At 44.0% G+C, this 144179-nt stretch overlaps 1 protein-coding gene and 1 non-coding gene across 3 annotated transcripts; both read left to right on the forward strand.

The window, feature by feature from the left end:
- Positions 1-1175: 1175 nt before the first annotated feature.
- Positions 1176-90576, forward strand: PLPP3 (phospholipid phosphatase 3). Of its 2 annotated transcripts, XM_061411812.1 has the most exons (6): positions 1183-1925; positions 46241-46398; positions 62078-62358; positions 62759-62816; positions 74376-74552; positions 88648-90576. In XM_061411812.1, the coding sequence occupies exons 1-6, from the start codon at positions 1787-1789 to the stop codon at positions 88768-88770; spliced, it is 936 nt and encodes a 311-aa protein (XP_061267796.1). In that variant the 5' UTR covers positions 1183-1786; the 3' UTR covers positions 88771-90576. The 2 variants fall into 2 exon arrangements, with proteins under 2 accessions (XP_061267797.1, XP_061267796.1); XM_061411813.1 differs by lacking the exon at positions 74376-74552 and having other exon boundaries at positions 1176-1925.
- A 36646-nt stretch (positions 90577-127222) lies between these two features.
- Positions 127223-127295, forward strand: TRNAW-CCA (transfer RNA tryptophan (anticodon CCA)). The gene has a single exon. It is a non-coding gene; the product is annotated as a tRNA-Trp (tRNA).
- Positions 127296-144179: the final 16884 nt, after the last annotated feature.

The raw sequence follows: 144179 nt of genomic DNA on the forward strand, positions 1-144179 counted from the left end.
AACATGATCAATATAATGTATAAAAAAGCTACAATATTTCTATTTCTGGATGTACAAAAAAAAGACATCTGGAAGGAATATCTATTTACGGTACTGTGTGCCCAGTTTTCCTATAGGCACTACAGAAGTTAAAAGGAAAGGCCCTTGCCTTGGAAATGTTTGTACTCTACCTGGAAGAAAAATTAAGAATTAAATACATTTTAAAATAAAATTAAAAATTAAATAAATTTAAAAGTAAAATTAAAAATAATTTAAAAGCATATAACAATCTCTAAGGCAAAGCATTAGATCACCCCCAAACTACCCCCCACCCCCGCATAGTGGTACAGGTAGGTTGGGGGCCAGTTGATCTAGTGGAGGGCTTGGAATTCCTTCACCCTGGAAACAGGAGTAAAAATCACAGTTAACACCTATACCTGGCACTGTTCTAGGCCCTGAGGTAGGTTAGCTATTTAAGTCTTCACAATTCCTCTGTTTTGGAGAAATACATTAACTCCAGTTGACATATCGGGAAATCGGAGTACAGAGCTGTGGCCAGGCCAGGATTTCAAACCACAGGTCCAGTTCCAGAGTCCTGCAGTTCTTTTCCTGTTCCTATCCTCGGAATCCTGGGCTTCCCTGCCTGCAATGCAGAAGATGCAGGAGACGAGGGTTTGATGCCTGGGTCAGGAAGATCCCTTTCAGGAGGAAACTGGCTACCCACTCCAGTATTCTTGCCTGGAAAATTCCATGGACCGAGGCGCCTGGCGGGCTCCAGTCCATGGGTCCATACAGTCACAAAGCGTCAGACACGACTGAGCACACACACACACACACACACCCCAGCTCAGATTTTACCCCAGTATCTGGTGCTGGGTGTTAAGATCTTAAAAACAATAAAAAACGATTTTTTTTCCTTTGAATATTTTTGGGATAATACGATTCAAATCAAAATAAAGACTTGAAAGCCCCAAACGTGTCACGGAGAAGAAACGCTTTTGAGCTGTACAGCCTAAACTTAAGCCTGACCCAAGGCCAGCAAGAAAATGTTTCTTTTTATACTTGTTTTCCCCCCTCCTTTTGTGACAGTTCAGTGTTTCTGAACGCTAGGGGCTCCCGGATTCTCTGGTTTGAGAGTAACTTTTCCTTTTAGGATTTTTTTTTTTTTTTTTTTTGGAAGGGGGTGGGGGAAAATGTGGCCTTAATTATCCTACGTCTTAGGCTGCTTAAGGAAGGGGCTGTGCTTTCAGAATCCCTTCTGAGCCAAGTAAGGAGGTCCCTCTCTTTCCCTCTCTCTTTTTTAAAAGGACCTCGTGCAATAAAAGTGCTGAAAACAAACCCTGGTGATCACAGCGGCAGCCGCGGCGGCAGCAGCAGCAGCAGAAAGAGGAGGAGGAGGAGGAAAGTTGGAGTCGCGGCAGCGCTCGGTGGTGGCTGGGCTCCGCTCAGCTCCGCTCCGCGCAGCTCCCATTCATTAAGCAACCAGGCGCGGAGGAAGGTGGCCGAGCGCCCGGGCTGCCCACTCGCTGGTTTGCGCACAGACACGCCAGCTCGCGTTGCAAGCAGCGCAGCGCTGCAGAACTTTCCCCTCGAGAAGTTGGCTCTTTTCACCCTGGACTTTCGAACGATTCAGGGTTGAGACAGGAAAAGCAGAGGAGCCCCAGGGGGAGCAGAAAGCACCACCGCCTGCCTTTGGAAGCGGGCAGCGGGGCCGCATTCTCCCGCCGCGCCCCGAGCAGCCTCGGCCGGGAGGCGACCCGGGCGTCTGGGTGTGTGGTTGCTGTCGCCTGGCGTCTTGACCAGCGCCATGCAAAACTACAAGTACGACAAGGCGATCGTCGCAGAGAGCAAGAACGGCGGCAGCCCGGCGCTCAACAACAACCCGAGGAAGGGAGGCAGCAAGCGGGTGCTGCTCATCTGCCTGGACCTCTTCTGCCTCTTCATGGGTGAGCCCGGCCCCACTGTCCCTCGGGCCCTCGGCGCCCGGCGCGCGTCCCAGCCCGACTCGGGCTGCGCACGGGGCGGCGTCTCCCGGCCGTGCCGCGCAGTCAGCCTCGGGGGCCCCTGCAGGCTTCTCGGGGAGCCTTCGCGCTGCTCTCGGCCCCGGGGTCCCCGCCCTCTCGGTTCCCGCCGCCTCCCCGGCCTGTAGAGAAGTGTTGGGAGCGCTGTAGGCTTTCGCGGGCCACTTGGACACCGAATCCTAAAAGCCGAGCTGCAGTTGGAAGCTCGGGTAGAATCCCACGAAAAGAGTGGGCTCGTCCCGTTAGGAAAGGGGAAGTCGATGGAACCGGGACCCGGAGCCGGCGTAGAGCTGGTTGGACATCCATCCAAGTAAGATGGATCTCCTGGAGCGCCGGGCTCCCGCCTGGAGAGCGCTACCTTCTCCCGGCCGAATGTAAACATTCAGCCCTTCCGCTGAGACTGCCCAGGCCTTTTCACTTGCTGCTCTCCTGCACGCCCCCCAGGGGTTGGGAGGGTGCTCTCGAGGGGCTTGATGCTTGGTGCCGACCCAGCAGTCACTTTTAAAGCGCCTACTGTGTACCAGGTGTTAGTTTTGACTGGCCCTCTCCGTGACTCGGTGCAGTACGAGCGAGGAGGTCCATTTCACCAGTGAGGAAACTGAGGGACTGGGAAAACTAGCCACCGTCCTGCATTGGGACCAGCATTAATTGTACTCCCGAAAAGTTGAGGCAGTAGCTTGCTTCTGTTTTCCAAATTGTTTGGAAGTCACAGCTAGAAGGAGTATAGGGCGTGGGGTGGGAGGGTCAGGAGGATTTATGAACTGCCCCCGGGGCGAGGGGTGGCTATTGACACGAATCTACAGGAGTTCCAAGGTTGAAGTCAGCTTAGATTTTTTTTTTTTAAGCGAATCATGGTGAAGTGGAAAGCGTGCAGGACTTGTCATCGGAACAGGGCCACTCTGCCACTTGCTGAGTGTGCCACCTAACTGCCTCTTTGGCCTCAGTTTCCTTATCAATTGAGTGAGTGGGTTGAACTAGTTGCTCTCTGAGGCCCCTTCCTGCATTAAGAACTCGGATTTGGTCCAGGGGCTGTTCTGCCAACTCTGCTAACTGAAGAAACATCTGTGTTCCCAATTTCATTCCCTTAAAATAGAGCTCCTGCACAGGAGGTTCAAGTCCCCTTTGAATTGGATTTGTGCACGCAGAGTGTGCAAACCAGAGACTTCTTGGGCTGAAGTCCCAGGTCCCTGTGTTCATGACTCTGTAGCAGGGTCCTTACTGAGGTCCATCTGACCTTGGCTTGACTGTCCATAGTGAATTTTCAGAGTCGAAGAAAGAAGAGACTCTCGGAGTTTAAATGGAAGAATGGCCTCTTTTAGGTACACGGAGACAGCTGAAGGTCAATTGTGCTCTGTGGAAGGGAAGAAAGGTGCCTGTAGTTCAGGTCGCAAATCCCATTCTCACCCCTTCATATAAATTCAACATTAAGATGTTATGTAAAGGAATTGTCACTGGGGGGCCCACCTTCCTGAAGGCAACCGACTTATGCACAGTGGGGAGATTAGTGCTTAAAGCCTCCTTGCCAAGCTATTGAATTTTTAAGAGATCCTCCCTGGTCCTGGGGGAGTACCAGGGACCCAGAAACACACTGAAGCTGTTTGCTGTAAACTTATCTGGGGCTTCCAGTCTTTACTGGTGCGGTTTGTTGGTGGAAGGGTGAACTCTTTCTAGACTGTCTGTTGCCATGTACCCTCCTATCTCCAACTTGGTGGTTAGGGAAGCAAAGCTCAGACAGTTTTGTTACCCTTCCTTCTGCTTTCCACTCGGATTTCAGAAGGCAATCCCAAGAGATGGTGTGTCTTATCAAAGGAAAAAGTGTGAAGGAATTTAAGACACACCTATCAGCTATAGTTTAGCCAGGGACACACAAATCCTAAGATACTGTTGTGCATTGAAGGTGTGAGTAAGGTGTACAGTTGTGCATTTCAGCTTTTCATCTGTCCCGAATCTCCCTATGTCCCTTCCAAAGCTAATATTCTATACCTAGCTGTTTATTAAGTTTATTTACTCTTGGCCTGTTCCAGCAAATGGTTTTGTTTACTGTAAAAAATGTTTATAAGATAATAGGATCTTTTATTTTACCGTAAGAATCACACAGCTCTGTTTTAAGGGTATATGCCTTGCCGTTAACATCATGTCAACCAAGTCATTTAAAAAGTGTCTCCCCTGTGCATAGATCAGACCACAATATCACTAATTTGATGCGTCTTGACCCCTTATAATAGGAAACACTGCAAGGTAAACATTTACTTGAGAAATTATGCAGGAGAACTCCCTTTGACTTCCAAAAGAAAATTATTAACACAACATGTGATTTTAATATTCCACACATCACAGTCCTAAAAAAATGTTTCTACTTGGTTCACTTTTTGCCTGGGACTGTCAGTCATGATTTAATTTTTATATAGTCTATTGATCATGTGGTCTGGATTACAAAGCCCTAATATATGACAAAAGACACAGTTTTCTGTTTATTCTCTCACAGGAATATACACCAAGATTCCTCTCCTTGTGTCTGGAAAAAAATAAGAGGCAATGTGCAATATACGTGTTGTTACCTTTTTGGAATGTAAAATTCTTGGTGAAACAATAGAAGTCCACTCGCCTTTGAGGATGAAAAGAATCTGGTGTCAGAGAATCACCTGTGGGAGTTTATATCTCAGAAAATAGCTATCTTTGCCAATCATTGCTTATAAAAATGGTTATGAATCTTTGCATAGTAGTTTTTCTGAAATTGATTTTGTTTTTCTTTTGGTTGCATAATATGGATGGCCTTCTGTTTTTTTTAATACAATGCTTTTGCTGTACCAGGTTACAAGAGAGCAGCAGAGACAATTCCCATGCAAGGAGGAAGGAGCATCTTTTCTATCTAAGCTCTATTAGACTCTTTGTCAAGTAAATTAGTTTATGTACTTTTCACTGCAACTGATGAAGAGACTATCTCCTTTTTATAGATGAGAAAACTGAGATTCACACAAGTCAATTTGAGTTGATCCCTAATCTTCAGCGGGCATGACTGGAGTCCATCCCCCTTCCCTCATCAGAAGAATCCTAAAACTCAGATTATTAGAAAAAGTTTAAAGCTCTGTTGGCAGAAAGCCAGGATTTCTCTGGTGATTCAGTTGGTAAAGAATCGGTCTGCAATGCAGGAGACTGGGGTTCAATCCCTGGGTTGGGAAGATCCCCTGGAGAAGAAAATGTCAACCCACTCCAGTATTCTTGAGTGGGAAATCTCATGGACAGAAGGAGCCTGGTGAGCTACAGTCTATGGGGTTGCAGAAAGCTGGACACACTGAGCAGCTAACACACACACACGCTGCCCCTCCACATTTTCCAGCTCATTATTAGCAATGAAACAGATGGATAAAGGTGGTTCAGCTCTTCTGGTCAATGATATGGTCTCATTGCCCTAAGGCATTGCTTTGATTTGGGGCGGTTCTAACACTGAGTAATTCCCAAATTTTGAGGGTGCTTTTTTACCCTATAAGATAGTGGTTCCAAAAAAAGCACAAAGAGCAGTGCATAACTGTAGTGCAAATGTGCAAATTTGGTAAATCTACGTGGAGCTTCTCTGCATCATCTCATCTCTTCCCCGTCTCTCTCCCCAGGTATTTACTGACTGCCTCCTCCCAGCCCGTGCATTTTGATAGGTGGGCAGAGTTAGCCGGTCTAGCTTTTTGTCAAGGGCTCTGTTCAAGGGCCTTCATCCTCTGAGGTCAGTGAGCCCATCTGTGAGATGGTGATCAGAGTAGCCACTCCATTACGTTGCCATGAGCATCAGAGGAAATATTGGATGTGAAAATTATTTGTCATCTCTCAATACTTGGGCAAATGCAAAGGATTTATAACCCAGACCCCTATATGAAGCTTTTGTGGCTGTGTTTATATGCTGTGTCTCAGAATCATAGGTAGATGAGACCATGAAACAAAAACTCAATAACAATATTATAGCAAAGACCACAAAGCATCCACGTCCAAAAGGAGAAGTTCACACTGGCCTAGCAGGTTGAAGACAGATGATTTTCATTCATTGTTGATCTAAATTTTAGCTGAGAAGGCAACCCCTAAAATTTAGCAGTATTTTGAGCCATCCCATCTTCACAGTATATTCTGATCATGCTTTAGAGAAGGTTTTTTGTTCAGAATTTTGAGCATTACTTTGCTAATGAGTGCAGTTATGCAGTAGTTTAAGACTGTTCCTCCTTTGACTTTGGATCCTAGAAGGTGGGGTAACTGAGTTTATGGTGGGGGTGGGAGATCTCTGAAGGAACAGGTGTGAAGACTGTTCCTCCTTTGACTTTGGATCCTAGAAGGTGGGGTAACTGAGTTTATGGTGGGGGTGGGAGATCTTTGAAAGAGCAGGTGTGAAGACTGTTCCTCCTTTGACTTTGGATCCTAGAAGGTGGGGTAATGAGTTTATGGTGGGGGTGGGAGATGTTTGAAGGAGCAGGTGCTCAGGCAGATTTGGTTTGAAAGGCTTGGCTCCTGTGCCATTCCTTACCAGGAAACACGGTTAGTGAGGCAAAGAGAAAGAAACTCAAATGGGTACAAATAGAGAATTTGGATAGTCAGCAACTATGCTAGTAACTTAGTGGTTCTAGAATGTTTTTGGACACTTCTTGATTTGCAGTTAAAAGGCTGAAACAAAATTCTAGAACTGGTTCAGTCTATGGGATAAATAAAATTATCATGTATTATTATTAAACTCTTCACTTTTAATAGTGAGAGGGAGGCAATGTGATGTAGTGAAGAGGATGGGGGACTTGGAGCCAGAAGTTCAGGTTCCAGGGTGGCCAGTGCCAGCAGCTAGTTGTGTGGTTGTGGCAAGTTAGTTTTTAATGGGTCTCAGTTTTTTCCAACAGTGAAATGACTGGTTGGGCGGGAAGATGTCTAGTGTCACAAGTTGCCTTGTGACTTTCCAGGACCGATTTCTAGTAGAGAGAAATGAAACTTGGATTTATGGAATGTCTACCTGGTACCTGATACTTGTGCTCTGCTTAGCTCTTGGTTGTATATTAGCCCAGGAAGTCACAAGAATAAGGACCTAGGAATAGGAGCTCTGGTCTTGTACTGCTGTGTCGCTGTGTGCCTTTGAGAACATTCCCTTGACTTCTGTGGGCCTGATTTCTTGATTATGATCACAAAGGAAAGGGATTAAATCATCTCTCAGACCCCTTCTAGCACTAATGATTTTATGAATCTGTGCTGATAGATAACTGGTGTAGAAACCCAGAAATTGTTTCTCATGGATTATTTATCAACAGTTGAATTTTTATGTTTTTGTATCACAGAAGTATTGCTGACAATTAGCTTGAATTGGGGTTCATTCTGGAGGGATAAAGAGCATTGTCTTTTCTTAGAGTTCATCCAATATGCTGAGAACCTGGCTAGATTTTTTCCTGGCCAGATGCGTCCTTTCACCTGCTTCCTAAAATTTATAGGAATTATAGGTGAAATAGGAAGCAAGCCCAACAGGTTTTCCCTTCTATTTTTTTTTTTTTAACTGTGCTATTAGAGTCACTAAGTATATGTTTTTAATAATGCAGTAGACTTTGATAACTTAATCTACCACATGAACCAAAGAATTTAGAAATAGATTTTCACTTAATAACTAGTGAACCTTCCAGCCAAGAAGCATCCTGCACTGATCGTAATGAGAAGGGAGCCTCCATTTCGTAGGTAAGCCCTGCTGACTCTTCCAGGACATTTGAAAACGTTTATTTCTTCATTGTCTGGATTGGCTAGTTTTTTTTTTTCCCCCCTCTTAGCTCTTTCATCCCTTTCTCTTGTACTTGATATATGCCATAGGGATATAGCTGCCTTTGTGGGAGACTGTTGAAGTCAGGGTCGGTGGCCTCTTCCACGTTTAGTGCTATTGATTTCCTGTCAATTTGACATTCTTTCTTTTCCACTTCCTGTGCAGTTGTTTGGGCTGGCAAGCCCTGCTGTGCATAGCATGATGTTAATAATGCCAACCCCCTGGGGCTACTTCCCAGTTTAAAAAGTTTTATTAATGGAGACTTGCTACCCTGAGTGTCAGTTTAACATGGTACACATTATTTGGGGAGTGATAACTTTCAGGATTCCTGCTGTATCAGTACTTTATAACCTCAGCTAATAAGAACACCTGTCTGGTGTGAAATACAGATTCTCAGGCTTCTTTCCAGAAGATTCAAATTCAGTATGCACTGGACCACGGCCTAGGATTCTGTGTTTCATAATAGCTTCTAGTGATTCTTATCAGGCTAAATTTGAGAATCACTGTGTTGTTTAATAGCTAGTGTCTTAATGGCGATTGAGAAAAAGCTATTGGTTTATAGAGAAGGATTAAATGTTCTGGCACTTCTTAAATTGTTAGGTTGTCTGTATTTTTTTTTTTTTTCTGTTTGTGGTCAGTACACCTGTCTTTTCCAATAAAAATGTTTAAGACACCTAGAGATGGCCATCCTAAGTGAAGTGAGTCAAAGACAAATAACATATGATATCTCTCATATGTGGAATCTAATTTAAAAAAATGATACAAATGAACTTGACAAAACAGAAACAGACCTGCAGATGTTGAAAACAAACTTATGGTTACCAAAGGGGGAACGTCCGGGCAGCAGAAGGCGGGGCAGATCAGGAGCGTGGGATGAGCCTATACATACACTATAATATGTAAGATAGATAACCAACAAGGACCTCTGTACAGCACAGGAAACTCTAGTCAGTGTTCTGTGATAACCTATATAAGAAAAGAATCTAAAAAATGAATATGTGTATGTGTATAGCTGAATCTCTTTGCTGTATACCTGAAAGTAGCACAATATTGCAAACAAACTAAACTCCAATAAAATTAAGAAAAAGATATTCAAGACTTTTAGAATTCTTTCAAAAGGAAAAATTACCACTGGGTGCTTGCCTGAAAGTCGCCTGTGATTTTTAGTGCAAGGACTTGGTGAATGTGAAAGTGTCCAACTCTATGCAACCCTATGGACTGTAGCCCACCAGGCTCCTCTGTCCATGGGATTCTCCAGCAAGAATACTGGAGTGGGTTGTCATTTCCTACTCCAGGGAATCTTCCCCATCCAGGGCTTGGTGGTGTCTCCTAGTTGCTGAGAATCTGGGATTTTTACTTAAACTGAGTTCTCTGTAGTATACTTATTGAAGGCCAAGTAACCACTTTGGATAAATGAAGTGTAAACTCTATAAATATTTTCTTTTGAGATATTGAAGTTTGTTGTGTGTGAGTAAAAAGTAAAATGAATGAATTAGATTTCTAAAGAGAGCCTTTAAAAAATCAAAGTTAGCTTGGCAGAGTACTGCAGGAACAGTACAAGCTTTGGATTCACCCAGAGCTGGGTTCAAATCCTGACAGAATGTCCTCTACACATGTGACTTGGGCAAAAACTGTTTAATCTTTCAAGCCTCAGTTTCCTCATCTGTAAAATATAAAAGCAAACCTCATGACACTCATGTATGGTACAGCGTAGATAATATCATAAATCTGAAACTACTTGGAAAAGTTTCAAAGCACTAAGTCATTATTGGGTAGTATGTGGCTATTATTATTCATAGTAATAACATTTTCCTTTCCTCCCCACTGTTCTTACTCCTCAATGGTTCTATGAAATCTTCTTTAATGTTTTGGTTGCAAAGTTGCCTGAAATATATCAGGGGAAACAATTGTGAAGAGAGTCTAAGAAAAAGCCAGACAGGGAATACAAATGTTTTCCATTAGCCAGAGGAGAGCAGTGGCAGTTTTGGGGAAAGTCAGTGTGTGGGAACCTCAAGAGCCTTTGGTGGTTACTTTCTTCTCCTCTGGAAGTGACATGGCCATATCACTTTAAGGGAAAGACAGATACACCTTAGGAAAGCTGGGAGGAAGTTTGGACAAAGGGCCTGTTTTAGGGTCAACTCTTTTATGTGTCTTTTGAAAGCCCAGGGGAAAAAATCTAACTAAAAAGAGCAGCCATGTTTGAAAATAATCGAAATGCTTGTCATCCAGGGCATTCTCCATGTCTCTTGAGGAAGGGAATAACTGTGATAGTGATTGTATTTATTGTATGCCAACCATGTGCTATAGATATTTGATCCGTTTAGAGAGGAGGAAACTGCAGTTCAGAGGGGTTAAGTAACTTGAACAAGAGCACCCAGCTAGTAGGAGTCACTAAATTTTCCAGAACTCTTGTCAGCTTACCTTGCTGCCCACTTTCCAACGCAGTTTATGCCATGAAGGCTCTCTCTTTCTATTCCATTCCATTTCATTTATGTCCATGTTATTGGGTCCACATATGTACAGATGTGTTCTGTAGGGCCAATATAGCTTCTATTTTATGTCTTAGTTCTTCGACTGGAAGGCCTGTGGGATCTTATCTCCCCAACCAAGGATTGAACCTGTACCCTCTGCAATGGGAGGCTAAGTCGTAATCACTGGACCACTAGGGAACTCCCAATACAGGACACAAATATGAGTCTTAATGCAAGGATCATATCGGGCAGTAAAGGGCACAGAGTTATATAGAGATAGCTGCGCAACAGCTTGGTGTGTGCTGACAAGCCTCTCTGGACATAAAGAAAATTCCATCGGAGCAATTTTTCAGTGCCTAGATTTGTGGACACTTTAGAATTTGAAAGTACCTTGAGGATTTCATTATCAGCAGTACTGAGATCATTTTTCTATCTCAGTCAGAAAAATAGGCCTCTTTGAACAGGGGACAGGTAGGAGATCTGAGGAGGAAGCACAGGCTTTGGAGACTGACAGGTGGGAGTTTGCTTGTGGTTATAAGCTGTACACCCTTGGGCACGTTGTGACTGTCTCCGAGGTCTCTGTTTCCTCACCTGTGAAATGGGATAGCATGCACTGTGGACCTGTGAGGTGATGCCTGGTATAGTGCATGGCGCTGGCACTCCCCAGCTGCTGTTGTCATTGTCACCACGTCCTAGTCAGTGCTCTTCACATAGGAAGACGTGGAGGCTAGGACTGGTTAGTAGTTGTCCAGTGACGAAGGAGCAGGGCCTAGAACCAGTGCCTTCTTACCATTTTGCTTTTCCGGTGTGTCCTTGTCAGTTTGAAACTTGATATCGTATATGAGGTAGTTCTCCAAAGAGCTCTGTTCTCATTTTTCTCTTGCCTGGGTCAATTAAAAGAGGAACAAGACAAACAGGTTTAACTTTTAATCCAAATCAGAGGATGATAGCTGAGTGAGGCTAGAGACACGTGGTGCAGATTTGATGGACTAGGCAGTTTTTTTTCATATATCGCTTTTCTTCAAACTGGCCCTTGTTCTAGAAACTGCTTATTACCAAAGATCACTGCTGACTGATTTGAACTTGAACAGGCACCGTCTTTTTCAAATGACCTGTCTCAGGAAAGGAGAAAGAGAAGCCCATGTTTTCAAAGTGTTTGCTTTTGACTGAGGAGGAAACTGAGTCTCAGATGAAGTAATCTCCTCAAGGCCATGCATGAGCTGGTGGTCCCCATATTCTAAAGAAGGCTAGGTCAGTTTGTCTGACATCCTGGTGAAACTATTCTTCCCTTAAGTCCAAGTTAGATTATAAATGATGATCTGCATTAAAATTCCCAAATTTAAAACAAACTGAACCAAACAACACACATAAGATCCAACTGGCGACTTATGAAAGGAACTTGATGATTTCTGTGTGCTTTTAAACTATACATTGCAATCAGAGTATTGGTGGGAAGTGTGTTTTTGAGGTTTGTCACAAATTAACAAAATGATATGCCTAGAGAGTTTTGCAGAGAAATGCAAATCAGTGTAAGCGCCTTGTCATAATAAGCAGTATGCTTTGGTTCCTGTTTATGTGTCTTTAAAGCACATAATACACATGATTATTGACATGAAGGAAGCTGTTCTCATTGATGGTTTCTTTATATCTGGCCTCCAAATTAGTTTGTGGCATCAATCTGTATAATTTCTAGAGAATCTATTTAATTTTTATGTTTATACCTTTCAAGTATGTCTTATCTTCTGCAGTTGTTTCCTGAGCATCCACTATGTGTAACCCCCCTCAGTCCCTTCTTCCCCTTGGTTTGGGTCGGGAGGTAGGGTTCCTTGCACTTCAAAAATTCCCAGATTGGAAATGGGTACAGACTTTTTAATAATTTCACACATTTAGTCCCACTGACTTGGGAGTGGTAAGGGAGGGGCTATAGCTGCATAAGGAAAAGCAATGAATTTGCCTGAGGGCATGGAGCTGGGTCTTGCTAGAGAAATAATAGCCCACATTATACAGAGTAGAGAAATAAATGGCAACCCACTCCAGTATTCTTGCCTGGAAATCCCATGGATGGAGGAGCCTGGTGGGCTATAGTCCATGGGGTTGCAGAATTGGACATAGCTGAGTGACTGAGTACATATAGAGTGGGAGAGAGTAGCAGGGGAAGCATCAGATGCTGAGACTTGGAAACAGGAACATGTTTGGGAAGGGTGAGTGGTTGCAGGATGGAATGTAAGTGGTGTATATTTGCATTAAGTTGGGGGGATAGAAGATGTTGGGGATGAGGCTGGAGAGATGATTAGGAGCCAGATTAAAAAGGAGAGTTATAAATGGCAGGCTGCTAAGGACTTGAACTTTATTTTGGAGGACCAGTGAATGAAGTTGTATTTTTGTTTTCATTTTTCTTTTTATTGTGGAATATTTTATATAGAAACCAGATTCAGTATGTACCTAGGATCTGGGTCATAGGGTAACTCCATGTTTAACTTTTTAAGGACCTGCCAAACTGCTTTTCCATAGCAGCTGCATCATTTTAGAAGTGTTGTAAGGTTAGTTAAAATGTGTAAGGAAAAAAAATTGCAAAAGTTTTACAGGCAACCTTTGGAATTAACATATTCATGAACAATTTTTTAGAGGAGGTAAATCTACTCTGATTTTTGTTTGAGATCTTTGGATTTGAGGAGAGGGAAACTGCAGGCAGAGGAGGGAGATCAATTGAGAGACAGATGAATCTGAGTTACTGGGGACAGAGAGGAGAAGGATGGGTGAAGAAGGAGATTAAAGGAAACTGGGGAGGGGTAAGGTAGAAGGGATGGGAGGATGGTGGTGGGGTTCCTGATCTGGTTGGGAGCCTCTGAACCATGGTAATGCCCCTCCCTCCACAGACATTTTAAATGCAGTGTTTGTAGAAGACTTATGAAGCCCCTATTATAATAGGATTAGTAAATACTTCTTTATATTCATAATCTTATTAAAAAGATGAGGCTATGAGTTTTATATATATATATATTTTTTATTTATTTATTTGCTCTGTAATCTTTAAATTTCTCAAATGCCCCTTAAAATAAATGGGCCATTAGAAATCCTCTTGGTTTAGGGAAACAGTTTTAAAAGTTTTACTGAGACCCAATTTATATACCATAACATTAATTCATTTAAAGTGTTCAATTCACTGGTTTTTAGTATATATTCACAGAGTTAAGAAACCATTACCGTAATAAATTTTAGAAATTTTTTTTTTTAATCACTGCAACAATAAACAAAACTGTACCTGTTAGCTGTCATTCAACATTTACCCTCCTCCTTCCCCATCCCATAGCAACTGCTGATCAACTTTCTATTTCTTTGCCTTTCACTCAGCATACTAGGAGAAGGCAATGGCACCCCACTCCAGTACTCTTGCCTGGAAAATCCCATGGTCGGAGGAGCCTGGTAGGCTGCAGTCCATGGGGTCGAGAAGAGTCGGACACGACTGAGTGACTTCACTTTCACTTTTCACTTTCATGCATTGGAGAAGGAAATGGTAACCCACTCCAGTGTTCTTGCCTGGAGAATCCCAGGGACGGGGGAGCCTGGTGGGCTGCCATCTATGGGGTTACACAGAGTTGGACACGACTGAAGTGACTTAGCAGCAGCAGCAGCAGCAGCAGCATGATATTTTCAAGGTTCATCCATATAGTAGCATGTATGTTCAGCTTGTATCAGTACTTCGTCTACTTTTATTGCCAAGTAATATTCCATTATATGGACATACTGCATTTGGTTTATACATCTATTGGTTGCTAGAGCATTGGGTTATTTACCCTTTTTGGGTCTTATGAATAGTGCTGTTATAAACATTCATATACAGATTTTTGTATAGACACAGAATTTCAATACTCATGGGTATATTTACCTGGGAATAGATATGCAGAATGATATGGTAACTCTATGTTTAACTTTCTGAGGAACTGCCAAACTATTTTCCATAGTGGCTGTACCATTTTATCAATAGAGGTGTCTTAAAATTAATTAAGATATATATGGGAAAAATGCAAACATTTTACTGAAGACTTTTGGAATTAACATATTTATGAAAACACTATAGTGTTGCTTTGTTTGTCAGAGAATTTTTCACAAAGAAAATTTTCAACCAGTTTAGCAGTGTCACTGGGTTTAAGACGAGTGAATGGAGAATAATAAAACTGCTTGAGGAATAGCTTGGTGGTCAGCTAGACCCACTCACCTGCTGAGTGACATACTTCCAGAAACTAGAGTGTGACAAGCAGATTCCTGCTTCAGTAAAATGAAAAGCAGCCTTGGATCTTCAGAGTACCCTGAAAACAGTTAAAAGTACAAATATTGAAATCTATATATTCCTTGGATTTGCTTTATGATATTTTTAAGACCATGAAATAGAACTGTAGGTCCTGATAAGACTGATTTCTTTTTTCCCATCCTTTCCCCACTGGAGATACAGCTGTATACGTGACTGCCTCTCAGAAACTAAAATTGCGGTCCGTCTTTTAGGTTTATGTGCTGGACACTGGGTGATATTAGAGTATAAGACACAAGGACAAATCTTTAGAAATTGGTTGGAACTGAAAATTACAGTACAGCTTAAGCTATAAGTTAATGAAAAATTAGACCACATACAATTCAAGAGGGTGAGGAAAAGACACTCAACCTTGAATATTAGGAACTTTAGATGATATTTCACTTATCTTTTCAATCACAGAATAATGTAGATGTCAATAACTGGTTTTGCAACTCAGAGAGGGTAAATGATTTGCCCAAGTTCACACAACTAATACGTGTTAGGTCTGGGGTTTGGACTCAGGCCTGACTAAATAATGACAGTTGCCAACATTTACCAAGTACAAGTATGTACCTCTCACTGGGCTATACAGGGCGCAGGCATTCTCTTATTTAATCCTCGCAATATGCCTATGAAGTCTTTATTACTATTATCTGTATTCACAGAATTGAGATTCAGAGATATTAGAAATAACTTAACAAAAGTTACGAGCAAGTGAGTTTGAGTTGGGGTCAGACCTGAGAAGTCCATCTCATGAGGCCATTCTTAAACAATAGGCTCTCCTGCTTTTGTTCTATTTCTGAAGCTCAAGTTTTCTGCACTGTTCCCTGCCAACTTTCACGTCAGTAACACATGAAGACTTGTCCAAAATGAATTAGTCTTGTGATCCTTACCGTGGGTTCTCTGGGCCCATCAAGGTCTACTAGGGCAATCACAGGGCATCTCGTGCGCTTTTCAGAACTTCAGAAATATCTAACATGTACTGTTCATTTTTCAATGATTAACTTGCCTAGGTTAACTGAGAGCATCGGCCTCTGCCCGGACTGGTCAAAGCGCCAGCTTTCTGTGCTTGTGATTTGAGTGTGGAATGACGCCTGGCAGATCACTCTGGTCTTGCCGGTTATTTCCACTCATTAGGAGATGTGATCGGCACTTCCCGTGCTTTGATTAACAGAAGCAAACAAATGACTTACATGTAGTTTACCTGGTAAATAAAGATGTCATAGAGAGTCATGGAAGAACGGCAAGGGATCTTTGGTGGTGAAAATGTTGAACATTCTAGAATGGACAGGCAGCTCTGTGGATAGTGGACAATGATTAAATGCCTAATGTCTTCTTTTGAAGCAGCCGTTTGTATTGCTAGCAATGGAAGGAACTTCTGGCAGGCTGAGATTTTAAAATATTTCCAAAGGTAGTCCTCCCTTAATCTGCTGTTTCCTTTTCCATGTTTTCAGTTACCCTTGCTCTGAAAATATTAAGTGGAAAATTCCAGAAATAACTCAAAAGTTTCAACTTGCACACAGTTTGAGTAGTGGGATCAAATCTCTCACCAGGACCCCCAGCTGTCAACATGGGCTGCTACTGACCTCCAGCCATCCGTGTTGCTATGTCTTGATGATCCACAATTACCCGATGCAGATGGTCCTGCTCCTGACGTAAGATCAGAAGGTCAATAGTAGCTTAATACTGTATCGAACTTTATCTTATCATGTAGGTATTGTATCATCTTACATCATTGCAAGAAAAAGGGTGGCTACAGTACAAGCAGATATTTTGAAAGAGAGAGACCACATTCACATAACTTTTATTGTAGTATATTATCATAATTGTTCTATTTTATTCTTTGTGATTGTTTTTAATTTCTTCCTGTGCAAAATTTATAAATTAAAACTTTCTTATAGCAAGGGTATGTACATACAGGAAAATTCTTAGTACTTATATTATTCAGTACTGTTCACAGTTTCAGGGACCCACTGGAACGTGCTAAGTCTCTTCAGTCATGTCTGACTCTTTGTGACCCTATGGACTGTAGCCCACCAGGCTCCTCTGTCCATGGGATTCTCTAGGCAAGAATACTGGAGTGGGTTGCTATGCCCTTCTCCAGGGGATCTTCCCAACCCAGGGATTGAACCCAGGCCTCCTGTATCGCAAGCAGATTCTTTACCATCTGAGCCACCAGGGAAGCCCCAGAGGTCTCAGAAGTCTCCCCCCAAAATAGGAAGGCTACTGTACTGGAATCTTGTGTTTAGCAGGCTTCTCATTTAAATCTGTTTGAAGAGAGTGGCTCCAATGACACAGAAGGAGGGATGATGGTCCCACTCTTCGGATGGTCTGTGTTGTAGGCATGGTGTGAATGCAGACTTCTCTGGGGCTGGCTGGGAAATTAAAGTATACTTCTTGGGTCAAAGCATTCAAAATACAGAGCTTTAAATCTCAGGGGAAAATAAGCCCTCTTGATTTTAGGTTTAATTTTCCAAAGGCCAACTGATAGAGTTGAAGAACCTTTAATTATAATTTTGCTTTAAATGGGTTGTTTGTAGCTGTATTGGCCTCAGCTGTGAAATCCAAACATTTATCATTAATTAATAATACCTTTCACTGAATAGTGCTACCAAACGATAATGTGTGCATTAGATAATTTGCATGTAAATATTCTTTCTTGCCTCAGTTCATTTTTCTCAGTCTAGCTCTTAAGCTCCCCAGCCCTGAAAAGCCCCTAGAAAAATATACCCAAACCACCCTACTGAGGAGGTCATTTTCTAGATGTCAACATGAAAAAGGCTGGGAAAGGAACATTTTTGAACCCTTCCACTATAGTCAAGCACATTCCCATTTCTCATCAAAGTCTACAATGGTGAATGGAAGATACTACTGTAACTGATTTTACAGATGTGGCAGTTGCCTTTGGGAAAGGTCGAGGAGCTTGTTGGGTATCCTGTATCTAGAAAATGGTGGAACGCCTGGGATAAGAACCAACCAACACCTGTGTGGACTCTTTCCTCCCATGGTGAAGACTGGCACTAAAATTTGCACTGGCTGCTATTTTCAATTATAAGCATATGGAGAGCCAGCAAGCCAGCCAGAAAGTTTCAAAGTGAAATGACCAGGCCTTGTGAGGTGTTCAAGTGTTATTTGGGGGTTAAAGCATTTTGCCCATTTTACTATTGTTTGTTTCTTTGTAAATTCCTGAAAGATAGAGGTTAGACTCAAAAACCTCTGGGCTGGAAGTGGGAAGGGCATGAACTAAAGAACATCTGTCTCCATTGCAGGCAGTCATGCAAGGGGCTGGTTAACCTGCTTGAATTTCACAGCAACCTATGGAGGAGGGTGTTGGAGTTCATTTCAGTTTTCTCAGCACCTGGTTAGCCCTACCTGTCTCAACTCTTTTTGGTGGGTGGTATATTAATAATTCAGCCAGTTCATCACTAGGGGAGATGGTTTACTGAGACTCCAGGGGAACTGCTTTGCTAGGATCTACTTGGAGCTGGTAGCTTGGACCATGTATCCATTTTGATTCAAACTATGTCACAGAGCTTCCCAACTCCAGTTCTGCAGAACTTGAGATGAGATGAGATGAGATGAATACTTTGCCGATTTTATACAGGAAGGGAATGACTTCTTTTCACGCAGAGGGATAGCAACCTCAGATGATATTGTTAATTCTTCTTATTGGTCTTCTGCAAAGGAGTTTTTTTAAAAGGCCGAGAAATGCAACATTTTGAGTGCAGCAGCTTACACTTGGGTTAGAGGCTCTGTGTATTTCCCAGGCTATTGTAGGGCTCCTATTCAGCTGGGATTTGAATGGAGTGTGATTTGCATAAGAGCAAGTGTATAAAGTAGGTCTTTTTTCCCCTTTCCTCAAAGAAGTTTTGTGGCATTTCTTTTTCTGACAGAGTTGGCATGAAGCTTTGACAAACACAGAGCCATGGAAAAGTTAAACAGGACTGAGAGCAAGCCCATTTTGTACAGATCCTTCACTCTTAGAATGCAGAGCAGCTGGCAGGAGGCAGCTCAGATCATAGGAGTCATGGCACGGGCTGTTCGTCTGCTGTGAACTGGTGATGAATGGGAAGCGCTCACAGGACCAAGGGGAAAATGGATCATTGCCTATTTACCATTCTTTGTGGTTGGGGAACTACAGATGAGAACATTCCTGGACTCAGCTGGCTATCTTATCTATCCTTCAGTATTTATTGAGATAAATACAAAGAGATAACAAAGAAATACTAAAAGGCGGATCCTGCCCTCAAGCGGTAGGTAAGAAGATGGGAAGGGAGACACACATTCATTCCTGGGGAAAACATGACCAGGTGTCTTGAGCTGATCCTTAAATGAAAGTTTAAAAACAGGAGGTCTACGAGGCAGCTCCATGCTGATCCTGGGCTGTGTTCCCAACTTTGCTGTATTAGTTGGGTGATAGAATGGAGATGATGATTTATTCCTTGCCTACTTCATGAAGCTCTTGAGACCAAGAGTATGGTATCATGTTTATATAAGGAAAATGCTTTGAAACTGTAAAGTCATATTTGTACAATGAATATAAATGTATGTGCATGTGGCTTCCCTGGTGGCTCAGACAGGGAGACCTGGGTTCAGTCCCTGGGTTGGGAAGATCCCCTGGAGAAGGAAATGGCAACCCATAGTCTGAATCTGCTGTCCTCTGTTCTCCCTGTTTCTATCCCATTTTATCTTTAATTTAAAAAATATTTATTTATTCAGCTGTGCTGGATCTTACTTGCACCATATGGGATCTACTTTCCCGATCAGGGATCAAACCTGTACCCTCTGCGTTGGGAGTGCAGTCTTAGCCACTGAAGCAGGGAAGTCCCTATTCCATTTTAAATGAATTTCTTCATACACCTAGATCTGAAAACATTCCTTTACAGGTTTTATTTCTAGGGGGATAGGCTCTCCCATATATTATTTATGCATTAACTATATAGGAATAATTTCTCAAAACTGCAATTTTAATCACATATGTCCTTCTCTTCAGGATTTTTTTGACCACCCCCCCCCCCCCCACCGCCCCCACCCCACCGCCCTGGTTGACTATACTAAGACTTCTTAGTATATTTGAGGCTCTTTAGAATCTGGCCCCAACCAACCTGCTAGTCCCTTTCTTCCCATCCTCCCACTTTGTGCCTTTGCCCAGATGTTTCCATTCTGTGACTGCTCCAGAAACTTTCCCACCAAATCATTTGTTTGTTCCATATATGTTATTCACCTCTTTTAATCAATTCAAGTGCCACCCAGTCTGTGAAGCCCTTTCTAATTTCCTCTGGGCAGAATTAGTTCTTCTTTAGGCGATCATAGCACTTTGTATTGACCTTTCTTATGTCAAAATTTTTGGCTTGTTTTATAGTTTGGTACAGGTCTGTCTTAAAAGACTATGACTCCCTTGTATAGAACTAATGCTTGAAAATTTTTAATAAAGTCAACACATTGAAGAAAGTGTCAATAAAAGGCTGTTTTGGTAAATATAAACAAGAAGCACAAACAGAAAAATACAATTTTTGTTGCCTGTACTGCACAATCTTAAAACAGCTACTGGCACAATATCTCTTCTTTCTATAAATAGCTGAATTATTATTAAGTATAATTATAAAGCTGAACACTGGGTGCTTAATACATACTTCCTGCAAATCAGTGTGATGAAATGGAAAAAGCCTGCACTTGCTAGAGTTTGTAATAGCCTATAATAAAGTATTAATTAACCTGAGAGATCGGGAGTATGTACTTAACTAAAGGCAGCTAGATATTTTAAGTTCAAGTTTTACATGAACATAGTGTTTTGAACTTGGTCAACAGACTGAATTTGTACTAACCATGATAGCTTCCATTAAAAAAAAAAAAAAAAAAGCTGAAGTTACCCTAAAAGCTAGGGCTATATTTTAGGATGATTGGGTTTTTTCATCCTAGTCCTGCCCTAAGGAGCGGCTCTGTGAATGAGCAGAGCAGAAGCCTCCTATCAGAGAAAGATGCCCAAGCGGAGAGTTAAGAAATCTGGGTTTATGTCCTACCTTTCTTGTTAACTTACTGGATCACTTTAGCCAAGCAGCTTTCCTTCTCTGTGACTCTGTTGCCTCATCTGTGAAATGCAGCATAAAGAATTCTCCAGGCATTTCCTCTGAAATCTCTCTCTGTGCCATAAAATATCGTGAAGTTCACGTTGAAGGAGGAAGAGAAGGCTTTTTTTCTCCTTTCAACTCTTTTCTGTTTTATCATATTACTGTTCTGTTTATTTCTGCTATCACATCAACAGTATTGATTCATTGCTTTTACCCACTGGAAAAACTTTTAAACAATCTCTTAATATCCTGCTGCTGCTGCTGCTGCTAAGTTGTTTCAGTTGTGTCCGACTCTGTGTGACCCCAGAGACGGCATCCCACCAGGCTCCCCCGTCCCTGGGATTCTCCAGGCAAGAACACTGGAGTGGATTGCCATTTCCTTCTCCAATGCATGAAAGTGAAAAGTGAAAGTGAAGTCGCTCAGTCGTGTCCAACTCTTCTCGACCCCATGGACTGCAGCCTACCAGGCTCCTCCGTCCATGGGATTTTCCAGGCAAGAGTACTGGAGTGGGGTGCCATTGCCTTCTCTGCTTAATATCCTAAGACACCACAATTTGTATGTTTACCTTTTTAAATATTCATCTGGGTTAATCTTGCTTCTCATAATTCTGAGAAGGCTGAGATTGAAGTACCAAAATGTCTGATTCAGAAGAGAAAGGAACTCAGAACAGAGCACCTAATGTGTTTTATTCAATCCTTATGATATCCTTGTGTAATGGATTATCACTTGAATTTTACAGATGATAAAACTGAGGCATGAAGAGGTTAGGTACTAGGAAGTAACCCCAGTGTCTACCTTGCTATAATTTTAACCCAGTATCGGCTATGTTTGGTTGTCATGCTGGTAGGTCATTATTAATATTAATAATAATATCAATCAGTTTTATAATTAGAAGCCCCTGAATAATCGGTGGTGATGCATCACTTCAACTAACATCCATTGAGCACCTTTCATGTACCAAGTACTGTGCTTGGTGTCGGCGTCTAATGATGAATTGGATATAGTCTTCTAGAGTCTTCTAGAATGGACACTGGGCGGTAGCACTTCTAGAAATACAACCTGGACACTGTATAGAGGTAGCAGAATTGAGCTGAGGGGTCTGGGGGTAGTAACATCACCACTTGTTCGGATGGCCAATTCAGAAGAATGCTCTGGTGCACTGTTGCTGAAAACGGCATTGCACTGAAGAACTTCATTGAGCTGAGTGATTCCTCTGTCTAAGTTCTAACCATTGGTACAGTGACCATCCTTTAGAATAATCTTAGAATGCAGGAGTGGAGGGGCCCAAGGATCAAGGGTTTCCCCTTGCCCACTCCCATCTCATAGGTGGGGAAACTAGGCTCAGAGAAGTTTACTCTCTTAAGAAAATGAGTAAAATCCAGAGTCAATAAAACCCTTACCTTGTGTAGGTTCAAGTTTAAATCCAATAAATACCTTATTTTAAAGCATCCCTTTACACTGTGGATTTGGTTATTCTGTAAATCAGATAATGGTCCCATGTGTCATAATCTACAAAGCCTTTTAAACCTTAACATAACATCCCAAAGCACTCTTATAGTAAAAATATTCCAAAAATATGATTATGTTAAAAGGAGATAACCCTCTCACCATCCCTCCAAATTCCATTCCCTGGAGGCATTGCTGTTAACAGTTTGTAGTTCCTGCCGACCTTATTTTGAATGCACAGGTATTCTCAGTGGCACCTTCATCCACATCGGTCTCATTTTTTTCCTGGACACACCCCACAGATGTCTGCTTCTGGCCTTGGATCATGTCTTTGCTCTTCAAAGCACCCTCCCCTTCTTCTCTGCCTATGGGAAATAGTATCCATCGCTAGGCTGGTTTCTGCACATCTCATGCCCTCACTAGTCCAACCTTAGGGAACTTTCACGCAGTGACCTTCAATCACTTTGTTGGTCTTTTCTTTCCTAAATAATGGGACAGGTGAGTGAGATGATCTTTAAGCTTTGCTGAGTTCATCAAATATAAAGGACTCCACATTTAGTTCAGTGCTTCCTGGTTGGATATTTTGATCCATGTTGAATTGCTGAATCCTATCAGAGGGTTGCGACATAAAAGGAGAGATGAAGAGAGTCACCCTAAGAAGTTCCCACAGTTTAAACTCAAGTCAGAAAGTTTTAAACTTTCAGAGGCCACATGACATAGTGGAAAGAGAATGTGTCCTTGGGGACAGTTCTGAGCTCAAATCTTGGCTCCACCATTTGCTAGCTTATAAGTGGAGGCCAGGGTTGTAACCTCTGAACTTCAGTTTCATCATCTATAAAATGGGAAGAACAATTCCTGTCTGACAGAGCATCCCCAAATCAGGAGATACAGACAGTAGGCTCTTCCACATTAATCTCTACCCTCCTTCCTAAAATCTTTTTGTTTGCAAACTCTTATCTGTCAGAGTTGGCAAGCTTCACAAGGAATGAGAGATAGCCTTACCAGGATGTATAGCAGATGTAGTGTACAGAGAATGGATGAGATGCGGTTTACCTGATCTGTGAAAAGGAAAACTTTGGAGTCCTTCCAGGGACTCATCAAGCAGCTGCACAGATGTAGTTACCTTTCCATCCGCGCGTGATGAAGGAAGGTGTTTTCCCATTTGGAGAGAACCTGCTGGAAATGTGTCTTTAATGCATTCCACTGTTCTGAGGCAAAACTTCCCAAGAGATTGAGCAGAGCCTATGAACCAATATCATTGAAAGTTGATTAAAACTATCATCTTAATTAAATACAAGGGAACAAGAAGTTCTCAGTATTCTGGTAGCAATTAAAGACTAAAGAGTCAATTTGAAGTTGTTTTTGCAACTCTTAAAATAATACTCCCTCTCCCCCACCCCTCATGAAAAGAGTTTTTAGCTATAGACATGCCCTCACATTGAGGTTTTTGAAAGCCATGAGGACCACAAACCTGCTGGCAAAGCCTTCTGCTGCCAAGACATCGAAGTTCTCAAAAGCAAGAGGGTTCAAGCTCAGGATACGCTGATTTGGAAAGAGAGTCCAAACAAAGGGCCTTTTGAGGCAGGAAACTGGGCTTTGGCATCAGCACAGAGCAATGTGGGATTGGAAAAGCGCCCTGGGACTTGCTGAGGAGGAGAGGGACTATGAGATCGATGGAGGAAGTATAAAGTTTCTCCATACAGTGAGAGCTTCTTTCCAAACCCTTGAAAGTTGGTTTCAGAAGCTGTTATCTTTCCTCTGTCAGCTTCATCCGCATGCCTTTAAAATGTGGACTTCACAACATGGTATGTCTTTGAACAGAAAAGGGGAAATGAGTCTCAAAGGTACTTGTGGATGTTCCCCTTTTAGCACGACACCTGACCTGAAGGCCAGTGGTTTTCTTTGAAAACCAAAGCAACCACATTCATGAATTCATTCATTCACTCGCTTAATTGCAATATTTTCTGATCACCTGCTACATGCTAGGTTGATGGGGCTATAAAGCTAAACGGCACAATTCCTACTCACAGAGCTCAACATCTAATTAACCAAAACTTGAAGTATGTCCTACTGTGTTCTGTACACATGACTCTCCTCCCCTCCATCACCCTAATAGGGTTTTACATGTGACCTTTCCTGAGGTGAAACTTGTCGTACTCACCTTTACAGGTATCCTAAATAGCAGCGCACTGACCAACAGGAGTCCAGCAGGGCCAGTCCAGGCAGAGGAGCACTATAAGCACAGGGGAAGGCTCAATGATGGAGACGAGGGAAGAGAAAATGAATTCTGATGGATTCTAGTCTTCATTTTTTTTTTTCTGTTGTTCATATTTCAATTTATATATCTAAATTCACCCGTCAACTGCTTGGTAAGAGGGAGGGAGGGGAGTGGAAATAGAACAGTAGGAACAACAGAAGGAAAAGGGTGGATTTGGCAGAACCACCGGCAAGAGAACTTAATCTGGAGGGGCTGAGTCAGTGGAGTCTGTCCGTCATTGTAGAAGAAGAACAGTGACTTTGGGTTATACATTTGGAAAACTGAGTTTCCTGGAACACAGAGGACTCAACGATTTAAGGCAAAAAGGGACGAACTTTCATGTATTAGCGATGTTAACTGTTTACTCTATGCCCCAAATGTGTATTGATAACGTAGCCCATGCTTATATATCTTCCAAGAATCAGGACTCCAAGCTTACCCAGTCTCTGCCTCGTAATGTTATGTGCCAGGTTACTATTAATTGTTCCTAAACAGTAGTTTTACCAACATATGCTCCATCAACAAATGCAAACATGCTTGAATTCAGAGGTGTAAGGGCCTTGAATTTGAGTAGAGGTTACCCTAACATTAGATGTTGTCCTGTGACATAGAGATGTCTTGATTCCTACTACAAGTGGTGTTTTTGATGACTGAACTTAATCAGAGAAGTTACAATGGCTGGTTGGTAGACTGAACAAGATTTAGAAGAAAACTTTCTGGTGTGTTTGCCAGCACTGGACCACACACATGGCTTTTCTCTTGCTCTTTGAATTGGAGCATTTGTATGGTGGATTAAAATTTTGGGAAAATACTGTGTTCCCTATGTATATGGAGAGATATAAAGAATAAGTGAGGGTTTATGTAGAACCTTGACAGTGAAATCTGAGGTGGGGACCTTCTTTTTCTTACTTTTCTATTTCTAGTGCTTAACTTGGGCCTGTACATATAAGTTGTTCAGTAAAAATTCAAGAAAATAGAAAAACCCAAGTCAGTTTTGACACTCACATAAGTTTTATAGATTTTTTTCTCAAGGTAAATTTGTCTTTCAACATGATATGTTAAACTACATCACCAAAAATATAAGGAAAAGAGGGAAGATCATGTATAATTCACCAACTTGCACAAACATTACTATTAGGCATATTCCCTTTTAATCATTTTTTATTTAATTTTCTTTCAGTTACTTAGATTATTTCTGTGTTGCTAATAGTCACCATAATGGAAGTTACTTTGTCTTTGCTTGATTGTATGACCCTTTACAATCATTCAGAATTAAGCATCATCCTCTAATCACACAAATTTCTCTTTCACCCTCTTTCTTTTTCCTTCATCCTGCTCCCCTAGACCAAAACTCTACTGGGGGAGGCACTGTTGCCCCCAGTTTGCTTGGATGCCTGTGACAGTACCACAAACTGGATGCCTTAAACAGCAGAAATATATTGTCTGAGAGATATGGAGATGGAAGTCTGAAATCAAAGTGGTGCAGGGGATTCTTCCTGGGGGCCATGCAGGAGGGATCTGCTCCCGACCTCTCTCTAGCTTATGGATGGCTGTCTTCATGTTCACATGGCATTCTCCCTGTGTACCCTGTATGCGTCTCTGGATACAAATATCCTTTTCTGCAGGTCATCAATCATATTGGATTAGGACCCACCCTACTGTCGTCATTGTAACTTGATTTACCTCTCCAAAGACCCCCTTTTCAAGTAAGACCACACTTGGAGGTCCTGGGAGGTTAGAATTCCAATATATGAAACTTAGGGGAAGGCACAATTCAATCTCTAACACCTCCCATTTATATGTGAGAAAATTGAGGCCCAAGCCAAGTAGCTGATCTGATTTTGGGCCTAAATGACTCTGAGGTCATGTGCTATCATCACATCCTGTTTTCTCCCCATGAACTGAGAATATCATGAAGAAAGGGGGAAAAAAAAATCTTCCTTTATCTGAGTTTATTTATCATGAGATAAGTTTGATGGTTATTAACTGATAAATTTAACTGAATTTGACCAGTTGAAACCTGTATAAATCATGTTATTTAAAAATAAAGTCAAGTATAGGACATTATGCTTAGTTAAAATGTTTTATTGCTCTGAAGCATCTGCTAAGCCTGTTACACAGATTCTTCTGTTCTTATTTGAAAGTACCGGGGAATACAATGACTGGTAGGCTTTATAGCATCCCAGTAATTGTCTGGCAATTGGACCACACTTTATAGCAAAATCAATCAATGTTAGCTATGGATCACCAATTTTTATCTTGTTTGTCTGTCTTTTCTGTAGATTCCGTTTAGGTTTTTCGTTTTCCTTCTCCTGGGCTAGTGACTATGGCAGGCTACATGCGAACACCCACTGCCCGCCCCCCCCCCCCCCCGCCCCACCCCGCTCCTGACACACAGGTAGGCGCCAGGGAAGGCTAGGGCCAGCGCAACAATAATCAGCTAATGGAGCCCAGCATGGTGCAGCTGGTCAGTGCATGGGCATCTGTGTCCTTTTGCCATTGAGCGCACTTAGGCAAGTCAACGCCACTCTTAATTTCCTCACATGAATTAAAAAAGCAAACAAACACTTTGACTTAATGATCACTACATCACCCCCGTTGCTCTTTTCTGTGCTTTGTTCATTGTAGGTGCATAAAAATATTTACTGGGCAAACATGATTGAAAAGAAAGTGAACACATAGTCTCGATAGATGTGAACCAAGGAAGATCCAAGTGACATTCCATACAAACCAGCATGAAGTCCTGAGAAAATCCCGTTATTTTCTTTTAGCTGGAAATAATCGAACATTGAAAAGACGTTGGTGTTTTAGAAAACTCTGCATATACTGATGGCCTTGCCTGCTTTAAAGGAAAGGAAAGCTCCCACATAGAGACATAGGGCTATCCTCATCATCATTCTTCATTCTAATGTATTTTGGGGGGAGACCATGGGAATAACCGTAGCTTCATGAATTGAGTGCACTCTGAGATGATACTGTACCTCCAAACTTCACAATAACCCCTCTACTGACCCCATTTTGCAGATTCCCTGGAGAGGTTAGCAGCTTACCCAGTATCACAGGACTAAACAGAGACAGAGCTGAGCTTCACGTCTATTTGACCACAAACCCTGTGCTTTCCTTAATCATCTGTATTGTCAGTTACCCACTCCCATTTCATAAAAAAACCAGAGGCTTGGTGATTTTAAGATACATCTTCAGTAACTATATGTGAAGTACATAATGCATTTTAGAAATATATTTATTTATTAATTTAGCTGAGTTGGGTCCTAGTTGCAGCACATGGAATCTTCAATCTTTGTTGTGGTACATAGGATCTTTAGTTGCCACTTGTGGGATCTAGTTCCCTGACCAGGGATTGAACCTGGGTTCCCTGCACTGGGAGGGTAGAACCTGAGGCACTGGCCCACCAGACAAGTCCTCATAATGGATTTCTTAATGAGCCAAGGTGACGCTTGTCTCGCTCCTTCTTAGAGAAGACACACCATCCCATATTCATGATACCAGTAATATTAATTGAGCATTTCAGTGTGCCTGCATTATATGAAGCATCTTTGCATATCATATCTTTTTCATGTCATATCCCTATGGAGAGTTAACTGATGTGTTTAAGGTGGAGGCAGGACTCAGGCGTGACTGACTCCGAAATCCACACCATGCTATTCTTTGCCATGTTCTTCAGTAGCCAGCAGATGAACTGCCACTCCCTTTCACTGCATTCTTCTTCTATACCTAGTTATGCTCCTGAATAGTGCTGTGTGTTAAGATAACCTGAAAGAGTCTGATACTAGCAGTGAGTTTAATAGAGGTGCAGAAAACAAAGAGGGGAACAGCCTTGGCCACTCCTGGAGAGAAGGCAGTGATTATTTGGGTTGTCCTCTCCAGGACCTAGCTTGCTGTCAAGGCTTTAGTATCTCTTTTTAAGGGCTAATGGAGATGTGTCTAGAAAATACAGATTTTTTCCTTGGGAAGATGCTTGGTCATGCATCATAAGCAGGGAGCTTTAGATATGAAGTCCTATGTTCCAACCCCTCTTCCCCATGGCCACCAGGGTGCTCTTTCTCAAACACAGCCTGGCCATGCTGTCCACCCCACATCTACCCCCTTATTTTGAGTCTCTGCAGTGCACCCAGCACTATATGATTGAATGGCATTACCGACTAATAGGATAGGATTAAAAAAAAATAAGATAAAAAAACACCATCCCTGATGGCTAGGAAATCAGTCTCTTTGAAAGCCATACCCTCAAAACATAATTTTGGAGCTGGTGAGAGATCATTCAGGCCAGCTTTTCTTAGGGAGGGCTCTGGAGAATTCTGGTTCTTCTAGGTTGTACATTTCCCTGTTGAAACTCAAAAGTGAACTCTGATGAAAGCTCCAAGGAAAACAGTTTGTGCCAAATATGCTTTGAGATATAACTGAGTTGTGCAGCCTCCTCTCCTTAATAGAAAAGGAGGCTTGGCGAAGAAAAGGGACTTTGTGAAATCATGAAAGTATCTAATGTTGGGCTCCAAGAGCCAGCCGTGGGCTGCTTCTGCTGCACAGAGCCCCCCTAACATTTCTCTCCACTCTGTTTCTGTCTTTAGACCAGGCAGTCCTAAAGTATGTATTTTCTCTTGTATCCTGAAACCATATGTTTCTTAGGTTTTTTTTCTCGCCTCCCCTCCTAAGATAAGCCTCTGATGTTTTGTGTCTGAAATCATTCTGGGTTTTTTTTCGGAGCCATTTCAGCAAAAACATTAGAAAGCTCGGTTTATGATGCGGCAGAAGAGAATGTGAGAGGAGGATTGCAGGTGTGGATTCTCTCAGGAGCTCTAGTAGGAAAAACAGGGTTTCTATGGGAATGTTACTGGCCCCCTAAATAGAGAGCTGCTTGAGGGCAGGAACCCTGCCTTACTCGTTGTGATATTTCCCAGCTCCAGGACACAATAGGTGCTCAGTAAACCTTTGATATTTGATATGGTTTAAAATTTTGTTTATGCTTTTTAGAGTAGTGATTCCCAGATTGCCTTGGGATAGAATCATCTTGAGGTCCTATTAAAAAGGGCAACTTTCAGGCCCTTTCCCCAGAGAGTCTGATTGAGTTATCAAGTGGGTTCTAGGCCGTGCCCAGAATGTGTTTTTTAATAAATGTCCCTGATGGTTTGGATGATTGACCAAATCTGAGAGTCACTATCCAGAAGGTAATCTTGTTTGATCCTCCACGTCACTCTTAAAGACAGACATGAAAATAAGCACTGACCTCCAGGCCTGGAACCTTCAAACAAACACACCCACAAAGAGCTGTGTGGAGAGGAATATGGAAAGGATGTGTGCAGAACAATTGGCCAGTATAGCCTGGGTCAGATGGAGAGGGGCGATGGGCAGCAATGATTTGCAAGCCTAATTAGACCTGCTCCCCAGTTCTCAAACCTGCAGCTCTAAGCCTCCTGCTAATTGGCAGTCCCTTAATAGATTAGGACTTGGCATCAGGTCTGCATGTTATTATAAACCACACACAGAAAAACCCAGTGGCTGAGGAACTCCTGCCAAACCCAGGCCTGGGTTTTTGTGAGGCTTTTGAAGTGCGCTGGCCTTTCAGTATTTTGTATAGTCCGTGTACTAAAAGGCATCCAACCATTCCTTTGGATGGGATTTGTGAAGGGTGAGTCTGTTGAATAATTAATTCCCCAAGACCCATTCTGTCATCTTGATGGACAGGCCAGAGCCCACATACACAGCTCTGCTCTCAGAGGTCCTTGGAGCACGACAGGAGAGACGATTTCTCACAGATCCTGTCCTGTTCTTAGGAATCTGTCCCCCTCCCCTTTGTGCGCTTGTGGGATGGGGAAGAAGAAACGTTAAGAGCCCATCTGCTGGAACCAGGCTGTGTGACACACCATCTCAGGAAATCCTCACAGCGGCCCTTCCGAACTGCCTGATCTGTTTTGCCAGGGAGGACGCAGATGTCCTGAGAGCTCACGAGTCCAGGGTCACACTGCCACATGTGTCAGAGGGGGGTGGGACTCCCACCTGAGTCTGCTCCCTCCAAACTGCCACCAGACCACACCAAAGCCCGAAGACTCTTTTTATTTTTCTTGGTGTTCAGCTGGTTAATCATTGGGCAGTGAAGGAACGTTTTCTGCGATTTACAGCACCTGCAGGCACACCTGGATAATATATGTCCTGTAAGTCCTCCCCTCCCCTGCATGTGAGATAATAGGGTCCCTGCCCAGAGGCGTGGTGCCTTTACAGGGTGCCATGTTGTGCAGAGGGGCACAGTGGGCAGAGTGGGGCTGCAGAGAGGGGCTTTGCTGGAGTGCGAAGGCCTCCTAAGGGCTGCCAAAGGCACACTCAAGTATTCCTGGGGCCTTTGAGCCATTCCATGGGCCTTGCCCTCTGCTCTTGTCTGCCCAATTAGGTTTCTGTGGGGGCTCCTTCCATTTTTTTCCAAATCCATTTCCACAAAGGGTGAGCTGTAGTGGAGCCTGAGATTTCCATGAAAACCTTCCATTTTTCAGGCAAACATACCAGGCAGCTCTCGTGGCAATACCATGGTGAAGGAGAATAATGTTATTTGGCATTTCGCCCTTTTAAGAAAGTGTATGTGTGTGTGAGGGGGGGCGAGTGGGAGGGGGTGTGGGGGGTGTGTGGGGGGGACAGGTTGGGGGGAGGATGGGTAGAGAGAACAGTGGGGGCTTTGTAATTTACTGCAATAGAGAGGTCAGTGGGCAGGGTCATGAGGAAAAGAGGGGAGCAGAGAAGGCCTGAACGCCCCCAACTCTTGGGCTTCAATATCCTCTACTCCCCGTTTTCCTGATTCATACATTTTGAGAGGTTGTAAAGGGGATGTTGACGAGTTCTTTTTATGTTTTTATTTGGAAGAAGGACTCTAGACATTCTGTCCCTCTGAGAGAAGCTGGCTCCTTGCTGCTTTGCAAGGATTAAGGGCCTGGCTTCCAGAACCGTTGAAGAAACATCCCAGGAGCTACCCTTTTCTCTTCACAGCTGAAAAATGCATCATGGAGCAGTGGCTTCCTGCAGAGTTTTGGCACAAGAGCTTCCCTCTGGAACAATAGGGTTCCTATAGCAAGCCACCTAGGAGTTCTTTACTGCTGTGGCTCTCCCACGTGTATCTGAATGCCCACATTTTGTTTCCCTGATCCTGGTGGGGATGGGGCGGGGCCAGAGCAGTGGAGGGTGGCCCCAGCGCACAAGGATTTCTAGCTAAGGAGGGCTGAGAAGTACCCCTTTGGAGGTCCAGTCAAGTCACCTACACATAGGAAATGTGATGTGGGGCACTGTGCAAAGCCAGCCTGACCTGGCAGCATTCCTGCACTGCTGCTCTGTGGACTTATTTCTCATCTTCAGTTCTGGCCTTTGCAAAATCAAGCGGGTACTGTTTACTGGAAAGGATTACTGGGTGGGTTAGATGGCTCAGACAGTAAAGAATCTGCCTGCAATGCTGGGGACTCAGGTTTGATCCCTGGGGTGGGAAGATCCCCTGGAGAAGGAAATGGCAACCCACTCCAGTATTCTTGCTTGGAGAATTCCATGGACAGAGAAGCCTGGTGGGCTACAGTCCATGGGGCTACAGACAGTTGGACACAACTGAGCAACTAACACTTTCACTTTCACAAATGAGAGGCAGCTCAAACTGCCCAGAATGGTATCCAGTTTGCAGGAGTAACTGATGCTAATTCCCCCCGCCTCTAACCCACACTGAAAATGTTGATATCTACTTCTTTGAGTGAGCCAAGAGCTGCCTGTCTTGAATTTGGTTTGTATCTGAAGATTGGCAGATTTGGGGATGTTTTCTGAGGCTCTTTATTTTTATGAATGAGCATCTTTGAATCTTCACAAACTTAAAATAGCCTGGTCCCCGGTGGCCCCAGCTGGGATAATGGACAGGAGGTGATGCCCATCTACTCTGTGAGGATGCCATGGAAACAAAGCATGGTTTGTTCAAAACATGCCTCACACTCCTTGGATAGAGGTGACAGCTCCGGAAGGTCCATTAGACACCTGGTGGGACCGCCTCTTTCATTTTGCACTAGGTACTGCATGCCTGTTGGCTGCCGAGTCACGTGCTATCTTCCGTGCTCCCTGAATATTTTAGAAATGCCTCCGTCGAAGTTCCCATGAAGAAATAGAACCCAAGTGAGCTGAAGTGTGGTGATATACAGTTAGCAGCAGTTAACATTTCTATTATTAGTTATCATTTGTTAGTATTTATTTTTAAGGTGGCCTTAGCTGTGGCTCAAACGGTAAAGAATCCACCTGCAGATACTGGAGACCCAGTTTTGATCTCTTGGTTGGGAATATTCCCTGGAGATGGGAATGGCTACCCACTGCAGTATTCTTGCCTAGAGAATTCCATGGACAGAGGAACCTGGAGGGCTACAGTCCATGGGGTTGCAGAGGGTTGGATACGACTAAGCGACTAGCACTTTAGCTAGAGAAACTTAAATTCCCCAAACTCACTTGTGCTGTGTTTTTACTACCAGGCATTACTCCACTGAATTAAAAACTAGTGTGGAGATCATTTTCCTTCCAGGATATTGGTCGAGCTGAGCCAGCTCAGACTACTCGAGACTCCTCCTTGCTCAGTAGGTGAAATTTACTCAGTAGGCTAATTTACTAGAACAGACACAAAGCTGAATGACTCTAATATACTGATCTACCTTCAACTTATTACAATTTATAGTGATCCTAGTGATGAGAAGGAGGAGAAGGGGATGACAGAGGATGAGATGGTTGGATCGAATCACTGACTCGATGGACATGAGTTTGAGTAAGTTCCAGGAGTTGGTGATAGACAGGGAAGTCTGGCATGCTGCAGTCCATGGGGTCACAGAGTTGGACGTGACTGAACAACTGAACTGAACTGAATTGAGTGATGATTAAGTTAGAAACTTTTTCCTCCAAGGAAGAGATTTTTTCTGGAATGAATAACATTTTTAATTCTGTTTTTTCTCTTTTTGTGTCTTTTCAGTATCTGAGTTTTAGGAATTAGGTGGGTCCCCTCACACTACTTTTCTCCTTTTTTCTCAAGGGTAAAAGGTAGGTAGGAGATGTGGGTGAAACACTGAAGCAGTTTGTTGGGGGTGGGAGAGGCTTTTCTATTCTGGATTTTTCTTTTCTTTTTTGTATTGCCTTAAGTACAAAATTGGCATTGGAATGACAGCAAGGAATCTTTGAAATGCATTTACTGGGCTAGTCAATAAACCGGTATTGCATGCCTATTGGCTGCCAAGTCATGTGCTAAAGGGCGTCTTCCATGCACCCTGAATGTTTTAGAAATGCCTCCGTGGAAGTTCCCGTCACGTGGCATCATGGGTAGTTGTCCCCAGAGTATGCCTTCTTAGAGGGCAGAGACCACTTCTTATTAATTTCTGTAGCTCATAATTCTCTCAGTGAGGAGTTCCCTCCTTCAAAGCAGGCTTTTTCTCCTTCACTTTCTTGCCACCCAGTGCAATTTGGAGAACTCAGTGAGGCGTGCACCAAGCCTCAGATGTCTGGGAGAGAAGTTTGACTTGCACTTTAATCAGGTGTTCTGTAATGCCATTCACTCCCTGGATACGTCTAAAACGAAAATATAGCCTAGAAGGACAGCACAGAGAGAGGAAATAAACTACAAATTAAAAAGTGATTAGTGAGTGTTTAGGCAGAAGGTCAAAGGGATTATTTTGGACTTCAAACTTTTCAGCTTTCAGGGCTTGTATTCAGTTACAAAATTACATCCTTGAATTATTTGTGCAGGTGGCAGCTGTCAGATTTGAAGAAGGTTTCTGTGTTTTACAAAAGGAACATTGACAGGGCCAGGAGTGGGGAGGGTGCTCCTGGGGTGAGGGCTGTCTTCTCAGCCGCGCACTGGAATTGCTGTCATCTTGGGCAACCTGCGTGACAGTCCTTGTCTGAGCTGACACAGCCTTGTCTAGGTTAGTCCAGCCACCTTCTGGAGGAAACCAGTCAAGCTGGTTAATTGGTATCGTGGAAACAGCCAGAGAGTAGATTTTTAGGACTGTGTTAAATGCAAAGGTACATTTAATAAATACCCTGATTAAATATGGTATTTCATTCTCATGGCTCTTCAAAGTGGCTCTTGGCGTCCTTTTTTTTATAACTGGGCCTCAGCGAAGTTAAGCAATTTGCTGAAGATTGCTTAGATGATAAGTAGCAAAACTGGTTTTCAAATCCAGGTCTGTTGCTTTCTTGAAATCTGTGCTCTTCCTCTTACTGGGAACTTTCTTCAGGGCAGAAATTCCCAATAAGATCAGAGCAACTGGGTTAGGTGGAGGTGTGCTGAAATTGATCCTTAGCCCTTAGCGGACGGGACAGGGTGGACCAGGTGCTAAATCATCACAGCAGCCTCCTCACTTTACCCCTTCCCAGTATTTTCTGATAGTTTCAAGCCATGAAACATGTGGGAAACTCTGAAGATTAATTGTCTTAAAGATTATCCAGTCTAAGCACCCATCTGGTACTTGAAGCTGGTTAGGTTCTCCATAATTTATTCCTGGCACAGTCATCTGCGCTTTGGGGGTACTGTGTTGCTTTGGGAGGCTGTGTTCAAAAAACAGGATTTAGGGATATGAAAGAGATTAGATTAAGTTCAGAAGCAAGGGAGCATGGCGGGGAGGATTCACAGATCATAAAGTGTGTTAGGGGTGGAGCCTTTTCTTCTGAATTTTAGTCTGTTTCCTATACATCTATTCAGTACATGTTTGTTGAGCACCCAGTAAGTGCCAGGAATTATTCTTTGTGCTGAGGATACAGAGATAAATAAAATAAGGACCCTTTTCTGAAGAGATTTCCCAGAAAGGAGTAATCACAATGCTAGGGTGTGATGGGTCTCAGTATTCCCATCTAGTAAATGGAATATACTATAAAGAAAGCTGAGCACTGAAATACTGATGCTTTTGAACTGTGGTGAGAGTTCAACTCTTGAGAGTCCCTTGGACTGCAAGCAGATCCAACCAGTCCATCCTAAAGGAAATGAGTCCTGAATATTCATTGGAAGGACTGATACTGAAGCTGAAACTCCAATACTTTGGCCACCTGATGCAAAGAACTGACTCATTTGAAAAGGCCCTGATGCTGGGAAAGATTGAGGGTGGGAGGAGAAGGGGACGACAGAGGATGAGATGCTTGGAGGGCGTCACCAACTCAATGGACATGAGTCTGAGTGAACCCCGGGAGTTGGTGATGAACAGGGAGGCCTGACGTGCTGCAGTCCGTGGGGTGGCAAAGAGTCGGACATTACTGAGTGACTGAACTGAACTGAACTGGAATAACTGACGCCTCGGATCTCTTGTAGTTTCAAAACTTTCCAGCATATTACTATAATGTTCCTGACTCCGCTAGAGTAAGATTTGTAATTACCAGCAACTATTTGGTGGATTTTATTTGTAAATTCCTTCTCACTTGACTTTACTTTTTAGAATGAATGAGCTTCTAATCAGAAAGAGGCTTTTTCTTTCTTTAACACTATTGCCTTGAAAAATAGAATTCTCTGATAACTTCACTTAGTATATCACATAGACATGTATAAGTTGTGTTTACTTCTTTCTCCTGAAGCATAACCATGTAATTTATTAACATGTACACCTTGTTTAACTGGCCAGTAAGGCAGATTCGTTCTGGCCCGACTGCCACCCTCATTGAATAAACTTGCAAAGAACTTTGTTGTTCAACAAGCCTTGGCTTCCTACCTCATTCCTTTTACTAACTGAGATCTTTGGCAAATCACTTAGCTACTGAACTTCAGTTTCCTTGTGTCTAATATGCAGATATTATTAACTGCCTTGCAGTGGTGACTTGACACAATGTTTGGCTTTGAAAACATTGATAGGAGGCACGGTCTTTGGTTACGTCTTTGACATACCCATGCACATACCCATCCACATGGATCTAATATGGCTATCACTTACCATGGAGGAGATGATAAGTTGAATCAAGTGTTCATTGTTTCTATTTTTATGGTTCAACTAAGGATTTTATATTCTTGAGAGCAGGGATGGAAAAACCAAACATCTCCAGGGATCAGATATTACTATTAACCTAAATGACTGAAGTACACCAGTTACAGGAAGATTGACAGCACAGATTCAATGGGAATGGAACCAGGATGTAGCCTTGGTTATCAGGGGGACAGAAGGGCATGATAGTGCTTTGGAGAGTCTGTGTAGCTAGTTACCTCTACCTACATTGATTGCCACAGGACAGTAGAGCTGGCTTAAGACGCTGAAATCTGGGACTTCCCTGGTGGTGCAGTGGTTGGGAGTCTGCCGGCCAAGGCAGGGGACACAGGTTCAGTTCCTGGTCGGGGAAGATTCCACATGCCGTGGAGCAACTAAGCCCATGAGCCACAACTACTGAGCCCTCGCACCCCTAGATCCCATGCTCCTCAACAAGAGAAGCCAAGGCAACGAGAAGCCTGAGCACCACAACTAGAGAAAACCCTTGTGCAGAATGAAGACCCAGTGAGGCCAAGAATAAATAAATAAATAAAGGAAGGAAGGAAGGAAGCTGAAATCTGAATGTTATGTAAGACCTCCTGTTGTTAAATATTAATGATGAGTTTAAAAATATCTTAAAAACTGGGTGGGCCAAACAGAAGATCTCTGAAGGCTAGATTTGGCCTTGGGCTGCCAGTGTGTCAACTTTGACCTAGAACTTGGTAGGGCTGTGTAGCTTGATGAGTTGGCTTAAAGTGCCCTGATGGCCTTGGATTACCTGCCAGCATGTTTTTGTTCTTGCAAGGCCTCCAATAATGCTTCAGTTCTTCATTTTTGGCGCTGCATCTGGCTGCAGGCTTGCTTTTTGACTATCTCTAAAGTGTCTGATGTCCTGCCAGTCCCCGTGTTGTTTACTGTACCACCACATGAACTTGGTGTTTGTGTACACCTGGATGGCGTGACTGATGAGAGCGCACTGCTGACGAATGTATGTTTAACTGTTGGAAAAATAAGAAATGTTTTTCACCCTTATTACACCTCCCCTTCAGCCTCCTGTGATCTTTAAGAATGCAGGGCAGGGTGCCTGCTGTGATATTTCTTCTCTGCGTCAGGGTGCCAGTTCCTGCTAACCCCTTCTGTTTACACAATCCCAAGAAGTCCCTGGAATTAAAGGATTTTATGAGCATGCTTTTCCCGTGGGATCAGATTGCATTGGGAAAGGGGCTGGTGGGGCTGTGGCTTTTGACAGAACTCTGATCATGTCTTGTCCCTGCTTAAAAGCTTTCTGTGGCTTCCTATCACATACAGAAGCAAGAAGTAACATTTACAGAGCCAAGTGACTACTGGATGCTTTATAAATTGTCTCAGTCCTCCCAATCCACTTTGTATGTTGAGAAATATTGCACGGTGATGGAAATGGAGTTCAAAGAGGTCAAGTGACATGCCCAAGGTCATACAGTAAGCATGACAGGTGATAGAAGTAGAATCCTGTCTGCCTGATTCCAAAATTTCTGGTTGAATTGGAAAAAAGTAACTCTGCCAGAGTGGGTTACGTGGCTAAGTGGCTCCTTTGTAGAAAACATATTCAGGTCTTGAATCAGAGTTTGCCAGTGATAGTTTAATCCAGATGTTAAAAACATTACTTTCCAAAATTGTCAGGAAGATCAGAGGTGATCATTTACCTAAGAACTGTGAAACCACACATGTGATTCTTACCATGTCCTAGTTCTGGGCAGTATATTGCAAATGAACATCTCTGGCTCATAAGAGAGACTGAGAGTAGCTGGATCTGTACAAATGCATCTCAACATCTAAGGCTTTACTTTTTAATCCTTGTTTAAGGTCAACCTCCACTTTCCAGAGCTTTGTAGCTTTGCGAATCATCTGTATAGACAGTTTATGTGTACTTAAGAAGGGCAGGCTCACTGGCCCCATCTCTGAATGAACTTTAGAGTCAGAGTATTTGATTACATACTCTGGTTACACCTCTTATTAGCAAAGTGGACACTGAGGCAAATTATAATCTTCTGTGCTTTGGTAATTAACTGATAATTTAGAGGATTGTTTTGAGAGTTAAATTAGTTGATATATCCAAACCTCCTGGCACACAATAAGTGCCCAATGAGTGTACATGGACTCCCACTCTTATTTAAAGAGGCATCAAAAGAGAGAAAGGAGGTCTTGACTTATTTTTACCTGGAGGAGAGGAATCATAAGTCCTTTGTGTAGTAATAGAAAGAAAGTATCCCATTTGTGAAATATATAATGGCAACAAAAGAGGTCTGGAATTCTCTCAGTGAAAGGCATAAATCACTGACTATTGGATGACCTGTTTTTTACTTCTTGGTGGATATGGCAGCCCTTTAAAATTCCAACTGCAAAAGCCAAAACTGCCAGAGCTGAGACTTTAAGGTGGCTATTATTTATTCTAAAGGATAAAATGCTTTTATAATACTTTAAGCACTTTCAAATTAGAAAGACCATTCAAAGTCATTTTTCATACACACAAATAGACTAAGTCAGGTGTCTCTTTGTCACAGAACCTGAAACTTTCTGAAGTTAAGGAACCCAACACGGTGCTCTAGGTTGTGTGCTGAGCACCTCACACCGTGCCCAGTGCTCAGGAACTGTCCATATGTGCTTGTGGAATCCAATTGAGGACCCAGGATTTAGACTCAAGGAACCCAGGAGCCAGGGCTGGACCTGCCATTCCTTTCTTCATTTCTACCATGTGGTTGCTTTGGGTTCTGACAATCTTCTTTTTGTGGAAAAAAAAAAAAAAAAAAGGCCTGAGCTTTCCAGGACCAAAGAATTGAGCATTTGTCAAAGAGAACCTCTAGACCAGAATGCTGAATGTTCACACCAGCCAACAGCAAGTGTTTTTCATGGCAGCCTCTTTCAAAGGTGGGAAACGCCTTCATAGTAAACTTAGTTTTGTCTCATCTGGATTGTGTCCAGTCTAAAAATCTGGACAAATATCGTAAACCAAAGAAAGTTTGCACACTTCTAAGACCAGTAGCAATTAATTACTTTAAATAGAAACCCTGTCACTTACAAGCAACATAAATATTTGTATTTTGAACCTCTAAGTAGTAGTTGGGTTGACCATTCTGGCCTTAAGTGATTAAAAAAAAAATCAGTTGGTCATATTTTAACAGGGAAGACATTTATAAAGAAAGGGAGGGTCAGGTCATGGAGTAAGAAAACATAAGCCAAAAGAAAGACAGACCTGAGTTCAAATCCCAGTGACCAGTTGACTCACTTGGGAACCTTGGCCATGTTATGAAAGTTCTGGCTTCAATTTTCTGTTGGGTAAAAATGAAAATAAGAGCCTTTAACTTTTCAGAGCTGTTGTGGAGATTAAAATACATTAATTCCTAACTAGATTCTAAACTCTTTGGAATCAGAAACCCGGTGTGGTCCATCTGTATTTTTCTTTCTTTTTCTTAATATTTATTTATTTTTGGCTGCATTGGTCTTAGTAGCAGCAGGATCTTCCTCTGTGGTGTGTGGGCTTCTCTCTCGTTGGGGCTTGCAGGCTCCAGAGCACACGGGCTCAGTAGTTGGGACACACAGTCTTTGTTGCCCCGTGGCGTGTGGGATCTTAATTCCAGGGTCAGGGATCCATCCTGTGTCCCCTGAGTTGGCAGGTGGATTCTTTGCCACTGGAAGTCCCCTGTCGAGCTCTACTTCTATACTGGTCTGAATTGGTGCCATTTGCTCATTTTGACTTCAGATGGGCTTCTTAACCTTTCTGAGCCTTAATTTTCCATTTGCAAAGGGAATAAAACAGTAAAATTGATAGAACTCTATACCCTAGCTAAAATGTATAAATTCCTGTCACAGAATCATTAAACTAGACTGCACATGGGCTCTTTATCCAATATTATTTTGTGAGTAGATATGTAGGCTTTCTGCAGGTATTAGCTGAATGCTAGACTTGGCTCATTTTAGGGTAACTACAGTTTGGGTGAAGTGGAAAGTTGGACAGTTCTGGAAAAGGCCTACAGGAATGATGGGAAAATCTCTCCCTGATGATCTGATTTTGGTCATGCAAAAGTGCAAAAATTTCTCATTCACTCTCCCACCCTACTCTTCTCCTACCTTCACAAATGCTTTCTAAAAATCACTTTGAGAACAGGAGGCTGTGTTTAATTTTGCACAAACTTGAAGCTGCGGCTGGAGGGAGCAGGGCTCTGGGTTTGGGTCACTTTGGTAACACTTCCCACATGACTTTATCAATGGGTGGGCCACGAAAACTTATCCCATGTTTTTTTACACCCCACCCCCAAACCGCCCAACCTGCCCAACTGTTAGTTTTTCAAAGCCCAAGAACTTTCAAAGGCTGAACCCAACACAGGGGCTTTTCTTCATGCTTTGATTTTCTGCCCATTAAGTGTTTGTCAGTGAGTTCGTATTTCACCTCCCCTGCAGCCTACACATCCCAAGAGGTCCCTGGAGGTTTAGGAAGTTAATTGATCCTTGATTAAAAGAAGGAGAAATGCTTGAGTCTGAGGTCTTAGAATCACCAGATGGGGTGTGTGTGTGTGTGTGTGTGTGTGTGTGTGTGTTCACTTACATTTTCGTTTTTCTTTGCAAAAAGCTTATAATGTACCTTTCAGTATAGATAAATTTAATTCCAGGATATTGGCCTCAGAGTTTTAATAATATTAGACACTAATGTGTGTAGTACACGGTAAATGTTCAGGGAACAGGAGCCAGTGCTGTTGCCTTGACTGTTCCAAACAAAGCACTTTCTTTCTTCAAAGATCATGAGATTTGCTGAGCTTCAATTAATTATTAATACTCATAGGTGCTTCCTTCTATTTTAAGTGACTCATTTACTTTAGAATGTGCCCAGGAGTCAGAGCATTTGATCCCATCCACCTCCACAGCTTTTCTGACCCAGTGACTCTGGTAAGTCACTTTAATCCTTTTGAACCTTAGGGTGACTTAGTGTGTTAACGTTTATGACTGCTTCTCCTATTGGCCTTTGGGCCACTGGAAGGCTGGGGCTCCAACTCAGTAGTTCCATCAGTGCTGAGAACAGAACAGGCCACAGGTTTGCCTGACTTGCCAGTTTATGTGGGGGTCTTCTGTACCTTGGGTATCTCTGCCACCTCTGTGGCCAGATTTAGAATTGTATTTTCATCATAGCAGCGAGCCTCATTTTGTTGATAGCCTATTGTGGTCCCTGTGCTCCGTGCTCAGTTGCTTAGTTGTATCTGACTCTTTGTGACCCCATGGACTGTAGCCCTCCCAGGCCCCTCTGTCCATGGCGTGGGATTTTCCAGGCAAGAATACTGGCTTGGGTTACCATTTCCTCCTCCAGAGGATTTTTCCTGACCTAGGGATGGAGCCTGTGTCTCTTGAGTCTTCTGCATTGGTAGACAGATTCTTTACCACTAGTGCCACCTAGGAAGCCCTACTGCAATCCCTAAGCTACACTGTTTCTATGAGTGTATTTAGGACTCCAGGGAGAAGGAAATGGAAACCCACTCCAGTATTCTTGCCTAGAGAATTCCATGGATAAAGGAGCCTGGTGGGCTGCTGTCCATGGGGTCGCACAGAGTTGGACATGACTGAAGCGGCTTAGCATGCATGCCTGCATTGCTGCTGCTGCTGCTAAGTCGCTTCAGTCGTATCCGACTCTGTGTGACCCCATAGACGGCAGCCCACTAGGCTCCTCTGTCCCCGGGATTCTCCAGGCAAGAATACTGGAGTGGGGTGCCATTTCCTTCTCCAAAGCATGAAAGTGAAAAGTGAAAGTGAAGTCGCTCAGTCGTGCCCAACTCCTATCGACCCCATGGATTGCAGCCCACCAGGCTCTTCCGTCCATGGGATTTTCCAGGCAAGAGTACTGGAGTGGGGTGCCATTGCCTTCTCCTATGCCTGCATTAGGATCCCAGAAACCTACTCACATGAGTGTCAAGTTAAACCTCCCCTCTGGACCATCTTTAGTGTCCCCTGTAGAGTGCTCTTTTGTGCATTCATTGTACTTTCTACATCTGTCGGTCCTCACACTGTAAAAATATTTTAGTGCACTTGTTTTCTTGACTTTTTTACAACACCATGAGCTTCTTGAGGCCAGGTACTTTGATGTACTGTCACCTCAATTTCCAGTACCTATCACTAGGAATTTTCTTGAAATGAAACAGTCAGGAAATATAGTGATTGGTAATAAAGATAGTGCCAACATTGGAAATGGAAATCCTGCTTTGGATTAGAATGGCCTCATCTCTGTGTCCTGGAGAGGCAAGGCATTATGTCACTTGAGGACTGGCTGCCCCATTGAGGGAGACATATTTATGCTTTTCCCATCAACCGAAGGGAATCTGAGGTTATTCTTTTCCTGGAGCCAAGTCAAGACTCGACTGGCATCACCCCCAATCATGCCACAAGTCTGTAGGGGAGACAGAAAAGGCCATTGGGTTTTCTCAATGCTGTCTCCATGCCTTTCAAGAAAATAAAATGAACCATATTCAGATCCAACTTCTTGTCTGCTTGTGGTCATCATCCATATTATTGGAACCGGAAACCCTCCCCAAGCCTTGGACTAGGAAGGAAGGAAGAGGGCTTGGATGGCTCCCAGGCTGAGTGCAGAAGAACTGACTAGACAGATTTTCTTTCCTAACCTTCTCTGTGGGACTTTCCCTTCCTTCTTCCTTACAGAATTTTTGAGTGTCCACAATGTGCACCAGACTCTGCGCTGACCCTTCCCCATGCTCTTGCCTGGTTTTTTTCCAACTAAAACAACTCCCTGTACTGATTTCATTCCATGATCTATATCATCCCCTACTTGACTATAAGCTTCCTGAGGGCAGGACTTATGTCATTTCTGTATTCCTTGTACTTCATAGGCATATTTGAGACTCAATAAATATTTGTTGAATGAGTGAGTGAATACATTTATGTATTATACCATCCCATCAATCTCAAAGCAAGTCTTCATTTTTCCCATTGAGCAGATGAGAAGGGGGTCGTGAGATGGGAAGTAACTTGCTCAAGTAGGGGCGAGCAGAGTTGAAATCATTAACCAAGTTCAGTCTGACTCCACAGCTCCTTTATATGTGTTTTATTGTCCTTAGAAACATATGTTTTACAGGCCTATCATGTGAACACTATTAAAAATAGAAGCTGGAGGCCTAAGAGCGGAGCACAAATGTAAGGAACTGGGGGTCTGTTCCCTTCCTGAGTTTATTAGCAACGCTTTGGCTCCTCGGCACCACAGAGGCTGCGGCCGGGCTCAGATGCGAAGCTAACAGGGCTGATCTCGATGTGTGGAACTTTAAAAGCGGACTATTAATATCATACTGCTGGCTTCGCAGCTCCTTTTCATAGCCAACTTGGCCACATTTCAAAGTGTTCAGGCAGTGGAATGAAGATGGCTCCGGCCCACAGGATATCTTCTGTCTCCTAGCCCCCAACCCAAGAGGACCAGCTAACTGCACTTGCCACCACTAAGCCAGAACACGCATTCACTGTCTCCCCTTCCTGCTCCTTTTCTCCGTCCTTGCAGAGACAGAATTTCAAGAGCTGCTGGTGATTGCCTTCCAGGGCCCCTCTGTGTTTACTTTCTGAAGGTCAGGCACAATGCTGTGGTGTGTGGCTGGGCTTTCTTTTCAAAGCACCAGTATGAATTTGATAAAGTAAATTGTTGTTCTAGCAGGAAGCAGTTAGGGGTCACAAAATAAATAGCCGTAGAATTCAAATAAATCCAAAGAATAAAACCAAATAAATCCATGTGTGTATGCACAGTGATACATAAATACACTTTTTAGAAAGTGAGCATTTTTATCACTGCTGGCCTGGACTAAAGTCATTGAAAAACTGTGGAGTTCATGGTACATTTCTTTTTTTTTTTTTTTTTAAGGCAGTCTGGGCCTTTGAGTAACATGACATGAGCTTAATTCTTTTGGAAAAACATGAAAATGGAATCTTATCTTTTAAATGGCTGCTTATCACATTTTTTTCCCCCACTAATGAAATTCCTATATGGATGAAACCAATTTGTAAAGTTAAACTGGGGATTCGGGCACTTTGGAGGTGGACTAAGAGACTCTGAGTGAGCTAAACAGTCATTCTGAGCCTCTCTTTTCTCTACTGGGAGATGAGGGATAGCAGTGCTTATATGATTTTAAAATGACCACTCAGGGTCATTAGAGGGCTCAATGCAAAAATGGATGCAAAGTGTCTTCTACATTGTTGGCGCACATCAGCAGTGGCTATTATCATTGGCCAGATATTTTTCACGGTCTTCCTTAGTCTTGACATTCAGTGGCTCACCTTTCACTTCTATTTTACCTTTTCCTCATCTTGGTGAGGTGGCAATGGGGCTTGGTGTTGAACTTGGAGGTAGGGGAGGAAGTGTCTTTCAAGCTTAAGAGGAGAGCACGAACCAAGACAGAGGTCCTGTGTCATTTGGTTGGAGTGTGTGTCAAGGAGGTTCGGGTTGTGGGAACTCCAGAGGTTGGACTTAGGGACGTCATCTTGTCCTGCGTGGTGGGGAACCATTGACAAACCTTGAGCGTGGCCATGACATGCTCATGCCCAGGAAGTAAACAGGTGGATATATGTAAGAGGCACAGAAGGCCAGGAGACCAATTTGGAGGCTGCTGCCTGGTCCAAGCAAAAGAGATTGTGGGCCTTCACTTTTTGCTTCAGGCTTATAAGGGCCTTTCCTGGCAGGTGATGAAATCTATTTTCCATGACCTTTAAGAAAATGGCATCTGAACTGGACGCTGATAAACTCGCAGCAGCTGCAAGAGTGCCTCGCGGTGCTCCTGATGCCCTTGGGCTCCGCTCCAGGTCTGCAGGCAGCAGGGCCCAGCTCAGCTCTGTTCAGTCTTGTCAATGTCTTGTTGAACAGTGAAAGAAAAGAATTGGAAATGCTGTTCGCTGAGTAGCTTCTGTGTGCCAGCACTCTGCTAGGAGTTTTGAATGCTTTGATCCCCTTTAGGCATTAGTACAACTCATTTGTGAGGAAACTAAGGCTCAGGAAGATGGAGAAGGAAGCAGAAGCCTCATTGCTAGGAAGTGGTGGATCTAGGGGTTCAAATTCAGATTATCTTACTCCAGGGTTTTCAGAATTCCATGCCTGAGTGCCTTGAGGTGAGCTTTTCAAAAGGGAAATGGTTGGCTTAAGAGAGGAAGGCACTTGGAGGCATCATGAGACCTCATTAGATTTGGAACTTTGTTAGTGATAGTTACAAATCGTGCTTTGACTTTAGCAGGATGACGTAGAATAGTGGAAAAGCTCCTGCCTGGTGCTTGCACTGTCTCCCTCTGTGCTCTTGGTCAAGACAAGAGGCTCATGCTACATCTCTTAGTCATGAGTGAAGGCAGAAAGGGGGTGCATGTGGAGAAGGCTTTGTTGTTGTTTCGTCACTTAGTCAGTCTTGTCTGACTTTTGCGACCCATGGACTGTAGCCCGCCAGGCTTCTCTATCTATGGGACTTCCCACGCAAGAATCCTGGAGTGGGTTGCCATTTCCTTCTCCAGGGGATCGTTCCAACCCAGGGATGGAATCCTGTCTCTCCCGCACTATAGTCGGATTCTTTACCACTGAGCCACCTGGGAAGCCCCAGAGAAGGCTGTGCTGCTGCTGCTGCTGCTAAGTCGCTTCAGTCGTGTCCGACTCTGTATGACCCCATAGACGGCAGCCCACCAGGCTCTGCCGTCCCTGGGATTCTCCAGGCAAGAACACTGGAGTGGGTTGCCATTTCCTTCTCCAACGCATGAAAGGGAAAAGTGAAAGTGAAGTCGCTCTGTCGTGTCCGACTCTTCTCGACCCCACGGACTGCAGCCCACCAGGCTCCTCCGTCCATGGGATTTTCCAGGCAAGAGCACTGGAGTAGGGTGCCAGGGGTCACTACAAAGGCAAGGAATCGACGTCACTATCGATGCTGCCGTCTGGGGTGGTGTTTGCTTCTTCTTTGGCCCCTTTGCACTGATGTTTTCCCTGTTTCATTTTCTCCCCTGTACATGGTGATGATGGTTCCATCTTGACCAGCCGGCCTGCCTTTCATCATCATCGAGACGAGCACCATCAAGCCTTACCACCGGGGCTTTTACTGCAACGACGAGAGCATCAAGTATCCACAGAAAACTGGGGAGACAATCAACGACGCTGTGCTCACCGCTGTGGGGATTGTTATTGCCATCCTCGCGGTAAGCGCCCAGACTTCGATGGGCAACCTGTCTGATTCCCTGGCAGCACATCATGGTCTATCTGATATAGCAGAGGTTTAGAAGATCAAGTAGAATTTCACTTGATTAACACTATTTCATGCAGTTACTACTATTACTAAAAGTATTGGGTTGGCCAAAAAGTTCATTTGGGATATTCAAAACCCAAAAGAGATTTTTGTCCAACTTAATACTTTAAAATAAAAAAATACATATGCACTGTAAATATTATAAAAGTATGCTAAGCAACCTTCTAAAATACTTTGCATACATTATCTCTACAATAGTCAAAGTGTAGATATTGTCCTTATCTTTCTTCTACAAATTAAGAAACGGAGGTCCGCAGAGTAAAAATAATTTGCCTAAGGTCACTTGGTTCATGAATGATAGAGTTGGGGTTTAGACCTAGTTGTCTTCCTTATCCCAGGCTTCCCAGGCGGTGCTAGTGGTAAAGAACCCGGCTGCCAATGCAGAAGATATAAGAGATGAGGGTTTGATCCCTGAGTCAGGAAGATCCTCTGGAGGAGGTCACGACAACCCACTGCAGTATTCTTGCCTGGAGAATCTCATGGACCAAGAGACACAAGGCTACAGTCCGTGAGCTCACGAAGAGTTGGACACGACTGAGTGACTGAGCATGCGTGCACGTCCCTTACTCCAGAGTCTGAGCTCTGAGCCGCCATGTTGTAAATCTGAGCCCCAGAGGACAGGAGAAATGCCTTACTGAATATCTTGGGCATTTTCTATATTTTTTTCCACACGATTGTGCTGCTGCTCTGACAGTGATAATGCCGCTGGCATGATCTGGCATATTGTTTAATTCTCTCACCTGGTAAATGAGACCTGCAGTCCAAAGACCTAGGTTCTAGACCTGGCCCTCCACTGCCAAGCTTGTACATAGTTAAAACCAAGGGTGACCATCTTGCTTCAAAGCTTTGCAGTGAGGAATAAAAGAGATCATGAATATTGAAGTACTTGATAAACTCTTAATTGCTGACCAGGTCGCTCATACCCAGGGGTAAAGTCTAGACTTATATCCAGATCTTCCCTTAGAGGATGAAGCCCTCACTGCAGGTGCAAAAATGTGCTACCAGCTTGACAAGGTCCAGAATTATTTTGAGCAATGGTAGCCATGTGGGAATTGGGGTGTCGTCTATCTGGGCTGTACTTAGATCACAGCTTTGTTTTAGATGTGTCCATTTAGAGCAGGGGAGGGGACGAGTGAGGGAATCCAGTCTTATAATTTGTAGTTCATACGTTTCCACAGACATCCATTCCACATATCTGCTATTTTCAGTTTTTTCTTTGTCCTTGAACCCCAGCAACACGGGCAAAGGGCTAAGTATCACGTTCACCAAGATAAAAAATTCTCTCTTCTAGATTCTAAGTCATCTTTGTGTTAATCCAATCATGGAAGCTTATCTTTGGCCTATATTAGCAAGCCAAGAAGGGAGAAAGTTAATGGACTTCTCCAGGCCAGAATACCGGAGTGGGTAGCCTTTCCCTTCTCCAGGGGATCTTCCCAACCCAGTTCTCTCACCTTGCAGGCAGATTCTTTACCAGCTGAGTCACCAGGAAAGCCCAAGAATATTGGAGTGGGTAGCCTATCCCTTCTCCGGCAGATCTTCCTGACCCAGGAATTGAACCGGAGTCTCCTGCATTGCAGGTGGATTCTTTACCCTCTGAGCCACCAGGGAAGCCCAATATTAAGAACACTGCAACACTGCATGTAAAATAGGGGCTTAGTGTTCCCATCATTCAAATGGAAAAGCGGAAGCTCAGAGGAGTTCAGTGATATCTCAAAGTCAAAAGCAAGTAAAAATTGGGGTTCAAGCCTAAACCTGGTTTATTCCAAAGCCCTCTGTCCATGTTGCTGACTTGATTGTGGACAGGTGGTTGGCTGTCCTATTCAAGTGCTCGGTGGGATAGGCGGTTAGCTACTCTTGCCTTCTCTGCATCAAATATGAACAGCTGATGGTCCACGGAGTGCACTCCATGAAGTTTTTCTTTTGACTTCCCCACTCTGGGGGTGGGTTATAAACTTTGAGACCCCTCTTTGTTTTTTAATAACATCGTAAACCAGGCACACAATCAACAGTTTGACATTGGGGAGGGGGCAGGGAGGCAAGTAGAATTCTTTCCAACCTTTAAAAGAAAAACAGTCCATTTGCAAGCGTGGTAAAGGTGGACAAGGAGCTTTGTGTTCAGAGGCTGAGAAATACAAAATCTAATTTTACTCTCTGCTCCAGAGTTACAGTTGGGGTTGAGTTCTTTAGGAAGAATGGCTTTGCCTGGAAAAAACGTTTGTAATGGAAGGTGAATACTTAACACGGTATCTGGCGCTCAGGTTTGAACAGGTGTTTTGACACTTGGACGCTCAGTTAAATTGAATCCTTTTAGAAGCTGGCTCTAACTCGGGAGCTGTTGAGGTAAGAATATCACATTCACAGGGATGGTCTGTGGTCTCTGCTCTCTTTACGTGCAGTTATTAGTGGCCTGCCTAGTGGGCTGCTCCTGGGCACGGCACCAGGGAGAGAGACCTGGGGCCCCCTGAAGTATGTGAATTAGGTAAATCCCTGGGCTGCCCTGGTGGCTCAGTCAGTAAAGAACCTGCCTACAATGCAGGAGACCCCGGTTCCATCCCTGGGTCAGGAAGAACCCCAGAGAAGGAAATGGCTACCCACTCCAGTATTCTTGCTTGAGAAATTTCCATGGACAGAGAAGCCTGGTGAACTACATACAGTCCATGGGGTCACAAGAGTTGGACGTGATTTAGCAACTAAACCACTGCCACCTGGGTTTTCTAGGCCTCATTTTCCTCATCTGTAAAATGAGAGTACTGTTTGATTTCTCACCTGGGGGGGGACATCCTTAGCTGCAGTGGGCTAGGAGGATCCAGGGTGCTCATGTCGCTTCTTCTGGGTCCTCGCTTCTTCCTTCCTCACTAAGAAAAACCTGCTTTGAAGAGCTTGGTTGTGGCTGGCTTCTCTCCTTGTGTCATGTGGAAGTTTTAATTAAAATGCTCCCTGACCTCCCAGATTCCCCTGAAAGAGTCATGCACTGGGCCTTGGCTGTGGGGTGGGATGTTATGGGATGGGCTTCGAGGACATTTCCCCCACCCTCACAGTGCCAGCAGCATAGGTCTGGATGGTGCTTCCCTTTGGTTCTGAGAAAGCTGTCCTTTGTCAGGTGCTACTGTTATGTCCTGGAAACCTGGGGCCGTATTCAAGCCTTTTGCACCCTCCCAACACACACATACATGCACACACACACACACACACAGAGTTTTCCAGTGTCTCAGTTTCACATGGGGTTAAAAGTGTGGGCTCTGGTTTACCTCCAAGCTCCTCTGCTATGGAACGTGTAGAAAATTAGTAAGCCTCCTTGCTCTCATCTGTGAAATGGAGATACTATGTCTACTTATGAAGGTTTTCAGAAATAAATGAGCTAATATGTGGAAAGCAACTCAGTGCCTGACACAGGCAGTATATTCAGCAAACGTTCACTGTTTTTATTGTGAGTAAACAGCATCAAAAAATGAAGAAGTAAAAAAAATAATGATGAAGTGACTTAGTCAAGACCTTTTACTTGGCAGAAGTAGAATTAGGAAAGGCCCTCCAGCCTTTGGATTCATCACATCTCCCGCTCTTCCCTTGTAGTTTATTCATGAGAACTCAGGTCTCTTGACTCTCGTGCCAATACTCTTTGCAAAAAAACTTTAGCCTCCTGATCCAGCTGCCCCTGCATTTCAGCTGGAGGCGTGAGATGTGGGCTCCTAATGAGGTATGCTCACCCGCTTACCTGTCATTAAGAACCAGAATAATCATGAACAAGAGGAAAAGCAAAGACCTCGGAGGAAAAGTGAATAATTCCCATTAATACATATGGTCAATTCTGGAAAAGCTATACAACTTGAATTCAACAACAACAACCCTCTCTCCCGTTGTGACTGGCCAGAGAGCCTGGCTGGCTCCATGCAGAATCTGCTTCTGATCAGAGGGCGTGAATGACAGTCAGGGAGGGTGAAGGGGGACCCGGAGCTGGAAATCTAATCAGCCTGCTACTTGCTGCCCTGGCCTCCTCCCGCCAAATGTCAGGTTTGTTTAAAACAACAAGAGAAGCCTTGACTGATCTGGGTGCCCCTGCTCCAGTCTGAACAGTCCCCACAACAAAGGAATGGCACACCAGTGGGGTTTCAAGATGCAAATTTCAGAAGTTATAGACAAAGCAGACACCTTTCTGTGGCAGGAGACGTGGAAAAATCGGGTCATTTTGACCTCTTTTTCAGATGTATCTTAGATTTTGAAATTATAGCATAATAGGAATTCCTTCCAAATCCACAAGGCAGTGGTTCCTATCCCTGCCTCCTAAGGGTTTAATGACTCTAGCAGCAGTGAGATTAGGAGCAAAAACAGTAAATATCATCTTTTATCTAGCCTTCTCTCCAATTGCCTTGCACCATGCTGTGCAAAGAATTATGTGCAAAGATTTTAATATGGAAAAAATGCTTAGTATTCCTTTTAAATAAACATGGGCTCAAGTGCTTGCTTTGGTCAGACCCTGAAAGGGGTTTAATAAAGATTCTTAATATCTGGGAGTTGAAGTTTGGTGAGTCATGAGTGAATCCACTTCTCCCTCTGGCCATAAAAATGCTCCTTTTCCTCACATCCCATCCATTTTGAACCTCTGTTATGACATTCCTAACTAGAGAAAAAGCTCAGATTTTGGCTTTGATTGAGGTTCGTGGCCTAAAACTTCTGAGCTTCTTCATTCTGTGACGTGTCCTTCAACTTCTGTCAAGGCATTGACCCCTGTGGAAAAGAACTATACCTACGTTTACTGTAAATTGGTGACAATAGTTCACCAACTGCATAGGCTAGTTCTGGGAGTCAAATCAACTGACGTTATATGTGTCATCAGTGAGAAGTGGCCTTTTCATCTCTATAGTGTTGTACAGTTTACAAAGTGCCCTTCATGTGCACATTCTCTTGTCTGCACTTAGTAGTGATTCTATGATTCTCAGGGGTGGATTGGTATGGCTAAGGGAACTGGAGATCAAGAAATGAAGTGACTTTCCCGTAATTAGTGAGTGGCAGGGCCAGACCAGGAGTCCTCTGATTCTAGGGCAAGGCTTTTTGAAATGAGACCATTGCTGCCTTCTAAAGCCTGCTTCCCTTCCACAATTACTTATTAAGCCCACAGGGCATGGCAGGTGCTGGTGATCCAGGATTGAACCTTCGCCTAACAAGCTATGTGTTGTCTCTTGTCACTAAACTGCCCGAAGCTGCCCCATCTCTAGCAGACAGATAGCACCTTCAATATATATCACCCTGCAATGTGATTTGTGTCCGTTTTTCATCTCCCTAGCTAGATAATAGGTTCTTGCAAGGCAGAGATCAGATCTTTCCCTCTTGCATGTGGTAGGTGCTTAAATAAACACCAAGCCAATGTCGCCTTCTCCAGGAAGCATTCCTTGACTGCCTCCTCCCCCACCTTCCAAAGATCCCAGAGGTCCCTGGGCCCACCTCTGTCTTTGCGGTAACTGTATTGAACTAGCATGTCTGTTTACTTGACTATTCCTGGTGATTCTGCTAGAGTAGGGATTGGTCTGATTTTGATTTTATATTGCAGCATAAGGCACAAACTTGGGTACTCAATATATATGATTGTGAAAATCATAGAGGAGGCCGTACATTTCGAGCAGAAACCGACAAGCATTAGGTCAAAAGATGTTAGAGGACCTAGGCGAGCAGGGACACGTGTCCTGTTTGTCTCCCTAAAATCTGGATGATGGCCTCTGATGCACATGGGAGCCTGCTCTGTACCACATGCACATTTCTGGCTGGAGAGACAAGAAGAAGAACTTATACCTCCAAAACTTGTTTATTCAGGATCAGGCTTCGGTTTGCCCACATCTGGACTTCATTACTTCCTCCCCACCCCCCATCTCCTTTTATCTGAGAGAGCACTGCCAAGAAAACAAGGTTCCCCAAGACTGCCTCCTCATTAAAGGTTAGTCGAGTCTTCAACTCTGAAAAAAAATGTGAAGTCAGGCTGGCCGAGCGGTGCCTTGGTGGGAGACCCAGTTCCCCCAGTTTACAATCCACTATATCTGTGCAATTACCAAGACCACCAACAGAGAATGATCATGTTAATCCTTCAACTGTGTCATCCCTGATCAGAGGGCTACAGAGTTCTTCAGACCTCCTTACTGCCTGAGGGGGTGGGGGGGGAGGGGCCCTATTTGCCATGTAACAAACACAGGCACTGAGATTAGGATTTAGGTCCCTCCCCGCCTCCCCCCCACCCCACCCCCTCAACACACACACACACTGTAGCAATTTTTCCTTAGTTACTATCATTCTTAGGGATTCAGGACTATTTGGAAAATCTATCTAATATGCTACTGCTGCTAAGTTGCTTCAGTCATGTCCGACTCTGTGCGACCCCAGAGACGGCAGCCCACCAGGCTCCGCCGTCCCTGGGATTCTCCAGGCAAGAACACTGGAGTGGGGTGGCATTTCCTTCTCCAATGCATAAAAGTGAAAAGTGAAAGTGAAGTCGCTCAGTCATGTCTGACTCTAGTGACCCCATGGACTGCAGCCCACCAGGTTCCTCTGTCAACAGGATTTTCCAGGCAAGAGTACTGGAGTGGGGTGCCATTGCCTTCTCCGATCTAATATGAGGGTGATGATATTCTCCACTTTAAGTGACAATTCTTAGGAGGCTGGGCAATCTGTTCATGTGAGTCAGTGTTAGGGGATGAGATAGAGGATTAGACACCATTGACCCACTATCTAGTGGGCTGGAAACTAATATGCCTTATCTTAAGTCCTCTTCAGCATCTGCAGGGGATAGGTATTATTGACCCCATGTTACTAATGAGGGAGGGTCCTAAGGTTTACAAGGGGAGTGTGGCCAGTGTGAGGTCATTCTGCTTGGTGAACAGGGAGCAGGAATTGATACCCAGGTCTGTCTGGCTTCAAAACCCAGCACAGGAGCTGACATTGAAGACCCACTGTGTGCTTGGGGCTATGCAGAGTGCTCTGTATTTAGTGAGCTAGAAAATCTGTACTTTCTGGTTTTAAAGAGCTCTTTGTATGGAGGAGGACAAAACAGCTAGGCCCCTGGGCAGATGATTGCCCAAGACTGACAGTGTGGGATAGTGGGTTTTCCTTTTTTAAAAAACAAATTTTTTGTTTGTTTTAAAATAGATTTTAATTTAGTTCTTACTCTCTTTTTATTTTAATTATTTATTTGTTTTTTGGCCTTGCTGTGCAGCATGTGGGATTTTAGTTCCCCGACCAGGGATTGAACCTGCAGTCCATGCATTGGATGTGCAAAGTCTTAACCACTGGACCACTGGGGAAGTCCCTGGGATAGTGTTGTGTAGGAAGTAATTGTTCAGAAAGTGAAAGCCTCTCTGAGTGAGACCTTCCTTAGAACATACAGGCAGCTTCTAGGCTTCCCTTTAGCCTAGAAGCTGAGATACAAGACACAGATACTGTCCTTGGAGCTTATGGAACAGGCCAAGTACATGACTGACTGTACCATTAGATCCTCCGGGAGACTAAAGAACTGGTCAGGCAGCTAGAAGATAGGGCAGAGAAGGAGAGTAAGCCCCAGAGAGGTGAGAGCTTCAAGGACAAAACAAGAGAAATGCTGTAAACTAGCAGTCCCCAACCTTTTTGGCACCAGGGACGGGTTTTGTGGAAGTCAATTTTTCCACCCACCAGGGTGTGGGGGGGAGGGATAGTTTTGGGATGACTTGAGCACAATACATTTATTTTGCACTTTATTTCTATTATTACATCAGCTCTACCTCCGATCATCAGGCATTAGATCCTAGAGGTTGGGGACTTCTGCTGTAGACGGTCTAAGGCAGAAATAAAGTACTGTGGGAGTTGATAGGAAGATCACTGAAGGTTGTTTTCATTGGTGAAGGCTTCATCATCATCATCATCATGTATGGAGCACTCCATTTAATTATCACAACAACCCTTGGGCTCTTGCTACTGCCATCATATTATCTCCCTTTGTACACATAAGGAGTCTGAGAGTCATAGAGCTCAGCTGCCCAAGACTCTTGAGTAAAGGAGCCCTTTAACCTGGTGCACTAGCTGGCATTGAGCTCTACTTTGAAGCAGAGGTGAGACTTTCATCAGAGATCCTGATGTTCCAGACAGAGGGGATGGCTTCACCGAGACTGAAACAATAGGGCCTTTTCAGCAAGTGTAAGCAGACGGACCTGTTCAGCTAGAGAAATAGAATATAAGGGAGAAGACAAAGATAAGGTAGGAAGAGATGATTGCAAGATTGTGAAACTCCTTGAGTGCTGAGGAGTTTTCACTGTCATTAATAGGCTACAGATTGATGAAAGTATTTTCAGCTCACGTGGCCAACTTTTCAACCAAGGTTAAGGATGCGGTCTGAACTGCCATGGTGGTAATGCAAAGAGAAGAGAGAGAATAGGATGGATATGACATCCCACCTTGCAAACATGGGATGAACAGAATTGGATGACAATGGGGTAAAGGAGAGGGTGTGGTCTAAGATTTCTTGTCTTTGCAGTTCTGTGTTTGGTGGCATCTTGAGTAGGAATAGAGGCAAGAGAAGTGAGGTTTGGGGCAGAAGTTGGAATGAGTGTGACTTGGTCAGGTGGACGTGCTGATAATACTGGTTTGATAACTAGTTGGAAGATTTGGCAGAAGGTTGGAATAAGACTGATGGGGTAAAGGGTGAGCTGAAACTAGAGAGTGAAAGAAATGCCCTTTTGAAGGTCGTTTTCACAGGTGAAGTCACAGAGAAAAGGCAAGGATACAATCCTAAGAAGACTGACATTTATTAACAGCACCCAGAAGAGGAGCCACTGGAAAGAGAAAGGTGTTTGAGAAATAGCAAGAAAGGCACAGTGGTGATACTAAGGATGGTAGGAAATTCAAGGTCAAAGGAGCGAGAAGTGGGCAGTAGGCAATGCTATAGAGAGAACTCTTGCGTGGATAGGCAGAGCTGATCATCTAGGAGACTCATGCCTTTGAGTGCCTGACTAATGTCCATGGGATTCTCCAGGCAAGAATACTGGAGTGGGTTACCATTTCCTTCTCCAGGAGATCTTCCCAACCCAGGGATCGAACCCAGGTCTCCCGCATTGCGGGTAGACACTTTACCATCTGAGCCACCAGGGAAGCTCTTGGAAAATAGACTGCTTCATCTTTCAAAATGCCTCCTTTGTAAAGCTTGAGGGCTTAGGGCGGCCACTGTTGATTTCAACCATAAATAGCTTCTGTGACCTCTCTCTCTGGCTTCTTTGCTGTCCATATTCTAGACCTACCCATAAAGCCTAGAAACTCCACTGGTGGCCTTGGGACAGATTTGGGTGCCCATTGCTTTTCCTGATCTATGAGGCACTGATCTTCTACCAAGAGGTTAAAGACAACTGAGTGGGAGAAGAATGGGAGACTAAATTTCTCATCAGTTATTTCTAGTCACTGAAGATACTGCATTTCATTGTAGTAGATGGAGCAAAGCTCAAAGAAGATAGAGCAACACCTCTGTCTCCATCCTTAGAAGCAGGACTTCGATATGTTACATTTCCCTTTCCCTTACTGAGAAATCAAGTGAGGAAAATGATTCTTCCTTCATTAATCTCCATCATTCAGTGCTTGTTGAATAAATGAATCTCTTCTGGATTGAAAAAAGTTCATTAATTCACAGAGCTGGGATGTGAAGGGCGAGCTTGGTGCTCTGTGGCTGATGGGGATCTGGATGTTCAGGTGCCTGACAGGGTGACATCCTGCCACCTGCTAGGGCTTCTAAGAGAAAGCCAGCTAGATGCCATTGGGCAGAGCATGGAAGGCCCAGGCTGCAGCAAGTGCCCTGCCACTGTCCACTACCTTATCCCCAAGGGTGATGCAGTGGCCTCTCTGGCCTTCATCACACTCATTTACAAAGTGTGGAGAATAATTTAGCAATTCTTAGGGTGTTGTGAGAAGCAGGTAATGTAGTGGATAGGGGAAAGTTTTGTAAGTTGTTACAGACTATGCAGATATTCTCATTGAAGCAGATCAGAGTATTAGGGAAGTTTGTCCTTCGAATTTGGCAGCAGAAGATGAGTTCTCAGACTCTGTAAGAGGGATTGTTAGGACTCTGTGCAAAAGCCTTGCTTTTCTTGGGATAATCTATATAGTGGACTGTTACAAATAACACGAACAATGCAGTAGGGTAGCCCTTGCTGCCTGGAATTTAGACTTTCTTTCTGCTTTGTTCCCCTGAAAAAGACATCCTAGGTGAAATGGTCAAAACCCAACATCTCCATACTCATATTTTTCTGGTTCTACCCTGGAGAGGTGGTACTTCCAAATTCTTTAGTGTGATATGTTCTTTTCCAGGGATCTCTTAGAACTATTTTGGAAAAGATGTTTTATACAAGTATAGACATTTCCTGGAGCTATTGCACGTTCCATTTCAGATCATTGCAATAAAGCGAATATTACAATAAAGTGAGTCATGGGTTTTTGGTTTCCCAGGGCATGTAAAAGTTACGTTTACACTAAACTGTAATCTGTTAAGTGTGCAATTGCATTATGTCTAAGAAACAATGTTTATGCCTGAATTAAAAAATACTTTATTGCTAAAAAATGACCACTGATCATTGATTGTAACAAATATAATAACAATGAAAAATTAGAAATATTGAAAGTATTACAAATTTCAAAACATAGTACACATAGACATGAAGTGAGCAAATGCTGTCGGGGGTCGGGGGGGAATAAAAGCCAATAGACTTGCTTGATACAGGGTGGTCACAAACCTTCAATTTGTAAAAACCAGCAACCACAACAGTATCTGCAAAGTGCAATAAAATGGTATGCCTGTGTTAATTTTTTGTTTCTTTTTTTCCAAGGGAAGGAAAAAAAAAAAACCATTATTGTTTGCAGAGCTTTTCCGCTAGGTGCCAGATATTTGATATATCATCTTCTTGATTCCCCTGGCAATCTTGCCAGGTAGATTTTAGTCCTTTTTAAATTTTTAATTTCTTTTTTTCCCTTTAAAATTTTTGTTTTATATTGGAGTATAGTTGATTAACAGTGTTGCGTTAGTTTCAGATGTACCGAAAAGTGATCCAGTTATACATATACACATATCAGTTCTTTTTCAAACTCTTTTCTCATTTAGCTTATTATAGAATATTGAGCAGAACTCCTGTTGCTATACAGTATGTCCTTGTTGGTTGTTTTAAATATAGCAGTGTGTACTTGTCAACATATTACTCTTATTTCATAGACAAGGAGACCTAAGCCCAGAGAGGTGAAGTCACTTCTCTAGGTTCATGGTAAGAGATGGGATATGCAGATCAAGATTTTTCTGGCTCCAAAAGTCAGTGCTTCTTTCATCACTGTGTAATCTCTCCTTTCCAAAATGTCTCTCCTAATGTTTTTCCAAATTTCCTCTCCAGAGCAGCTCAATATTTGTGAATATGTGGGCAGTTGAGCTCTTGTATACCAGAAAAGACAGGAAGAGGAGCTGTCTTAAGAGTTGGAGCCAACTTCCCTCAAACTCAGCCATTCTCTGGCGAGGACTGATTGATCCCTTTCTGTCCCCTCATAGCTTAATTGCAATGCTTTCCCACTTTATTAGTTTCCAGATTTTGTGCCAAGTGCTTTAAAAGGCAGGTAGGGGAGAATTCTCTGCTTGCCTGGCAGCCTGCCATCACCCCCAGAATCTGTTGCTTGCTGTTTCAGAAAGGGATCGACATTGAAGGCATTTTTCTCAGCTGTGAAATTTACATATCACAACTTTGCTGACTGAAGCAGAAATGAGGGCTCCAGGGGCCAGAGTGCGAGTGGGGACAGACCCTTTGTAGGGGGAGGGGGTGGGAGGGAAGAGCTTATTTTATTACCCGGGAATAAAAACATTGCGAGTAATGAATAAAGTCCGAAAGCAGTAAATCTGGAACTCCAGAGTTAGGTGTGTAACGTGTCGGAGAACAATTTAAGCCTTCGTCTCTTCTGCAGAAGTGAGGTATTTGGGCAGCCCGAATTTCATTAAATGGTCTTTTAAGGGTTAGGATTACAAGAAGCCAAACCTGGCCAGTTCATAATGATGATTTATGGCTGTATTGTCGACTCCCCGACCCTTCTGTACAAGGGGATGGAGAAAATACATAATTTGTTGCTCATTAACTCCAAGATCTGTCAGGGCTGCCCCAGAAGCCATGTGGTCCTGGAGTCATATGTCTGCTAAATGGCTTCAGCCTGATCCTGTCCTTGAAAATACACAGTTGCTATTCTATAGTGGAAATTGTTTTTAATAACAGAAATAATAAAACGATCTTGATGTAGTCTTTTGTGGGTCTTTGAACTTGAGAGTTGGAATATCTGGGCTCTACTTTTAACTGTCAGCTTTCTAGCCTCAAATCCTTCAGATAAGTCACTATTTCTCAGTGCCTTAGTATTCCCACCAGTAAACTGGGTATATTGTCCTTACAGGTTGCAGATTAAATGCAACTGTAAGTTGCAAAAGAAATATAAAAGATTGCTAGTATTACTAGAGTTGTTATTGGGAATTTGAGGGGCCATCAGATGTTCTCTTTATATCATTATCTTCCTGTGAGAGGAGGAAGCATTTTACTTAGCAGCTTGCTATTTGCAAAACTGTGGCATTGAAAACTGAAGTTTCAGAATGAAGGATGTGAGAGCTAAAGATTGTCCTTGGGGTGTAACCAAACCCTTTCTCCCTGAGATGACTGAAGCAGAGAGCTGACTCCCCTGGGATTAATCAACCATAAAATGATGTAAGAGATGCTGATCTGCAGTGGGAACCCACGTGTTCTTTTTCAGTATCAAATTGGAATCACACCCAAGACATGCCCATTTAGAAACAGTTTCTTAATCTGTTTCAGTGGATGGTTCAAGGAACTCAGAAGCCATCCTAGGGCAGGAATTATGCATGGGGTCTTGATTCTGTTCTTGGCTTGTGTCATCTCACAAGTAAGTTTCCTTTCCTGCTGCTTATTATCTTTGCTTTGATGAGAGGCTACTGGTGAAGGGAGCACAGGAAAACTGGGAATAAATGTCACTGCAGTTATGAAGGAATTAATCACGGAGTCTAGTGCCTTCATTTTGCAAATGGAGAAGCTGACTTGTCCCAGATCACTCAGTGAGTAGGGACTCGAACTCTGGCCCCTTGACTCCTAGTTTAGTGCTTCTCCCCCCATGTCTAAAGTCAAGTGAGCATGATTTATAAAAAAAGAAGAAGAAGGAAGAGAGAACATGATGGTGGTAATAAACATCTGGAACATGTTAGCCCATAAGGTTACACAGGGTAAAAGTATAAACAGGTTCAAAAGGGGAATTAGACCATGAATGGTAGGAAAGAATGCTGGGTGGAGAATTAGAACACCTGGGTCTAATCTTTAGATGTGAGTTAATTTGAACTTCAGTTTCTCCCATATATAATGGACCCTTTCATTTATGACTAGCTAGGCTTCTCAGATTTTAATCTCTGCAGCATGTTGTCAGAGGACTCTTGGTAATGTTTAGAGGACATTTCCAATTTTGCAATAAAAACAACCGTGTGGACCACCATCTTGCTCCTTCATTCACTGATTCATTCAGCTGATAGTCCTGCTGCTCTCCCAGAGAATGGCTAAGCCAGGATGCCAGACGGGGCTGGCCATTGACCATCTCTCTAAGGGAATCATATGATCTCGGAAATTCAATATGATCCAGGAAACCAAAGGGTGGCACTGAGAAATCACCAGCATTTATAAACACAGGATCACTGTATAAATGTTAGCAGCACTGGTAGCTGTTCTCACGACTGCACCTGCTTGCCCCTGGGCCCAGCTGGCATTTCATGGCCATCCTCCCCTCCAGACTTGGGAGCCCTGGACTTGGATCAGACGCCCAGCCTGGATGCCTTCCCCAGCTAAAAAAGAATGAGGGAAGACCATGAGAAGAGTGCCCGGATGTGTCAGTCTATTGCTTCCCTTGTGGCTGTGAACATGCTCTCTGTTCCCTGAAAGGGCAAGTGTGGCTCATCAGCCTTCCCTGTGAGGAAGTGTGAAAGGGACTTTGTGGTGAGTGATGAGTTGAACATCGTTGTCCCGGCACTGTGGTTGTGACCAGGAAGTGGCCAGGGCTGTGCTGTGGAGTTAAGTCAAGGACAGCAGGCTGAGGGGTGGTGTATCACCAGCGCAGAACTTATCCTCAGCTGTGTAGGCATTTAAGGTGTCTACCTTACAGAGAGTCAGCTGACCCGCTTCCCTGCCCCAAGCCCCCACCATTCTTTACCTGCATGTAGAATCAGGCAGCTTCAGTTAGAGTGCTTTTCCTCTCTGAGTCTCAATCTATCTCCTGGTAGTTGAGGGGGTGTCATAAAGTATATAAAAAATAAATACTGACATGCTGTTCATAATCAATAGTTGCTGGCTCTTTTTTTTTTTCTTTTTAAAGAAGTTATGAATCTCCCTCCCCTAAACATTAAAGAGTAGACACAGTGGGATGGAGGAAGGATATGAAAACCCAGACTTGCTCACTGTCTTTCAGGATGGAGGAGACAATGCAGGCACCCTTGGGAATTCACAAACTCTGAAGGGCCTTGTGTAAAAGTTTCTTGGTTTGTAGGCCAGTACTCTTCTCATCACGCCCTACTTCTTAAGAGCAAAATGAAAGAATCCCTTTCTGTGACCCAGGGCATTTCCAGCACTTGCCACGTTTCTGACTACCTCTGTAGAGGCTCAAGTTATTTTAGACGGACACCAGGTAGGTGACAGAGCCTGGATTCAAACCCAAAACCAAGTCAGGGAGCATTCACCCTTTCCCGAAGAAACCTCAGCCAGGGCCCAGTGTGGTACAGGCGAAGGCCCTGTGTAGGGTTTGATCGTGGTTGGTGATTCGTGACCCCCAGTCCTAGAATCTGGAGATTTGCTCAGACCCTCTGACATCTTGCCATGCTGTGCTGAGTCACTTCAGGTGTGTGCAACTCTGTGCAAGCCTATGGACTATAGCCCTGGCTCCTCTGTCCATGGGATTCTCCAGGTGAGGATACTGGAGTGGGCTGCCATTTTCTTCTCCAGGCGATCTTCCCAACCCAGGGATCGAACCCATGCCTCTTATGTCTCCTGCATTGGCAGTCTGGTTCTTTACCACTAGCGCCACCATGGCCACCCTTAATCATGATTTTGGTTCCTCGATAGCTAAGTCCTTATTTGTCTCTCTCTTTGGTAATGTGTGTGTGTGTGTGTGTATCAGTTTGGCCAAAAAGTTCATTCAGGTTTTTCCATAATGGAAAAACCCTGTTTGGCCAACCCAATACACACACACACAGAGAGATATCTATATCTTAATATATATATTAATATATATTTTATATATTTACATATGACCGTATTTGATTACATATATTTCTTCCTACAAAGGTCCTATATGACCATGTATGACTTTTTATATAAGGAAAAAATGACTGTGTTAGTATTTCAATCTTTTCTCCCACGAACATTGGTGTCTTATATACTTCTTGAATAGAAAATTGGGATTTTTCTAGATTATAACCTATAGCTATGTACTGAATATCTTCTTATGTCACTGAATATCCTTACAGCCTCACTTTTGTTGATGGATCCTGATGCCGCCTCACTTCCCTCTCCGTTGTCTTTCAGATCATCACAGGGGAATTCTACCGCATCTATTACCTGAAGGAGAAGTCCCGCTCGACGATTCAGAATCCCTACGTGGCAGCCCTCTACAAGCAGGTGGGCTGCTTCCTCTTCGGCTGCGCCATCAGCCAGTCCTTCACAGACATTGCCAAGGTCTCCATAGGGCGCCTGCGTCCTCACTTCTTGAATGTCTGCAACCCTGATTTCAGTCAAATCAACTGCTCCGTGGGCTATGTTCAAAACTACAGATGCAGAGGTGAAGACAGCAAAGTCCAGGAAGCCAGGTGAGACTCCACCCCCGTGGCACTGGGTGCACGCCTTTGCTGCAGGCAGATCAGTGAGTACTTACTTAGTACCACGCTCAGTGCTGGGGCCCTGATTCAGATGGATGAATAAGGCAAAGTCCCCATTCCTAAGGAACTCATGGTCAAATAGCTGACAGATGGTAAAAACAATTACAGTGGAGCTTTGTAAGTCCATTCATTCATCTGTTTTTTCTTTCATTTATTTGTTCATTCACGGGTGCTTGCTACGTCCTGGGCAAGGTGTCCAAAGCACGACCACGGATGCAGCAATGAGCAAGTGCTACTCCGAGGGTCACAGTCCCGGGAGGGAAGACAGACAGACCAGCATGTAGTGGGGGTATGAATATGGCCCTTACACAGCCATCTCTTGCTCTTGCAGGAAGTCCTTCTTCTCTGGCCATGCCTCCTTCTCCATGTACACTATGCTGTATTTGGTGGTAAGTACTTTGTCTCTGATTCCAATGAAGTCCAACCCCAGCTTAAATCTCATCTGTACATACAGCCCTTGTAATGGTTAGGGGCAGACTTCACTGAGGAATCTTTGAAAAAGAGGTTGGCTAGAAGAATTAGTTTCTATTCTGAGCCCTGCCACTGCGTTAGCAGAAGTCATTTCACTTTCCAGATTTTTCCCGTTTTTCAAATAAAAATAATATTTACCATGGCTGCTTGATAAGGATTGAGCACCCATTTTGGAATGATTAAGTGATAAAGACACTTGTATAACATTTTGTGGTAACAAGCACCATTTTCTGAAAATCCATTAACTCAGTTGATCCTTCCAGGGACTTTGTTATAAGTAATATTATCTCTACTGTGGGAAAGGATCACTAAATAAGGTTCAGACAATTCAAGCAAAGTGCCAAAATTCACATAGACACCAGAACTATCGCTCAAGTCCATGCCTTCTGATCAAATTCCTCATAATGTTCTCCATGCCGTGTCCTCCTCCATCGTCTTCTGATTTAGGCTTTAACTGTTATTATCTGCCTGCAGACTGATTTTGAGTTTTGCAGAATCCTTCTGCATCCATGAGCACAGGTGACCTCGTAATAACAGAGTGAAGTAGGAAATCCTCAGCCCCAGTGCTCAGACCTAGAGAGCAAGGCCCAGAGAGGATCACAGTGTGTTGGAGGGCCTTCAGCTAGTGGTGGACCCGTCTGAGGCCCCATGTTGGCCTTGCCATGGCCATGCTTCCTGGAGATGCTGGGACGGTTGGTGCAGGTGAAGCGCCCTACTCCCCTCCGGCTGCCACAGAGACAGACAGCTGCTGGTCTGTTTCTGTTTGTCAGTTAAATATGGTCCCCCTGCCTTTCCTCTCCCCTTGAAATGAGGTTCCTATGCCAAGGCACTTCCTGCTTTTGGCTGCTTTGATGGAGTTCAGAGTGAGAAGGCGCTGAGAGGTCAGACATAGCTCAGAGGAGCATAAAGTTGTTTGGAAAAAGAGCATTTTGCTTTCATATTTAAAAAACATAATTAAGAGTTGGAAGAAACAACAGAGAGGTTTTTTTGTTTTGTTTTTTCCCCCCAGTCCTTTCCAAGTCTGGAGGCCTCCAGGCTTCCCGTTACCTAGGATACAGAGCTACAAGGTGGGCCCCAACCTCTAAAAGCATTAAACAAGGATTTTTAAAATTCATGGATAGCACTTCCCACCATACTTTATTTTTCTGTTGTTTTTGTTTCTGCTTTGCTCTGAGGAAGGACAGTTTAACAATGATATTTCATTTCCTACTGCATTTGTATTTTACCCAGGTCTGGAAGCAATTTTACAAAATGTAATTTCACTGTTTTGTAAAGTACAGGTGCTGACAGGTTTCTGGTGCCTTCTGTGTGCCAGGCACTGTGTCGTGCTCATGCTATGACTCTGAGAGTCTCTCAGTAACCCAGCGAGATGTGTTTTGTGTTCAGTTTCAGACACAGAAACAAACAAATCTGAATTTAAGAGGCAGGAAAGGTATTTGAAGGCTGGTCTTCATGACCCGAGCCTTGTTGTATGTTCTTTTCATGGTGCTATGTGATAAAAAAAATCAAACCTCTGCAGGATAAACTTAAGATACAAGCTCCAGCCCTAATCCCAATGTCACTTGAAGGCGACCTGCTTTTCTCAGATCTGCTCTAATGGGTGAGATGCCGCCTTACCCCCACTGCCCATCACCTCCTGGCAGCTATGATTATAGCAAGAGTGCTCTACGGGGGTGTTGGGTAAGGCGTGGATTGTGACTCAGTGTTTATTTACATCTTCAAGGGAGGAAAAAACTATAGTGGCTAGAAAGAAAGAGAGAGGAAGAAAGAAAAGAACCTCTTTAATTCTTCATCTCTGCAGCATATTTTGACACACTCTTTGGAGCACCTGCACACACATATTCACAATTCACAGGCACCCACATATACAATGTGCAAACTCAGGGCTCTCTTTTTAGCTCTAAGATTATCTTGTCTTAAAATAACCTCTGAAAGTAAGAGCTGAGAAGTGGGGAGGACAGTGTCCTTCACCATGGCTCCTTTTTATGTGATGTTACACAGAAATCTCAACCCTTTGAAAGTCCAATTTGCAAAGCCTTCAAAGGAAGTTTGAAGAACACTTTGCTGCCTGTCTGGGGAAGTAGAAGATACTGCAGTCCATCAGAGAAGCTCCTCCCGCAGCTTTTATGTTGAGCTTCAGATTCTGGCAGCCCCCAGAGCCCTGTGGGATTTTGTTCAGGCAACCTGGGCTCCAGCTTCCTTGGAGCCTTAGGAATATTCCCATTTGGACTGGCTGAGTATGGCATTGCCAGTGTTTGCCTTTAGAGTCAAACAGACCTGGGAGATTCTGGACATGCTAATTACTAGCTATGGAACTGTGAGTTGGTTTCTTAGGTTTCGAACCTCCGTGTACTCTTCTGTCAAGTGGAGACAATCATGTCTGTTTTTGGAAGTTGGTGCCACTTTTCTTCTCTAGGCTCTGCTTTCACCAGCTACCAAATGTCAGAGTGGAATTAGATGGTGTCTACTGTCTAATTGATTTCTCAGTCCCTTGTGGTTGTTTTTAAAAGAAGTTTGGATTAGGTGTTGAAAGGGAAGATGGAAAGCAGGCAGAGACAATTTTGTCCCGATTTCCATGGAGTTCAGAGAGCGGCGGACCAGAACACCAGCCATCCCTTTGCCAGGCTGCCATCTAGAGCTTCCCATGGCTTTGGAGGGTGCTCTGTATTAGGTTTTGATTTGTAAAATGGATAGCTTGGAAAAACCATAGCTCCAAACACCAAATTATCTCTGGGTACAGAAGCTTAAGGATGAGGTTAAGGCTTGCCAGAGATTAATGCAGATACAAATCAGAGAAATCCCACAGCATATATAAACCTAAATGGTGCTCCCTACCCTTGAGCCCTGGTCTAAACTCCAGAGGACCACATCTGGATTGGCCCTGAACCTCCATGGTCAGGGACTGAGGATGACCTGGCTATCTGGATAAAATGCCAACACAGTTGGGGGAGGGAAGGGGGCACCAATTCACATAGCATATCTGGAATTACCTCTGTTGTACCAGGCACGCTGCTGCCTTCTGGGGCTACTAGATTAATCAGCCCTGGGCCCTGCCCTCAAGGAACTCACCTATGCTTTCAACATTCTTCATTCAGCACCAGTTTAGTGAGGAATTGCTTCCCAGGTGGAGCTAGTGGTAAAGAACCAGGCTGCCAATCCAGGAGACATAAGAGATGCAGGTTTGATCCCTGGGTCAGAAAGTTTCCCTAGAGGAGGAAATGGCAACCCACTCCAGTATTCTTGCCTGGAGAATCCAATTGACAGAGAAGCCTATTGGGGCTACAGTTTATGGAGTCACAAAGAATCGGACATGACTGAAGCAACTTAGCATACGCACATGCAAGCCCCAGGCTAGAGGTGGGAACGTAGTGACGGGCAGGGCATGGTCATGGCCCTCAGGGAGTTCAGTCTAGAGGAGCAGATGGACAATGACGATAGGCTGGTCCATGGTGCAGGAGGGACAGGGGTCTATAGTTTATTATGGAGACTCGCTAAACTGCAGAGGCGGGTAGAAGCCAAAGAGGGTGCCCTGTAGGGTAGTCTCTTGATGGTGGGAGGTTAGAAGGACATGAGGACAGTGGTATGGGGTCTGCACATGTTCAGTTGAGCATGGCTTTGATGGCTGATAGGAAGTAGACCATGGAAGGTACACTGAGAGCTGAGAAGACCCCGTGAGCATCAGCCCTGGCTCCTCCTTCTGTTGCTCAGATCAGGCAACAGCAAGTTCAAGTGAGGCCTTTCCTGGACTGCTGAGTTCCTCTCCCAGGAATCTGCACCTTGCCCTTCCACTTCCTCGGGACACTGTCAGAGAAGCCTTTCCTGGCTGTCCCATCTTATGCTCCCTAGCTTCCTTTGCAGCCTTATTTTTCCCCCCAGTTTCTCACCATCTGAAACAGGCTTTGTGTATCTCCACTAGATATATTACAAGCTTTGTGGAGTAGAGGATTTTGTCTTTTGATTTATTGAAGTCTCTCACTTCCCCAAAAACTGTCTGACAATTAAGAATGCAACAAATGCTTGATGAATGAATGAACGAATGGACCCAAGTAGTGTCTGACAGTTAAGTATGCAGTGAATGTTAGATGAATGGATGGATGGATGACTCCTGTATCTTCTGACACTTCCAGGCCATTCTGCTTTCCATTCCAATCAAAATTTTGTTCACCTCCTCATCACTGACTTATAGATCATGAAGGGCCCATGTGATGTAGGGAAGGACTTTGCTGCCTCTGAAGTATTTACCTGTGGGCTCTTCACTGTGGTACCCATGAGAATTGGTGTCAGAGGGTTTGTTGGGTACCAAGGAAACAGGGAAGTGGCTATGCTCTGACAGCCATGTTCTCCATCCTGTGGTTCTTAGTCATTGAGGTTTTGTTCAACATGTTTAGAATCCCAGAGCAGTGGGGTCTGGTATGTCCACGAGACATGCCCACAGATCCTGGGAGTGTCTGGTGAAACCCCTGCCAGGAACAAGATTGTTGTTTCCACGGGGGAATAAAGAAACCACTGGACCAGATGTTTTTCCTCTTCTTCCTCTCTGCTTCATCCATCCATCCAGCATTTTCTGAGTACATGTTCTGTGCCAACAGCTGGGGACACCAAGAGAGCTCACATTTTGTGAGGAAAGCTTGAAAAGTAAATAGTTGCAAAGCAGCTGGCTGAGTTCTCTGATTGGGGTGGACTGAGGGTTTGGAGGTCAGAGGAGAGGGCTCTGAGGCATGCTGAGTCAATTCACAGGCTCTGCTGAACTTAAGATCAGGTCAGAGACTCCTCTACTCTAGCTCTTACGAAAGCTATACATCTGTGTTTTCAGACATGCACACTTAAGAGGTGTGACAGGTGAGCTAGAGGAGCCTGAAGTTCTAAATGTCCCATTCAGTTTGTCCTTTAGTCCATGACATCTGTGTAGTCCCCTCAGATTGCTTCTCCAGAGACAGAAATCCAATACAGAAGACCAATACTTGGCTTGCAGAGCACTCATTCCCTAAGGAAAGCCAGGTGGTTCTGTGGTTAGAGCATGGACCTAAAAGAGGCCGCTCTTACTCAGTGTCAATCATGATCCACTGTTACCTTGAGCAGGTGGCATGGCCTCTTTGGCCTTGATCTCTTCAACTGTAAAATGGGCACAATGGTGTCTACCTACCAGGATGGTTGTAACAATTGTAGGGAATGTAATTTAAGGCCCCTTGCTCAGTGTCTAAATGCTGAGCAAACTGGTAATTTCTTTTTCTCCCCCTGATAGTGACAGAGAGCAAGACCTCTTTCCTTCTCAAGGAGGAGAAAAGTCAACTAATAACTCCTCTTTGTCCTGAATATAGTTGAATAACTTCCCAGTTCTGTACCATGTAGACTCACCAGCTCTGTGAACCAGAGTCAAGTATGAGCTATGGAGGAGATGGGAGAAGGGAGAAAGTTTCTCCCTGTGGATGTCAGTGATCTAGACAGACTTCCAGGAAGAGAGTGGGCAGGGACAGAGGAAGGACAAAAGCCTCCTTCTCACGCCTAGCAGAGAGCTCCCAAGAGCAATGGAAATGAAGCCAGAGGACAGTACAGACCTGTTTCACCCGTATGCAAATCATGTAATGAAACACAAATGACTTAGCAAGAAGCAGTGAGACTCACCCAGGTCTGACTTGCTGCTTCAGCCCCGAGCCAGCCTGAACTCAGCCAGACTTTTCTAAGGAGGTTTTGTTGGAATTCCACAGGACCACAGTTTGGAAGCTCGGACCAGAAAGAAGAGAGCTCCATTTCTGGAGTGAGTTCTGTGTGCTGGGGACTTTTCCTGTACATTGAGGTCGGGGGCAGATATATACTTTTCTACTGTATTTTCCATATCTACAATCAGCAGTTTTATTTTAGCAATTGGAAGAACAATCTTAGCCCCAGGAAAAGATGGAAAGATTATATTCTTTTGTGTGTGTGTGAAGGAATTTGTTTTATTCGTGTCTGTGTCTTTCAGAGTTTTGGACAGAACTGATGCTTACAACATTTTTTTAAATGAAAAAAAAAATCTCCTTATGTTACATATGGGAAAGCAGAAATTCAGAGAAGTGGAGTGCTTTGTCCAGGTCAGACAGCTGGTATGTAGCAAAAAAAAGATTCAAATCCAGTTGTTCTGTTTGCAAGTTAGGCACTTTCTGTGGCATCACACTGATGCCCAGGAAGTGGGTTCTCTGAGCCCAGAGGCCTTAACACCGTTGGGGAAATAAAGACAGAGAACTCAGGACCTTGGGGTTGCTGACCCGCAGGAGAGGTCAAGCTGATTTAGGCTTTCTGGTTTTGTCCAGTTCTGCTCACCTCTTTCTAAATCACCCTTTTCAGGGAGCCTGGGACTTCGCTGAAGCCCCTGCAGGAGTTTTGATTCTTGGAAAGGCTCCATGCTCTTTGGCCCATAACAGGGGATTACATCCTTGTGGCCGGTATGTTTGACTCTGTCTCCTGGATAAGGGCTACCTGCCCCTATGGAGTATGGAGCCTCCTGACCCACATGGCATTCCCATGTCAGATTTCCCAAGGAGCAGGGCACTCCAGAATGTACTCACGGATTCTGAGGGGGCCTGAGCCTCTGGTCCTGGAATGAGTGGCTCATATGAACTGGGCTCTGAACTGGCAAAATCCAATCCATTCAGCACTTAGATTGGGGTGGGATAGAGGGTGTTATCAGATTCTTTGATCAACCTCAAAGCCTGCTGCCCTCAGCTGACTTCTCATTTCTGAAGTAGTCACTGGGCTAAAGGTCATTGCACAATCTTTTTCTTTAGTGATTCACTTATTTTGGTGAAATCAACTACAGTCATTTGAGTCAGTCTCATCTATCAAGGCGAATGGGTGGTGTTGATTTCTAAAGAATGCCTTCAGTCCCTGTCTTCTGCCAGGCAGGGTCCTGTGATGTCTCATTTGATGCTGGCAACCCTGAGAGGAAGATCCTGTCCTTCCTGTTTCATGGAGAAGGAGACTGAGGCTTAGAGAAGTTAGTAAGGGACTGAAATAGGGGCCTGTGATGCTAAGTCATGTCTGACTCTCTTGTGACCCCATGAACTGTAGCCCGCCAGGCTCCTTTGTCCTTGGCATTTCTGGAGTGAGTTGCCGTTTCCTTCTCCAGAAATCAGGGTAATCTCACCCCAGAATTCACTTAATTACTGCTGTGCCCCAGCTGCGGACACCAGGCTTGATCCTGAGATCTCGAGACATTTCTCAATAAAGGTACTAGTTACCAGTGGATGTAGGGGAACAAGCTTCCATCTGCCCACTAATTCCATGTCTGTGTGTGTGTATGCTCAGTTATGTCCAACTCTTTGCAATCCCAGGGCCTGTAGCCCACCAGGTTCCTCTGTTCATGGAATTTTCTAGGCAATAATACTGGAATGGGCTGCCATTTCCTTCCCAAGGGGATCTTCCCGACCCAGGGATCGAACCAATGTCTCCTGCATTGACAGGCAGATTCTTTATCAACTGCCCCACCTGGGACTGCCTCCCAAAGGGACTCTAGCCCCATGGTGGCCCCCTCCTCCTTCCTAAGCACTCCCTTCCTGAAGCTATTCTGACGACACGTCTCTTCCTCCCTCCTTAAGTTCCTCTCACATATTTGTTCTTTTCTTGTATTAAGCTCTAGCCTTCAGTATCTGAGTCGGTGGATGGGGAGATGTGTGCCTTGTCCAGCTGGGAAACCTGCCCTTCCTCTGCTCCATCTCCATCTCCAGGGCCGGTGACTTAAAGGCTACATGGAGGAGGGCAGGGAGACTTGGAAGATTTTGAACAATCATTTTCTGAGGACCTATAGATTTTTAAGTTGAGAGAAATGAGAAAATCTTGAGGTTATCAGGTCCAAATTAAGGAAAAGAAAAGTGGTTACAGAGTAAAATCATCTGTTTCTTGGAGCAGTACCTGGTGCCAGGCATTTATCACCAATCTGTGCTACAGCCTATAAGGCAGTTGTTAAATTTATTTTACATGGGAGAAAAGTGAGGCTCAGTGAGGTTTATCTGATGAAAACCTGTGCCATTTCAGCTACCCTGTTCCCCCTTCATCCCTGTTCCTTGCCAAGACTGGCTGGAGGAAGGCTGGACCATGGTGGTCACGCTGGATATGGACTAGTCCTTCTTCCCTGAACTTGCCGTTGTCTTAAGGACCAGACTGAGTTGGGGCTACCAACATCATTCCCATTCTCACTCTCAAAAGAAAGAGATTCCTTTGACTCATGATTGCAGAATCTGCTGTTTGTTGGGTTATTTCACTAGAAATGAGGGAGTGGCCTTTGACCTGCACATTATTTTAGGGGGGGTACTGAGTCTCTTACTTAAAAAAATTTGATTTTTTCACCATGGCTAACAGTAATATTTCCTGGTTGGGATTCAATAGATAGATACTCTATAAAAATAATAAGTCTTATAAGTGATAAAAATAAGGATTTAGTATTTATCAACCTTTTTTTTTCTTTTTTTAAAAAATATAAATTCATTTATTTTAATTGGAGGCTAATTACTTTACAATATTGTATTGGTTTTCAACCTTTTTTAAAAAAAGACCTTTGGAATGTTCCATGAAGTATGGTTTGGGAAAGAAAGACTTACCTAAATAGAGGCCACATTCCTTTGACATGCAACCTCCGTCATGAATTGCCCCTGCTTGCCTCTGTAGCCCTGTGTCTCACACCCTGACACCCTCACACTCCCACTGGTCGTATATACACTTTTCTGTTATTACTGAACCTCCAGAAGTTCTTTGCAGCTCTGACTGTTGGCTTCTAAGCCACTGAGCTGCCTAGGATACACACTTCTCAATACATCCCCTTCAGTTTAGCTCAGTTCAGTTGCTCAGTCATTTCTGAATCTTTGTGATCCCATGAATTACAGCATGCCAGGCCTCCCTGTCCATCACCAACTCCCAGAGTTCACTCAAACTCACGCCCATCGAGTTGGTGATGCCATCCAGCCATCTCATCCTCTGTCGTCCCCTTTTCCTCCTGCCCCCAATCCCTCCCAGCATCAGGGTCTTTTCCAATGAGTCAACTCTTAGCATGAGGTGGTGGCCAAAGTACTGGAATTTCAGCTTTAGCATCATTCCTTCCAAAGAACACCCAGGGCTGATCTCCTTTAGAATGGACTAGTTGGATCTCCTTGGAGTCCAAGGGATTCTCAAGAGTCTTCTCCAACACCACAGTTCAAAAGCATCAATTCTTCAGTGCTCAGCCTTCTTCACAGTCCAACTCTCACATCCATACATGACCGCAGGAAAAACCATAGCCTTGACTAGATGGACTTTTGTTGGCAAAGTAATGTCTCTGCTTTTAATACTTATGTATCTTTAGGATTCAAATCAAGTATGCCTACCCCTTAGTAACTGACCCTGGTACCCCAGCTTCTTTCATAGGTCTATAAAATCCATAAGTGCACTTAAACCTGTTTGCATATATTCATCTATATTTAATATATTTCATATATTGCCTCTCGTAGGGGAGGAATGATAACTTCTCATTTCTGTGTGCTTAGCACTTAGCATGGTGCCTGGCTTATGTACTGATCTATTTGTGTGTGTGTATGTGAGTGTATTTACTTATTTGACCTTTTAGGTTAATTTGATAATAATTTTTTAAAGTTTTTTCTCTAAACCTTTTTAGGATGTTCCTAGGAATCTGATCAAATTTACGTATTATCTTTTGAGTTTATAAGTTGAGGGTTCTTATAAATGAGTGTTCTTAAAAATAAAAATTCTGTCTATTCAAATTGTCTTCCATGTCCTTTGTTTCATCCTGGCTCTATGCAGTTCTTGGTGAGCTAACTTCTACTTATATCATCAGCTGGGCTATTATGATGATTTTACCTCTTCTTTTAGATTTTTTAAAATTTTTTAAATTGGCATATAATTGCTTTACTTCTTTTTGATATTTAATGGGGTATTTTTAATATTTGAAAAATGACTGGGTTTTATCACTTGCTTAGCAGCCAACAACATCAGTACACTGTCTTTTTAAATTTTTTATCTGTTGTTCTTAGATTTCCCCAAAATATATTTATGTAATTTCATAATGATTATAAAGTTGCCTGCTGTTTTCCAGGTCTGGGTTTTTTGAAATTGTCTTCCAAGTAGTTGAGGAGTCAGTTTTAGGCATTCTTTCTACATGGGCAAGAATGATTCTGGAATCTTCCACTCTTCTGTCTCTCAGGTTTGCTGCTGGCTTTTCTTTCCTGACCACCCTGAGGAAGGTGTCCATTTGTCTCAGGAAGGGCAGAATCACTCCCTTGCCGCTGCCCCAGGTCTATCTTTAGGCCGCCGGCCCGCCCCTCCGAGCTCCTCCCCTTTCTCTGGTCTCCCAGCGCCTTTCTTTGATTTGTGTCGGAAGTTCCCCTTCGTCCTCTTGCCTCTTCCCCTTCATTTCCCAAGTTCCCACAGGAACCTGAGAAGTAGGTTGTGCCCAGAGGTTAGAACGGAAACTGCAGCAAGATAACTTCAAGGGACAATACCCAGTTGACGTCATTGCAACTTCTTTGCCTCGGCCAGAGTGGCTTTTCTTCTTCCATTTTCCTTCAGGTTACTCTTCTACCCCACCCAGTCCAGTCTCTGTCAACCTCTGTTTGAACGATCTCGTGCATTGTTTGGTTGGTTTATGTGTTTCCTCGTGTTGTGATGCAAAATCCATAGTTCCAGGTGGTGACTTAGAAATTGTTCTTTGTTAGAGTTGCTTTCATTTGAATCGGAAGCATTGCCTTGTGATTGTCATAATAACCTCCCCTGATCAGCATGCATGAGTTTCCATGATGCTTCTTAGAGGTGGGAAGTGAAGGAATTGTATAGCCATAATCTCTAGGAAAATACACAAATGCATGGAATGAACTGTCACTGAATATAAAAAAGAAACTGTTATGAACCCTGGTTGCTGCTGCTACTCCTGCTAAGTCGCTTCAGTCATGTCCGACTCCGTGTGACCCCGTAGGCAGAAGCCCACCAGGCTCCCCCATCCCTGGGATTCTCCAGGCAAGAACACTGGAGTGGGTTGCCATTTCCTTCTCCAATGCATGAAAGTGAAAAGTGAAAGGGAAGTCGCTCAGTCGTGTCCGACTCTTAGCAACCCCATGGACTACAGCCTACCAGGCTCCTCCATCCATGGGATTTTCCAGGCAAGAGTACTGGAGTGGGGTGCCATTACCTTCTCCATGAACCCTGGTTAGTATTCTTTAATTGGTTTCAATCAAAAAATGAGAAAAGGAAACTCCCATTTATGGAATGTCAGGCAGCGTGCTAAGGCCATTCTCTTGGATTTTTTTCTTCAATTCTCTCTAGCTTAGCTCCCTAGAAAAGCTCCATTTTTCCTAGTTTTTAGTAGAGGAACTAAGGCTTAAGTTAAAAAATGGGCTTGAGGTCAAGTCCAATTTGAATGCTCTTTCTTGCAGATGATTCCATGCATGGGAATTGACCTGGGATTAGAATGCAGGTGAGTGGTCAGTCACTCAGTGTTTGTTCTTTCTGTCTCCTCCCTCCAGCTGTACCTGCAGGCCCGATTCACTTGGCGAGGGGCCCGCCTGCTCCGGCCCCTTCTGCAGTTCACCCTGATCATGATGGCCTTTTACACAGGACTGTCCCGTGTGTCTGACCACAAGCACCATCCCAGCGATGTCCTGGCAGGATTTGCTCAAGGAGCCCTGGTGGCCTGCTGCATAGTAAGTAGCCTCTGGTCCTCAGCACATGAGCAGGGTCCTGAACAACTTGCTCATTAAATGTTTTTGGTTCAGTGATCAGAGCCAGGGCACTCTCAATCTTCTTCTCTGCCTGGTGTCCAGGGAGCCACCCTGCCCCAGGACCTCTTTCAATGAACTGAGGATAATTCCTGCTTCTTTCCAACCTGGAAGTTTTATTTTATTTTTAAATTTTTATTGAGTTATAACTTACCTTCCATACAATTCACTTGCTTTACTTGCATAATTCAATGCTTCTTGGTATATTTACAGAGTTGTATAACTATTGCCACAGGCATAGGATTTTTTCACCACAAGGCATGTGGGATCTTATCTCCCCAACATAAAGGGGGATCTTATGCCCCCTACATTGGAAACATGGAGTCTTAACCTGTGGACTTCCAGGGAAGTCCCCATGGAAGTTTTAATCCACCAGACTCTATAAATCCTCTTCTCCAGAAGGGTTAGGCTCATAGTTGCTATTGCAAGATATCTTAGATAGTATCCTACTCACTTACTCTATTCATGAGGGCATTTAGGGTTCAGGAGGGGAAGAAACTTGTCCCAAGTCATATGTCAAGAGTCTAGGTCTCTGACTCATCTGTTGCTCACATGCTGCTTTGGTGATCACTTACTATTCAGAGGCACTTCCCAGTTTCTTGAAAACTTTTACCCTTCTTACTGTGACCTTGGGCTTCCCTTGGAGCTCAGTCAGTAAAGAATCTGCCTGCAATGCAGGAGACTTGGGTTTGATTCCTGGTTCGGGAAGATCCCCTGGAGAAGGAAATGGCAACCCACTCCAGGATTCTTGCCTGGAGAATCCCATGGACAGAGGAGCCTGGCGGGCTACAGTCCATGGGGTCTCAAGAGTTGGACATGACTTAGCGGCTAAACCACCACCACCACCACCACCATGACCTTTACTGGACTTAGTCAGATCCTTGTCTCGGTGTTGGCTGGGTGAGAGAGAGCTTGGTGAAGGCTCAGCTCTCTCCTAGCCTGAGGGCTTTGTACATCAAACCACAGAGCTTCCTGGAGAATGGTCTTGAATGGATCACATTCTGATTTGCCCCATATGGCAGAGCTACCCCTTCACACACCTCCTCGCTGACTCCTGGTGAGGGTGGGGTGAGGCATTCTACCTCTGAGCCTCTGTGTCTTCAGGTATCTCTGCTTTTCTTGCCTGCAACAAGCTGTTTTTAAAAGTCAAAAAGAGAAGCTTAAAAAAAAAAATCTGTATAACATTAAATTTTGTGCTGGAAACTTTGAGGGGCTTATTCAGCCAACATGACTGAGCACCTCCTCTGACACCATGCTTTCCTGGTCTGTACTAAGGGGTACTTACCCCGGTCCAGCAGGAGTTCTAGAACAGTACTGGCTGGGTGTTCGAGTACTATATGTGCAGGTCGTATTGTTAGTTTTAACCCTTGTTCATTCCCGGTAAGAATCATGAGGCAGAGAGATCTATACTAGCCCCTGGTCCTTTCCTGGGTACTCAGCCTGGCTGAAGCCTGGTATCTCCCTGCACTAACCACCTTGTCTCCTATATTCATCACTCTGTGTTGAAACTGTGAACATGTGTCTCCCTTTAGACCTTTCCTCCTGGACAGGGATCCTAGTCAATATATGTGTTATTCTCCTTATGTCACCAACACCTCTCAGGGATGCTAGCTCAGACGAAGTGAATGGGTGTGTAATCAACAAAGCAAGGATCTGTGAGCTGATCCACTTTTTCTTGAGAACATTCTCTTGAAGGCAGGGGGATGGATAAGGCACAGTCCTTGCTTTCAAGGCAATCCCAGTTCAGTTGCTCATAGCCAGGCCAGGCACAGGAACTACAGTAGGACGAGGGGCCATCATGGGGACTGGCCAGGACACTTGAGCAGGCATACAAGGTGAGAAGAGGGGCATGGAGTTGGGGCAATCAGAGTGGGCACCACGGAGAAAGTAGCATCTGAGCTGCCAGCCAGCCTTGACCTGGGAACCCTAGCCTAGGGACTGGCTGTTTTGCGGGCTTTATTCTTTACTTTCTTTAGTTTTTTTTGTTTTTTTTTTTCCTAGTCAAGGCCAGAAGGGAGAGAAATTGGGGGAGCACACCGTTAATGAGAGTGGCTTTCACTGGGCAGCTTGTTCTCTGCAGCCTGGCCCTTTAATGTGAAGTGACAGCGGGGGATGGGTGTTTGCATGACAGGGTAACCCTCTGCTGACCGTGCTGTCTGAGCTTCACTCGAGGCAGGAGGTCGGCCCACGGGGGCCTGCTGTGGTGTTTCCTTTTTGGCGCCACTGCCCTAATTAAAATCTCCTGCACCCCCAATTAAAAAAATTGAAAGATCGGGGGTGGGGGTCCTTGATAGCCTTCCTGTCTTTTATAGAGCACGTTGTACTACGTACAATGGGACAAAGTGTATGGGAGGACCAGGATTTATTTTCGAGAAGGGAAATGAGGGGTCTGACTTTTATCCTGTTTGGCTCTGGCAGGCTGGAGCACTGGATAGGAATTTGGTCCTAGCGTTTGTCAAGCACCTACTCTGTGTTGGTCTCTTATAGATTCTTTACTCATCGGTTCCTTATAAGGCATATGAAGCCATTGGAGACTATAGCCATTTTACAGATGAGGTAACTGAGACTCAGAGAGATGACTCAGGTCATCCAAGATGAGAGCTCCTGGGGATGCTCAAAGCTGTGCCCTCTGGGATTGGCAAAGAGGCGTGGTCACCTGAGCCAAGGTAGCCAGCGTATGCAGCTACTTCAAGAGCAGAATTTAAGGGTGTCAGGGGCCTTCCCAAGCCTTTAGGCTGCTTCAGTTGCTGCTTTCAGTTTGTTAGCCTGTTTTACAGTGTAAAGATGGCTTAGAAAAGGGTTGCAAGCATTTTCCCTGTCCCACTCAGCTCTGAACACACGAGTGTAGGGACTCAATATTTATTATTTTTCTCCCAGCGCCTGACTCCCAGCTTAGTCCTCAGGAGCCCGTGGTCCTAACTGGCTCAGGATTCCAGCACCGAGTGAGCCATTTCACGTAAGCTACTCAAAGAGGCCAGAGCAAGATGTGGGGTCAGCTTAGGAGCTTGAGAATGCTCAACTGGGGGAAAGGAAGGCAGTGTGTCATTTTCCATCATAAGAAGTATGAGGAAGACAGAAACAAAACTCAGGACACCGGGATGAGCTGGAGATGGGTCTGGGGAACTAAGAAGAGGGGACAGGAAGGTGGATGAAAGGCATCTGCCTTACAGGTTTTGCCGCACCACTTATCAGGTGCTTTCTTGGAGTGGTACCAGGTAGCTTGCAGCCTAGGCAGGAGCCTGTGGTCTCTGCCCTGCTGTGTCTCATAGCAGAACTTGGTCCCAAGAAAAAAGGCTGCCCAGGCACATCCCAAAGCCATATTCTCTTCTCACCCATGAATGTGGCTGATTTGAATGGATCTTGACACAGGGGCATCACCTGAGACTGGTTAGGAGGACCAAGAAGAGGCAGCCCAGTAAGGTACAAGGCCACTTCACAGGGGGCCAAGGAATGTATAAGCCATTTCCCACCCTTGCCAATAATCTCCTGAGCCAAGCTTAAATGCACCCCCAGTGACAAAAGCATCACATTTGCTAACAAGCATGGAAAGCTCATGTGCAGCTACTGTGTCAAGCACTTTACACTGATCATCTCCAGTGCCCGGAAAACCCTGCACCCTTCACTGTCCTCACTAAAGAGATGAGGAAACGGACTAGGAAGGATGAAGTAACACAGAGAAAGGGTAGAAGGTAGAGGGTCGACTCCAGGCAGTTCAGCAGGGCCAGCTCTGAAGATCCCAGCCTCTTGTAAGACCTCATCTCCCACTCCTCTCACACCCCCTCACCTCCAGGCATAGCACTTGAAACAGATTTTTCGGAACCCTGAGGTCCTGTCTTAGACAGCTGTCCCCTTTTAATGGAGCACAGTTTCAGTTTCACTCCATCGTTGATGAAACCTGTGTTACTTTCCCATGTCCCTGCTCTAACAAATTGTCACAAACTTAGTAGCTTAGAACAACACAGATTAATTTTCTTAGAGTTCTTGAGTTCTGAATTCCAGAATGCATCTCACTGGGCTAAAATTGACATGTTGCAGAGCTGCATTCCTTCTGGAAGATCTGGGGAGAGTCTCAAATACCAATGATTGCTTGACATTTCCAGCTTCCAGAGGCTGCTTGCATTCTTTGGCTTGTGGTCACTTCCTCCATCTTCATAACCAGCAGCGTAGCATCTTCATCTCTTTTTCAGGCTCTCTGGCCTCTGATCCCATCAGCACATCTTCTGTGTTTCTGACTCTCCTGCCTTCCTCTTTTGAGGGCCCCTGTGATTACATTGGGCCCACTTGGATAATATAGCATCATCTTCCCATCTTGATATCCTTAACTTAGTCACATCTGCAAAGTCCATTTTGCCATGTAACATATGTATTCGCAGGTCCGGGGGATTAGGGACCTGGGCATCGTTGGGGGTGGCATTGTTTAGTTTGCCACATCTTCTCTTCTTCCTTTTCTGAAGACAGTTGCTTAACTTTCTTCTAATGGTGCCATGGCCCCTTGAATGTTTTCCACTATGACATTCAGCCTGGTTCTGTCATGATTGTTCAAATGTCTGTCTCCCCAAGTAGCCTTATGGGTACCTTGATGGCAGAATCCATGGCTTAACCCTTGGTTGTTCATTCTCAGTGCCTAGTGCTGTGGCTGATACACAGTAGCTGCTTGATAAGCATTGGTTAAAGAATGAGTAATGTTAGCTTGTGACTTTCGGCAAGATACTTCCTCCCTGAGCCTAGTTTCCTCATCTGTGAATTGATCTTGGAAGCCCTTTAGCTCCATGACCTTCTCCCACAGAGATTCCGAGGCTCAGCCAACTTTGGGCTTTGTAGTAACTGTACTGGATTTGCCTTCTTGGGGCTTCCCAGGTGGCTCAGTGGTAAAGAATCCACCTGCCAATGCAGGAGACACAGGAGATGTGAGTTCTATCCCTGGGTCGGGAAGATCCCCTGGAAAATGACCATGGCAACCCACTCCAGTATTTGTGTCTAGAAAATTTCATGGACAAAGGAGCTTGAGGGGCTGCAGTCCATGGGGTCGCAGAGTTGGACATGACTGAGCAGACATGCAGAGAGACCTGCCTTCTCAGACAGAACTGCTCTCTGCATTGTCCATGTAGGTGGCCTCTACTGGGGGCCACGGCATATCTTTAAGTCCCCAAGGGTTATAACACATCACTCCAGACTGTGGGCTCAGCCACTGTGGAGCCTTGGGCAATAGGCTATGACAGCCAAGCACTTTGACCTGGGTCTTGAGAGTAAGTCCTGTCACAGCAAAAAGATGTGTCTAGACAAAAATCACACGCCAAACAGGAGAGGGTTCGGTTCCCTCCCCCACTGCTTGGGAGTTGAACTCTTTCCAGAGGAGGGAGGCAACGGTGCCCATCACAGACAAAAAACCTACACGGCATCGTGGACTCAACACGGAGACACAGACGCATGGGGTCCGAAGGGCAGGCGCACTGATATACACCTTCACACATGTGGATGCGGGTGCATGGCACAGAGGCACATGGTCAGACCCAGTTGTACACTGTCATCCATCCTCTTTCTGTCACCAGCTCTCAGAACCACGGATACACAGACAGGCCAAGGCAAACACAGGCACATGCTCACTGTCCCCCGCCTCCCCCAACACACACACATACACACAATCACCCCTCCCAAAATTTGAACTCTACAGCTGGGCTCAGCATTCCCACCCTTGGAGTAACCCAGGGACCCGGATGAAGTGACAGACAGTAGGTTCATTTCCTGTCTGGTGACATCTTGCCTATCTGGCCACCTCCTCCCTGACCCTCCAACAGATGGCAAATTACGGGGCCCTGGGAGGGGTCAGGGCAGGGCCAGGCCGCCATTGCTGTGGTGCAGCAGAGGAAGCAGCTGCTCGTGAATTTCATAAACATGAGGCAGAGTCTTTCCTGGTTTTCCTCTCCTGGGGGGTGTGGCTCAGCCAGCCGTTGCTCTTTTGTGTGCTGCTGTCTTCCTCCAGGATGTAGGGAAGGGCAAGGGTGTTCTTTGTCTCTGCCCCAGAGAGGTGACCTTGAGGGAGGAGACAAATGAGGATGTGAATGGAAGAAGAGTTCAGCAATGACAGCCCCCCCAGAGGAAACTGGGGTGCAGAGAGAGTGAGACACACCTGAGGACACATGGTGGCAGAGTAGGAACCAGATCCCAGCTCTCCTGATCTTATCTTAAAAGATTAAACTAGGAAACCCTAACCATGTGCAATCTATGCCATGAATTTGTGGGATGATCACCTTCTGTACCGGGAGATTTCCATGTGTTTCCACTGGATTTGTTCCACTGCTGCCCAGGCACAGGGAATGGATGAGATAACCTCCTGAATCTCTCTGACCCTGCAAAAGCCTTGCTGTTTGTCCAGAAGCTCTGGGATGACCTTGCCACTCTGGGCCCCCATTCTCAGATGGGCAGGGGTGACAGGAATATAGGTGAGAGAGAGAGAAGAAAGCAGGGCAGAGTCATTGTATTGGGTTGGCTAACATGTTCATTCAGGTTTTTCCGTAAGAGAAAATCTGCTTTCTTATTCCCCTGCTGAGATGAATGGGATAGATGCAAGGCTGACTCAGAAGGGGGGAGTTGTATTCTCACCACTTAGTTAGATATATCGGCCAAGTTACTTCCTTTCAGCTGCCTCTTTCCATCCCACCAGGTGGGGATGATACGTCTTAACACACAACCTCATCTTTGGATTGAGGAATCAATGAATTAAAGATGTGTCATGCTGGCATGTGCAGCACATTGATTGAATGTGTATTCTGTGTTAAGTATGATGCTTCGTTTTAAATATTCACAAACTGAAAAGAATTGGTCCTTAAAGAGCTTAGGGTTCAGTGGTTTCCCAACCACAGTCCATAATAAGAAATACACCGCACATCATAACCCATGAGAGGCAACTGTGCATGCGTGTTCAGCTGTGTGTCCGACTGTTTGCGACCCCATGGACTGTAGCCCACCAGGCTCCTCTGTCCATGGAATTTTCCGGACAAGAATACTGGAGTGGATAGCCATTCCCTCCTTCAAGGGATCTTCCTGACCCAGGGATTGAACCCACGTCTCGTCTCCTGCATTGGCAGGCAGATTCTGTATCACTGAGCCACCTGGGAAGCCTAATAGAGGCACTGACACATAACTAAAATATTTTGCAAAATAAGACACTTATTATAGGTGATACAGTCTACTGTTTTAAATTTAACCTTTAAAATGCTGGTAGTGACCACCTAATACATTGATGTCATGACTTATTAATGACTTGAACTGTGCAGTTTGAAAAATGCTACTCTAGTGGGAAGGACATAAAACACCCAAGTGCAGTAGATGGGCAGAGCCATTAGGATGGGCTCCTGTCCTGGGGACAGTGGGGCCATGAGAAGGGGAGCACTCCTTTATCTTGAAGGTGATGGAAGTCTGGAAAGAATTCCTAGAGTAGGAGAATATTGAGCAATGTATGGGTATTTTCTCTGAGATATGAAAGATAAGGAAGGGCATTTCATGTAGGAGCAATAACACAAAGACATGGGGATGGATGTGTATATGGCATGATCTGTGACCCTAAAAATTTCAGAATGATGGAACATGTGGGATGCTTGGGAGAAGTCAGTTATAGTAGCCTCCTTTACGCTTTCCACTTCAAAAGATGGGATTTCTGGAAGTGGTCTCCTGCTTCCTCCAGTCTCTATAATTCTTGGGTACCATGTTCCTGAACTCTGGCTGATGCTGGATCTAGCACCCTAGTGACCGAGTGTCAGCTCTCTGGGTCCTCCTTACCAGCTACCCTCCTCTGTATTAACTGAGAAGTGCCCTCCTGTGAGGATCTCTACAGGGTTCAGATGCCTGTCTCCTTCAGAACTGCCCATGACTTTCCTCTGCTGCTCCAAACCCTCCTTCTTTTCATGGGACTAATTTCCTTCATGACCCTCAGTATTGATGATGGTCATAAAAGATGATGACTGAGGATTTGAAGACCCTTTCATAGGTATGAAGTGTTTTTACATGAATCCTTCCATTTAAGCCTTACAGAAACCGTAGGAAGGTAGATTTTTAAATAGCCGTAGCACACAAATGAAGGGCAGACCCATCATCTGATATCACAAACCTCTTTGTCTTGTGCAAGTGCAAGCCTAGACAAGAGTGTGCATTGGCCTGGGTCACACAGCAGTAGCAATTTGGGGACTAGATCCTGTAGCCTGACTTCTTGTGTGACACTCTTTCTACCTCATCAAGTTCCCACTCACATACACAAGGAAATTACTCAGTATGGACACTGGTAAGTCCCCAGGGCCAAAAAGTCACTGACACTGGCCTTGTTAAGGTCAGAAAATAATTATTGTAATAAAGTAACTCCTATTTAGTCAAAAGACAGGGCTGCCAAAGATGCCTTTTCTTTGCATGTGTGCTCAGTCACTCAGTCGTGTCAGACTCTCATGCGACCCCATGGACTGTAGCCCGTTAGACTCCTCTGTCCATGGGATTTTCCAAACAAGAATACTGGAATGGGTTTCCATTTCCTCCTCCAGGGGAACTTCCGGACCCAGGGCTCAAACTCTCGTGTCCTGCATTGGCAGGTGGACTTAAGGTGTGAGGGTGAGCCAAGACTCAAGGCAAAGGAAAATTATTCTGTAATTGGTGAGATTGTTTATTATGGTAGAGCAGGATGCTCTAAGGATATCCCAAGACCAAGGCATAGGGGGGTATGCAACAGGGACAGCCCATGGTTTCTAGCCTCACGAGGGGAATGAGTGGACTAGATTTACTGAGGGTTTTGCATGCTGGGCTCTGAGCACAGCTCATTCCCTTGAGTAGCTTGTTGTCTAAAGGGAAATCATGACATCACATTTAAGCACTGCATCTGCACTAAAGTCTAGGCCTCATACTAAGATGGAAGGTCATTAAAAGTTCAGTTTGGGTACCGAAGAGAGCAGGTAAGAGCAGCTCAAGGAAGGGCTCATGGAGCCCCAGTGTGCAGATAGGGGAGTTGCTCTCAAAGAGATTACAAGATGTCTAAGACACACAAGCCATTAAATAGCAGGCCTAGCAGCCCATCTGATCATCTGGAGCTTGGTGAGCTCTAGGCAGGCAGCCCCTCAGCTGGGCTGGGCTATGTGCTCTGGGGAGTGGCGTGTCAGGGCTGGTGAATGCTGGCAACACGACACTGGAAGCATCTTTCTTTTTGATTGGCTGACTCATTCCCTCCAAAAGCCCCAGAAATTATTAGACTCAGAGAGCAGATCCTATGTGTCCTATGGAAAACTCCCATTTCACATGGTCTTCGTGTCTGACTTGAATCGATACAGGCTTTCACGTACTCATTCATATTCTCGATCATTTCTATTTCCCTCTAATTTTTCTTGTTTCTACTTCCTTCTCTTGTTTCTTTTCTTTCTACCCAAGAGGCTGGGGAAGAGAGGTGACTGGATGTGGGCAGGCACTTAACACACAAGCCGGTGATCATGGCTGTTTGCTATCAAGCCCCACTTGCGCCTTTTGTGACACCACGTATTCCTTAAGTAAGCCTGAGGTATCGTATCCCTCATTTAGGTATTTTGCTGAAACTGGCAGAACTTTGATTTGAAGACAGATTTGCCCTACTCCCAAGAGCAAAGCCTGTCACCGGTGCTGCATGTGTAGGATGGGGAGTGGGACACGGTGACCCATTGGCACAGTAATAAGAGTCACCATTTATATAAGGAGACTCCTGTACATTTCTCATCTCATCACCTCCAGTGGGATTCCTCCAGCCTGGAGTTGTCATGTTTGTGTGTAGCCTTGCTCTGGGTGGAAGGACTACATTCTCCTGAGTGCTTGCCTGAATCAGATCACCATACTCTCAGATTACAGATCCTCTCTGACTCAGGAGGTTAGAACCATATCTCTAAGCCAATGTCAGAGGGAGCCAGAATATTAGAAGGCAGAGGAAAGCAGAACTATAATTCCCTGCCACCCCCCAGGATAGTTACCCAAACAGAGTTTTGATGGGAACAAGTGCAAGATTTCTAGAGTTGAAAACAAGACTACAAAGAGAAACATAGGTCCCCCTGCACACACATCCACCCACATACATACGCACACCTCTCTCAACCGCAGTTCTGGCCTCAGCCTTTCAAAAACCCATCTTGTCTTCTTTGTCTTCACTGCGTGATGGTTGCACAGGACTCATCGTCTCCTCTTCTGCAACAGTGTCCTGACCAGTATCCCTGCCTTCAGGCGCCCAGCTCCCTTTATGATGCCTTATTCTTAGATAATTGTGATCTTAATGCAGGTCTCCCCACCATGCTGCTTTCCTGCTTCAGCCTTGACCATGGCTCCTCAGGCTGTGTCATACTCCTTCTCAAGATCTGGCTCCCCCTCCAGCCCCCCTCACCGCTCGGCCCTCCCCACACTGAGCTTCCCACAGCTCCTGGACTTGCTGGGCTCCCTCACTCCCTTTTCATGTGCTACTCCCTTTGCCTAGAACAACATTCCTGGCATTCACCACCTGGCTCCCTCCTACTTATCCTTCAAAGCTAAGCTCAAATAGACCACCTTTGGGGGAAGCTTTCTCAGGCCCTCTTCCCTCCCCTTCATCCTGGGTTAGATGCTGTGTTCTCTGTACTGCTTTAACACCCTGGCTTCCCTCTATCCTAATCCTAAACCATGCTATTGTATTGCTCTATTTACCTGGATCTCTCCCTCATTGACCTGGGAGCTCTTAGAGGGCAAAGAATTCTGTCTCCTGTATAATTATCTTTATCATCTCAGGGCTTGGAACAGAGCAGATGTTCAATAAGTGTTTACTGATTGTGCTTTTCAAGAAGGTAATTTATGAAATGCAGAGAAGAGAATAGGAATTGAAAGCATATGCTCAGGGCGAGAGATCTTAGAACTCTTACTGGTGCTTCACACAATTTTGTGTTTGCTGAGACCGTTGTCTGCTGGTACTTTCCCGTGGCAGAGAAGTTCTGTGCAGTGGGCTATGGGCTTGGAGGGGGTTTGTCCCACACACCTGGGGTAGTCACCTAATTTGTACAGACCTTTCACAGCCTGGGCTTCTGGGTTTTCTTTCTGGGTGGAAATCATCTTCTATGGAAAATAGAACTGCTCCAGGACAAAAAGTTTTCAGTTTTTCTAGTCCTTTTTGTGTTCTGCTGTTCAAGCATGAAGAAGACAGAGCCCTGTTTGAGTCTCAACAGGATCATGTTTCATGATCCCCAAAAAGTGTTTGTTGTAACTTCAAGCCACGCGAAAGGTAAAATATAGCTTATGGGGGGGCAGGGAGGATCCTGCTGGACCAGAGTCTACTTTTCATCTTGCTATGGGGCTGTGTGCAGTTGGTGTGGGAGGATTTGATCCCCCTGAGGTCTGTAAGAGTTCTACATGATGAGAAGATCCAAGGCCAGAGTGCCTGCTTCCAGTAGAGAGAAGTGTAGAATTTTGACACTCAACATTTTATAAGCTCCTAATATGTGCAAGGTTCAATGCAAAGTGTAGGTGATACAGGATGATCGGGATTGGACTCCATCCTTAAGAAGCCTCCCATCAGAAGAAAGGCTGATGAGCAAAGTTTTGCAGACACGAGAGCACATGGCTTACTCTAGGCCCAGACATGACTTTGGTTCCCAGACAAGGTACACCTTTTCTTGAACTATGTGCCAGACACAGGTTCAGAATTCTTATCAAGTACGTTCTCTCCTTTAACCTTCATTTCATTCTTATCTCGCAGTTAGGAAACGGAAACTCTTAATATGTATTGGGTGTGAGCTCAGGAAATTAAATCGGGAAATCAGCCAGTAGACAGAGGTGGTGTCAGGATCTTGAAGGGAGGGATGTTTGTTTGAGGGTGTCCTCTGCTCTCTTTGCCCTCAGTAGATGGCATGCAGGCTGGGAGAAAGATCTCTAAGAAATAAGATCAGTAAGAACCTTTATTTGGGGGGCTCACTGCTGGGCTAGAGGAAGTGGAGTTGAGAGCCAGCAGTGGAGGGACTGACTGAAACCTCTTCCTTGGGGACAGAGAGAAGGAGGAAGGAGAAGGTAATTTCCAGGTAGTGATGAGGACATAGGTTCTGCACCTGTCAGAGAAGAGTTGAAAAGTTTTATTGATTTTACATTTAACTGTGTTTGTTCAGATTTCCTTATACTGAGGCATCTGAAAACCCCCTTCCCCACTTGTTGGTAAAGAGTTCCCAGACAGGGCAGCCTCGGGCCTCCTGGCAGGACTGAACAGACCTTTTCTCTCCTGAGTCTCAACTTGTCCCTGGCTACGAGACAAACCTTCCTGTGCCACAGCTCTCACTGTTCACACCTCATTAGAAAATGAGACAAAAGGTTTAATTTTTTCCTTTGCAAAGGGTCCATTCAATTGCACTCAGACTGTAAATGTTTTCAAATGTTCCATTTCTTGACTAATATCTCACTTTCTTTTTTATTTTTATTTTTCACTTTCTTATAACTTAAGAAATTGCCTGGCCTTTCTTACTTTTTTTCAACAAAGGAATAATAATAAAATGTTTGAGTAGGTCATCTATGAAATGGGTACAAAAACTCAAAAGGTACAAAGGATTTTGTGGTGGCTAGTAAGTCACTGTTTCCTTTGGCCTTCTAGTCACCGAGTTCTCCCAGGGTAACCAAGCGTCCAGTGATAACCAGCATCCCCAGTGATTTTGATTGCATTTTGCTGATGACTGTATAACTAGAGAGAACACTGTGGAAATTGGTTCAACAAAGAATACAAGTCCCTTCTGTGGCCAGGCTCTGGCTGTTACAGCCTTGGTATTGGTGCAGTCTTACTAAGAACTTCATTTTTTTTTTTTTTTGCCTGTAATGTGTTCAGAATGAAGTCACAGGGCTGTCCTTATTAGTGAGTGCATTACCATCTGCAGGACAAAGATTCTTCCATCCAGAAAGCTGTTAGACATAGGAACTTTGAAGTGTTTTAGTCCCCATTTCAAAACCCAGCCATATGTTTCCTATTAAATTACATGACTGACAGCTGCCTCTTACAGTTACTTAGTACAAACTCCTGTTGCTAACTTGCTCAAATGGGGATCTGTGTATTTATTTTCCCACCTAATACAAATCATAAATTTCTGTTACTTGGGTAACTGAGCAAGTTCTTGAATCTTTCATCGTAAGCTAATTGAGGCAGAAACTGCCTGAGCCATCCTTATACACTTGTGAGTAAGCACTCAGTAAATGTTTCTCAATGATTCTAAGACGACTTAGTGAGGTCATATGCTCAGGAGGAAGGAGGTTGGGAATGAGTGATAGGAGAGTTTTCATTGACCTTTCCTCCGGGTTAGTTGCTGACTCCTTCAGCCAAGAGACCCTGGCTTCTTGACCTCCATCAGCTTGTTGACATCACTGGGCTTTCAGGAAAAAGTGATCATGACTGCTTCCTTGCTCCAGTGCCTGCTGATAGGAATTCATATTGGCTGATCTCTTTTGGTTACACCCTAGATTCCTTTGTGAGGAAAGGGAAAGTATTGAGGACTAATGCCGGTGACTAATGCTTCCTTTGTTTGAGAACTTATCTTTCACTGCTATTCATTTACCTTGAGAAGTAAGGAAGTGGGGCATGTAGATAGGGAGCACTGGACTGAGAGCCCATGGATATGAGGGCTGCTCCTACCCTGGCTGTGCAGCTTTGGGTCTGTCACTACCCTTCTCTGGGCCTCAGTTTCCCTTTCTGTGCAATAAGAATTGGACTCTGTGGTCTCCATGTCGTTGTGTGTTTAGTCGCTCAGTTGTGTCCAACTCTGCAACCCTTTGGACTGTAGCCCCCTAGACTCCTCTACTGGAATGGGTTGCCATTTCCTCCTCCAGGGAATCGTCCTGACTTAGGGATCCAACCCACGTCTCCTGCATTGCAGGCAGATTCTTTACCTGCTGAGCCTTTGGGGAAGCCCATAGTCTTGGTGGTCCTCCCCTATTCAAAGTTGGGGGGCCCCTTTCCCTAAAGTCCACACTCCTAGGATCTTCCCTTTGCCTGTCCCCAAATGTTAGTGACTGATTGGGATCTCTGATTTTATGCTTCTAGGTTTTCTTCGTGTCTGACCTCTTCAAGACCAAGACCACACTCTCCCTGCCTCCTTCTGCCATCAGGAAGGACATGCTTTCGCCTGTGGACATTGACAGGAGCAATCACCACAACATGGTGTAGGCGCCACCCACCATGAGCTGTTCTTGGAAAATGACTGCTGACAGCAAGTTTTGCTGCTCTCCAATCTCATCAGACAGTAGAATGTAGGGAAAAACTTTTTGCCCGACTGATTTTTAAAAAGGAAAAAAAAAAAAAAAATAAGTCTTACCTTGTGGCCTTCCAAAATAGGTAGCGTTCACCTGTATGGAAACAACAGCAAGCTAACAGCAAGTGCGGGAATCCCGGATATGCAGTTGGTTTAAGTGTTCATGTTCTAGTGAACACGGGCTTGTTCTGGAGCAAACACTAAGACGATTTGAGTGGAGTCTGCTGGTCACCTTTGTGAAAGCTGTTGGGAAAGCTCACATTCACCTTGTAGCACATGATGCCAGAAATAGCACTGAAGCAACAAACTAGCCATTGGGGGTTCCCCTCTTGTGTCTCTGTCCACACCACTCGATTCTCTACTGTGACTTTGGTTCAGGAACCTTATTTGTTTGTTTTTGCTTTTAAATATAAGAAAAGAGCAGGTTTGCTCAGTCCAGCGATCAAATCCTGAATCCAGATTCCCAGTCATGAGGCCTCATCACTCACTTCCTCAGCCCATAGGCCAGCACCCACAGTCCCTCACTTATAGTGATTAGGTGACTCTTTGTGGATGAGTGAATTTCACAAATAGCACAATTTTGGAAGAGCTGGAGGGTTCAGGCCCTCCTGTGTCTTCTCTTGACGCACCATCCTGTGATGCTGAAATGTCGATTACAGGATGCTGATGTTGTGTACAGCAATCACCCGGGCACTGGCACACTCGAGTAGTGATGATTAGCTTCGGCTACTGCTTTCTCCCTGGAAACCCTTGCTGGGTGCCCACCGGGATGGTCTCTGAGGGCCGGAGATGAGCACAGTTGTGGTCTGCCATCAGCTGATGGAAAGCAGCCTTCCATGCAAGAGATGGAGGAACGAAGGGGGCAGAATGAAAAATGAAGCAACCCTTTGGCTACTCACAGTCTGAATGAGCCAGAGTAGCAGACGGTCTCACATCCCAGAGGCGGCCCTTCCAGATAACGGAGTTGACGGGGGCAGGATCTCTGGGGGAGCCGCTCTTGCTAAGCTGTGTAAAGCACTATTGTCTTGGGGTTGATCTCTAGGGCAGTTCTTGGTAGGTTCTGCTGGGCAGAACACGTGGGTTAAATCTCCGTAGAGTTTCCTCATCTTCTCTCCATAAGTGTCCTTCCAAGCAAGGTCCCACTTGAGGCAGCAGTCAGGGACCGCTTCTACTGAACCTTTGAGGAAAGGAGGAAGGAAGAAATGCTTTCAGATCTCGGATGCACACCTTTCAAAGGGCTAAGTGTAACCACATGGGTCAACCACATGCACAGCCTTACTACAGAAGCCGTCCTTTCATTTCAACTTATAGCAAGCTATGATTTTTATATATAAATATTATATAAATAATGTATAAAACATTAAAAGTTAACTATGTAAAATATTATTTCTGAAACAATTTTAGCTATATCCACTATGATTATAAACTGTGTCTCGACCTGTGTTATTTACATTAGCTGCTTAAAAAAAGCATCAAGTTTAATTTTTTTTAATATCAACTAAAATACCGTAGTTCTGTGGTAGATGTTTTTACAATGAAAGAAATAACTGCAACTAGAGAAAACTGTATAAAAACATTAAATTGCCAGTATTTTTGTAAGGTTCCATTTTGTAAAGAGAATAATATTCAAAGACTTTTGTAGAATACAAAGTGAAAATTTGTATCTGCGAAACTATACTTGTATTAAATGTGCTTTTTAAATAAAAGCTCATAACAACTAAGGAGGGAGCTGGAGACTTGGAATGGTTGAGGGGGGTTGGTCTTGGTGGTTGGGGGCTGGGAGGAGGCCATACTCCTTCAGGGGCTCCCCTCCCCGACAGGGCACCACTGTAGGATTCTCTCCCTGCGAAATACAGTGGCTGTGGTGTAGATACTGATGCCCTGAACTCTTTCATCTCCAAGAGCCTGTTTGCAGAGTGACGCTATGGTCCTGCTCTCCTCTCAGACAGCCCTCCTCTTCTAAAGAGCTTTTGTATTCTAAATGGGGGTTTCCCCAGGGAGGGGGGAGTTGTGAGTCCCCCAAAGGCAGATAAGGAGCAGGCTGTCGATAAGTTATGCTTGGGGAGTTCACTGAGGCAATCCTTTACACAGCTGGTGACATCAAAGGCAGGAGGGTGCACTGCTAAGAATGGCATTTGGCTCCTGCTTTTCCTCTCTGATCCCCTGGAGAAGGGAATGGCTACCCACTTCAGTATTTTTGCCTGGAGAATTCTGCAGACAGAGGAGCCTGGTGGGCTACAGTCCATGGGGTCGCAAAGAGTTGGACGCAACTGAGCGACTTTCACTCTCTTACTTTCTTCTCTGTGTTTCCCCAACCTGGAAGAGGAGGGGAAGCTGGACACTAACGTCGTTTAAGCACCAGTGTGCCAGGCACTGCAGCCTGTCTGTCGCTTTTGATTCTTCCAGGAGTTCTGATTTTGAGAAATAAGGAATACAAAGGAATGCAAAAATGATGTTTAAGATTGTGGAGGAGTAAACCACAGGCCAGAACTTGGATTCCTCTCCTATTGCTGCTATAAAAATATTACCCACTAACTTGTGGCTTAAAACAGCACAAGTGTATTACCTCTTAGTTCTGGAGGCTCTAGAGGCGCTGTTTCCTGGTCTTTTCCACCTTATGCAGGTCATCCACTTTCTTTGGTTTGTTTCCTCTCTTCAAAGCCCAGCAATCTTGGGCTGAGTTCTTCTTATTCTGTCATCTCTCTGATTTTCTTCTGCCACCCCTTCCACATTTAGGGCCCTGATGCTGACATTGGATCCACTCAGTCCAGGATAATCTACCCAAGTTACAGTCAGCTGATTAACAACCTTAATTCCATCTGCTACCTTAATTGCTTAACTTCCCTTTGTCATGTTACATAGCATATTCACAGGTCCCAGGAATTAGGAAGTGGACATCTTTGGGGGGACCATTATTCTGTCTACCTCTGGCTCCCGAAGATTTACATCCATCCCATATTCAAAGTACACTCACCCTATCCCAGCATTCCCCAAAGTCTCAACACATTATAACATCAGTTCAAAATCTCAAATCTCATCATCCAACTACATCATCTAAGTAAGGTAAGAATGAGGTTCTGGGTTTAACCTATCCTGAGGCACAATTGCTCTGCATCTATGAATCTATGAATTTGTGAAACTTAAGAGATAAGTTACCTGCTCCCAAAATTCTGTGATGGGACAGGCATAGGATAACAGTTATAGATAGCCCTATTCAAAAGAGAAAATGGAAGGAAAAAAGGAGTCACTGGTCTCAAGCAATTCTAAAATCCAGCCAGGCAAACTCCATTTGGTATCCCTACTCAGATCCCTGTCCTAATTCAGCATTTTCTCGGCATTTTCCTGTGAGTGGACATAACTTTGGATCCCAGAATGCAGAGAGGGAGATTCTTAAGGCCAGAGTCTGAAGTTTTCCCTTCAAATCTAGGGGAACAACGGTCCAGATAGATAAAATAACTTGCTAGCAGGAGGAGGGGGATACACAGCAAGTTAGTGGAGGAGCTGTGGAGATCAAGTCACTGCATACTACTGGTCTCCCTGTCTTCCCGTTATACTTATCCAACAGTACTTGATGAATTAAACTAGTCTCAATAAGAAGTAGCACCATTTCATGGGTACTTAAGGGAAAGATGGGCTTCCCTTATGGCTCAGTTAGTAAAGAATCCACCTGCAATGGAGGAGACCCGGGTTCGATCTCTGGGTCAGGAAGATCCCCTGGAGAAGGGAATGGCTACCCTACCCAGTATTCTTGCCTGGAGAATTCCATGGGGTTGCAAAGACATGACTGAGCGAATGACACTTTCACTTAAGCAAAGATGGAGCCATGCCATAATATAGGGCAGCTCTGGGATTCAGATTCAAATTATTTCAGTTATTTGTTGATTAATACTCATTAAGTACTCTGTACCAGGCACTAGTAAATCCATGAAGGACAGTGGGTAAAAGGGACGAGATAATAGCTTCAGGGACTTGTGAGTTAGAGAAGGATGCAAAAAGTCAAATAATCATTTAACTAGGCAATTAAGAACTAAGACAAGTGTTACAAAGAAAGAATACAGGAAGTTAAGAGAGATATCAGCTGGAGGACCTATCCTGTCTGATGGTGGCTTGCCTGAGATCCACCAAGGGCCAAAGCCTGTTTACACTATCCGGACCAATGACATGAATGGAAAGGGCTCCACAAGATGTAGGTCTAGGAGAAGAGATGAGTGAGTGAGTAAGTGATTATCAGTTCAGTTCAGTCGCTCAGTCGTGTCCGACTCTTTTTGACTCCATGAATCGCAGCACACCAGGCCTCCCTGTCCATCACCAACTCCCGGAGTTCACTCAAACTCACGTCCATCGAGTCGGTGATGCCATCCAGCCATCTCATCCTCTGTCATCCCCTTCTCCTCCTGCCCCCAATCCCTCCCAGTGTCAGAGTCTTTTCCAATGAGTCAACTCTTTGCATGAGGTGGCCAAAATATTATAGTTTCAGCTTTAGCATCAGTCCTTCCAATGAAGTGATTATGGTAGTATGATAATGGGCGGAGGAGCCTATGTGAAGTGTTGCAGGAGTGTAATGAGTAGAATGAGTTAGACTTTGATGTCCTCCATGTGGACCCTCTCCCTATCTCAGGTAAGCATCCCTTCTAGAACATCCAACCCTGAAAAAATTCCAGCTTCTGGATGAACCCTTCCAATAATGCTAATTTTGCCTTCAACAGCCCACTGCAGTCTTTGGAAACTTGAGTGCACACATCACATTTGGATTCTCTTCACCTCCTTTGAACAGAAGACAAGGCATGAATGGCCCCAGATATCAGAGGTGAATCAGCGAGGCTTTGGTAGAATTCTTTTGATATCAGAATGGTTTGTAAATGATGAGTAAGAAAAAGAGAGACAATCCATTTTTAGAACTTTCTAACAGAGGGTATCTCCTCAAAGTTGCTCTAGTGCTTCGCAGCCACTGCTCCAGTGCCTACCGTCTTGGTGGGGCTTCTCTGACCTTGGACATGTGGTGTCTCCTCAAAGTCACTGTAGTGCCGCACAGTCCCCACTCCAGGGCTGTATTTTGACACCGTACTTATTTAACTTTCTATGCAGAGTATGTCATGAGAAATGCTGGGCTGGATGAAGCACAAGCTGGAATCAAGATTGCTGGGAGAAATATCAATAACCTCAGATATGCAGATGACACCACTGTTATGGCAGAAAGTAAAGAAGAAATAGAGAGTCTCCTGATGAAAGTGAAAGAGGAGAGTGAAAGAGTTGGCTTAAAACTCAACATTCAGAAAACATTCAGAAAAGATCATGGCATCTGGTCCCATCACTTCATGGCAAATAGATGGGGAAACAGTGGAAACAGTGGCAGACTATTTTTGGGGGTTCCAAAATCACTGCAGATGGTGACTGCAGCCATGAAATTAAAAGACTCTTACTCCTTGGAAAGAAATTTATGACCAACCTAGACAGCATATTAAAAAGCAGAGACATCACTTTGCCAACAAAGGTCCATCTAGTCAAAGTTTTGTTTTTTCCAGTAGTCATGTATGGATGTGAGAGTTGGACTATAAAGAAAGCTGAGTGTCAAAGAATTGATGCTTTTGAACTGTGGTTTTGGAGAAGATTCTTGAGAGTCCCTTAGACTGCAAGGAGATCCAACCAGTCCTTCCTAAAGGAAATCAGTCCTGAATATTCATTGGAAGGACTGATGCTGAAGCTGAAACTCCAATACTTTGGCCACCTGATGTGAAGAACTGATTCATTTGAAAAGACCCTGATGCTGGGAAAGATTGAAGGTGGGAGGAGAAGGGGATGACAGAGGATGAGGTGGTTGGATGGCATCACCGACTCAATGGACATGAGTTTGAGTAGACTCCGGGAGTTGGTGATGGACAGGGAGGCCTGGCATGCTGCAGTCCATGAGGCTGTAAAGAGTTGGATGCTACTGAGAGACTGAACTGAACTGAATGGAGGGTGTACAAATGGTAGACAAACACAGAAGTGTGCTCAACTTTATTAGTCATAGGGAAATGCGAATTAAAATCACAGTGAGGTATTGCTTCATACTTGTGACCCCCTTGTCTAATTAAAAAACAACTGGCAGTATGAAATGTTGTTGAAGAGGTAAAACAACTGAACTCTCATTCACTGCAAGCAGGGATGCAAATTGGTTCAGCCATTTTGGAAAATGTTGGGAGTATCTACTAAAGCCAATAATATGCATACCCCATCCTCCTGAAATTCCACTCCTACCTAAATATACACCCAACAGAGGGATGTATATTATCTCCAAAACTGGAAATAACTCAAATCTACATCAACGATTGAGCAGATCATTGAATAATGAAATCAAACATTCACACGAGGATACAATTTAGCAATGAAAATGAACAAACCCCTTCAATGCACAACAATACAAATAAATTTCACAGAAAGAATATTGAGTGAATGGAAACAGGCACAACAGAATGAAGTTCAAAATAAGCAAACTCACAGCAAAAGAAACAATCAACTAAAAGACAGTCTACTGAAAGGGAAGATAAATATCTGCAGACTTTATATCCAATAAAGCGTTAATACCCCCAAAATATAAATAAATCATACAACTCAATAGCAAAAAACATATAATCCAATTTAACAATGGATAATGGTCCTCAGTAGACATTTTTCCAAAGTATATGGATGACCAACAGGTACACGAAAAGATGCTCTACGTTACTAATCACTAGGGAGACGGCAATGGCACCCCACTCCAGTATTCTTGGCTTGAAAATCCCATGGAGGGAGGAGCCTGGTAGGCTGCAGTCCAGGGGGTCACGATGAGACGGACATGACTGAGCGACTTCACTTTCACTTTTCAGTTTCATGCATTGGAGAAGGAAATGGCAACTCACTCCAGTGTTCTTGCCTGGAGAATCCCAGGGACGGGGGAGTCTGGTGGGCTGCTGTCTATGGGGTCACACAGAGTCGGACACGACTGAAGCGACTTAGCAGCAGGGAAATGCTAATCAAAATCATAATGAGATATCACCTCATGCCTATTAGAGTGACTAATATCAAAAAACAAGATATAATAATTGCTGGTAAAAATGTGAAGTACAGGGAATCCTTGTTCAAATGGTGGGATGTAAACTGATACAGCCACTATGGAAAAACAATATGGAGGTTCCTCAAAAAAAAAAAAAAAAAAGTAGAAGTATTATATGATCCAGCCATTCTACCTCTGGGTATATATCTGAAGAGACTGAAAACTGTGTTGAGATATCTGCACACCCCCAACAAAGTTTTTAACAGCATTATTTACAATAGCCAATTCATGGAGACAACCTAAGTGTCCATCAACAGATGAATGAATAAATAAGGTATGGAATATATTACACATGTGATGGAGTATTATTCCAGTATAAAAAAGAAATTCTAACATTTGCAACAGTGTGTATGTAACTGAAAGGCATTATGCTAAGTGAAGTAAGTCCGACAGAAGGCAAATGTTGAGTGATCTCACTTATATGTGAAACATAACAAAAACCAAACTCTCATGTGCCAAGAGGGAAAATGATGTAAGATAAGCGGTTAGTGACTAATGGAACACAGTCGAGTCAAAATAACTAAATCTAGGTTGTTTGTGCTCAGTGGCCAAGTTGTGTCTGACTCTTTGTGACCCTGTGATTGTGGCCCACAAGGCTTCTCTGTCCATGGGATTTCCCAGGCAGGAATTTTGGAGTGGGTTGCCATTACCTTCTCCAGAGGATCTTCCCAACCCAGGGATCAAACCCATGTCTCTTTCATCTCCTGCATTGGCAGGCCAATACTTTAACACTGTGCCACCTGGGAAGCCCAACTAAATCTAGGTTACTAAATCCCAAAGGAACAAACACGTCATGAGTGACACCAAAAGGGATTACTATAGGCTTTCTCCAGTTCCTTTCATCACCTACTAGAAGATCCCTCCAAACACCGGGGTCTAATCCCTCTTCTTTACATTTTATATCCTCAAAGTCTGGGTTATCTAGGAATTAGTATGAAAATGGTAAAATATATGAAAAGTCAGAGTTTCTTTCACTGGGGGTTTCAGGTCTAGACTCCTCCATTGGTCACGGATAAATACATTTTCAAGAGTGGCTATTTGCTTGTTTCAATTTCTTTTATGTCCCGATAAACCAATTTACTTTTTAAGATACACATCTTTTATAAATGAAAGAACATATGACAAACAGAGTTATAAATTACCAAAACACTGTGGGTTTAGGATGATGCTAAGAGGTAGTTTTGGAGAAGGCACTGGCACCCCACTCCAGTACTCTTGCCTGGAAAATCCCACGGACAGAGGAGCCTGGTAGGCTGCAGTCCACGGGGTCGCTGGGAGTTGGACACGACTGAACGACTTCACTTTCACTTTTCACTTTCATGAATTGGAGAAGGAAATGGCAGCCCACTCCAGTGTTCTTGCCTGGAGAATCCCAGGGATGGGGGAGCCTGGTGGGCTGAAGTCTATGGGGTCGCACAGAGTCGGACACAACTGAGGCGACTTAGCAGTAGCAGCAGCAAGAGGTAGTTTAGTTAAATTGACATTTTCATTTTTAGAATTAAGTTATTTTGGCAAGAACTAACATGACCTTTTCAACATGATATTCACATTTTATGACAAATTTAAGAATGATTATCAGAAAAGATAATCTTTAGAGAAATGTTAATGTTTGTCCATTCTTTGCTGATATTTATTATATTCTGGGAATTTTAAATTTTATAGCATAAATCAGGGGGAACAAGGATTTTAATATACATAATTTTGATTTAAGGATAATTTCCCTCTCAAATATGTTGGCTGGAAAATGTATATAAAATTTTAAATTTAACTGTCACCCTTATTTTATTATATACTCCAACTCCATAGGCATTGTAAGTTCATTTGTTTAAAACAGCTAGTGATTTTATCTTAAAAAAAAAAAAAAATGGAAACCAAACTCAAAGAAAAAGACCAGATTTGTGGTTACTGGAGTCAGGGGCTGAAGGGAGGTGGAATTGGATGAAGGTGGTCAAAAGGTACAGACTTCCAGTTATAAGATAAGAACTAGGATGTAATGTACATGATGATGTAGTTAATGCTGCTCTATGGGAGAAGGCAATGGCACCCCACTCCAGTATTCTTGCCTGGAAAATCCCATGGACGGAGGAGCCTGGTAGGCTGCAGTCCATGGGGTCGCTAAGAGTCAGACACGACTGAGTGACTTCACTTTCACTTTTCACTTTCATGAATTGGAGAGGGAAATGGCAACCCACTCCAGTATTCTTGCCTGGAGAACCCCAGAGATGGGGGAGCCTGGTGGGCTGCCGTCTATGGGGTCGCACAGAGTCGGACACGACTGAAGCGACTTGGCAGCAGCAGCATGGTATACATGGAAGTTAAGAGAGTAAATCCTAAGAGTTCTCATCACAAGGAAAAAATATTTTCTTAATCTTTTTTTTTTTTTTTGGTATTACAAGAGATGATGAATACTGACTAAACTCATTGTGGTAAACATTTCACAATATATGTAAGTCAAACATTATACTGTACACCTTAAATGTATACAGTGCTGTATGTCAACTATATCTCAATAAAACTGAATAAAAAGAAAAAAAACAAAACAAGCAAGTAAAAACAAGGAATTAGGTAAGAACAGAAAATTCCAAAGCAATGATGACACATTAGTCAGAAAAACTTTACACTTGAACCAAAAATAAATATTTGTACTACTTGATTCCTAGTATTGAGTGGGCCTGGTAGGAAACCAAGGAAATTATTTGACTGTCATAATGATACCTAACCTTGTTTTTCCTACTCATCTCCCATCACAGATTCTCAAAACGGGGATCACTGACTTTCCCAGCCTCCGTGAAGCTGATCATGTTCTATGTATTTGAGAAAACAGGAAAGCACTTGAGATGTCTCAGTAGCCTGGTTATTGCTGCTTCCTTCCTTCAACATTTTTCTGTGAGGGTATGATGTTTGGGGCTGTGGCAGCCATCTTGCCAGCCATAAAGGAAAAGTCAGAACCTCACAGAGTCACTGACCCAGTGCCCTGGGTGAATCAGCTCTGGAACCAACTGGCATCTAGACGACTCACTATGTGTGACAACTACTGTGTGTGTGTGAGGTCTGTTGTGTCCAGCTATTTGTGAACCCATGGACTGTAGCCTGCAAGGTTCCTCTGTTCATGGGATTCTCCAGGCAAGAATACTGGAGTGGGTTACCATTTTCTTCTCCAGGGTATCTTCCCAACCCAGGGATCAAACCTGCCTCTCCTGCGTCTCCTGCATTGGCAGGTGGATTCTTTACCACTCTGCCACCTGGGAAGCTGTGATAACTAAATGCTTGTTATTTCAATAAATTCAAATCAATATTTTAAACACAGAAAATTTATCTATAATGATAAATGTCAGGTTTGTGATCACCTTTAGGCGCATATTGACTGGGAGAGGACTTAATGTGGGTGTTGGTCACTTTGTGAAAATTTATCTCACTCATGTATTCGTCTATTGCTATGTCATACTTCAACTGAAAAAGGGAAAGGAGCAAAGTTTACTAAACAATGAAACAAAACAAATCTTGATACCAAAGGAAAAGATTGACAATACATTGGCAATTTTTACTTCATAAATAGCTTTCAAACTCACCCCTTCCCTTTACTGCCTTTATTTGAGGCCTCATTAACTATTCAAAATATTATTTATTTATTCATTTGGCTGTGCCAGGTCTTCTCTCTAGCTGTGGTGTGCAGGCTCCAGAGTGCTTGGGCTCAGTAGTTGTAGTCTGTGGGTTTAGTTGCTCTGTGGCACGTGGGATCTTAGTTCCTTGATGCTGTGCATCGCCTGCATTTCAAGGTGGATTTTAACCACTGGACCACCTGGGAAGTCCCTCATTAAGTCTCTTTTAACCAACTCCAAGAGCCTCCAGTAATCAGGTTTTCCCTGCCCGAGTCTTCATTCTGGTAAGAACTCTTCTGCATAGGGGCCAAAGAGAGCTTTCCAAACAGAAATCTGACCATGTCATTCACCTTCTCAGGGAATACAATCCTTCACATAGTATTTATTCTTCTTTTTAAATTTGAATTCATTTCAAAAATGTAATTTATACAGAGAATAACACAAGAACCATGTGCCTACCACTCAACTACAAGAGATTAGTATATTGCCGTGTTTGTTCCAATCAAATATTGTTGCTAAGAAAGAATCAGTTAAGATACAATTTCAGCCCCGTCCCTTAATTCCACACAGTCCCTCCCCATTATCCTGAATTTGGTGTGTGTCTTTTCAAATCAGGTTTTCTTATTAACCCAACATAAGTATACATCCATGAACTCTATATAACTTTTGTGAGTTTAAAATATGTATATATGTAAATAGTATCAAAGTGGTTTTTTTAATAATCTGCTCTGATCACAACATTGTGTTTTTACAATTTATACATGATGGCATATAGATCTACAATATTCGTTTAACATGCTATAGCATCACTGTTGGAAAAGGCAATGGCACCCCACTCCAGTACTTTTACCTGGAAAATCCAATGGACAGAGGAGCCTGGTAGGCTGCAGTCCATGGGGTCGCTAAGAGTCGGACATGACTGAGCGACTTCCCTTTCACTTTTCACTTTCATGCATTGGAGAAGGAAATGGCAACCCACTCCAGTGTTCTTGCCTGGAGAATCCCAGGGACGGGGGAGCCTGGTGGCTGCCGTCTATGGGGTCACAGAGTCGGACACGACTGAAGTGACTTAGCATAGCATAGCATAGCATAGCATAGCGTCATACCTTATTGATCTATTATAAAGTTGGTGAACATTTAGATTATTTTCAGCTGTTTGCTATTACAAACAATGCAGAAATGGCCTCCTTTATGTATTTCTTCCTTTAGTTCCAGTATACAAAGAAATGGAATTGCTAAATGGTAGGAATATAATATACCTCCACTTTAACAGATATTATTGCCTAAATGCTCTCAGAAGTAGTTGTAAGAAATTTGTGCCATTACTAGCCAATAGCAGCATATGAAATTTTGCAATTGATTTCCATCCTCAACAACTGGTATTGTTAGAATTTAAAATTTTAACAATCTGTTAAGTATGAATATGTATAATCCCTTTGAATTTTAATCTTCATTTTGCATACTAGATAGATTAAGCTTGTGTGGTCTATAATTTTTTTATTGTGAGCTTATCTATAGCAGGGCTTATGTTTTCTGTGGGAATGCCATGCACCCTGGTCTCTAGAAAGCCATTTTGTCTTTGTGCTGCTAGGAAGGAATCCCAGGGGGTTCACAGGTCCTAGGCTATGCAAATCTAATTTTATTATTCTCTTTTTAAACTTTCTACAGAAAGATTTCAGAAAATAGTCCAGTTTCATTGGATGGATGTATAAGACTGCATGATTTGGCTTCTACACACTTCAACTTCAGCTAGAAGCTTATTACCTTGATTTTATACTCGCCTTTTATTTCTGTTACGTGAAATGTCTGATCCATGCATCAGAGTTCATTAGATCTGTATTCAGTGGAGGGAGGAGCTATTATGTTTTATTCAGTATTTCTGTGTGTGTGCTTTTTTTTTTTTTTCTGGGATGGCAGTTCTATGTTAATGAAGTCTGCCATGTTGCTAGATTTGGAATTTCAGCATGGAATTCCTTTCATGAGTTCGTATTTCCCTATCCCTCTACCCCTATTTTTTATGATTCATCTACCTTTCCCCTTATCCTCTAAAATCCAGCTATGTTGAACTGCTTGCAATTCTCCCAAATTCATATCACTTTGCTTTTGTATATGTAGCTACCTTTTCCTAGTCATTGTTAAGGATCACATCTGCCTCTACCTCCCTGGAAAAACTCTGAGCTCAGAGGTTGGGCTGGATGGCTTTGCTGGACTTCCACTGTTATCTGGCTCTGCAACTGACTAGATGTCCATCTATTTCGCCTACTAACTGTGAACTCCTGCAGGCAATGACAATGTCTTATCTTTCTTTTCTTTAGGATGGAGCATAGTGGCTGATACAGAGTAAGTACTCAATTAATTATTTTTTGACTAAATAGATGCCCAGAGGGTGCCTTTTTTAGTATATGTGAAAACATGGTTATGTGTTAATTATATGCAAGGATGTATATATAATTGCAAACATATGGTTGTGTAACTCTGGACACGCATGCAAGTGTGTGTGTGTCTGAGTATACGCATGTATGCAGATATTTGCTCTGCTACTTCTGACTGGGTGACACGAACTCTTAGGTGGCTTTTGTGGGGATGCTAAGATGTTTGCGGTGACAGTGGAAAGAGGAAATAAAGGATAATTGCCACTTGGGAGACCAAACTGTGGAATATGTGGTCCAAGCAGCTCTCAGAAACTCACCCCATGGAGGGTGCCTTTTATGGGGCTGGGGGTGGAACTCAATGTACCTAAGTAAACATTATGTTGCCTTTGAAATCAGGGGTTTGAGAGGAAGGGTTGGAAAGAGTTTTGACATCAGTGGGACAGCCTCAGCGGACAACTCCTATGGACCTGGTCTCTTTGATTCCAACTGAAGCTTTGTGCCAAATTTTCAATTTTCCTTTTCTTTTTAATCCTTTTGGGGCAGTTCCTGCCTCACACTGGAGCCTCTTTCCATCCCATTAAGCCTCTGCTTTCTATTTCTATGTTTCCTTTCCTCTCATTACTCTGGCATGTGTGGGCAAACTAACTTTCTACTGGCACTCCCAGTTGACATCTTTCTCTTTCTACCGGATTCACAGGATGCAGTCTGGGGGTCCACCTTGATTGGCAGAGGACTTCTATGACCATGATGTCACCTCTGCTCAGTTGGTGAACCCCAGCATGAATCAAGACATCAGAGGAAATGAGTGGTGATCCCCCAAGGAGACAAGCTCATAAAGTCATCATTGGTGACAGCAAAGGAAATTAAGGAAAACTGAGGTTAGAGTTATACGAGTGCAACCAGTGTTTGTTTATTCATTTCTCATTTATTCAGTGACTATTCACTTTGTTCCTACACTGTGAATTAGACATAGTTCCTGCCCTCAAGGAATTTCCAGTCTAATGAGGGAGGCTGATTGGATGGACAAACAGAAAGACAAAGGGAAGCCCAGGGTATTCTGAAAACCTATAAGAGAAGAATCTAAATGGCAGGATGGGGAAACAGTGGAAATAGTGACAGACTATTTTGAGGGGGCTCCAAAATCACTGTAGATGGTGATTGCAGCCATGAAATTAGAAGACGCTGGCTCCTTGGAAGAAAAGTTATGACCATCCTAGACAGCATATTAAAAAGCAGAGACATTACCTTGCCAACAAAGGTCCGTCTAGTCAAAGCTATGGTTTTTCCAATGGTCATGTATGGATATGAGAGTTGGACTATAAAGAAAGCTGAGTGCCGAAGAATTGATGCTTTTGAACTGTGGTGTTGGGGAAGACTCTTGAGAATCCCTTGGACTGCAAGGAGATCCAACTGGTCCATCCTAAAGGAAATGAGTCCTGAATATTCATTGGAAGGACTGATGTTGAAGCTGAAACTTCAATACTTTGGCCACCTGATGTGAAGCACTGACTCATTGGAAAAGACCCTGATGCTGGGAAAGATTGAAGGTGGGAGGAGAAGGGGATGGATGACAAAGGGTGAGGTGGTTGGATGGCATCACCGACTCAATGGACATGAGTTTGAGTAAACTCTGGGAGTTTGTGATGGACAGGGAAGACTGGAGTGTTGCAGTCCATGGGGTCGCAAAGAATCAGACATGACAGAGTGACTGAACTGAACTGAAATGGCAGGAAGATCAGAGAGGAGACAAATTTTACACACATCGATAAAGAACATGGGTTCAGAGTCAGATAGACTTGGGTTTAAATCTCCACTCTGCCACTTAACTACAGAAGCCTGTCATTCCTCGAGCCTGTTTCTTCAGTTGATATTGGAAATAAATACTTAGATAAAATGGTTGTGATTATTAAATGAAGTGAATTTTTTCTTTAGTTTAGAGCCTGACTCACAGCAAGCATTTAAACGGAAGATATTTTCTATCTTATATAGATGATGCTTAAAGTTAAATTTTGAATCAACAAATAGGAGATGACTAGATGAAGAAAAGGGAACATGATGTTCTGGGCAGAGAGCACAACCATGTCCAAAGGACTGACATATTTCATGAGCTGATATTAATATATAGTATGTTGTGGTTGTAATAAAGCGGTTACATGTGGGAGCAGTGGCAGATGAAGTCAGAGAGGTAGGTTGAAGCCAAACCATGTAGTCTTATAAATCTACCCAAGAAGTTTGAACTAGTTTCTGAGTTCTGTCTTTAGAGATTTTCAAAAGGGAATAACACGATTAAATTCACGTTTTTAAAAAGTTTCTCTGAGGTAACTTGACAAAAGCTTTAGGAGCCTTAAGCATGGCCATATAATTTGCTCTAATAATTTTATTTCTAGGAATTTGTCATAAGGAAATAATCAGAAATGAAGACAAAAATGTATGTCCAAGAATGTGCACTGAAGACACATTAGTAAAACTGGAAAGAATCTAAATGCTGAATAATTAGGAAATGATTAAATAAATTATGCTACATGCAACTGATGTGATATTTAAAGCATTCAAATCATTTGGCAATATTTCAGTGTATAGGGACACATGCATAATAAAATGCCAAGCCAAAAAGAAGAATGCATGATTCAGGTTTTGATTTAAAATAGATAAATATATGCACAGCAAAACCAGGAGGAACTGTACCAAAAGCAAAAAATAACTATAGTTATCTCTGCATAGTGGAATTATTGGTGATTTCTGTTCTCTTTTTCAAGTTTTTCTGTACTTTCCACATCTTTACAATGAAAATTCGGCTTTTACAATTTAAAATATATTTTTAAATGATCACTTATAGAACAGAGTCTTATGTAGGAGAGACAGAAAGAAATGAGATAATTAGTTGACTACTACAATAATTCAGGAGAGAAAGATTTTCAACCAAGGCAAACCCAGAAAGAATGTAGAAGTAGGGGGACAAATTCTAGAATATAAAGAGTTGGAATTGAGAAGACTCCATTGCCTACTAGATATGGGTAAAAATAGAGAAAAGAAATCAAACATGATGCCCAGGTTTCTGACTTGGGCCCTGGAATGTGCACTGATCTCAGAGGGAGAGGGAACGTGGAAAGGGTAGTTGGGAGGAGAGAGTAGCAGAGATGAGGAATTCTGGGATACGCTGAATTTCAGGTGTTTGTGAGATGTTGAGATGGACGTGTCCAGTTAATAGTTGGATAGACAGTTCATTTAGTTGCTCATTCATTCATTCAACAAATGTTTATTCAGTAACTACTGTGTGTAAGACAATGCTTTGGTTTTGGAGAGCTTGCATTCCAGTTGGGGACAAGGACCTGTAGCTCAGAATAGACATAACAGACATCTGGTCTGGAGGCAGACTTTTAGAAGTCAACAACCTGGACATGGTAGAGGTGGAGAAAGACACAAGAAGTGGATGAGATAGATGACCCAGTGCGAGAGTGTCAGATGAGAAGCGTGGCTTATTTTGGACCAAGTTCAGTCAGGGTATTTATTTTCTATGGCTTAGAGGATTGAACTGCTTTGGAAAATGTCTGCATACCACTTAAATATGATTACTTTCTGACTGTACCTAATTTCCAGTCTAGCTACCACTTCTGTGAGTGCTGCACAAGTCACTGAATCTTAGATTTGATGGTCTTATCTCTAAACTAGAAATAATATAGCTTTAACCTGCATCAGTATAACTTTCTTGCTTCAGGACCTCTGCGGTCTCTGTTCCTTCTGTCCAGAATGTTCTTCCCCATGAACTTTCCCTGCTGGGCTCCTACTTCTCATCAGATCTCTGACCCACTAACACTCCTGCAGAGATGTGCCTGACCCTCCAGGATAAAGCAGTATAAACCCTGGCCCTTGCCTGCTATTTCTTTCACTGTGCTTCACTCACTGTTGATTCTCACTCCCTAACAAGAATGTGTTAGGAGAGTGTGAATAAAGTTTGCTTTGTTCTTTGCCATAGTCCTATCTCCTAGAACAGACTCTGGTATGTAGCAAGCAAGCAGTACTTTTTGAATTATTTTTTTTCCCCAGTAATAATGGGTTTATACGGGATCAGCCAAGAATTGCACTCCAGAGTAGCAACCATGGTGAGACTCAGGCAAGTCCCCCTGAATTATTTTGAATTTGAATTATTTGAATAATTTAATTTAGAACAAATAAAGGATTTTTCAGCTTTATCAGTAAATTAAAAAAAACAACTATTGAACATTTCTATGTGCAAAGACTTCGTTAAAGTCCTGCGGATACATAACTAAACCTTCAGTTCAGTTCACTTCAGTTCAGTCGCTCAGTCACGTCCGACTTTGTGACCTCATGAATCACAGCACGCCAGGCCTCCCTGTCCATCACCAACTCCCGGAGTTCACCCAGACTCACGTCCATCGAGTCAGTGATACCATCCAGCCATCTCATCCTCTGTCGTCCCCTTCTCCTCCTGCCCCCAATCCCTCCCAGCATCAGGATCTTTTCCAATGAGTCAACTCTTCGAATGAGGTGGCCAAAGTATTGGAGTTTCAGCCTCAGCATCAGTCCTTCCTATGAACACCCAGGACTGGTCTCCTTTAGGATGGACTGGTTGGATTTCCTTGCAGTCCAAGGGACTCTCAAGAGTCTTCTCCAACACCACAGTTCAAAAGCATCAATTCTTTGGCGCTCAGCTTTCTTCACAGTCCTACTCTCACATCCATACATGACCACTGGAAAAACCATAGCCTTGACTAGACGGACCTTTGTTGGCAAAGTAATGTCTCTGCTTTTGAATATGCTGTCTAGGTTGGTCATAACTTTCCTTCCAAGAGGTAAGCGTCTTTTAATTTCATGGCTGCAATCACCATCTGCAGTGATTTTGGAGACCAGAAAAATAAAGTCTGACACTGTTTCCCTATCTATCTGCCATGAAGTGATGGGACTGGATGCCATGATCTTAGTTTTCTGAATGTTGAGCTTTAAGCCAACTTTTTCACTCTCCTCTTTCACTTTCATCAAGAGGCTTTTTAGTTCCTCTTCACTTTCTGCCATAAGGGTGGTGTCATCTGCATATCTGAAGTTACTGATATTTCTCCTGGCAATCTTGATTTTAGCTTGTGTTTCATCCAGCTCAGTGTTTCTCATGATGTATTCTGCATATATTAAAAAAGTAGGGTGACAATATACAGCCTTGACGTACTCCTTTTCCTATTTGGAACCAGTCTGTTGTTCCATGTCAAGTTTTAACTGTTGCTTCCTGACCCTGCTTATAGGTTTCTCAAGAGGCAGGTACTTGCTTCTTATTTGCAAACAGGTTTATAATCTCATCAGAGATACAGATGCTTACACAGCTATTATAAGGGAGTGAATAAAGATGGGGGCAGAAGTTTGGGTTGGTGTGAGGAAGGGTCGGAGCTGTGCTGTATGTGTGGAGGATGAAACTAGGTGGTCTCAGGGCTCCAAACTGGCATACTGGCATCATGATGCCATCTTGATATTCTGACCCAAAAGCTTGATTGATGGATTAAAAGATGGGACAGGAGACTGAATCCACTTTCATCTACACTAGACTATGAAAGTGAAAATATTAGTCACCTAGTCATTATATCTGTTTGACTCACATGAACAATACATCCAGATGTATATACACATAGAAGGTGCTCAATAAATATTTTTGAATAAACAGAAGTCTCATTTCAATGTGGAATATAATTCACAGTTGGTGAATATGGAATGGAAAATGGAATCTCATTCAGCCTAGCAAGGAAGGAAATTCCAACACATGCTGCAACATGGATGAATATTGAGGACATTTTGCTAAATGAAATAAGCCAGTCACAAAAAGACAAATACTGAATAACTTCACATATATGAGGTACCTTGAATATTTAAAGAAATAAAAGTAGGAAGTAGAATAGTGGCTGCCAGGGACTACAGGGAGCAGGGAATGAATAGTTGTTTAATGGGTATAGAATTTCAGTTCTGCAAGATGAAAAAGTTCTGGCAATTGGTTAGACAAGAATGTGACTATACTTAATGCTACTGAACTGTACACTGGTAGAACTGGTTAGTTAAGATGGTAAATTTTATGTTTTCTGTATCTTACTGCATTAAAAAATAAAAAAAAATAGAACAGATAAAAATCAGAGTGTGACTAGTGATTCAGTCACATATGAATCTGTGTTATTCTCCTAAGTTAAAGAATTCATCGAATTCTTTAGGAATGTCGAATGCGTTCCTAGCGAGAGTTCCTCCTGCTTTCAGAATCCGTGGACATGCATGAGAGGCGCAATGGGAAACTGAAGCTCAGAAAGAGCTTATTTATCACTTGTCCCAGGTCACACTGTCAGCAGCGCTGGTCCCGTCATTAGAACCTAAGTCACTGACTCGAGTGCAGTGTTCTCTCCATTCTACTTGTCAGGGTCAGGGGCAGTCTCTGCAGCCACCTCTCACATCCTGATCCTTCCTGGGGCACCCCCATTCTTTCCCAGGACATATGTACCTTGGCATTTCTGCATGAAAGTCTAATAGGCACCGTGCAAATAGCTATGTGGAGCTCCAATTTAGTAGTTATCAGGTAGTATATTTTTAAAAATATTTTAAAATATCATTTATTTTTTTGCTGTGCTGGGTCTTCATTGCTGTATGAGGGCTTTTCTCGAGGTATAGTGAGTGGGGGCTACTCACTAGTTGCAGTGCTCGGGCTTCTCATGGCAGTGGCCTCTCTTCTGGTGGAGCACCAGCTCTTGGGCACACAGACTTCAGTAGCTGCAGTTCTGGTGTCAAGAGTACAGGCTCAGTAGTGTGGCTCATGGGCTTAGTAGTTCTGCAGCATGTGGGATCTTCCTGAACCAGGGATCAAGCCTGCATTTTCTGCGTTGGCAGGCAGATTCTTCACCACTGAGCCACCGGGGAAGCCCCCTTAAAAATAACTTTTGATGACAGTTCACTATGTGATTTTTGGCATATAACTTAGAAGGAGTTCAAAGAATGAAGTCACATTTCTATAAACAAAACTCTTTTCCAGTGAACTGATTTTTGACACTAATTGCTCTCAGTGCTAACATCTGTAAATAAGAAAAGCAGGACTAGAATTTATGCTTAATCCTCTGTCACTGCAGCAATAAATATTATATACCAGTGGATGTTGCATGTTGTTTAGTCAATAAGTCGTGTCTGACTTTTTTTCAACTCCATGAACTGCAGTCTGCCAGGCTCCTCTGTACGTGGGATTTCCCAGGCAAGAATATTGGAATGAGTTGCCATTTCCTTCTCTAGGGAATCTTTCCAACCCAGAGATCAAACTCATGTCTTTTTACCACTGAGCCACCAGGGAAGCCCATATCAATGGATACATAAACTAATTAAAGAAAAATTTCAGAGATCTCATTATGAGATAATTTCCTATAACACTTTATATGTTTAGGAATTATTTCTAAAAAACCATATTTGCTATTTTGATCAATTGCATACTATTAACCATTATGATAATGCAGATGGAATTTTTTAATGTTTACAACCATATGGTTAGAGGAAAGAAAACATTTTACATTTCTATTTATATACATTTTGTTAGAGATATATGACATGATCAATTAGAGACTCTCAATCACACAATCTGTGTTAGGTTAAGATTTTAGAGGAGAGATAAATAGAATGAAAACATGAGTTCAATAAATTAAAAAAAACTAAAATTTCTGATTGTTAAAAGGAGCTCTTTCATATACTAATACTTTTTAAGTAAATGTAAACATCAGAATGCTATGATATTCACATTCAACTAGATCTTTTAAAAGAGTGACTTAGTATCTTCATTTCAAATTTTCAGTATTTACAAATTGTCATAAATTACCTCTTTACAACGATTAAACTTACAATGAACATTAAGAAGAGGTGGCAAGAATACACAGAAGAACTGTACAAAAAAGATCTTCACGACCAAGATAATCATGATGGTGTGATCACTCACCTAGAGCCAGACATCCTGGAATGTGAAGTCAAGTGGGCCTTAGAAAGCATCACTAGGAACAAAGCTAGTGGAGGTGATGGAATTCCAGTTGAGCTATTCCAAATCCTGGAAGGTGATGCTGTGAAAATGCTGCACTCAATATGCCAGCACATTTGGAAAACTCAGCAGTGGTCACAGGACTGTAAAAGGTCAGTTTTCATTCCAATCCCAAAGAAAGGCAATGCCAAAGAATGCTCAAACTACTGCACAATTGCACTCATCTCACATGCTAGTAAAGTGATGCTCAAAATTCTCCGAGCCAGGCTTCAGCAATATGTGAACCGTGAACTTCCTGATGTTCAAGCTGGTTTTAGAAAAGGCAGAGGAACCAGAGATCAAATTGCCAACATCTGCTGGATCATGGAAAAAGCAAGAGAGTTCCAGAAAAACATCTATTTCTGCTTTAGTGACTATGCCAAAGCCTTTGACTGTGAATCACAATAAACAGTGGAAAATTCTGAAAGAGATGGGAATACCAGACCACCTGACCTGCCTCTTGAGAAACCTATATGCAGGTCAGGAAGCAACAGTTAGAACTGGACATGGAACAACAGACTGGTTCCAAATAGGAAAAGGAGTACGTCAAGGCTGTATATTGTCACCCTGCTTATTTAACTTCTATGCAGAGTACATCATGAGAAACCCTGGGCTGGATGAAGCACAAGCTAGAATCAAGATTGCCAGGAGAAATATCAGTAACTTCAGATATGCAGATGACATCACCCTTATGGCAGAAAGTGAAGAGGAACTAAAAAGCCTCTTGATGAAAGTGAAAGAGGAGAGTGAAAAAGTTGGCTTAAAGCTCAACATTCAGAAAACTAAGATCATGGCATCCAGTCCCATCACTTCATGGCAGATAGATGGAGAAACAGTGGAAACAGTGTCAGACTTTATTTTTCTGGGCTCCAAAATCACTGCAGATGGTGATTGCAGCCATGAAATTAAAAGATGCTTACTCTTTGGAAGGAAAGTTATGACCAACCTAGACAGCATATTCAAAAGCAGAGACATTATTTTGCCAACAAAAGTCCGTCTAGTCAAGGCTATGGTTTTTCCAGTAGTCATGTATGGATGTGAGAGCTGAACTGTGAAGAAAGCTGAGCGCTGAAGAATTGATGCTTTTGAACTGTGGTGTTGGAGAAGACTCTTGAGAGTCCCTTGGACTGCAAGGAGATCCAAGCAGTCCATTCTAAAGGAGATTAGTCCTGGGTGTTCTTTGGAAGGAATGATGCTACAGCTGAAACTGCAGTACTTTGGCCACCTCATGCGAAGAGCTGACTCATTGGAAAAGACTCTGATGCTGGGAGGGATTGGGGGCAAGAGGAGAAAGGGACGACAGAGGATGAGATGGCTGGATGGCATCACTGACTCGATGGACGTGAGTCTGAGTGAACTCTGGGAGTTGGTGATGGACAGGGAGGCCTGGCGTGCTGTGATTCATGGGGTCGCAGAGTCGGACACGACTGAGCAACTGAACTGAACTGAACAATTTTAGATGTCAGTTTGAAATATGTGTTAGAGTACATATTTTTCAAAATTCTTTTGTGGGTATGTAAACCAAACCAGTTTGAAAACCGCTGGCACAGACTGTCCTTGGTAAGCTGTACTGTAAAGGATACTCAGAAATGGGTAGGTAGCCAGAGGAAAATATTGAACCTAAAGAGACGCTTGATTTGGGTTTGCTCTTGTTTCTAAAGATGAGAGAAAAATGCAGAATGTTTGTGCGCGGAGGAAAATGATTTCGACAGGAAGGAAAAGTGAGGGTGCCAGAAGGTGGTTTGGGGCAATGAAAGAAGTGGGCACGGAGTACCCAAAGAGGTGAGGCCCTTGAAAGGGCAAGGCAGAGGACAAGGCAGCCTTGTCGCGGGGGCAGAGAGGAAGCGCGAAGGGCAAGCGTGGATATCCATATGGGCTGGCGGGGAGCGGGTGGTGGCTGGAGGAAGCTCTGCTGGGATGGAGTCTATTTCCTCAATAAAACGAAGCAAGATTAGCAGCTGTGAGGAAGGGTGGGGGAGGAGGTGTTGGGGATGACAAGAGAGAGACGTCGAATGGTCGTTTAAAGAAGTGGGATGGAATCCACTCGGGAAGTGTATTAGGACTTCGGCTTGGTTTCTGGAATTTGTTGAGAGGAGTCAGCCAGGCGATGTGCGCTGGGTTGTCGCACGTGAAAATTGCATTTAACTGGCTTGGCAGGTGCTCACACTGATGCGTGAGAGTGCAAGGGAACTGAGGCCGAGTCATTAAAATGATGGAGTCTGGACTTGAAGTTGCGGAAGGAGAGAAGGGACGGCATAAGGATGGGTGATACGATCCATGAATTATTAATTCCCTGTGTGTGGGGGGGGAGGGGCACGGGGGGGCGGTCAACTGCTGCGTTTGGAGTTAGGACTCTTTCAAATGTCAGCCGTCTTATTTTCTTTTTCCTAAGTGCAATGACTCTCCGATTCTCCTCTTCCTTCCTCAGTACTTCTGCCGCCGTTTTCACAGGTGGAATATCTTCTAACATCTTGAAAGAAGTCAGATGCGGTTTCTTGCAACGTTACTTCTGCAGCCCGATTGGCCAGTTTTGTGCATTATCTCGGAACTCACTTTTCAGTCTGTTTTGATCCGGGGCTTTCTTCCCGCCGCAGCGCATCGGGGCGGTCCCTTCAGGGTCTGGGAAAGAAGGAAGCGCTGATTGGTTGCCCTGCGAACCGGGGCGGGGCTTGTCGGCCGGGGCAGAGAGGGAGGCCTAGAGAAGAGTCAGCCAGGGTGCTTCTTGGGCCGCTGGTCTCTTGTGATCCCAGGGTCACTTGTCAGCGAGACAGACGCCCGGGACGGGACTGCACGGGCCGCCTGGGACCTGATTCCTTGTTTTCTGCCCAGCTGGACGTTTTGGCATGCAACGCAGACACTTTGGTAGCTGGGCATTTATCTGGGAGAGAGTTTGCGATGACATCACAGTTGAAGGTTTTTGTTTGGCCGGCACCCTTCTCCGCCAGCTTCTTCGGGTGGGCAGGCACGGGCCCAGTGGGGGCAGCCCAGGGCTTCCTGCCAGTACTCCTTTTGAAGGACGCAGGGTCAGAAGGGCAGTTGAACATTAACTCTTTGTGGCGGCAGTTTATCTATCGGGAGGCCTGGTGGCTAGCCGATTTGGACTTCCAAGCAGCTCTATACACAGAGTGCCATCCACCAATACTTTATTTCCTGCTTCCCTTGTACCACACCCTGGGGATGTTTCTAAAGAGAAAGGCAACTTCCAGTTCGTTCCAGTGACTCTCTCTCGTTCTCAGGTCCCAGCTCTTGGTGGTCCCTGCACTGAATTCTGACAGCCTGTAATGTCGACATTAATCTCCTATTTTTCAGATATGGCAGTTGGGTCTTAAGAGAGTTGAAGTGACTTACCAATATCATTAGATAGGTGGTTGGGACAGAATTTGGTTTGGCCCGGATCTGCCTTTAAAGCCCAAGTGCTATCTATTCTGCTGGAGCCATGTCCTCCAGGGCTACTGGGTTTGCTGAGTGGGAGAAAAAGAGAGAAGGAGTAAGTCGGAAGTGCTGAATCCAGGTGACTGTTAAAAGCAGGAAAAAGATGATTTTCATCTTCCCTTCAAACAACACTGGACAATACGACTTTCCTGATCCTTTCATACTAGAGAGTAATCTGGGATGTTGTCAGTATGACACAGTAGAAATAGTAATAGCAGGAGTTAAGAGGGTTTGGGACTAGACCTGCCTTTACCATAACTAAATGTGTTATGAAGAGCAAGATACTTATTGCTGTATCTCAGTGCCACTGTGTACAGTGGGGTATGATAGGTTGTGGCACAGAATTAATGGAGATAATAATAAAGTCACTATTTAAACATGAGAAAAAAATAAAAGCAGGGAAAGTACCGTGACTTACTTTGATTGTTTGCTTTTTTCTGTGCCTGTCACGGAAGTATGCTCAGAGGAAGTCTGTTTAACCTGGCCCTACTTGATGAGCAAGGAGTTCCACAGGCAGACAATGGACATTTCAGACCTCGAAGAGTTCAAAGGGGCAGAGATTCGGGTACCCACAGAATGTAATGAAGGAAAGCCCTTAGGGAGGCCCCATCCCTTCATTTTACCGAGGGAATAAATGGAGGACCAGAGACGGTATTTAATTATTTAAGATCAGGAAACAGGAGTGCCCAAACTGGAGCTGAAACCCTGGGTCATTGTTGTTTAGTCGCTCAGTCGTGTCTGACTCTTTGTGACACTACAGACTGTAGCCCGCCAGGCTCCTCTATTCATGGCATTTCCCAGGCAAGAATACTGGGGTGGGTTGCCATCTCCTCCAGGGAAATCTTCTCAACCCAGAGATCAAACCCACATGTCCTGCATTGGCAGGTGGATTCTTTACCACTGAACTAATCTATGGTTTGTTTTTATTAGTAACTTAGTAGTCAGACATACTGTAAGAGTTACTCACACTTGTTTCAGTTCAGTTCAGTTCAGTCGCTCAGTTGTGTCCAACTCTTTGCGACCCCATGAATCGCAGCACACCAGGCCTCCCTGTCCATCATCAACTCCCGGAGTTCACTCAACTCATGTCCATCAAGTCAGTGATGCCATCCAGCCATCTCATCCTCTGTCGTCCCCTTCTCCTCCTGCCCCCAATCCCTCCCAGCATCAGAGTCCTTTCCAATGAGTCAACTCTTCGCATGAGGTGGCCAAAATACTGGAGTTTTAGCTGTAGCATCATTCCTTCCAAAGAAATCCTAGGGCTGATCTCCTTTAGGATGGACTGATTGGATCTCCTTGCAGTCCAAGGGACTCTCAAGAGTCTTCTCCAACACCACAGTTCAAAAGCATCAATTCTTCGGTGCTCAGCTTTCTTCACAGTCCCACTCTCACATCCATACATGACCACTGGAAAAACCATAGCCTTGACTAGATGGACCTTTGTTGGCAAAGTAATGTCTCTGCTTTTGAATATGCTATCTAGGTTGGTCATAACTTTGCTTCCAAGGAGTAAGCATCTTTTAATTTCATGGCTGCAGTCACGCTTGTTTAGCAGTTACTAAATGAGTATATTATATACATTCCTTTCTTTTAGCCCTTGGGGCAACTCTGTGAGGTAGACAGTATTTTACAAGACAGAAGACTGAGACTGAGAGAAGTAACTTGCCCAGGGTCACATGGAAAGTCTAAGCCAGGAGCCCAGGCTCTAAATGATAAGCAGATAAAGAAAGGAGGGTGTGACCCAAAAAACCCCTTTCAACGTATAATATTTTTATCTTCCTTATTCATATAAGGAAACCAAGTTTCAGAAACAGTCAGTGACTTGCCCAAGGTCACAGAGCAATAAAGCGGTGGAGTAGGCAGTGGTCTGGATCACATTATACCCAAAGTCCAAAGTGTGAGACCATTCCTGGGTTCTCTACTCCTAGCACAGCCCCCTTCTTGCATAGAGAAGCAGTCAAAGCCCCTTGTCTCTTGCTCACCTTTCAAATCTTCCAGACAGCTCTGCCTTGGGAATGTTGTCCTCGGCAGGCAAAGTGGCTTTAATCAAATCTCACTTTCCAATGAGGGGTTATTAATATTATCCTAACAGGATGGTGACCCAGTTCTTCCAGCTGCCAACATGGTGATTTTCTGCATTCCTCCTCACTTTTTCTTGCACAGCTTTGTTATCAGGGGGTCTGGATCACATTATATGCAAAATACCAGCATGTGAGATGCTTTTAGCTCCACGACCCTTTGCAGAAGCCACTTGGTCAAGCCCCTTTGGTTTATGTTTGCAGGATAAGCATCAAGGGGCAAAGCCTGGTCAGGACAGTGGTGCTGGAGGCACGGGGCCTACTTGAAGTTCACTAGCACCTCTTAAATCTGGGTGAAGAGTGACAGGTAGACAGAATTATGAATTGGGGGTGGAAAAATGAGTCTTCTCAAATTTTTCTGTTCATGAGTAACCCTCACTGACTGAGTGAACAGGCTGCATGCAAGGGTTCAAAATTAATTAGGCTCATCTGGCTTGTCTTCACTGCTAAATAAGATATCTATCTCTGAGGGCTTGGCTTCCAGAAGCAGTGTTTGGAAGGAGGGTTTCTACTGTGGAAGGAAGCTCTAGACCAGACCCCAGGAGGTCTGGGGGGCTTGAGTCAGCTCTGCTAATAGCTGACCATGTCACCCTGGAAAAGGCAATTCACCTCTCTAGGCCCATCATTATTCATTCACATTTCTAGAAGTGCTCCTGTGGGCCTGGCATTTTTGTAACGGTTGAGACAACTTGTAACAAGACAGCTGCTGCAGTGGAAGACCTCATGGCTTCTGTGGGGAAATGAGCAAGGCCAGAGACTGTGGATTCTATGCTGCTCTGGGGTATGGCCAAAGGAGCCCTGGAAGACCTGCTATCAATAGGACTCTAGCCTTATGGAATCTGTGTGATAATTTTAAGTTTCCCCTTTTACTGGGTAAATGCAGCCCCTAACCTGTGGCACAGCGTGATAAGCAGAGCCCAGGCAGATGTTTGTGTCCCCAGTTGCCTCCTGGGCTGATCACTCTTTTATTTTTTACATTTAATTTAATTTTAATTTTATCTTGGAATGTAGTCACTTTATAATATTGTGTTAGTTTCCAGATCACTCTTGCCTGATGAACAACTCGCTTATCTGAACACAGCAGCCCTGAATGTCGACTGAGATAGAAAGGTCCAGTAGAGGAAGAGTTGGCAGAGGCCATTTCAGGCTGAGGAAAGAGCATGCATAAACCCTGCAGGCTGGAGAGAGAGCTGCCTCAGCTTGGGGACCTGCCTGTGGTTCACTGACTGGAAGGCTGAGTGGATTGTGTCTTATTAGGGGGTGTTGAAGAGAGATGAAGTTGGGAAGATTGGCAGAGGCTGTTTCTTCACTTATGAAGCAAACAGTGGGCATCAGTTCAAGTGTAGTATTGGAACACTAGGGAAAGAGTGGACAAAAATCAACCTAATCCCCTTCCCTGGGGGAATTCACATTCTAGTGAGACCCTGATGGGCCTCCAGTGTCCAGTGTTCTGACCCACTTCCCCTCTAGCACTGTAAGAACCGCCAACTGAGATAATGTATGTAAAAGGCCTTTGGGAAGTGGGAACTTCTGGATCATTCCAATGAATAATCACTTTTAATGTTGTTGTTGTTGTTGTTGTGCTGCACACCGTATAGGATCTTAATTCTCTGATTCTCTGACCAGGAATTGAACCTAGGCCATAGCAGTGAAAGCGTCAAATCCTAACCACTGGACCACCAGGGAATTTCCAGTCACTTCTCCCCCCATCCCATGTTAAAAGTCTTTATTGAATTTGTAACAGTATTGCTTCTATTTCATGTTTTGTGTGGGGTTTTTTTTTGCCAAGATGCATGTGAGGTCTTAGCTCCCACCAGGGATTGAATCTGCACCCCTGGATCACCAGAGAAGTCCCCTCAATCACTTTTAATATTAATCTGATTGACCAATACTGGTGCTCAGGGATTTGGGGACCTGTTCCTGGCACCCACCTGATCCTCCCTTCTGGGAAGAAGACATCTTTGGTTGTGGTCATAATGCTACAGGAAATGTGATGCCTTCCTTTGCTCTGCTCTCAAGACCCATTCTGACCAGGAGAGATCCATCCCTCTCTTGGACAGCTGAGCAGGCTGGACAGGATGTGACATCCTGGGGCCAGTATAGGAATTCACTGGCTTGTTCTCAGGCTGTGAGCACCTGCTGTGGTCAAAGGTTCTTTCCCTTCTGGCTGAAGCACCCATGCGAATGAGAGAGTCACTTAAAAATCACAAACAAAAGGGAAACTCTGTCTCTGTGGTTAGAGAGGGATGTCCCCGGGCTAGCAGTTGTGTCTATCCTGATCAATAGATAGGTCTGGTTCAGTGAAAGAGGCTGATTCCTAGGCCTGGGAACTTGTCCTCTCCATCACTGTGTGACTGTAGGCAAGTCAATTCCCCTTTCTGGGTGCTAGTTCTTTCCTCTATTACCAGGAAGTTGAACTTACTCAGGCTTGAGCACAGAATCATTTGAACTTTTTTGGGGAACCTCGATATATAAAGCAGATAAGAGAGATGAAGATGCAGTAGAGGCAGGTTCCTGGAGATCTGTTGACCTCACCTCATCCTGTCTCATCTTCCCTGGACAGACTTCTCCCACTATTACCCTGCAGTCATAGTGGAATTTGGTTTAAAAATAAATGGATTATATAATTTTCATTCTAACTGGGTCTTCTGGCCTCTAGGCTCAGGGTAGGGGGTGAGGGTAATTAAAAAAGTCTTGTAACAACTTCTACAATTTTGTGTATACATGGAAATGGTTATCCAGCCCTCTTTCTATTCAATATAAATATAATTTGGATTATCTGGGGGACCCTCTATTTCCATGCATAGACATGAAGTTTCATTGGCTCCATTTGACTTTGTATTTATGACTGTGACAACACCATGAACGTGTCTAAAATGTTTCCCATCTCACTTTCCATGCAGTATATTTCCCAAATTGGACAATCTGTGATTTTATTTTTTCATAAAAGGGATGTATTTGCTAGAGGCCAGCAGCATAAATAAGATAGGAATTTATTTCCCTCTCACATATGAAGTTCAGGTAGATTATCAAGGGATAGAATAATGGCTTCTTTTTTTCTCACTTTATTTATTTTTTAATTGAAGGATAATTGCTTTACAGAATTTTGTGGTATTCCATCTGTCATACAGCAACAAGAATCAGCCATAGGTGCACCCATATCTCCTCCCTCTCAAACCTCCCTCCCATCTCCCACCCCATCCCACCCTTATAGATTGTCACAGAGCCCCTGTTTGAGTTCTCTGAGACATACAGCAAATTCCCATTGGCTATCTATTTTGTATATAGTATTGTAAGTTTCCTTGTTACTCTCCCCATACACATACATCTCACCCTCTCCCTCCTCCCCTCCCCCTCCCCCACGACCATGTCCATGGGTTTGTTCTCTATGTTTCTTCACTGCTGCCCTGCAAATTAATTCATCAGTACCACCGTTCTAGATTCCATATCGAATGATAGAAGAACCCAAGTTCTTCCCATTGTGCTGCCTTATGGTCCTCATCATGCGCCTTCCATCCTATGATCCAGGATGGCAGTTCCTGCCATCAAATGTGCGTTTCATCCAACAGGAAGAGGAAAAGAGGAATTAGGGAGAGCTTACCATTTCTTTTTCAGGGAAGAATTTGCACATATCACTTTTTTTCATATTCCACTACCTATAATTTGATCATATGGCCACCCTTACCTTTAAGTAAGGCCAAGAAATCACTTTACCTGGGTAGTCTTGTGACTAGATAAAAATTCTGTCATTATGCAAAAGAAGAGAACAGACCAATGGGCCAAGTGGAAATCTCTACCAAGAGTCTAGCCATTTCTCGGGCATGGATTTTTACACTTTTTTTAGGTGTGGAATTCTGTGATGTGAGTAGCATCTAAAAACTTCAACCTGGACCGGTACTCAAGATTTCAGCTAATCCAGTCTCTTTCATCAAATGATGATGATGTTATGAACCCATTTTACAGATAAGGCAGCAGAGAGATTATGTGACATGCCCAGGGTTAACTTTGTCAGTAGCCCAAGGAGAAATTCATGTTGTAGAGATAATCACAGAAATGGTGGGATTCCCTGAGAACCTGAAAGGGCCCTTTTCTCTGTGCTTTTTATTCCTCTTCCCATGACATCCTGGCTCTTTAGACCATACCTTACCACTGATGCTATAATTTGGGGGATAATGTGGACTCTGATCGGGGGACTGGGATGTCCTGAGGGAGCCCGAGCTTTGCAGTTACACATAGCTGGCGTTCAATAGTAGTTCTGCGTTTTACGACTGTGTTGCTGTGGGCGAGGCATTTTCTCTTGACTTTAGTTTCCTCTTGTTTAAAAAGAAGAGCGTATCCATCTCTAAGGTTTCTTCCCACCCTTCCTTCTTCCTTCCACCCTTTCTCACTGCCCCTGTCCCCTTTCCTCCTTTCTTTTTTTCACTCATAGAATGAATGTATAAAGGAATCTGGTCTGGGACTTAGTACTGCTAAGTGAAAACCAGTGGTAGTTTCCTTCCTTTCTTCCTTCTTCTTTCCTCTTCTCCTTTCATTTTCTTTCTCTTGTTTCAGTTTCATGTAATTTTAGATATTTTTTCCCACCAGGTTCATTAGTCACAGGACCCAGAGGACTTAGATTCTCTGGTGCCCAGAAATAGTTGCCCCGATGGGTGAACTTCTAGTTCCCTTTACCAGTTTTTTTTTTTTTCTTTCTGAATCAGACAAAGAGAACTTCAGTACCTCTTGGGTTTCCCCCTCTGATACCTTATCACTGTACCCTAACTTGGTAATTTCTCCCCTTCTATGTGTAAAATTTTTTGAGTGCTTGAAAATATCTCATGCTTCCTGTGGGGTTTTCTCTCCCTTGTATGTAGCTCTGGTTTTCTATAAGCTCCTTGAGGAAAGGGAAGGACATCTGTGTATTCCCACCTTTACGTGCTACAGAAGTGAAAACAGAAGCCTGATTGGAGATGAACTTCCTTTGAGCGAGGACCCGGTGTTCTACTTCTTCGCATTCATCATTTGTTATGTGAAGAACAAAGGAAGAAAAGAGGAGTGAAGGGAAAGGGAAAGAAGGAGGGCTGGGGGAGAAAGGGAGAAGATTGGAAAGTGAAAATGTTAGTTGCTCAGTTAGTGTCCTACTCTGTGACCCCATGGACTGTAGCCCACCAGGTTCCTCTGACCATGGAATTCTCCAGGCAAGAATACTGGGTTGGGTAGCCTCTCCCTTCTCCAGGGAATCTTCCTGATCTAGGGATTGAACTCGAGTCTCCTGCATTGTAGGCAGATTCTTTACTGTCTGAACCACCAGGGAAGCCAGAAGGAGGAAGGGAGAAGGTGGGAAATCAGCATTTATTAAGCACAAAAAGTACCAGCTTTTAAAACATGCTGTCTTACTTAATCTTGACAGCACATGTGTGAGACAAATTACGAAGGATAAGATTGAGGCCCAGAAAGGTGCTGTCACTTGTCCAAGTTCCCATAGCACATAGGAAGCAAAATGAGAAGCGGAAACAAGGTCTGTGAAGCTGAGGTCAGGCTCATAAGAGCCTTGAACCTTGAACCACGAGTCAGAGTTACTGACACAGTCAAGTGTGAGAATTAAATGGACTGTGTAGGAAGCCAGATCTGTCTCAGGGATTCCTTTTAACAATAGTAATAAAAAGTTCTGTAACCTTGACAAAGTTGCTGGCTGTCTTGGAACCTCAGTTTCCCCATCTATCATGAAGGGGGCCCTCTGTAAGTGTGGGGGTCCCTCTCAGCTCTTTTGTGTGGCTTACAGCCTCTCTCCCTGAATTCCTAACCATCAGGGTGAGCCATTTAAACATGATAGATTCTTCCAGGAGGAACCATGCCTCTTTAGCTAGGTCAGGCCAACCAAACTTATTTGGGGTTTTTGATGAGATTTCTCTTAATTGATTGGGGTGAGGAGTTCAGAGCTAAATTGGAAGACTAGCTTTTCAGCTCCAAGATGGAAGAGACTGGGGCCTGACATGACTTGAGGTTGTCTGCCCTTTTTGAAGGCTGATGAGAGAGCATTCTGCACCCAGCCACACTCCCTCCTCCCTGGAGAGCACAAGGGGAGCTGATGAACAATGAATAATAAATAAGCTGTCTTGGTCCTGGAAGAAATGATGTCAAATTTCTGGGGCTTTCCTTTTTGCCTCTCTCCATTGCTGGACAGTTTTCAATGTTCTTTTGTTTTGTTTTGTCTATCTCTTTTTCTTTTCTTCTCTGCCTCCTCTCCTCCTTCTCTCCTTCCCTCTCTCAACTTTCCTTCTTCCTTCCGAATATTTTCTTATTCTAAGTTTCAAAACATTGAGGAGAATAAGAGATTTGGAATGATAATGCTCTTCAGAGTCTAGTTTACAGTGATTTTTATGTCTTCTAATGTTAGTATTTTCTGTCTCTTCCTTATTCATAGAACTAAAGATTCATTAATAGTAGCGATAGTTACAACTGGCAGAACTTAACAATGGATACCAAGCACCATTCTTTCAGGTCCTACAAGGCACTACATTCTTTCACTCAACAAATATTTATGAAGCATCCAACCATTTCCAGGCGCCATCATGGAAAAGATTCAGCCACGACCAAGGCAGAGTCTCTTTTCCTAATGGAGCTGACATTGTAGTTGGAAGCAGACAATGAGCAAGTAAACAAATATTTAATGTATTTTCAGGTTATTTAATTATATCTTCAAAACAACCTCATGGCAGGTATTGTAGGTTCATTTTACACATGCATAAACACTGAGGTGTGGATAATGAAATTATCTGTCCAAAATCAGGTGAGAAGTTTGAATGCGCCCCAGCCCAGTGATCTTTGTAGGACCCAATGAAGCTTTTTATTGTGAGTCCAGAGACAGTAAAACTGTGAGACTATGAAACTGAAGCTCCAGAGCTCTTCACTTGCATGGGCCATTCCTCAAGTCACTCAGGACCCAAGTTTTAATCCCTTAGTGCGGGCCCATCACATTTTATAAGCCTTGGGCTTCACAAAACCTGGACCAGTCTTCACGGACATGAGGATTCACAGACTTCTAGTTTTCCTCAAGAACTCAGAAGCCAATGGAGGAGAAAGACATGAAAATAAAACACTGTAATACATAGAGATGAGCGCTATAATGGAGGTGTTATGGACTAAATTGTGCCCTTCAAATTCATATGTTGAGACTCTAACCCTCAATGTGTGGTTATATTTAGAGATAGGGCTTTTAGGGAGGCAATTAAAGGAGGTCATAAGGGTTGGGCTTTTTATAAGGAGAAGAGACAGCAGAGAGCTATCTCTCGGTGTGCACACACAAAGCAAAGCTCGTGTGAACACACAGAGAGAAGGCAGCTGTCTGTAAGCCAGAAAGAGAACTCTTAGCAGAAGCTGAGTTTGCTGACATCTTGGTCATGGATTCTAGCATCCAGAACTCTGAGAAAATACATTTTTGTTGTTTACACAAAAATGGAATTTTGCCGTGGTATCCCCAAGCAGACTTGTATAGGATGGATGTACAAGGGAGATGGATTTGAGGATGGGAAAGCATTCCAGGCAAAGAAAACAGCTGAGTAAAGATGTGGAGACCTGAGATAGCACAGCATACCTGTGCCCAAGGCATGCATGTGTGCACGTGTATTCAGTCACTAAGTCGTGTCTGACTCTTTGTGATCCCATGAACTGTAGCCCATCAGGCTCCTCTGTCCATGGGATTTCCCAGGCAAGAATATTGGAGTGGGTTGCCATTTCCTCCTCCAGGGGATCTTCCCGACCCAGGGACTGAACTGGCCTCTCCTGTGCCTCCTGTATTGGCAGGTGGAGTCTTTACCACTGAGCCACCTGGGAAGCTCCAACTTACCTGTAGAATCATAAATAATAATTATGCATACTTATGGAGTACAGAGGCAGAGATAAACAATGGCGGGTGGGTGGGGGAAGACCGAAACCATGTAAGATGCCAGGCTCAAGACTGGGTTTTACTGATAGATGTGGGAGTGCCCCTGGTTTGCCCTTGAGCAGGGCAGAGTCAAAACCATCATGGTGGCAGGAGGAGGGAGATGGATGGGAGGGAGGGACACTACTCAGGTGACTTCTGTAATAGCTCTGGTAAGAAAGGGTATAGCTCTGAAGTAGGTCAGTGGAGTTGGAGACAAGGATATGTTTTGGAACTGGGAGGAGGGAATGGGAGAGAGGAGGAGGAGGAGCAAGAATCACACTTGAGTTTCTCACTTGGATGTCTGGTGCTTTTGGCCACATCAAAAGTGACTTGTATATATACCTAGATTTAATTTAATTATGAGGAAAAGGGTTTGGAGTTTTTTATATTTCAAAGAAATATCAGGTGGAGGTGTGCTATGGTCCTAGATTTGCAGGTTTGGTCAGCTGGATGCTCTGCTGTGTGGAAGCCAGCAGAGTGGGAATAGGGTGTCCAGGAGGCATGCGAGTGGATCTGCAGGCAGCCTTCATTAGCAGCATTATGCTTCTCAGTAGGATGATGGTTCCTTTTTTTTTTTTTTTTTGAATAAACATGAAACAAGCCAAGGAGGTTGCAATGTTATAGAATTAGTCAGTGTCAAACTTGGTAACTGCTTGGCTTAGGACAAAGCGTCTGATAGAGTTCTGATCTTGACCTAACTTACTATATGCCTTTGGGTGGATCGTATACTGTCTCTAGGTCTCAGTCTCATCTTCTCAAAAATGAACCACTTGGATTAAATGATCTTTAAATTCTGTTTTAGTGCTCACATTCTATATATCACTGTTTAACCAACATTATGTTAAAAAATGTACATAAATCAAGAGTTTGGGGGAAGATTAGGGTTTTATTTCTGAGGACAATACCTAATTCAGTCGCAAAACAACAAGCTTTAACTCCTTTGACATTTCATCTCAGGCTGGACTCATAGAGGACTCTGGGGAGAAGAGATTATCTGGATATCATCTAGTTCAGTTTCTTTATTCCAGACTTGAAAGGAATGAGGAACAGCGAGAGCATCACCCGAGGTCATACAGCTGGTGAATAGCAGAGACAGGAACTGAACCCAAGTCTCCCAAAAAGGGCCACAAGGGGCATATAACCACCAGGTTATGCACTGCATGACTTTGTAGACTCTTATGTGAGTGGTACCCCTGAAATTAGGGAGGCAGAGATCCTGCTCTTGATCCCTACTTTGCACTCCTCTCACTCTTTGTATCTAGTTGTTTAAAATGCCTCCTCACCCCTCTGGATACCCAGCACCTCTCTTCTTCCCTTTTCCTTGCCAGTTGGAATCCTATTCATCCTTTAAAACTCAGTACAAATATGACCTCTGTGTCCCCTTTCTTCCCTTTGTACATACCCCTATGGCCATATATGGAATTTCCAGGTGGTTCACTGGCAAAGAATCTGCCTGCTGATGCTGGAGATGCAAGAGACATGGGTTTGATTCCTGGGTCAGGAAGATCCCTTGGAGAAGGAAAAGGCAATCCACTCCAGTATTCTTGCATGGACAGAGAATCCTGGTAGGCTACAGTCCATAGGGTCACAAAGAGTTGGACAAAACTAAGTGACTGAGCACTCATGCATGCAATGGCCATATATACATAACACATTACATGGGAATGGTTTCTTATTTGTCTACAATTAACAACATTCAGAAAACTAAGATCACGGCATCTGGTCCCATCACTTCATGGGAAATAGATGGGGAAACAGTGGAAACAGTGTCAGACTTTATTTTTGGGGGCTCCAAAATCACTGCAGATGATGATTGCAGCCATGAAATTAATAGACGCTTACTCCTTGGAAGGAAAGTTATGTCCAACCTAGATAACATATTGAAAAGCAGAGATATTACCTTGCCAACAAAAGTCCGTCTAGTCCAGGCTATGGCTTTTCCAGTGGTCATGTATGGATGTGAGAGTTGGACTTAAAGAAAGCTGAGCACTGAAGAATTGTGTTCAAAAAAGCTTTTGAACTGTGGTGCTGGAGAAGACTTGAGAGTCCCTTGGCCTGCAGGGAGATCCAACCAGTCCATCCTAAAGGAGATCAGTCCTGGGTGTTCATTGGAAGGACTGATGTTGAAGCTGAAACTCCAATACTTTGGCCACCTCATGCGAAGAGTTGACTCATTGGAAAAGACCCTGATGCTGGGAGGGATTGGGGGCAGGAGGAGAAGAGGACGACAGAGGATGAGATGTCTGGATGGCATCACCGACTCGATGGACGTGAGTTTGAGTGAACTCCGGGAGTTGGTGATGGACAGGGAGGCCTGGCGTGCTGCGATTCATGGGGTCACAAAGAGTCAGACACCACTGAGTGACTGAACTGAACTGAACTGAACCCAAAAGGGTAGGAATTGTGTCTTATTCATCTCTGTACTTCTAACGTCTAGCCCACGTGCTCAATTAATGTCCATGAAATGAATGAAAACAAAGGATAAATGATAGGATGAGTGTAAAATGAGGTTTGCTGGAGAATATAGAATCAAACATAAAAGCTTAGGAAGCCATGTCCCATGAGGTGTAAATGAGACTGTGGTTTTCCTCTCATCTGGCTATTTCTTGGACCCACAGGTCATCACCCTCATTAATGACAGCTCCCCTAAGCTGTAAGCAGGAAATGCTTTGGTATCAGGCCTGATGGCCCATATTGAAGACATAATCCTTTGGCCCGTGACTCACCAATGGATTCCAGAAGGCTCAGTGTGGGTGGCCTTCCTCAATCAATCAATGGTTGGGCGTCCCAGCTTGTGATTGGATCCAAGCCACCCAAGCGTAGAGGTCTCTCAGATGCATCCTGTATGGAGCCCTTTGGCCATCAGGCCTGTGTAAGTTGTAGCCACCCACCAGGAGATGCAGACAAGCATCCATAAAAGCCAGCTTTTATGACCACTGACACCCCCTTGAGCATGGTCATTATGATTATTTAACATTTATGAGACACCCTTGGTGCAGTGGGGCTAAGGGAAAGCCAGTTTGGCAGTCTCAACACAAACGGATGTTTCTATATAACCGTACAGAGGTGGGCAGTCTCAACACAAATGGATGTTTCTATATAACCGTACAGAGGTGATCCCTCCCACCCAGATTAGTTCATTTACAACTATGTATAACCATACAGAGGTGATCCCTCCCACCCAGATTAGTTCATTTACAACTACATTCAGGAGCTCATATAGGCCAGAGCAAACCTGAATGTATTCTGTATAGTATCAATCCAGGCATTAACCCAGGGAAACCTCAGTTAATCAAAACCCAGCGAAGGAAAATTCTCAATTAACTCTTTTGATTTTTACACTACCATTGATTTGTTCTCTGAGTGATGTTGATGTGCAAAGTCTTTTGTTCACTCTTTCTCATTCAATAAAACATATAAACTGCTGACCATGCCACATCATGTGTCTGCTCTTGACATTGTAGAGATAAATAGACAGCCTGTGCCCCTAGACAAGGCAATCTTATGGGGAAGAGAGGCATGGAAATAGAAATATAGTCTTGCAGGTGAAGTGTAAGAGCCAAGTTGATAGAAAAGTGGAGGGCTAGAGGAAGGAGTGGTTAACAGGTTAGGCAAGCTTTATAGGAGAAAAAGCTCAAGATGGCATTTGATTGATGATGACAATTTCCAGTGGGTTGTACAGAACCACACAGGAATGTGTGGACCTTATGGGAGAGGAAATGAATGAACAAATGAATGGGAAGGTAGAATGTCACAGAAGATTGAGAGAACCCTAAGATATGCAGAAGGGCTGAAATCTACAGTGTGAGGGGATGAGGTAGAAAATCTGGGCAAGGACTAGATTATAAAGGCCTTGATCATTGTTTAAGAAGTGACTGCTGGAAGACTTCCTTGGTGGTCCAGTGGTTAAGACTCTGCACCCCAAATGCAGGGAGCCCAGGTTCAATCCCTGGTTGGGGAACTGATCCTACATGCTGCAACTAAGAGTTTCCATACCACAGCTAAGACCCAGCACAGCCAAGTAAATAAATAAAAGAAGAAGTGACTGCTGCATTTGGAAACACGAGTCTCCTTGCAGTGCTCTCATCCCTTGATTTGGGTGGCATCACATTCTGATGCAGCGGCTCCTACCTCTTTGGCCATGTCTCCCCTCTATTATTTCGGAGAAGGCACTGGCAACCCACTTCAGTACTCTTGCCTGGTAAATCCCATGGACGGAGGAGCCTGGAAGGCTGCAGTCCATGGGGTCGCTAAGAGTCGGACGTGACTGAGTGACTTCACTTTCACTTTTCACTTTCATGCATTGGAGAAAAAAATGGCAACCCACTCCAGTGTTCTTGCCTAGAGAATCCCAGGGATGGGGGAGCCTGGTGGGCTGCCGTCTATGGGGTCTCGCAGAGTCAGACACGACTGAAGAGATTTAGCAGCAGTAGGAGCCTCTGTTATTTACATGGAACTATCTTCCTCTGCCCATGCTTTAATGACAGTTCCTCAGGGTTCCTGCCCCTGTTTTTCTCACTCTAGATCCTTCTCTGAGCAAGTTTCCTACTGCAGTGATTCCCCAAATGATATCCCTCATCCAGATACAGTCTTTTCTTAACTCCATATAAGTACATAGACCTAACTGCCTATGGGACATCTCTACCCAATGGGGCAGCCATCTGCTCCCTAAACCTTCATTTGTTGTGTGTTTCCAGTCTTACGAAAAGTGTCAATACCTGGAACTCTCCTAGACTCTTTACTTTCCCTCATTTGTTGTTGTTCAGTCACTCAGTTTTGTCTGACTCTTCAAATCAATTCCACCAACCATGCATTCATTCACCCATTAGATATTTATGGAGTTCTTATGTTTTTTCAGAGATTTGACCAGCATCTGGGGATGTGGAAATGAGTAAAACAGAGCCCTGACCTTTGAGGAGGAGTCAGAAGAAAGGGACAGGATTAGGTGGCTGTCCCTGTGGATGTAGCAAGACAGGGCTGTGGGTGCAAGGTGAAGGCCCCTATCCCAGCTGGATGGCTGGGCTGGTATGAAGGAGATCTGGCAAAGCCTCTTCAGGAGAAGATGCCTGTGCTGGGTCTCAAATACTGAGTAGCATTTGGGCAGTGCAATAAGAGGTGGGAGATGGTGAGGGGAGGGAGTTGTTCTGGAAGAAGGGTCACAAGAGGAAGTGAATAGAGATAATACATGGCACAGCTGAGAGCTGCTGGGGAGAAAAATGGGTGGTAAGAGATAAGCAGCTGAGAGTCCCTTGGACAGCAAGGAGATAAAACCAGTCAATCCTAAAGGAAATCAACCTTGAATATTCATTGAAAGGACTGATGCTGAAGCTCCAAATACTTGGTCCACCTGATGTGAAGAGCTGACTTTTTGGAAAAGACCTTGATGCTGGGAAAGATTGAGGGCAGAAGGAGAAGGGGGCAACAGAGGATGAGATGTTTGGATGGCGTCATTGACTCAATGGACATGAGTTTGAGCAAACCCCAGGAGATAATGAAGAACAAGGAAGCCTGGTGTGCTTCAGTCCATGGGGTCACAAAGAGTCGGACATGACTTAGTGACTGAACAACAACAACAAGGGAAACAGGAAAGGAACCTGGTGTTTGGAGCTGGGAACTAACCTGATCAGGTTAATTGTGCAGGAAGAGCATGTCAACAGGTGGGGTAGGTTGTCAGGGGAGGGAGGGTCTGCTACTATAAGAAGGTCATGAAGAGGTGATGAGGTCAGACTTGAGGTAGGTGCTCTAGGAATGGAGAGACAGTGCTGCTGGGGAGACAGCTCTCAAGGAGGGTGAGCTGCCTTGCTCATCATTTGACTGTGGGTATGGTCCCAGGGTAGAAGGAAGGGGCTGAGGTTTTTTCCTTGAGTGAGAGGTGAATATTGCTCGTGTTTTTGGAACACAGGAGTGGAAGCAGGCTTTGAGCATAAAAACCTTCAACTTTAGACCAGATTTGAGATATTATATGCCAAAAAGTGTTGCACGCCTGATTTTCTCCCTGTTCATGGAATGGGGGCAGACTGCAGCTCCTGGATCTGACCTTGACCTCTCTGGGTTGAATCCATAACCTTGAACTGGGCACAGAGATCCAGGACAGAGCAGAGGGCTGCTGGGCCATGTGGATGGTGGGAGTGAAGTCATAGTCACCTTTGCTGCCCCGCAGACTGCTGGCTGTGGTGGGGCTCCTGCTCTGCTCCATTTCCCACTAGGAATGCTGGGTCACTGGAGAAATGCAGCCATCCCCATCCATACCAAAGAGGGAGAAGCTCCTTGAACCCTGCCTATCCATGCTGCCATGCCCCTCCGCCTCCACAGTTCAGTTCAGTTCAGTTCAGTCACTCAGTCATGTCCAACTCTTTGTGACCCCATGAACCGCAGCATGCCAGGCCTTCCTGTCCACCACCAACTCCCAGAGTTTACCCAAACTCATGTCCATTGAGTCAGTGATGCCATCCAACCATCTCATCTTCTGTCGTCCCCTTCTCCTCCTGCCCTCAATCTTTCCCAGAATCAGGGTCTTTTCCAATGAGTCAGCTCTTCGCATCAGGTGGCCAAAGTATTGGAGTTTCAGCTTCAATATCCATCCTTCCAATGAACACCCAGGACTGATCTCCTTTAGGATGGACTGGTTGGATCTCCTTGCAGTCCAAGGGACTCTCAAGAGTCTTCTCCAGCACCACAGTTCAAAAGCACCAATTCTTCACATGTTTCTCATTAAAGGGCTAATGGAGGGGCTGCTGTGGTTGGTGGATTTGTCATTACTCTGTCCTCCTCCGATTTAATCCTCCAGAAAATCTTATGATTTTAAAGGGAAAGGGGTGCTGAAGAAGAGCTTGCCGTTCTCCGGGAAAAATGAGTTTTAGGGTTCTGTCTAGATGATGGTTTCCTTTTCTCTTTCTTTGTTTTGCTTTTTGTTCATTTTGTTACAAAGGGCAGGTGTCTCCTGTTGTCTTTGAACAGAGTAGCATCCCTCTGGTACTTTCTTAGAGCAAGTGAAATGGGGTAAGTCTGAAGGAAGGACGGTGGGCATGGGGTTGTCAGCTCTGAGCCTCTCCTTCCTCATCTGTAAGAGGCTGGCCTAGATAAAGTCCAAGTCCTCTTAGCTCTAAGCATCTAAGATATGGTTCTGAGGGTCAGTGAGTTGGGGCAGCAGCACCAACGAATGGGAAAACAGGGAGTCAGGAGTCCTCACTCTGCTTGCTAGCTGTGAGAGCCTGGGCAATTCAATTCACCTCCCTGAATCAGGATTTTCCTGTCTGTCAAATAAAGACAGTTATCCTGTTTATATATTTTCAGGCTATTAGGAGGAACAAATGGAAATGTCAGAGTGTAATTTGTAAAGGGCTGCACCCTTCAAGGAACTTGGGTCCAGTGGATGACTTTGCTCATCTAAGCCCTTCAACAATTTAAGCCGGTTGAATTGTGCCCTAGAACATGGTCAGTATGAATAGTGTGAATAACCCAGATTCCTCCTCAGTGAGACCAAGATTTCCTCATCTGTATCATAAGTACAATAATAACTATCCCACAAGGTTGTAGTTAGGAATAAATAACATAATTCCATTCACTTCTTTTATCCATTCATCTATCAGTCCATCCATCCATCCATCCAACCATATATAAACAAACCTATCACACTTGTTGTTTATCAGATTCTTTGCTGACCTCTGGGGACACAGAAATGAATAGGACATGGTCCTGTCCTCTGTGAAAGCACAATCTAGGTAGAAAGACACAAAACTAACAATAAATAAATAAATAAAACAAGTTGTTGAGGGATACATGTACTCTAGATGTTTGGGAGCCCCATAGAAGGGCAGCATTTAGCTTAGTTTGGGGGTCAGCTAAGTTTCTTTGGAAGAGGTGGCATCTAAGCTGAGACTAGAATGAGTCAGCCGGTGCTGGGAGGGTTAAGAGAGGGCAAGGGGGACCACCATCCAGACAAAGGGGCCAACATGGAATATTCTATCTTCACAGCTTTGCATGACTTACTCCCTTACTTCTTTCAGGCCTCTATGCAAAATATCCCCTCCTCACAGATATTTTCCCTGAGCACCTTGTTCACTGTCCATCCTGCTTTAGTCTCCTTCACATCACTTATCATGACCTGAAGTTGTAGTGTATTTAATTTTGTATTCTTAGGGTATTCTCTATTGAGAGGCAAACTCAGTGTGGGCAGGGACCTCATCTGTGTTGCTCAGTGCTGATCCCCATAACTTCATGTCTGATGCTGTATTAGTTTGTCAGGGTTGCTGTAGCAAGGTGTTATAGGCTGGGTGACTAAAGCAACAGAAATGTATTTTCTCACATTTCTGGAGGCTAGGGATCTGAGATCAAGGGGTCTGCAGACTTGGTTCCTTCTGAGGGCTGTGAGAAAGAATCTGCCTCATGTCTTTCTCCTATCTCCTGGTGGTTTGCTGGCAGTCTTTGGTGTTTCTCATCTTGTAGACATATCCCCTTGCTCTCTGCCTTCATCTTCATGTGGTATTACCCCCATGTGTATGCGTGCAAATTGTCCCTGTTTATAAGGACACAATTCACCCTATTCCAGTATGACTTCCTCTTAATTAATTACATCTGCAATGACCCTATTTCCAAATCAGGTCACATTCTGAGATATTGGAGTTTAGGACTTTAAGATGTGGATTTTGGGGAAAGGGACACAATTCCCCCCACCAAAGACCCATAATAGATAGTTAGGATATAAGTGTTGAATGAAGGAATGCATGGATAAAGGCACAGAGGCAAGAATTAGCATGGTGCCTCTGGGGGGCTCTGGGTTGTTTGGGATTCTTGGAGCTTCAAGGGCAAGTCAGGGCCTGGTAAGCACTAACACCCAGGAGGTGTGTATACCTCCTCTTTAGCACATGAGAAGCCTCCAATCAGAGGTAGCTGCTACCATTCTAATTTCTACTGGTTGTTAAGTGGAATGCATGACCATCTCTGTGGCTATGCATCTTTGCTCTTAGAAGACCCCTTTCACATCATGGCAGAGCTGAGTGTTAGCAGCTTGGGCCAACACCGTCCTGTTTGTTGTCATTGTTCAGTCACTAAGTCATGTCAAACTTTTGTGACCCCATGGACTGAAGCACGGCAGGCTTCCTTGTCCTTCACTATCTTCCAGAGTTTGCTCAAACTCATGTGCATTGAGTTGATGAAGCCATCTCATCCTCTGTCATCCCCTTCTGCTTCTGCCCTCAATCTTTCCTAGCATCAGGGTCTTTTCCAGTATGTTGGCTCTTCACATCAAATGGCCAAAGGATTGGAGTTTCAGCTTCAGCATTGGTCCTTCCAGTGACTATTCAGGGTTGATTTCTTTAGGATTGACTGGTTTGATCTCCTTGCTTTCCAAGGGACTCTCAAGAGTCTTCTACAGCACCCCATTTCGAAAGCATTAATTCTTTGGCACTCAACCTTCTTCACGGTACAACTCTCACATCCATACATGACTACTGGAAAAACCATAGCTTTGACTATATGGACCTTTGTCTCAAAGTAATGTCTCTGTTTTTTAATATGCTGCCTAGTTTTGTTTTAACTTTTCTTCCAAGGAGCAAGTGTCTTGGTTTTGTGGCTTAAATCACCATCCACAGTGATTTTGGAGCCCAAGAAAGTATCCTGTTTACCAAGAACCATATGCACAGCAGCTTACTCAGCAGGTCCCAAAGACCCATGTCTTATATGAGGCCTTCTAACCTGGTCACCTTTTCTTTACATCCCAACAATGGGCTGCCTTCTGCTCTCTGATAAACAGCCTATCATTCATGAGCTGAGATCAGGAATGGTTACAGAGGCTGTAATATATTTCCTTTAGGGTCATAGCCTCTGAGAAACAGTTTCTGATTAATCAACCCTTGTGATAAAGCTTGGGAAAGGTAACAGGACATAAATAGCAACGGAAACCAAGATTAATGTGGAAATGTCCTTGAGATATCAGGATAGGAAGTTGGGAAGGAGCCAAGGGGGCTCCTTAAAGAATAAGCCGGAGTCAGAGGGAGATAACCTCAGAGCAGAATGAAAAGGGTGGTGACTGCCTGTCATGAATCCAGCCTCTGCCACCTACTCGCTCTAGAATCAGGGCGTAAGTTATCCTTCCACTTGAACCTCAGTTTCCCTAGCTCAAAGGCAGGGATCCTATGACCGGAGTCATTGTGAAAATGCTAGAGGATGAATAAGAGTTTAACACAGAGCCTGGAATTTAACAAGACTTCAATACATGGTAACAACTATAATATCATATACAAATTAAGTGCTTATAATGGTCAAGGCATTATTCTAAGTGATTTGACCCCATGAAGTGGCTACAATCATAAAACTCATTTTGCAGTTGAGAAAACTGATATTCAGAGGGTTTAAGTAAATGCCCAAGGTCACATAGTTACTAAGCAGTAAAACTGAGATTCACACTCGGGCCATCTGTCCAGGAGCCCATGCTTTTAATGGTTATGCTGTGTAACTCTTGGCCTAATTATAATTGATGTTAGTATCCTTTAGTTATATGATGAGACTTTAGGGCATTTTCAATCAAGAATACTGGACGTAAGACAAATAACAAAAGTTATTAAATGATTCCTAGGTGCTAGGCAACAAAATACTTATATCACTTAATCCTCACATGCAGTCTGGAAAAAATGCATTTATCACCTGTATTTTAGAAATAAGGAAATCATGACTCAGAATTATTGTATAGCTACGATTCAAACCCAAGTCTGTCTCAGTCCAAAGCCCAAGTTCTCTCCACTCCCTCTGCATCCGGGAAACTCACTGGACGTGCAGTGGGGGCTAGCATGACATCCAGAGCCCCATCTCTAAGGAGTGATTAAAACTGGGAAGGCTCTTCCTCACTTGCGTCAGAGCTGAGTAAGGTAAGGAAGACCATTATCAAGTTCACAAGGCACCAGGTCCAAAATGAGTAACAAGTCAGACTCCCAGGGGAAGTTAAGAGGGCAATAGGAAAAATACTGCTGGGTTATGGTAGTCCATGAAAGCACAGAGGAAAATTCAGCCAGTAAGGAAGATGGATAGGAGAGCTTATAGTTAAAACTGGCTGGAGGTAAGGAAGGAAGTGATTGACCTAATTTTAGAAATCCTCAGACTCTGAGGCTCCTAAGGGATGAGACAGGAGTTTGGGTGAGGAATATTTACCATTTATCATCCCTTGGCCTCTGCAGGAGGGGTAGGGGATAAACTAGCTTGGAGACATCCTCCAGTGGGGTAGTAAAAGGATGAGCTTTGAAGTCAGGGAGAACTAGGGTTGAGCAGCAATGGTCAACACTAGAGGTGAGGTGGGAAAGGCTTTCTCAGGGATCATCAGTAGGGTCTCAACCAAAGATCTGATTTATTCAAGAATCTGAAAAAATTCTTCAGTGAAAACTATTATTAGATGCTGCTTGTACTGTGCTATGGACTGTGCATATACTGTTTTCGGAAGACTTGAAATGCCAGTGATAGCTTAAAAACTGTACACTTGATGGAGAAGGAAGGCAGTTTAATGTTTTATCTGGATCCAGAGGTGCATCAACGTAAAGGACAGCTCCAATCAACAAACACGATGATATCCAAGAAGAAATGGTTGGTGATGGACAATTCAGAAATGCTTCCCCAAAAGGTGAATGGTTCTTTCAAAAGTTTCAGGTCCTAACCCTTGTAGAAAACACTGACGCCCAACATGCTAATTCTTAGTCCAAGAAACACGGGTCATCCAGGGATTATAAAAAACACTGGGACTTCCCTGGTGACCCAGTGCTTAAGACTCCACCTGCTGATGCAGGGGACATGGATTGAATCCCTGGTCAGGGAACTAAGATCCCACAAGCAACGGGGCAGCTAAGCCTGTGTACCATAACTACTAAGTCCGCACTGTAGAGCCTGCAAGCCACAATTACTGAAGTCCGTGCTCCCTAGATCCCGTGCTCTACAACAGGAGAAGCCACTGCGAGGAGAAGCCCATGTACCACAACTAGAGAAAACTCGAGGCCAAAAAAATAAATAAATGAAAATTTAAAAAGCAAACAAACAAAACCCCCAGCTTCTTTCATCTCTCTGAGGCTTGTCTTCCTCATCTATGAAACGGGACAAAAGTATCTGCCTGTTAGAGTTTTTGTGAGTGACTATATGAGAAAGGTTGAAAGAGCCTAATAAATTGCCTGGCTCATGGTGGGCAATGAATTAATGTTCATTGGGTGAATCTCAAGGGGAGATGAAATGTTTGTAAAAGGAAGTCTTCACTGAATCATGATAAAAGTGTCATCAGTAGATTTCTAGTTTCTTTAGATCAGAAAAGAAGTTTTCACGTCTTCTGTGTTTGGCCTTTATTTTGTTCAATACCTACTATGCTCTCAAAGCTTTAAGACTGCTTAATAATGCACGAGCATAAATGCATATACTCAAACCCTGGCATACAGTATTGTTGCCAATACATAATGCTTGCTGAAGTTTGCATTATAGGACTTTAACATCATTATCTCTTTTTTATTCAAAATTAAGATATATTTATGGTTGCTTTCCTGATTTTAAAAATAATAAATATTGGTTGAAAATAATTTTATTAATTCAGGATGATATAGCTAAGTCACTTCAGTCGTGTCCGACCCTGTGTGACCCCATAGACGGCAGCCCACCAGGCTCCCCCGTCCCTGGGATTCTCCAGGCAAGAACACTGGAGTGGGTTGCCATTTCCTTCTCCAGTGCATGAAAGTGAAAAGTGAAAGTGAAGTTGCTCAGTCGTGTCCGACTCCTAGCGACCCCATGGACTGCAGCCTACCAGGCTCCTCCGCCCATGGGATTTTTCCAGCCAAGAGTACTGGAGTGGGGTGCCATTGCCTTCTCTGCAGGATGATATGGAATAGCAAGTAAAAGAATTCTCTCTAATTTGACTTTGGGACATAACCATTTTTTAGTGTGTATATGCTTCTAGAGTTTATTTTATATGCTTATAAACCTATATGTTGCATTCTGCACACACACACACACACACACACACACACACACACCCCTAGTGCAGAATTTTTATCTCTAGCTGGGCACACTTCCACCCAGAATAAAGACCACATTGCCCAGCTTTTGTTCTAGCAAGATGTGTGCAGGGAATTAAGTTCTACACAATAGCATATAAGCAGACAGGTTGTACAGCACCCAGAAGGTTGCTTAAGAGAGGCTGATGCAGGTGGGAGGCATGTCTTTTCAGCCTTTTCTCTGACTCCTTCTTCAGTTCAGTTCAGTAGCTCAGTTGTGTCTGACTCTTCGCGAACCCATGGACTGCAGCATGCCAGGCTTCCCTGTCCATCACCAACTCCCAGAGCCTACTCAAACTCATGTCCATTATGTTGGTGATTCCATCCAACCATCTCATGATCTGTTCTCTGTTCTCCTCCCACCTTCAATCTTTCCCAGCATCAGGGTCTTTTCTAGTGAGTTGGTTCTTTGCATCAGGTGGTCAAAGGATTGGAGTTTCAGCTTCAGCAACAGTCCTTCCAATGAATATTCAGGACTGATTTCCTTTAGGATGGACTGGTTGGATCTCCTTGTAGTCCAAGGGACTCTCAAGAGTCTTCTCCAACACCCCAGTTCAAAAGCATCAATCCTTTGGCACTCAGCTTTCTTTATAGTCCAACTCTCACATCCATACATGACCACTGGAAAAACCATACCTTTGACTAGATGGACCTTTGTTGGCAAAGTAATGTCTCTGCTTTTTAATCTGCTGTCTAGGTTGGTCATAGCTTTTCTTCCAAGGAGCAAGTGTCTTTTAATTTCATGGCTGCAGTCACCATCTGCAGTGATTTTGGAGCCCAAGAAAAGAAAGTCTCTCACTGTTTCCATTGTTTCTCCATCTATTTGCCATGAAGTGATAGGACTGGATGCCATGATCTTAGTTTTCTAAATGTTGAATTTTAAGCCAACTTTTTCACTCTCTTCTTTCAACTTTCTTCAAGAGGCTCTTTAGTTCTTCTTTGCTTTCTGTCATAAATGTGGTGTCATCAGCATACCTGAAGTTATTGATATTTCCCCCCGGCAATCTTGATTCCAGCTTGTGGTTCACCCAGCCTGGCATTTTGCATAATGTACTCTGCATATAAGTTAAATAAGCAAGGTGACAAGACACAGCCTTGATGTACTTCTTTCCCAATTTGGAACCAGTCTGTTGTTCTATGTCTGGTTCTAACTGTTGCTTCTTGACCTGCATGCCTGACTCCTTCTTAGCTACAAACAGATAGGAAGGCAGAGTTTCGTAGGCATCTTAGGCCATGAAGGGACTCTGCGGATGAAGTCGAACACTGGGGACCAGAAGAGAAGAGCTGAGACATCAATAACTTGAAGGAATCGCCATGCCACTCCCCATCGGCCTGCTCCAGGCTTCTTTAACGTTGGAGAACAACTCCCTGTGATTTTAAGCCACTGTGATGAGGTCTTCTATGACTGGTGCCTGGACACAGTTTCTAAATGATACATCCTTCCACTTAATAGTATTATATACATGTTTATTTTTTCCCTGTCAATACATAAAAAAATCCACTGTATTCTTTTTCCTGACTATATAACTATTCCATTGTAAGAATATACCATAATTTCCTCAATTCCTTATTGATGAAACTTAAATTCTTTTCAATTTTTGGAAATGATACACAGTGTAGAACTTAAATCTTTGTGTAGATTTTAATATTTTCTTAGGATAAGGAAAGGAATTTTAGGAGTCCTCCCTGGTGGTCCAGTGGTTAAAACTGTGTGCTTCCACTGCAGGGGGCATGGGTTCCATCCCTGGTCAGGGAACTAAGATTCCGCACACTGTGAGGTGTGGCCAAAAAAAGAAGAAGAGGAATTTTAAGGCTAAAAGATACGTGCATTTAAAATTGGTAGTTTAATTAATGAAATTGATTAATGGCTTTGTGTATTGTAATTGATATGTATTGCCAAACTGTCCCTAGAAAAGAGACCGGTAGATTTAAATAAAATTTTGTTTTCTGAGATTTTTCATACATGCAAAGCACAGAGAAGAGCATGAAAAATCTACATACGTAACTATTCAGCTTAAGAAGTAGAACATTTCTACAATGGCTTGATGCACCCTGTGTATCTCATTCCAATGAGACCATCCAACTCATGTCACCCAGCATGCATCCCTAATCTTTCAAAAACCCTGTGGCCAGAGGCTAAGTCCATAGGATTCTTTTACTTGCAAGCCATAGACATCTTCCCCACCCAAAAAGAATGCATTGGTGCATACAATTTAAATGTGTGGGGTAGAGCTTGCTGGAGAGAGGGGTCAAAAGATGTCATCAGGACCCCGTCTCCCTTCTCCTCTCAGGCCTCCTTTCCTCCACACTGGCTTCATTCTCAGTTTCCTCTAGGCCTTCATCCTTTAGGTTCATATCCTGAATCTGCTGGAAAAAATGGTACCTCTTCTCAGTACCTCCCACATAAGGCCTGGTTTCACTGATTAGATTAACCAAGCTGAGGTACCCATTCTGACTGTACCTATTAATGGCTCCCATTATGGATTTCTCATCTGGAATCTCTCAAACCCTTCTGATGCTCATGAATATTTTTTGCCTGAGATGGGATAACAAGCCCCAGGGTTAAATACCTTTTTGGGAATGTGGCCCTTGGCAGAGGATCCAAGGATAAGCAATGCTAACAGTTACTGAGTGCTATGAAGTACTAGGCCTTTATCTCATTCATCTGCAAGGTGGGTATAACATCTGTTTTGTAAATGAGGAAAGCAGAGGCTTAGAGAAGATGAATGGCTGCCCTGAGCTCACACAGCTTGTGTGTGTTGGGACTGGGGTTCGGCCTTAGAATTCTCTCACTCCAGTGTCCAGTGGAAACACAGCCAGGGCACGCTGTCTCTCTCGCAATAGGTATGCATTCACCTCACAAGGCTGTTGTAAAGTGTAACATGAAAACACTGTGCAAACTGAAGCGCTTCACAAACATTAGCACATTGACCTCATTGTGATGTCCTAAATTTACCTCCTTCAGGCCCCCTGGGGGAGGGAAGGAGACAGCTTGGTAATTGGCCTGGTAATCCTGAGTAAACAGATTAAGTAAGCGCTGAGAGAGACAAGTTATTCCCTAAACTATTCTTTTTTTCTTTATTTCTACAAATATATTTCAAAAGTATATCTACAACTCTTTGAGATTTTGAGAATCATTAAACACTTATAATAAAGATTTACTCTGGGTGTGCTGGGAGGACCCTACAAGCTATGATGGAAAGAAGTAGGGTTCAGGATAGACTGGTGGGGTGTCTAGCCTGCCTCTGATCATTGTTGGCCCTGCTGTGTACCATGGAGCTGGTATCATCTCCTTGATGACCTTAATTTCCCCATTGGTTCCATGTAAGCTTAGGATAAAGACATTCCCATGCTAAAGCTTTTCATCCATAGAATAATTATGGGGTGAGGGTGATTAGGAGGTGTTGGTGACCCACAGCTAGCCCAGTGTCATCCATGAGAGTCTTAGAAAGAAAAGGAAATTATCTTCCATTGGCTGCAGAGCAACCTTCTTGTGGGCCGAGGAGGAGCTGAGGAATGGGACCCTAGGGGTTTTCCTGCTTCTGGAAATATTTGGCGTTGGTTATTCCCCAGCCAAAAGCTTCATGACCCCTGCAAGGAGTCATTGGAGAACCTGGCCAAGCTCCAGTTTGAATGTGAGGAATATAGGTCATTAGCAAGAGACTTTAATGTCCCGTAAACTGGCTTCCTGGAGGGGAGAGCTCACCCCGGCATAATCAAGCTTTTAGCAAGAAGCTCAGCCAGTTTCCAGCCTGGGGCACACAGAGCTTCTGGAGGACAGGCAGTGCCAGGAGGTGGGAAGAGGGCTGGATTCTGGGTGAGTGGGTCTAGTCCAGGCTCTACCACTGACCTGGGAAGTCGCTCCCTCTCTCTGGGGCTCCTTTTCTTCGTTTTCAGAATGAGGGGTGATTTTGGATGTGCTCTGGGGCTTTCCAGCTCAGACAAAAACCACACAAGGAGATGAAGTGAACAGACTGTGGAGCCTCCTCGCCTGTGTTCTGACACAGCCTTGCTGCTCGCTGTCTCTGGGTCCTTAGTTCATTTACTTAAACTCTCTGTGTCTCAGTTTTCTCATCTGTAAACTGAAAATACTCAGTTTACACACTTCATTGGGTTTTGTGACATTTCAAGTTAAAGCCCTTCAGATAGAGTCTAGATCAAGTAAACACCCTCCACCTATAAAATGTTACTGAGCGAGTGTGCTAAGTCTCTTCAGTCACGTCTAGCTCTTTGCAACCCTATGGACTATAGCCTGCCAGGCACCTCTGTCCATGGGATTCTCCAGGCAAGAATACTGGAGTGGGTTGCCATGCCCTCTTCCAGGGGATCTTCCTGACCCAGAAATCGAACCCACGTCTCTTATATCTCCTGCATTGGCAGGCGGGTTCTTTACCACTAGCACCACCTGGGAACCCAAACCCTCACTGTGATCATCACCCAATCCACAGCAGCCAGTGCCCTCTGTCTAGGAGGGTGGGGTGAGCAGACCTTCTGAGATTGGAACCTCAGGCCTGCAAGGCTCTGGCAACGCATGAGGCTTCCTGTGGTCTTGGGAAGATGCCTTTATGCCCAACTCATTTTGCTGGGGACTCTGTAGGAATGAACTTCCTTCAGCAAGGAAACCCCTGGGAGGGTGGGCGTCAACATGTAAGACTTAGAGGTGTTCTGCTGGGAAGAGGGGAGGGCAAGAGGAAGAAGGGAGAGAAGAGGTGGAAAGACAGGACCAGGCTGACTTGGGTTCAAGTCCTGGCTATGCTGCATCCTTGCTGTGGGAACCTTGAACAAGTCTCTGGATTCCTCTGAACTTCATGTCACTCTTCTTTAAGTTAAGAGCATGGTGCCCAGATGGAGGATTTGTTCAGCATGTGAATCAAACAGTGGAGTGAGAACACGTGGCCTGGTGTTCTAGGGTGTTCTGGTGTTCACCTGGCCCTACACTAGGGATGCTCATCAACAGATGCGAGCTGAATGTGAATCAGAGGCCTGGAGGATGCAGCCTGTGATGGCAGCAGGGTGTGAGGAGTGGTGGAAGTGGTGTGTGCGCGTGTGTGCCCATGCCAGTGTGTCACAGTGGGGGCTTGGAAGAGGAGGGAGGGGAGAGATCTGCCTCTTACCTAACGACTGTCCAAGTCTCTTTATTTGAAACACCACTGCCGTGGTTCCTGCCCACACCTCTCCCATCAGACGTTGCCCTCCTACCGGACATCTGCCACAGCCTTGACTGGCCACCCTGCCTCTGGTTCTCACACACTGCTCATTTTCTTTCATCTGTAACCAGAACCTTCCTTCCAAAATAGAGATCTAGTGTCACTCCATGACTCTTTGCTGTCCCCAGGATAAGGTAACAAAGCCCTGGCCAAGGATGTCTTCTGATTGCCCCCTGCAGGGCCCCCATCTTCCCTTCTTCTCCCTGGGCCCTGATCTCTGACAGGCCCACCACGTTCATGTTCCCAGTTTGGTTCAGCCAATGAAGCCCCGGGAGATGGGAAGGGAGGAGGAGAATGATCAGAGTACTGACCTCCCACTTGCCTCCTGCAGGTTCCTGGGGAGGGTCGTGTCCGTCTGCCAAAGACCACAGCTCCCTCCACAGTCTTCCCCGTACCCTGCCTGCTCAGGTCCCTTCAGGCTTCATGGTGGACCAGCTACTAGCCTGTGAATGCTGCAGCATCCGTCATCACGTCTCCTGTTTCCCGTCTACACTTTGTATCAAGTTTCTTACACTTTTCTTAAATCACTCAGGTAAGCATGCCATCTTTGTCCTGCTGGGACCCTGCCTGATCAATAAACACCACTTACAAGGCCCCATATGATCCTCCCTAGCTGGTCTGGCCCCTGCACCCTACGTGCCCACTTCTCCCCATTAGTCACACCAATCAGCCTTTTTCTCACCCCAAGACTTTCCCACAATTGGAGCTTCTGTCAAGATCACATTGTTAGTCTGCCCTTTCTTCTACCAAGAAGCCCTCCGATACCTGCAGGCTTGGTTGGAGCCCCTCGGCTAGCTCAGGGGTCCCTTTGTACTACCCCCTCTATCCCAGCATGAATCTTGATAGTGCAGTTGTCTGCTTGCCTGTCTTTCTTTCCTACCAGACGGTGGACCCCATATCTCACTGGTGGAGAGTGAGGTAGAGGTTAAGGGCGCAGACGCTGGGGCCGTACCTCCTGGGTTCATTTCTAGCTTTGCACTTCTCAGCTGTATCTGTGGAGCCTTAAACAAGTCACTTAACCTCTGAACAGTTACCCTGTAGGTAAGATGGGGATATAGAAAATATCTACTTTTAGGGTTGTTCTGGAGATTATATTAGTTAATATATGTAAAACTAAGTATTTTTGTAATTCCATATGTTAACTAAGTTTGAATATGCTGCTAAGTCACTTCAGTCGTGTCCGACTCTGTGTGACCCCATAGATGGCAGCCCACCAGGCTCCCCCGTCCCTGGGATTCTCTAGGCAAGAACACTGGAGTGGGTTGCCATTTCCTTCTCCAGTGCATGAAAGTGAAAAGTGAAAGTGAAGTTGTTTAGTCGTATCTGAATCTTAGTGACCCCATGGACTGCAGCCTACCAGGCTCCTCCGTCCATAGGATTTTCCAGGCAAGAGTACTGCAGTGGGGTGCCATTACCTTCTCCGAAGTTTGAATATATGTAACTGTTAATATTAACTCATATCTCTAATACTTAGTTTTACACATATTAACTTAGTTAAAATATGGAACTTAATATATGGAGTTATTAACTAATTTGGTTATAGTTGGTACCCAGAAAACATTAGGTATATTTTAAAAAATTTTGGCCATGCTGTGTGGCATATAAGATCTTAGTTCCCTGACCAGGGCTCAAATCTGCACCCCCTGCAGTGGAAGCACAGAATGTTAACTACTGGACAGCCGGAAAAGTCCCAATATTAGGTATTATGGTCAGTTGGTGAAGCAAAGGGTATGCTCACTGGAGAATGAATGGCTTCTCTGTGACAGGTGTGTCATTGCACAACACTGTACTTTCCCTTTTAGTTTTTACAACAAGCTTGGGAGGAAGAGAGGCTAGAAATTCTGTCCTCACTTGACAGATGAGGACACTGAACTTGGACAGACCTGCCCGGGGACCTACACCTGACACAGAGCCAAGGGGCCCCGGAGCCTGGCTGTGGAGGCCCCTGGCTGGGTGCCTTTGCCTCTGGCTGCTGCAGAGAGTGAGGTCTGTGTGCTTCAGCTCTGTCCCAGTCTGCCTGGGGAAGGGGCAGCTGCAGAGTGGGTGGAATCCAGGGGCTTTAGAGGCCTCGACTTTGGTCACTTTCCATGAAAGTCTCTGAGTCACCTTTGGGATTTTCCAGGCTAGAAGATCCTGGAGGCTTAAAAAGAAAAAGCCCAACGTGTTGCAAGTTCTGAAACCAACTGCCAGTACAAATTCTGCTGGCCCAGGCTTCTCATCTGAGGAATACGGATGTAGAGGGAGAGCCCCAGGCAGAGACGAGAGGGGAAATGAGCCTTCATGTGCCAATAATTCTCCTAAGTTTCATAAAAACATTAACCCAGTGCATCTGGGCAGCAAACAGTTCTCTAATAATGCTCGACATGCTGCCTTCTGATTGGCTGCATCTATCTTTTATCCTTGACATTGAACATTCTCATTCATCCCCCAGGTCCCAGACCCCAGCTCAGACACACCAAAGGAGCCCCGGCAGTGGCTGTAGATTGACCAACTGAATATGGGGATGGATCTAGTTTCTTGGTCCCCACACAACTCTGTTTTACAGATAAGGAAACTGAGGTTCAAAAGGGTTAAATGCTTTGACCAAGGTGACGCTGTTAATAAAGGGAAAGACTGAAGAGTGGAGGC

Source organism: Bos javanicus, chromosome 3 (assembly GCF_032452875.1).
Source record: "Bos javanicus breed banteng chromosome 3, ARS-OSU_banteng_1.0, whole genome shotgun sequence".
Classification (NCBI taxonomy): Eukaryota; Metazoa; Chordata; class Mammalia; order Artiodactyla; family Bovidae; genus Bos; species Bos javanicus.

Bases quoted from the DNA above. Each gene is read 5' to 3' on its own strand.
- PLPP3 (XM_061411812.1), top strand. From the start codon at position 1,787: ATGCAAAACTACAAGTACGACAAGGCGATCGTCGCAGAGAGCAAGAAC. The intron at 1,926-46,240 runs GTGAGCCCGGCC...CATCTTGACCAG, and splicing joins CCTCTTCTGCCTCTTCATGG to CCGGCCTGCCTTTCATCATC. The intron at 62,817-74,375 runs GTAAGTACTTTG...TCCTCCCTCCAG, and splicing joins ACACTATGCTGTATTTGGTG to CTGTACCTGCAGGCCCGATT.